The sequence below is a fragment of the Dysidea avara genome, chromosome 4, assembly GCF_963678975.1.
Source record: "Dysidea avara chromosome 4, odDysAvar1.4, whole genome shotgun sequence".
Lineage (NCBI taxonomy): Eukaryota > Metazoa > Porifera > Demospongiae > Dictyoceratida > Dysideidae > Dysidea > Dysidea avara.
The window spans coordinates 17,600,977-17,745,155 of record NC_089275.1 but is presented as its reverse complement, the minus strand read 5'-3'; the positions used below and the strand labels follow the sequence as shown (position 1 = coordinate 17,745,155).

Sequence of the window (144,179 nt, the reverse complement as noted above, 5' to 3'; positions counted from 1 at the left end):
ATACTCTTATAATGGTAATGTAGGCATTTTGCTTGACATTACTACTACATTTACTTAAGTTGCGCTGAAGAAAATTTAAGGATCTGTTTGCTTTAATGCACATAGCTTGAATTTGATGCGACCATTGCATGCTTTCATGAAAAATAAGTCCCAGGTATCGATGTTGTTCTGTTACTTGAAGAGTTTCGTCATTTAAATTATAGTCATAATTAATGGGAGATGTTGATCTTGTACACCTTAATGCTACACATTTGTCAATGTTCAATTGCATCTGCCACTTTTTAGTCCAGTTAAGAATGATACTGAGGTCTCTTTGAAGGCACAATGAATCTTCTATGGAATCAATTATCCTATGCATAACGCAATCATCAGCAAATAGCCGAACAGTTGAGGAAATGTTTTCATCAATGTCATTAATGTACAACAAAAACATGAGAGGTCCCAATACGGTTCCTTGTGGAACTCCAGACTTTACAGGTAGTTTACTTGACACATGATTTTCTAGAGTTACTTGTTGGTTTCTTTTAGTCAGCCATTGCTCTATCCATTTAACAAGGTTACCAGTAATTCCATAGTGCTTTAGTTTGTTTAATAGCCGTCTATGTGGCACTTTATCAAAGGCTTTGCAAAAATCTAAAAAGATCAGATCTACTTGTTTCTTTTCGTCCATAGCTTTAAGAATTTCATCGGTTAGTAGCAGTAGCTCACTTTGACAGGAATGAGAAGGCCTGAAACCATGTTGATGCTTATTAATGATGTTATTGTTGTTGAGATGTTCCATTATGAAATGAAATACAATATGCTCCATTACTTTACAACATGTAGATGTAAGAGAAATAGGCCTATAGTTTGATGCCAAGTTTCTGTTACCCTTTTTGTGGATCGGTACAATGTTAGCAGATAGCCAGTCAGTAGGAAGTGTATGATTTTTAAGGCTTTGAGTGAAAATTACCTGCAGTCACTGCTTGAAGTTTCTTAGTTTACTACAGTGGTATATCCCCAGTATATGGAACAGTTAATTGTTTGTTATTTTAGTAGTTTTTCAGTAAACCCGCATTCACTGATGTTTTACTGAGAGTTTAAATAATTATGTTCCATATACTTAAGTTTACTGACACTTTACTATCAGTATAACTACAGTAAGGCATCTTAACAAATTAGTAAACTAAGAACCTTCAAGCAGTGAGTACTGGAGCAATGATTGAGCTACAGAGTTTTAGTACAAAGTTAGGGATACAGTCAGGTCCAGGAGATTTATTAGTAGACAGATTGTTTAAAACGTTTTCAATTCCTTTAGTAGAAAAACTAAGACTTCCAATTAGTGGAAAAGTGGGTTCTAAGTTTGAGAATGAAGTATTTTCATCTGTAAAGAAAGTAAAAAATTGGTTGTTCAATGTTTCAGCTTTCTCTTGTGTAATATGCTGAGTATTATAATGAAATTTTGTCTTAGCATAATTATATGATCACTAATAATATAAATACTCATAAAACCACCTTATAAACATCTTTCCAAGGTATTTTCAGTGGATTTATGCTAAAGTTTATGCAACAAGGACCCGGATCAGCATTGGAGGTGTACAAGATCGAGATACTCTAATAGAGCAGTCAGCTAACTACTCTAATAGAACATTCACTGGAAACATGTAGTTGGTTCTGTTATGGAATTTTTCCAAATCTGCCTGCACCTATACATACAATGAAGTGCATTGGTCTGTTTAAAGGGCTTCATTCATCTACTTGTGTAGTTAACTTGTATGGCAATACTTAATTCAGGTACACAATTTCCATTGAAAATGCTCTCAGATTCAACCTTGTATTGTTAAAATTTCAAGATTTTCCACTTTCAACATTATTATTCTAACATGCGCCTATTCAGTGTTGTGCAATTGTGAGAGGGGTGCATCATGTACTTAGTTGTCTGTACCTACCCAAACTTTTCCATTAGCAAGATGCTTCAGAGAGCCATACCTATAATCTAAAGGCAGTATATAAAATATCTACAGGCAGAAAATATTATGAATTTTATGTGGAAATGTCTCCAAATTGCAGTATTTTAGCATCTATTTTTCAAAGTTTTCCTAGGGGGATGCCTCCAGACCCCCCTAGTTCCAGCATGCTTCGCACACCTCTACCCAAGAGATTAGTACCTTGAGTTAGCCCCTCCCTTTTATAAATCCTAGATCCGCCCCTGCAAACATTTATCCATCATAACTTGATATGCAATAGACTTCCGCCTCCGTATGGCAACAGATTTTCCTATTTTTTTCAGAGAATCTGTGATCCTGAATATTCTAGATCTCTTTCTGCTTTTCTCAAACTGTAGTTGGAAGAGAAAGTAAACATGTGCATAGCTACTTAACACTCAAATAGCTAATTATACTGTGCAGAGCATGCAGCTATTATATATAAGCAGTGGCTTTTATTATGTAGCTATAACACATGGACTTGTGTACCACCATTATAACAGGATTGTTTTACTGCATGCATGTATATCAACGTATAGCGTTTGTGCGATATAAATCTTCCCAAGCTACAATCTGTTTCATTAGATCTTGCCAAATCCTATAACTATGTGCTGGTAAGTCCCATGGCAAAACTATTACAAGCATCAGATAACACACAAGCACTGACTCCATTCATTAGTTAGCATATGCAACAATAAAAATATTTCCTTACTGCCATGGATGTTGAACCACTGATCATCCAGTGGCACTGTAGTGTTTATGAATCTTGTTGTTGGAGTATTTGGATATTTCTTTCTGAGCTTTTTTCTGGGTGGGGATTTAGCTACACGACTACTGAGTTGCTGTCTGTAATAGCCCTCTTTTTTTGGAATTTGTTCAACTGAAGTATGACTGGACTTGATCTAAAATAAGAAAAATGATTTGCTTATGCACTTGTCAATTTCATGCCCCACCCCCCACCCCCGGGAGGGTGGGGGAATACAGGGGATTTGACAAATCGTGGTGGCAAATTCCCCACTACTGGGGCAAATCAGCTGTCAAATCTCCACTATGTTCCCACCCCCATAGTAGGGGATTCGACAACACCTCAAGGATGACTAAGCGCATATTTCATGCATGTGGCTAGTAATAAACCTGCCCTGTAGCTAGTAAAATTATAGTAAATGCGATTTTATTGTTTAGAAATGCAACTACCGAAAATCAGTCAGTGAATTGGACAACTGTCAATTGCCCCAGGGTTGGGGACAAGAAGCAATGTCAAATCCCTACCTGGGGTGTGTGTGTGGGGGGGGGGGTGGGACATGAAATTGACAAGTGCATTACAATGTCTTTTAGACGTTCATTTAAATCTGATCCTTTGTTACTGAGTTTTATTATTTTATTTAAGGAAGTAGCTATAGCAGCTACTTTTGCACCAGGCCCGTAACCAGGATTTGTCAAAGGGGGGTTTGACTTTGACATGGTAGGCGTTTATGGCAGCAGGGGTCTGGGGGCACAGCCCCCAGCCGCTGACACCACTTTAATATTTGACCTCTCCTAAATGGTCTAAAATTGATAGTACACACTAAAGAGCAGCTGTAAGTGTATAATTTTGACTATAATCCCTTCAAATCTGACATACTGTATAATTTGAAGTTAATCTCAACTTCAGTATGTGCAGCAACTGCACATGCTTGGGTTAATTTTAGTAGATACATTGCTTCTATACACTGAAATAATCAACACATGAAGTTATACATTTACTATCTATTATTGGTGTTTTGCTCAGTACTCCTCTACTCAATCAATAGCTATTATTCCTTTGTGTCACACTTAAGTGACATGAGCTATCTAGGTCACATGTGACTTCTTGGCTGTACTGTACAATGTTGTGGTTTCTTAGGACAGAGACTAAGTAGGCTTACAATGCACATGCAAGTACATAGCTAAATACACAAGACATTTTTCCAAGGTGGTTCACATATTTGGTGGTGATTCCTATATCATAAGTGCAGGGGTCTTAGGGCATACCCCCCACACATTTTAAACAATAAAATACTTCAAAATTACATTGATTTATGATTTCTTATTGTATGTTTAGTCCTTTGTCAATATTATTACAGCTATTTTAGCTTGAATTTTCAGAGGGGAGTTTCCAGAACCCCATGCATGCCTGCCCATATACACCCCTGCACATCAGCGAAAGAGCTAGGACTTTGCAAATATATGCAGATAGTTTTAATTGTGAACTTCCTTGCTATATATAGTTAGCAGGCCAGCACTAAATATTTAACTGAACATCAAGAGCATTACATGCACACAAGCATTTCTCAGGTATACTAAGCAGTAACTACTATTTGTTACCTAGCAGCTATATAAAACACAGACCTCTTCAGCTACATCAGTACAATTCATTAAGGAGCCACAAATTAATAATTTGGGTTGTCTACACTTTACTAATAATAGTAGCTAATCTGATGATTTTAGCCACAACTATACAAATCTGAAAAATAGGTATAGCACGGTGTTCAGATAAGCACTATATAGAAGAGGTTCAGCTTGGTCTTAATTGTTTGAAAGCTTTAACCATGAATGATTAGAGTATTTGAGTGACTATTGTATTAGAGTATTTTAGTGAGTGTTCTATTAGAGTATATCGATCTTTTTAGCAAATTTCATCCCCACCTATATTTTAGTTGTGTAGAGGTGGGGCTTAGCTCCACCTTAATTAACACCTCAGAGCAGCCTTCAGTGCCCTACATATATATAGCCCCTCTCTACCTTTCGGCTGTCCATGTCTTATACGCCAGCTTAAAACTTTTTTTTAAAATTGGTAATCCTGGTGGGGGGTTCGTCCGAACCACTCGAACCCCCCCTGGTTACGGGCCTGCGTCACACGACTTCAGAATTATCCAAATAGACACTCCGCAGCTCGTTACACTCGTCGTTGAGCGATTCATCACTTAAGCATCTCATCAATAAATCGTCACGAGTCCATCTCCATGACTAATGTTTCTTCGCTTTGTGGAATCCGCGCTATACGATTGCCACACAGTAAGCAACGTGGAACAGACGGTGGAATCATACACGCCATTATTCGATGCATTTAAGTATCGATCATACCCAAGCCGTTATAGTTCGATAATCATTTACATGTTTACGTAATTCTAGTTACGTAATGCAATCAACATTCCAGCTTGCACACTTGTAGGTACTAAGATTCTCCACTGACCCTATTCTTCGTATAGGGGCGGGCGGCGCGAGACTAAAGTCGAGCCAACCCGTAGCTCGCCGCGAACGGGTTGTTTAAAGGATTCGTTGTGCGCCCGTGACTTATGAATATATATAATAGCTGCGCCTGAGTGACCTCGAGTGAAACAATGGAGGAGTGGATAAGTGTTGCGAGTGTAGAAAACATCAAACGCGAACTGAGTCCTTATGTACTGCCACAAGAATACATTGACGAAGGAAGCAGCGAAAAAATTGGCTCTGGAAGCTACGGCACCATCACTAAGATCAAGTACTGTGGAACACCCTGCGCAGCCAAGAAATTGCACTCGCTTCTTTCACCAGATGAATTAGCGTTCGGTCATGGTGGAAATAAGTCGGAGATGTATGTAGTAAAGTTTTGTAAAGAAATAAAAATTCTGAGTAAAATCCAGCACCCAAATTTCGTGCGCTTCATTGGGATTTATTTTAAAGGTAATTCACCATACCCACTGTTAGTAATGGAATTGATGTACAAGAGTCTTGAGCAGTGTTTGGTACAATACAGATATGATTCAATTGCATCGCAGAAACTTCCTGTTTCCACAAAGCTCTTCATTCTACAAGATGTTGCCAGAGCTATGGCTTATATTCACTGCCAAAACCCCCCAATAGTTCATCGTGACCTTACAGTAAATAATGTCTTGTTGACATTCAGTATGACTGCCAAGGTAGCTGATCTTGGCGTGGCCAAATACGTAACAAAACCCTTGTCAACTCAATGCCCAGGAACTGTGGTTTACATGCCCCCAGAAGTATTGAAAAAAGACCCTCACTATGGTACAGAGGTAGATGTGTACTCGTATGGGGTTCTGGGGTTTCATGTATTCTCAGGCAAGTGGCCTCTTCAACATGGTTCACGCAAAGATGATGACTCTATTTTACCTGATCTAGAAAGATGCCATGCTGATGAAATTGGTGAGGGTTTCTGTGTAAGAGAAACGCTTAAAAAATGTTTGCATGTGGATCCAAAACAGCGATTAAAAGCATGTGAAATTCTTGCACAAGTTGAAGCAGCAACTTCCAAATATGAGATTAAAGATGGTAACTTCTTGGAAATTCAATACAATGCTAGGAACTACGCAATGGTGGTAGATACAATGGCTGATATGGTTAGAGATCTAAAATCTAGTAAAGAATTTATCAAGAAATTACAGATGGAAAAAATTGAAACCTCTTGTATTAAAGATTTGAGAGAGACCAACAAGCTACTTGAAGATGAAAAGACTGAATTGGCACAAGAGGTTGCTAGATTGCGTACTGTTATTCAACATCAACAAAATGAAAGCCTAAAACCTTCCAGTGGTGCACATACAGAAAAACATGCTACTACTTCGCAGCAGTTGATAGATGCAGAACGTGAGGCTAACTTGTGTTGCTTTGCGCTGACACAAGAAAAGGAAAACCTTTCTGACATCGTAGAGAAATTGATTTCCCAAATATCTACTCTGTCGGTTGAATTGGATAATAAAGATAAACAACTCCGTGCCAAGAGAAGTGAATTGGAAGAAAACAATACCCAATGGATTGATACTGTAAGAACCTTAAAGCAAGAGGTCATTGAAGGTGAAGACAAGCTCAGAGCAGTACAAGATCAGTACAACAAGTTGCTTGAAGATCTTTTGATTCCTCACATGGTAAGTAACGTATATTTGTAGAGTGAGATTACATACCGCTTCTGTGTATGTAGGGAGTATTGTGTTCCAGATCTGTGCTTACTAACCTCACAATTAAAGTTGATAAAGAAATTGATTTGCAGCCAGTTGGTGACACAGGCACAACACTGCATGGTATCAAATCTTTTCCCGGTGGTTCTATGATGGACAAAAACATGACACTACTTTATCATGATGCTAAAATTCTTTTTCTGTGTGATTTATACCTCAAGAACGAAAGCCAGTTACGTGTGGGGACCATGGCCTGTTGTGATCCAGAGAATGGAAATTTCACTATACTTAACGGTTCTAATATTCTTTGTATTGGTTGTTTTGGGAACACATCATTGGCCTGAAAAAGCAAAAGCAGTTTTTACTACTTGTAGACCATGCTTGGGAATTTTCATTAATTCCACCACTCCCAGGTGGTGACCTAAGAAACCCAGTAATCCTGACTTACCACTCTTTCTTGTTAGTGGTAGATGGCAGTGTGATGTGGGTGCATGGTGACAGTATCTGCAATTGGACAAAGTTTGAGCTGTCATCTGCGGAAGATGTACTGGTGGACAGCTCACCAGTAAACAGTTACGTTGTTCTAGGGGGTAAACTTTTTGTTTGTAGTGCTATCCAGAAGACAGTATATTACATAAACATAAAACAGATATTCGACACTGTATTGAAAAGCTGCAGGGATGAAACAGCCAACCCATTACCAGATGACCAGCAAGGCAAAGAATCTGCCCCATTACCCAAGTCAATAGGGAGAGAAAGTCACACGCTTCCTTTAACTCAAACCTTAAAAGGTGCACACTACATTTTTGCACATGATGGTTCTCTCTTTGCATTGAGCATTGCTCAGACAACACGTATGTCCAGTTATTACATTGACAGAGCATGGTATTATGATGTCCGATGTTGCCACTGGCATGACATAGAATGCGATACTCCAGACATGACCAGAGGGTGCTGGCTATCTATGGCTGGTCATGCCAGCATTTTTGAATTTTCTTCTGTTTGGCGTGGATGGGGACATGTTAAACTACACAAACTGACAACTGTAAAGTAGTAGTGATATAAAAATAACTTGAGTAGCTTTATCAAGTGATTGCTGTTTGTACTTTTAACACTCATTTATGTAGTAAATGCACATGATTACCTAGCATAACCATTTATAGGAGGTATCTGCAACATTATACAGTGTGTCATTCCTGCTGTTACAATTTATTTTGCATTAAAACAAAAATTGTATATAGCTACATAAAAAATGGTAATCATTTACTATACATTAAGTAATGATATCTTCATGAGCTGCAGCAGCTTCTGCAAGTGAAAACTCTTCCTATTATCGGTTGTAGCCAACCAGCTTTCATGCCAGCCTGAATGGCTGCATGGCTTTCAGCAAGTTCATCTTTGGTAGCTTGAAACAACATTACTCCAACCACAGATGATTCATTTCTCATTGTATCTCTTGGATTGACCTCAATGGGACCCCAGCTTCCAACCACGACAACACGTCCAGCAGGTGCAAGTATTTCTAAATCTTTACCAACCCAAATTGATGTGGGTGGCATTTTCAAAAACAAGGTTTGGTCCAACTCCACCTGTGGCCTCAACTATTTTCTCAACATAGTCTGCATCACGATGGTTGAACACATAATCCGCACCTGTCCTTTTCACACACTCTGTACCCTTGTCTGTTCCCGCAGTCCCAATAACTGTTAGTCCATGTATCTTAGGCTGCAATGCCAACACCTCCACTAGCTCCACGGACCAATACAGTTTGTCCAGGTTTGGCACCTCCCTTGTGAAACAGACCTCTGTAAGCTGTGAGATATGGGACAGCTAGTGCAGCCCCTTGTTGAAATGTGAGCGATGATGAAAGATTGTAAACATCACTAGCATCTACAGTAGCATACTCAGCATATGCACCAGTGATAGCTTTCCCTGTAAACACTCGGTCTCCTGGCTTAACTTGTGTAACCTCACTACCAACAGATTCTATAACTCCAGCACAGTCTTTACCAGGTGTGAATTCAATCTCAGACAGTGTAATTTGTAAAAAATTCTACTTTCAAAATGGCATGCACAGTCACCACAAATACCCCCCAGATTTAATCTCAGAAAGCCTGATCATACAATCTGGCTTCACCCAATCACAAATATCAAAATCAACACTCATGACACAGCCTTAATTAAATGACTAACCAGTGTTTAGCAACTATTTCAAGTGTTTAACATAGTTGTGAACTAGTCTGGCGGCACCCGCCCCTTCGCATAGAGTAAGGGTCTGGTATGCTTAGCATAGTGGAGTTGTACTGGATTACCAAAAACTGGTGCAACCAATCAGAACGCTCCACGCTTAATCAACGCATTTTTGTTATGTTACGTCAAAAGAATGAATCAAATGCCCTAACAGTACTGAAAGAAACAAAAGGAGTTAAGTAATAAGGCCCCTATTCGGTGATTATTAGTTTCTCATCCAGCCTTTCTAATTATTATGATGCGGGCGGGAGGGTATTACCATTATGCCATTATTTTATAATATTAACACGCTGATGTACAGACCTTGTCCAAATTGTCTTTCTTTCTTACTACAAACATTTCCTTCACCAGCTGATTCTACTTTTCGTGATTGCCAACTGTTTTTAGACAGTCAACTGAAAGCCTGCTTTGATGAAGTCGATAGAGCACGATTGCAACTGGCACTGCAGCAATTTGCTATGGAAACAACAGTTCTCCTGGCGATACATAGCGCATTTTAGCGTTCATCAACAAAAAATTATAACAGTTTGGTATCACGTGTTCTTCTGAGCATGCACAGAGTAAATAATGGCTTACCATGCGGTAGCTTAAGAAGGATGCGGGCGGTGGATGAGAAACTAATAAATCACCAAATAGGGGCCTAAAGAACAAAGAGAAGAAAGTGTTATTTCGGGAAGGGCTTTTAGCCTTGTTTGATACGCGAAAAACCCGGGTTACGCTCTGATTTTCTAGGTAGGGAGACATACGTATTCTATAAAAGTAGACCAATCCACTATAGCCTGTGTAAAGGCGAAGAAAGTTCAATATCTCTGCCACAGTTGTGGGCGAGGCACTTCCGTTAAGACCATTTTCGTTACGTCATTACGTTCAAACAACTCGGTGATACCATAGATAATAGAGTAAAGGGATAGGAAACGCAATAACGTGACGTCACAAAATACGTACACTTCTATTGGAATTTCGTGTATTACGTCACGAACATACTCGTTACGCTTGCTGCGCTTGTATCAAAGAGAAACAAATTGTTGTAACGACAGAATTTTGTAACTAACGACTGTGAAACTTCGCTACAGTGAACTCAACTAAGTAATCGAGGGAAATAGGATGGTACCAACCCTCAAGGAAGTTATACGCAAAATTAAAGGAGATTGAAAGTGAAAAAAACGGCCCAAAAATTACTTTAAACCACTTTATTTTCTTCGTAAATATATTCTATCCTTTTAACTGTGATAAACCTATTCCTTACCAGTTAACAGAGGGAACCAGAGGAAATATCGGAGCAAAACAGGAACTGTTGCTTGAAGAAACGACTAAGTATCTTCCATTTTTAACCAAAAGTTTAAACCACCTTGCAGTACAACGCAACGGTAAAGGACTGTGTTGGTGACACGCCTAGCTTACCACAAGATTCGAAAGTGGAACCGGCTATAAAAGAAGCGGTATGGACGAGGCATGAAGGTACTATGAGCGAAAGTGTGACAGCGTGTAACAACCACGGTTAATGCGATACGCTTTGTTACAAAATCTACGGTCTGAATTCTCTCGCCAAAATCTCTCACATAGGCCTAAATACTTGCTGTAGTCTGTTGGATTACTATTTACGCTGCTTAGAACACTAATTCTCATGCTTGAGCACAAAACTGTCTTGTCCTATCAAGTCATGCGTAACGGAAATCAAACCGGAAATCGCTTGCGTTTCCTATCCCTTTACTCTATTATCTATGGTGATACTAAGCGTACCAGACCCTTACTCTATGCGAAGGGGCGGGCGCCGCCAGACTAGTTGTGAACTTGGATAACTATATAGCAGACTTTCACCTGGTCACCCCCCAAATTCCTGATCCCCCCCCCCCCCCAAAGGAGAAATCCTAGAATAAACCGCATTGTTAGTATTAGTATTAGTGATTTAGGATACATAGGCAATGCCTGTATATGATCCTATTCTATAGCTAGCAAAATAAAATCAAACATAATTTAAATTAGCTACCAGTCATGATCGATAGTAAACATTTGTGAGGAGAAGTGTTGATCCAGTAGGTTTTTAAAACTGTTGATAGATTGGGCTGCAATCACATTCTCTGGTAAATTGTTCCATACATTAATGCTCCTTACTGCAAAAAAGTTTGATCTTGGCCGGGTGACAGCACATGGTTTAAAAATTTGTTTGCGTGGCCCCTGGTAGAACTGCATGTATTGGTAGAAAAGAAGTCAGATAGCTCGAGTCCAATGTCATTATAAATCATTCGATAAATAAGAATCATGTCACCTCGTAAGCGACGATACTGCAGGGATGGCAAACCTAATATTGATAAACGTTCTGAGTATGGTAGATCATTAAAGTTAAACAAATACTTGGTAAACCGTCGTTGCACACTTTCAATTGATTGTTGATCAAGGATATAATGTGGCCCCCAAATAGCATTACCATATTCAATGATCGGTCTCACCAATGACTTATAAAGGCTAAGAAACATTGTCTTATCAGTGAAATTGAAGGACTTCCGTATAATAGCCAATGTACGGTTTGCTTTCATAACAACAGAATCAGCGTGCTCATGAAACTTTAGTTGGTTATCGACAATAACGCCCAAGTCCTTGATGGAGTCATTCGGAGAAATCTGGATTCCATTTATGCTGTAACTGCCATAGTTATGTGGTTTGCCGAAATGCAATAGATGGCATTTAGACACATTGAAATTCAATTGCCACTTGTTTGCCCAAGCAACTAAATTGTTTATATCTTGCTGCAGCTGGTGATAATCAGTAGCATCATTGATAATGTGGAACATCTTTAAGTCATCAGCAAATTGTAAGATAGGACTACTGATTTGTGTTGTTATGTCATTTATGTAGACATTAAACAGTAATGGACCCAAACAGAACCTTGTGGCACACCACTACGCACATCACACCAAGATGATGACTGTCCATTAACTACAACCTTTTGTTTCCTGCCAGATAGAAAACTTTTTAGCCTGTTAACAGGCAAACCTCAGGGTTTCAGCTTTGGTTTCTTCTTCACCTGGTTTAGTTATTCCATTCCGTTCCTGATTCCGGTTCCGCTAATGTATCTTTATTACAGCTGGTTACGCTTATTAAAACCATAGATATACAGACAAGTACCCGGGATTGGAATCATCCGGTTTTTCGTGCCAGATCATTGTTACCGGAAGTAGCAATATCTTCGAATTTATCTCACAGAAGACTAGTTCTACTCTTTGTGGGTACTTCCTCAAACACTAATAGTTAGTTGCTGTGCGCTATAAGTCTGGTTCCTTCGGCAATGGTGGCTACGCATTGGCCAGCCCATGGCCAGCCGCATTGAGACACACCTACAAACCAGGCCCTACCGCTAATTAACCACCCCCTTTCGCGAGGAAGGCTTACCAACAACTAAACGAACGCTCTCATATATTGACATTTTACAGAAACGTATTGTGAATGGTGTATTTCAATGATCCGGCGAACGCGTTTGTATTGAAGTTAATGGGCTCACGTGAGATGATTCCAATCCCGGGTATATACTTGTCTGTACACTATCTATGTTAAAACTTGCGTCACCAGACGGTGTTTGCGCATTAGCGCGGTGGGCAATAATTCTAGTCAGACCTGAAATGGAACTCTCACATTAATTACATACCGCCTAAGAATCCTAGGATTTCTTAAGTGTAACATTTCACATGCTTCACTTCAAACAAAACAGGTTAAATTTGTTTGTCTATTTTCAAGTGATTCTCAGTCCAGCTTATCCATGAAATTACAGTGGGATCACATGTGTTTGTTACAGCATAGATAATAGAGTATATTCTATTATCTATGGTTACAGTGCGTGCTGCTCTGTGTTGGACCTACTCTAGAGTTGAGATTTCAAGGTAGACTGCCAATGTACCGACACTGTTGTAGCATATTTAAGTGGTGAATACAGTATTGCTAGATTATTTATGTATACAAATTTTTCATAATGAAATTGATATCCCATTTTGATTTGTACCTCCACTTTGCAACCTATTCAAAAACAAGAAGTTACTACCCTTTTTATCACTCCAACCACTGTCATTAATTAACCAAGATCTCACCAGTCTTTGTTTTTTCCATCTACAATTTTGCTTTGGAGCAACAATTATCTAAAGGCTTTAATTCATATTAAGTATTTAAATCTGTAATTCAAAGTTGTACTAATTTTATTGATTTGTCTGTATGTTTTTTTCATTTTCCTTTAAGTTGTACAGTATAGGTAAGCTAAGATAAATTTTCTCTCCCATCTTATTCTAGGATTTCTATTAACTAAGAAAAATTTAATTATTTGTATACAGGCTCAAAATTGAGAAAATATAAAGAAAGTGAATTAATATTATACAGTCAGTTTGCTTTTAGATAATGTCTCCAACCGCAACAAAAATTTGATGAATCCATGCATCTCATCACTGGTCGTCTGAACATTCTGAAAGTGATACCTCCCTCAATCAACCATATATTCTGTTTATTAGACTGAATAAAGTCATGATCACCTAGCCTTTTCCTGTCACCAGTAACTTTCTAGTTAATTTCTCTGTGGATATTATGCTCTGAAACTGAAGAAATTGAGTGGTCTTCTAAACTATTTATGGCTTGTCAAGATTAGCAGAAACAACTGACATCCAATCGGCTATACTGTATTGTAGTAACAAAACTTGCCTTGGTCATGCAATAAATGGATTGAAGAGACCTGCTTGATATATCAGGTAGTAGAACAATCACTGCATGAGACAGCTATTAATATTTTATTATTCTATTCCATTTTCCTGGAGGTTCCACTGATAAAATTCAATTTCAGCAATTATAGCGGCTAGCCAAGCTGCAAGTTTTAATTCAGAAAGCATTCCATTCTGTAAAATAGACCCCATCCTGGTCACTACTCAGGTTGAGATATCTGGCATTAGTCCACTACTCTGTTAATGAATCATTGATGTTCACATAATATAGCCTCCTTGAGGTATCTGAATGTTTGCTCCTTACACACTGCACAAAATTCCGTTAAATTCTGCTTAGACTAAGCTTGTCACCATACTTGTTTCCTTTGTAGTGTAGTTACATACTGATTTATGCCGATTAGAAAGGCTGGGCCCCAGACTGTACATTCTGAAGTCAAAGTAAGCAAAAACAACTCACATACTAGTAAAAACAAGTCATGCATTAAGTTCCCTACTTGATACATCCGAAGATGAACACATTAAGTTGAGTCAGCTGTTCCCACAGTTAGTAGAACCATAGATACTAGACTTATAATCTATGGTAGAACTCTACTTCGTTACTAATCATTGTACTATGCTCATGCATACGAGTCTTACAATTATAAAATATAATAATAATAATACTAATGACAACCAACAAGAACCCACAATCGATCCTTAAATTCGTTTTATCTTTCTTGGGGTACGTTTGATTACCTGCTGGAAGTGCCACCGATAACTTGTACAGCAATGGTAAGCTGCAAGCTTCAATTTGAGAAAGCATTCCGTTCCGTAGAATAGACCCCACCCATTAGCGCGAGCCCAGCTGGGCACGAGACTAACGTTATCTATGGTGAAACACGAGGCTTGGAGAAACAATCTCGGAAACAATGGAGGAGTGGATGAGTATCGAGGCGAGTATTGTCAGTGTAGAAAAAGTCAAACGCGAATTGAGTCCTTTTATACTGCCACAAGAATATATTGACGAAGAAAGCAACGAAAAAATTGGCTCCGGAAGTTACGGCACCATCACTAAGATCAAATACTGTGGAACACCCTGCGCAGCCAAGGAATTGCATTCGGCTCTTTTACCAGATGATGAATCAGAGATCAGTCACGGTGAAAATGAGTCGATGTATTTGGTGAACGAATTTTGTAAAGAAATAAAAATCCTGAGCAAAATTCACCACCCAAATTTCGTGCGCTTCATTGGGATTTATTTTAAAGACAGTTCACCATACCCACTGTTAGTAATGGAATTGATGTACAAGAGTCTTGAGCAGTGTTTAATGCAATATAGACATGATTCACCTGAATCGCAGAAACTTCCAGTTTCCACAAAGCTTTTCATTCTACAAGACGTTGCCAGAGCTGTGGCTTACATTCACTGCCAAAACCCCCCAATAGTTCATCGTGATCTTACAGTAAAGAATGTCTTGTTGACATTCAGTATGACTGCCAAGGTAGCTGACCTTGGTGTGGCCAAATACTTAACAAAACCATTGTCAACTCAATGTCCAGGAACTGTGATATACATGCCCCCAGAAGCATTGAAAAAGCACCCTCACTATGGCACAGAAGTTGATGTGTACTCGTATGGGGTTCTGGGGTTTCATGTATTCTCAGGCAAGTGGCCTCTTCAACATGGTTTACACAAAGATGATGGCTCAGCTTTTACTGATCTAGAAAGATGCCATGCTGATGAAATTGGTGAGGGTTTCTGTGTTAGAGAAACGCTTAAAAAATGCTTGCATGTGGATCCAAAACAGCGATTAAAATCATGTGAAATTCTTGCACAAATTGATGTAGAGACTGCCAGATATAAAATTGAAGATGATAACTTCTTGGAAATTCAGTACAATGCAAGGAATACCAGAGCAATGCAACAAACAATGGACGAAATGGCTAGAGGTCTAGAGTTGAAAGAAAATTTATCGAGAGATTGCAATTGGAAAAAATTGAAACCTCAAGCATTAAAGACTTGAGAGAGACCAACAAGCTACTTGAAGATGAAAAGACTGCATTGGCTCAGGAAATTTCTAGGTTGCGTACTGTCATTCAGCATCAGCAAAATGAAATCGAAAGACTTTCCAGTGTTGTGCATACAGAAAAACATACTAATACTTTGCAGCAGTTGATAGATGCTAATTTGGATTGCTTAGTGCTGAAGAAAGAAAAGGAAAGTCTTTCTGATACCGTAGAGAAATTAAATACCCAAGTATCTGCTTTGTCAGTTGAAGTAGAAACTAAGGACAAACAGCTACGTGCCAAAAAAAGTGAATTAGAAAAAAATAACACTCAATGGATTAATACTGTAAAGACTTTAAAACAAAAGGTTGTTGAAAATGAAGATCAAACCAGAGCAATACAAGATCAGTATACCAAGTTGCTTCAAGATCTTTTGATTCCTCACATGGTATGTATCGTATATTTGTTTTGAGTGATATTACATGCTGTTTCTATATATGTAGGGAATATCGTGTTCCAGATCTGTGCTTACTAATCTCACAATTAAACTTCATAAAGAAATTGACTTGCAGCCGGTTAGTGGCACAGCCACAACACTACACAGCATCAAATCTTTTCCTGGTAGTTCTATGACTGACAAAAATGTGACACTAATATATCACGACTCCAAAATTCTTTTTCTGTGTGATTTATATCTGAAGAACCAAAAACAGTTACACATGGGGACCATGGTCTGTTGTGATCCACAGAACGGAAAGTTCACTATAATAAGTGGCTCGATGGGTATTAGTGGCTATGGTATTCTTTGTATTGGTTGTTTTGGGAATAGCATCATTGGCCTGAAAAAACAAAAGCAATTTTTACTGCTTGTTGACCGTGCTTGGGCCTATTCATCAATTCCACCACTTCCTGGCGGTGACTTGAAAAACCCGCTAATCCTGACTTACCAATCTTTCTTGTTAGTGATAGACGGCAGTGTGATGTGGGTCCATGCTGACAGTATTTGCAATTGGATGTTGTTTAAACTTTCGTCTGCAGAAGGTGCACTGGTGGAAAGCTCCCCAGTAAACAGTTACATTGTTCTGGCGGGTAAACTTTTTGTTTGTAGTGCTACCCAGAAGATAGTGTATTACATAGACATAAAACAAATTTTTGACACTGTACTGAAACGCTGTAGCAGTCAAGCAGCCAATTTATCATCTGCTGACATGTCAGTAGATACAGAAAGTCACACGCTTCTTTTAACTCAAACTTTAAAAGGTGCACACTATATTTTTCTACATAATGGTTACCTGTTTGCATTAAGCATTGCTCAGACAACACGTATGTCCAGTTATTATATCGACAGGACATGGTATTATGATGTCCGATGTTGTCACTGGCATCACATAGAATGTGATACTCCAGACATGACCAGAGGGTGCTGGCTATCCATGGCTGGTCATGCCAGTATTTTTGAATTTTCTTCTGCTTGGCGTGGATGGGGACATGTTAAACTACACAAACTGACAATTTGAATAGCTTTTTCATGTAATCACTGTTTTGTATTGTTGATACTTATATACGTAGTAAATGCACATGATTATGTAACCTATAACCATTTATAAGTATTACATCTGCAACATTATTGCATCATTCATGCTGTTACAATCTATTTTGTGTTAAAACAACAATAAGTACGTACTTAAATAACTGTAACCATTTACTATACATTAAGTACTAGTTTACCAATGGCACCTTGTCCATTAATGATATCTTCATGAGCAGCGGCAGCTTCTGCAAGTGGAAACTCTTTTCCTACTATCGGTTGTAGCCAACCAGCTTTCATGCCAGCCTGAATGGCTGCATGGCTTTCAGCAAGTTCATCTTTGGTAGCTCGAAACAACATTACTCCAACTACAGATGATTCATTTCTCATTGTATCTCTTGGATTGACCTCAATGGGACCTCGGCTTCCAACCACGACGACACGTCCAGCAGGTGCAAGTATTTCTAAATCTTTACCCAAGTTGATGTGGGCAGCATTTTCAAAAACAAGGTTTGGTCCCACTCCACCTGTGACCTCGACTATTTTCTTCAAGTAGTCTGCCTCACGATGGTTGAACACATAATCCGCACCTGCCCTTTTCACACACTCTGTACCCTTGTCTGTTCCCGCAGTCCCAATAACTGTTAGTCCATGTATCTTAGCAAGCTGGACAGCTGCAATGCCAACACCTCCACTAGCTCCATGGACCAATACAGTTTGTCCGGGTTTGGCACCTCCCTTGTGAAACAGACCTCTGTAAGCTGTGAGATATGGGACAGCTAGTGCAGCCCCTTGCTGAAATGTGAGCGATGATGAAAGATTGTAAACATCACTAGCATCTACAATAGCATACTCAGCATATGCACCAGTGATAGCTTTCCCCGTAAACACCCGGTCTCCTGGCTTAACTTGTGTAACCTCACTACCAACAGATTCTATAACTCCAGCACAGTCTTTACCAGGTGTGAATGGTAAACTGGGTTTGTTGGCGTAAGCTCCAGCACGAATGTAGGTCTCTACGGGGTTGACCCCAACTGATTTAATTTTTAGCAACACCTGGGTGTCAACTGGTTTGGGAATAGGCACTTCTTTGACTTGCAAAACTTGGGGTCCACCGAATGCTTCCACTCGCACTGCCTTCATCAGAGTTTGAATAACCTGAAAAACGTCAACAAGTAAGTGGTATGCAAACGCAAGGTTTAAAGTCTATTGTGAAGTGTGCTCGGAGTGTACGAGACTTACTTTTGAAGACGTTGACAGAAATCGCGACGACATATAAAGTCACGTGGGCTAGTATACACAGACATCACGTGCCATTCATCACTGGGCATTCCCTTCTCCTAGAAATTGTACTGGCTACGCTTTTCGCATTTCTGTCTTAACGTGAGTAATTTTCACATCTTCAAAAATGGATTTACAAAAGAAGATACTGAACTTTATCACCAGTAGTGGCAGGCCGGCTACCACGCTGGAAATCGCCAAGGGTGTTGGACTTGTCACCAGAAAAGAAGTCAATCCAACCTTATATCTCATGCAGCAGAATGGACTTATAGTGAAAATACAAGAACAACCTCCTATGTGGAAGGCGTGCCAAGTTAGTTCTATTAAAAGCGCACCTATTGCTTCACAATTTGGGACGAGCGGACATGGCCGTGGTCTCCTTCGTTCATGGCAACCACCGTTGGCGCAGTCGCATAGCTCCCGTCACGGTGGCCCTGGAAAGGTGCATACTTCACACGGCTATACACTAACTCCTACCAGTATGTCAGATGCCCCCCCTCCTGACATCAAGAAGAATTTGTTGAGAGTTATGAAAGATTGTAGACAGCCTTCTACTGCCTTGCAGCTTGGTCAGATGGTGGGTATTAAAAGACAAGGTGCTAATTCTCTGCTTTACGCCATGATGAAAGAAGGATTAGTTTCTAAGAATGAATCCAAGGGGACGCCAGTGTGGGAACTGGAGGTCCAGACAAATTCAAGTAGTAGTTCCTCTTCTAGTAGTAATAGCCTCAGTTCTTTACAAAGAGATCAGCTTAAGAAATTACAATTTGTTGCTCAACAGTATGAAGATGCTCCTGCGGAGGATATGGATGTTGACACTACCCAACAGATAAACACAGAAGTTAGTAAATTACCAGCAGATGATTTACAGGGTAGAATACTGCAATTATTGCATAGTGACCCTGAACCTAAGACACCACTTGATATTGCCCTAGGTATTGGGAAGAAGTCTAGAAATGAAGTAAACCCAACATTACACCAGCTTCAGAAAGATGGCATTTTGTCATGTACGAAGGGAAGATTTCCTCCATTATGGTCTCTAATCAGTGAAAGTTCCAATGGAAGTAACTCCCCATCTTCTTTAATGGATACCAACCAAGGTGGTTCTGATTTAACAGCTTCAAGTCAAGCATCATTGTCAACCGGCACTAGTGCTCCAGGTATGAACGTAACGGGAATTTTAACCGGTGGTTTTAATCCTATGAAGGGACCTGCGCTAGCCAGTGTAGTCAATGATATGAACAGAAATCCCATCAGTTTACTTACAGAGTATTGTCAGGGTAAAAAGGTTGAACTAAAGTTTGTTGAAGTCCGTGAATATGGTCCCCCTCATCGTAAACATTTTGTGGTGGCAGCCTGTTTTGGTACCTACAGATTTGAGGCTGAGTCCACTAATAAAAAGGAGGCCAGAAGAATGGCAGCTGATCTAGCTCTAAGGGCTGTGACAGATGCTGAATTACAGACTACTACTACTGCTGTCAAAGTTTTTAGTACCCCTGGTGGTGTTGCTGCAGCTGGACAAAGTAGTGTTACATTTGCTGACAAAATTACAAAACTGAGCCATGATCATTTCCAGCAAGCATTACAAAGTGTGGCCACCCCGATGCCTGGCAGAAAAGTGATAGCATGTTTCATAATGGAGGACACGTCCAGTGATACTTTGCAAGTTGTCTCAATGGGATCAGGTACCAGATGTGTTGAAGGTAACAAGTTAAGTTTGGAAGGACATGTTGTAAATGATATGCATGCTGAAGTTGTAGCCAGACGTTCTCTCAGACGATTTTTTTTCTCTCAGCTACACAAGTTCTACAGTGACCCCAATACTGATTATACTATATTTAGCAGTGATGGTAGTGGTCTAGCTATGGTGAAGGATACTATCAAGTTCCATTTGTACATCAGTACGGCTCCGTGTGGTGATGGGGCCCAGTTTTCCAGAGGTGATGGCTACGATAATCAGAAAGAACCTCCACTGGATGGTAAGCACAATCCTACCATTAGTACAAAACTTCATGGAATTTTACGTACCAAGATGGAGGGAGGTGAGGGAACAATTCCTGTTGAGAATGCTGCACCTGAGCAAACCTGGGATGGAATAATGAGGGGAGAACGACTACGTACCATGTCATGCAGTGATAAGGTTGCTCGTTGGAATGTGCTTGGTTTACAGGGAGCACTTTTGAGTCACTTTATGTGTCCAGTTTATATGAGCTCACTCACTCTTGGTAGTCTACACCATCATGGTCACCTTTCAAGGGCTGTTTGCTGCCGATTCCAGGACATTGCTGACCTTCCTCCAAACTTCCGTGTCAATCACCCAACACTGGGCAGAGTTGTTGGCGGTGACGACATGAAAAGACACACAGACAAGACCAATGCTCAAAGCACTAACTGGACTATTGGAGATGACAGTGTAGAAGTATTAGATGGTGGCGTTGGGAGACCTGTAATGCCTGGAGCAATAAAAGCCACCAATGCAAAGGCAGTATCACGAATAGCAAAGCTAAGTTTCTATGCTGAATTTTTATCGCTATGCAAGGTAGCCAATCGACCTGATTTAGCAGATGGCTCTGACTATCAAGAGGTGAAGTCAAAAGCAGCTGACTTTCAGAGAGCCAAGGTGAGTCTTTATACTGAGTGTCAGAGGAAAGGTTATGGAGTTTGGATGAGGAAACCACAAGAGCAAGAGAAATTTGACCAGGCAGCTATAGACAGACAAAAGGGTATCTTCGTATAATAAATGTTGTATGGTTTAGATGTACTTGTAAATATTGTTTTACGGATTGTAGAGTATTATTGTATTTATTAGTATTTGCAATATTATTTCTGTATTTTATTGTGGATATTGTAAATTTGCTTATTTGCTGAAATACAACCCAAATACTACAGTTAATTACTAGCTCGAGCGTGCAGTACGGTAGGTCTTTATGGCTGCCCTAGAAGAAGTAGACCCAAGCGCCGTCCCTGAGGTATGGACTAATTAACAGCGTGTGTACGTATTAACTTGTGAACTGGTGAGGTTATATTGTACCGTACATCTCGAGTATTCTAAACGTACACTTGCAAAGACGACTGGACGGGTGTATATGGTGTGGTTATGAGTTAGTGCACTTAATTCTAGTGATTCAATAGAAGCAGCCTGCATTACATGATCACTGGCAGCCTAGCTAGGCGCGCCTAGCCCAGTCCATAGGCCCATAAATGGCAAACCCCCACACTCCTCATCTAAACTGCTAAAACTTTATATAATTGTAATGCACTTATCCATATTAAGCTCCACCACTCCTATTGGGGCCTGATGTGATCTAAAATTCTGCCCCATTATGGGGCATTTGACTGTTCGAAATTTTTGGTGTGTGTGTGTGTGTTTAACTTGCAAGCTACAGAAGAATTATCCTGTTTCCTAATGTCTATTGTTGCTACATGGGGGATTTGACCACTAAGGGTGGAGAATTTGATATTTTAAAAAGTCAAATCCCCACCATTCCCCCACTGTGCCCGGGAGGGGGTAGTCTCACGTGACCAGACCCTACTCTCTGCACTGCACTTATCGATTGTAAGCGTCTAGCTGCGAGAAAGTCTGGTATAGTTTGAATATCAATTAAAGTTGTTCTGACACTGTGAGGTAATAATGAAGACCTGGCTGACTTGTATCACAACACGTCATATTGCGGGTTGGTAGCTTACTGTCAGGCATTCGCTAACTGTCTGCAACACTGAAAAAGCTCAGGGTGTTGGAACTATACCAGATCTTCTCACATATAGGACCTTCAATTGATAAGCACAGTGCAGACAGTAGGGCCTAGCCACGCTAAACTAGGGAGGGGTTATGTAGGGGATATTGATAGGTGCATAACTTTGGAACTGGGTCAACATATACATACCGTCTATTATGCAGTACGTACTTGTACTGATCAGTTATGCGTTTGTTAACCACTGAGCCAAGGTTCTATGGCCATCTCTTACACCTGCTGGAATCATTGCACATGAACATGGCTGATAGCCAAACTGAGGGGTCCAGCACACATGTACATACTGAAATGATTTCTGTGAAATCAGTATTATTTAGATACTTTGTTGTCAACTAAAGAAATACACACAAGTATAGACCTTAAAATGAATGATGTAGTGACTAGAAATATGTGCATGTACAGTGTATATACAGTATAGCTACTTACTGCGCCTACATGTGTATACCTGTGTGGCTGTGTAGTACATGACATACAGTGTGTACAGTAGATGTTTTACTACTGTTACTTGTTAGATGGTGGCTAAGTTGAGGAAAGCCTTCAACACTGGCAAGACTCGACCTAAGCAATATCGGTTACATCAACTCAAGTGTCTTCTTCGTATGCTGGAAGAGAAGGAAGATGAAATAGCCACTGCCATCTATAATGATCTGAGAAGGGTTAGTGTTGTCTGTTGTGTTTGTAAAGTACTACTTGTACAGTCTGAGTCAGCTATGCATGATTGTCCACAACAGATTATCTTAGAGTTTTCTGGTATTAATTGTTCATAACATAATGTAACTAAAACTTTGTTTGGCCTCTGTATGTCTTGTGTGTAGTTTTCTGTTGTAAAATGTGATGTGCATAGGAGTCATGGACACGTGTCTTATGAATGTGTTGGTTATCTATGACTTGATCCCCATGCACGCATGCTCACCCTAGCTTGTGACTTGTGAGTATGTTGCATTAAATTTTATTTTTAATGTAATGGATTGAATAGTTTAACCTTTTATTGAGGTATGTACAGTGACATCTTCATCAAACATGACACCCTGAAATGTGAAGCTTTGATAATCAACACTTGTCCACAGTATCCTTATGTAATAGTACATTGGTCCGAAATCAGTACGTCTCTCTGTAGGTGAAACAATACTGCATGTGGTACAATGTTTACACACCATTCATGTATATCTTGTTGTTTATCTCAGAGCAAGGAGGAGTCAATGTTGGGAGAGTTCTTCTCCACCAAGGCAGAATTAGTGACGGCCATTAACAACTTGGATGAGTGGATGAAGCCGGAGTACGTCAAGAAGGACATGACTGACATGATTAACTCCATATACATCCAACGGGAACCCCTCGGGGTAGTGTGTGTGATTAGCTCCTGGAACTATCCCATTGTGGTACTGATCCAACCCGTAGCTGCTGCTATTGCTGCTGGTACATATGTTTTGTTTGTTGTAGCTGTGTTGTGTATATTCTTAAGGTTACGGGTTACCCAGTAAATAATTTTGTAGGCGCTTTGCTTATAGTTCTGTTTTAACCGTTTTGCATGGAAGAACACACTAAATTAAGATGGTCTATTAACGTACAAGTAATACCTAAAGCGGCGATACACTCACAAGGGATGCGCTTGTACAGAAGTACAGGCACTAAACAGCGAAACTGTTGAGTTGCTATTCATCAAAAACCAGGTTTCATGGGAAGCCACACCATGATATTTAGCGTTAATAAGCTATTACTAAGTGATTTCTAGGTCCTCATGGACGAATTTAGTTGTTATCCGATTGTAACAGCACTGTAGTGCACTCGCGGTATTTCCGTAGAAGAACTAATCTCCATTATCTTTGAAAGATACGATAACTAACCAGCCTCTAGTCAGTTTTCCCACAAAGTCTCCACGACAGGACCTAGATAATTTAACCACCCATTAACACAGCCATAAAAAATTAGTACTAATTGGCTGACAGCTGCTATTTTTGATGAATAATAATCACTTTAAGCAGTAGCGCTTAACGCTGGTTCAACCATATTGCGGGGACTTAATTTTACGTTTGACTATCTTCCGCAGTAAATTATTAACACTCACTTTGTATGATTCCTCCGCTATTAATACGTGGCTATAATTTATAACGCTTTAAAGTTAACAATCTTCTCACTAACATCTGCTCGAGTTTCGTGCCAATATTGCATCAACCATTATCGCGCATCGAAAAATAATAACCTATTATTAAGCGCCTAACCCGTAACCTTAATCTAAGGCAATCTCATGCATATGTTCAGTTTTGCATGACTTGAGACTTTTTATGCTGATTGAGCTTTACCATAATATTATTATAGTCTAAAATTTTCACGGATTTGCAAGCACTCCCAAAATGTATTAGACTGTATGCAAGACTAAATATTTCAAGGATAAAATTTTCACTGGTAACCCCCAAAACCACAAAATCTTCCCTTTCAAAATATTTTGGCTATACGGTAGTTACCGTCCCACACATTACTAAACATATTTCACTAGAAAGGATGGAAATATTCAAGTGTCCCCAACCATGTTTGTATGTAACAATAACAATAAGTTGTGTCCAATGGAGTTATGGTAGCTTTCTATGCCAACTATAGTACAGTGGAACCATTTCTTTAAGGACAGATTGTTACCAATGTCTATAAAGGACATTTATTAGGTCCCAAATCAACACTATTAGTAGTTGTTACATCCCTTATCAAAGAACACTGCTTGGCAGAAATAAATATATAATGTCTGTTGCAGAGAAGCATATGTTCCACTGTACTTGTATGTTCTATTAGAGTACTTTGAAATATTCTATAGGGTTCAGCAAATGTCAAATTTAGTATCCAGATGTTTGGATGTTTTAAACTGACCTTATGTATGTATACCTTGTATGGTATGAAATATCCACGTGTGTATTTGAGTCCACCTTTAATGCAGGTACACAGAATTATTATCCACATGTTTTTATAGGACATATTCTACAGTGTTATAGGTTGTTATAATGTCCATAGGTAATGTAGTATTGTTGAAGCCTAGTGATGTGTCTACACACACATCTAATTTGATGATGGAACTGATCCCTCAATACTTGGACCCTGTGAGTATCACATATTCACATATTGTACAAGAAGAAGAAAAAAATAGGAATTTTAAATTAGATTAGGGACAGTGTATAATGCTGCAATAAAAAAGTACTGAAACAAGCTGGATCGGAGTAGTACGTAATGTCCAAATACTGTAAAACAATAAGAAGTGAATATCCCTACTGTGCTCTTATACTTGTTTGTGAACTTTTTTGTAAGCTCATGACCACTAAATAGCCTACTTTTCACAAAAACAGTCTCAATATTATATGGATGGAAGTCCTACTGTAGTCTATTAACACTATCAGCGGTGAACCTTGACTGATGACCATGGTAAAGAAGGATAAAAGGTTAAACAATAGTGCACTCATTGTAGCTATAGCCAGTTTTCTGCTACGCTTGACTGAAGACGTCAGGCAGGCAGGCAGTAGAAAATTCTGTTGAATAATTTTAAAAAAAATCTGTAGCAACTTGACAGAAACATTTCAGGTTGATCTGAAGATACTTTTGGGATTAATTTTACCCAACCAATACCGTACGCAAGGAAATTTAGACGTACGTAAGAAAAATTTGACGAATTCACATTTCAGCAGATTTGATGAATAAAATGTTGACGAAAATCCAAAAATTGTAGACAATACCTGTACTTTTTAAGGTGCTTATAAACATCTGATGAATTTAAATTTGACGAATTAAACCGATTCGTCAAATTCATCAAATTTTTCTGACATCAAAATTTCCCTGTGTATAGTACTGTCATGATGCTGTGAGGAAAAATTGAGGCAGGTTTTTGGGTTATATTATATCACAGGCCACACCCACACGTTTGCCGTCTCTACTATACGTACGATAGTACTGTATGATGCACGTGTCAACACAACAAGTTCATTATCTGATGTTGATTATCCGAATCCCAAAATGGCTTCTCAATTGGAGTATTTTGATCAGAGTTTGCATTGTAATTGTAAAGCTGAATAGCATGTTTATGGACTCTTTTGTATTGAGCTGGCCTGCACAGAGACAGTGTGTACTTTTAAATTGTGCAATTGAACATTCTTCACCACTTTAGTTCAGATAGTTGACTCTCCATTGTATTTTTCTCTAAGTTATTAAACATGATAATAATTTTATTGTAATTGTGTCTGTATAAAGTGTGTGTGCATGTGGGTAACAACTCTAGCTGCTCTGCTTTCATGTTGGCCATTTTGCATTGATAGCAATGAGTGTCCGGTATATATACGTACATGTGCTAACCTGTATAGTTTCGAAAGTAGTGGAAAATACTCTATTTATACATGTATGTGCGTTTGCTACTCTAACAGAACTCTACAACATATACTGCATAGCTAAAAGTGGTGAAACAAGGAAGGTTGCAGATATAGTCTAAAACCATTGGGATTAAATCTCCACTAGTATATCTGCAGGTATAGGCAACCTTCCTTGTACTTTTTAGCTATTCCCTTGTTCCACTGCTTTTTTTGATCCCTAATCCTATTAAGTTTTCCTTCTGCTTTGTTTGTTTACTTTTTTATAACATAATTATAACAAACGAGCCTGCACATACTGCATTATGGCACCGGGCTTGCTATAAAAGTAACTCTGCATCAGAACTTGCACCCCAACAATTGCTTACATAACGGAAAGGAAGGTGGCCAGTATGTTTTGTTTTTAACTATGCTCCGCCCATTACACAGCATTACCAAGTATGAGAAGTATCTCTGCAATTAATACAGGCGATAAGCATAATAGCCATCACAGCCACAGGGAAGTCCCATCACAGCCACAGGGAAGCTCCATCACACTATCACAAATCGACACCTTGCGTTGTCAGTGAAAAGTACTGGAACACAAAGGAGGACAAAGGCAAGACCATGATGGGTGTATTGTATGTACTGAGGTTGGTGAAAAGGCACATGTCAGGACAAAGCGTGAAGAAATTAACCCTGTAGCATTATCCATTGTTGAGGTACGCTTAGCTGAAGGCATCAGTTTGCCAGTCAGTAATCAGCATAAAATTCTGTTAAATAGAAAATTTCATAGTAACGTTTTGGAAGGGTTTGGGGTTGGTTTGAAGACGTTTTTGGGCTTGGCTGTGCCTTACCAATGTTGACAAGTTGTCATGACAATTTTGGCCAGAAAAGCCCAGTTCTTCATGATCCCTAATACAACAGTACTACTGCTACAGTCTACTAACCAACTCCAGTACTGTTCTTCTTGTCACATTGTTTAGGAGTGCTATTCAGTGGCAGCAGGAGGTATTCCAGTGGCCCAGGCAGTACTCAAGGAGAAGTTTGATCACATCATTTATACTGGTAGTAGTGGAGTAGGAAAGATCATCATGAAGGCTGCTGCTGAACACCTGACACCAGTAACCTTGGAAATGGGTGGGAAAAGGTAAAGAACTAAATGACTTAAAAGTGACTGTTCTATTAGAGTAATCTCTCTATAATGCTACCAATTTCAAGCTCCTTGTTTGGTTGCACAGTTACACATACAGTAACAACACACCATACCTTCTTCTTTGGTAAGATAGAAATAAAAGGTGGGACTTCTGCACCGGTGGTTATCTGAGCAACTAGTTCTGTCACAAAAATGTACAAAGTGCATTTCGTATTATGAATTGCTTTGTCATGTTCACGATAAGTATCTTAGCTATGAAAGCTACAGAAATGTAGGGTGGCTTAAGAACTGCTCTGGGAACAATAATTTATCAATATCAATTATTTGCCCATTAGAATAGTTTGATACTGAGGTGTCAGGATTGAACTTTTCTTTGAGACCATGAGGTGTATGATGAGGGGAGAGAGTTTGTCAAGGGGGGCCTAAATATAGCTGTGATCATAGCGCAACAACACGATCTTGTAACAGTGGAGGAGGTTGGTCACACATCACCCTTGAGTTTTAGCAGAGGTTTAAATGTAAGTCTGAGATACGCTGTTGTCCTCTCCCCTTACTCACATAATACCTATCTTGAGTCATTTCCTAAATGCTGACTATGATTGTTACAATTATAATCAATTACAATGGAATCATGTGCATCAGAGTACTGTAAATCTACTAATACTCCCTCTAAATTGTTTCTGCTATCTCTTACTGCACAGTACATTACTGAGAGGATTTTAAGGGTGGCTTTGCTGCAAGAAGAACGTACAAAATTCCCAAAATGTACGCTCCTTACTGTACATATGTTTTGGTACTGTCATTAGTAGAATCTGTTTTTTCACTACACTATCTTATCTTTTACTGCAACTGGATGCACTAACGTACTAGTGTTTGCTATTTGGTACATACATACGTAACACAATGTAAAGGATTGTTGTAGTGGAATTGCATTGTAGTGGAATTGCATATACTGGTGTACTTCTTTCTATAACTGATATACTAAACACGTCAACAATATTTAAATAGTATTTTAAATTCAATAGACGGTAGTTGATTTGCTAATATGGTACTTTGTTACTTATAGCCCATGTTATGTGGACTCAAGTGCTAACATTAAAGTAGCTGGCAAGCGTATTGCCTGGGGCAAGTACCTCAATGCTGGTCAAACTTGTTTGGCTCCAGATTATGTTCTGTGTCAGAAGTCAGTGAAGGATGACCTTGTGGCCAGTATTAAGACTGCTGTGAAGGAGTTCTATGGAGAAGTGAGTAGTGTAATGTGTGTATATTGTTTGTGTATGCGTATAATACATACGTGTGTACGTGTGTGTGCTTGTGTGTAGTGCATGTGCACACGTCCACATATAAATACACAGTGTAGCTACTGTATATCTAGAGTGAAAATAGGGTTGCTGTGTATGCAGTGCAGTTGTTAATTTTTGTACTGTACATGTACATACAAGTATTAATCCGAAAACTGAATGTGTTGTAATATAATACTCTCAATAGCACCTTGATGTAATACCGTATAGCGGAAAATTTTAGCAGGAGAAAATTTTGGCGAATTTGGCGAGTATGCATGGATTCGCCAAATTTTTACTTGCCATTTTTCTAAATGCTGAAAGTGTAGTACACACTGTTCATCAGTGAGTGAATATTGTTCAAGATATTGTTCAAGATATTGTTACAGCGGTGAGTGGTTAGTCTTCCGCAAGTATCCCATTGAATACAGTATGGTTTTAGCATAGATTATATAGGGGACTCTCGATAATCTATGGTTTTACAGGGGCGGATCTAGAAATTTTCAGAGGGGGTTTCTGGTTCTCTGGAATTGCAACTACTTACACTTTTATCAAATGGCACTCATACAACTCGTGGATTTTCTTGTTGATGTGTATACACATTTGCTATAGCACTGCTCTCAGTTCCACTTCTAACTTTAGGAAGCAGCAATTAAGTGCGAGTTTATTTCTTCAGCTATTCAACAAAAGTATAATATGTTCTGCACTACCTTAACATTGTGTGGGGAGTTTAAAATAACATCTAATCCAATCCTACAATGACTCCACCTACAGTACCCATATAAAATGATACCATTATCTAAGTCAGTCAGTTAGATACCATGCCCTCATATCTTTGTGTTTTAAACACCTCCTTCAGTTTTTTTTTAAATTCCATAAAGATCCTGTGCTAGATCTCTAACCTACACTTATACAAATGTCTTGAGCATGTTTGTCAATAAAATCTATTTAGATATCTTTTAACAGGATCCCAGAACCAGTAAATCATATGCAAGGGTCATCAATGAACGTCACTTCACGTAAGTTACATGTGCAACACTACTAATGCTGTTCATCTGTACAACAGTGTGTCGGTGGTGGTGAAAGTTAGTCATAATTGCATGTGTGTCAAAATTTAATAGTTTTTCAACCTAGTAGGGATCATGACAATAATGGTAGGTTGTTATGGTACCATTCAAATGCAACATCATTTCACATGTTAATCGCTTGCACTCGTGCAAGACCCATGTTGCATTTGAGCGGTCCATTCTTCTTTATTAATTTTAGTCATCATGACAGAAAAAGCAGCAGATACAAATATATGCATTTATTTAGACTAAGAGGTACATGCTCATGTGTACCAAATGATGTTTATAAATGCATCGACTCCAGCATTACATATACTGTCAGCTATTGTTGTAGCACTGCTGCCACTATAAATCGTTCCTTTGTAATGAGATGTCTAGGAAAATTTGTTGAAAGACAGGCATGCAGTACTGTACCATACCGGATCGACTATGTTTATCAGCCTGAAAATATTATATAGCCATAACATGCTTAGAAAGGGATATGAATGAAACACACACAACACACACACAACACACACACACACACACATATACGATCCCAAGAGTCTTATCTGAAGTAATTGTGTAACATTCTACATTTCAGTATGTAGAAAAAGTAATTAGAGATACAGTAGCAGTATACAGTGAAACAGTACCTGTTAGTGATTGAAAGCGGTAGAATCATTGATGGATTAGAGTCTGTAGTGATGTCACACACATATACTCGTGATGTTCACAAAGGAGACAAGTTCATCAACAATCCACTTATCAACCAAGGTAAAAAATTGTTGGTTGATTTACGTAGGCATTAAAGACTTATGTACATACATATATTTACTTTTTAGACTGACTTGCAGGGGCATACGCAGGAATTTTGAAAATAGGTTTCCACTGCAGCTAAGTGACTGTTATATTAAAGTAGTTTATATTTCCTGACTGCTTTATTAGAGTATCTCAATCTCTTCACTAAAATCATATTCAGAATAATGCTATAAGTGTATTGAAACTTCAGGTTTCCAGAATCTGGAATCTATCATGGACACAATGTAAACCTTTATCTTAGTTAAATAATAATTTCTCACCTGATAGCAACACTTATAGCATTATTCTGAATTATGATGTTAGTGAAGAGATTGAGATACTCTAATAAAGCAGTCAGGCAATATAAACACTCTAATATAACAGTCACTTAGCTGCAGTGGAAACCTATTTTCAAAATTCCTGCGTACGCCCCTGCAAGTCAGTCTAAAAAGTAAATATATGTATGTACATAAGTCTTTAATGCCTACGTAAATCAACCTACAATTTCTTAATGTTTCAAGTAGTGTGTAAAATCCGAAGGGTTTCCTGAAACCCCCCTTGGTACACCCCTGACTTGTTTACCATTTGTGACTGAATTTGACAAAACCCGGCTTCGACGCACAAAACTTCGTTAGGAGATATGGCGATTTTAAGTAATCATTGTGTAATAACTTCCCAGTGCCTACAGCTGTGCAAACAAAATTTGCACCAAGTATGCATCTATTTACTAGCTATCACTGAGTGGGTGTATACATTTCTGATACCCAAAATTAGCCCTGTTTTGGGCAGCTTTTCTCGAGTGAGTAATAATATCACAGGTGATAGTAATAGGGTGGGAGGGTGGGGGTGGATGGTGGTCTTAATATACGGGTATAAAATGGAGTAAGAAGACGATTGGAATCCAGAGGCCAAGTTTGGGCTCTCCATGGCCCTCAAATCACTCCAAATTGACCGAGAACACTATTGGTGAGCTCTCTGTGAAGTCCCAGCTCACTACACACCATTATCACAAAGCCATGGCCATTCAATGGCGCCAATCTCCCACTCGTGGCTTTGACAGGGTCGGAAGAAAGCTGCCACAGAAACCAGACTTGCCAGTCCTGAAGGAAGTACAGTGTGGAATGTGATAGTGTATTAGGCCAGCAATCCATTTCTGGTAAAAACGTAAGTTTGATTTTGTGTGTGTGGAAGCCTTGTTATGTGAAATCCGGTCACATTTAGGTAAGTAATTCGTGGAATGTGTGAAGTTCACCATGTACTGTAAGAGTAACCACAAAGTGTGGTATATCAAGTGTGGCACTTTTAATCACTGGTGTGGTATATTGGTTAACAGAACATCAACATTATTTCAGCAGTGCAACACTAACCCGTACACTGTACTTGCTTCCCTGTAATTATTTTAGTGATCTGCAATACATTTCAAAATTGCAATACTCTAGCTTTTTCATGATACATAACGACGTACTAGGACTCAGACAAAGCTTTGCCATATCAATAACACAGTTTATATCCAACCCAGTACCCGATACATCTAGTATCCTTCACAATCGCCTTCACAATGGCTTCATTATTGATGGGCTGTATATGACTAAAGTAGGAATTAAATATCTACTAGTACACCTGTGTATCTGATGACCTTCCTTGTTTCATTGCTTTTTATTTCTATGATCTCCACTCAAATGTAAAATTTATATTATACTTGTAGTAAAATAACAGCAAAATAGTGGAAGTTACATGTTTTGCTGCATGGTCAGCTACTCTACGAAGCTATAGATACTATGCTGCAATCACACAAGGAAGGTGAAGTTATATGTACAGGGTGTTGTTAAGTTCAGTTAATGTTACAATCCAGTGGTCTGATTTTCATTTCAACAAATGTAGGATAGTGGTCTGTGTGATCAAGTCGCATCCTAACATAACCATGGTCTGCATTAAGCTCCATTCTGCTACATCTATAGTACCACCATCCACCTTTACCAAGTGCACAATTGCCAAAAGGAGAATTATCGTTATCTCTATCACAAGACGTAAATGCTTTTCTGTTCAATGACGCACGTGGATGACTGCCATCACTGAAGAATGGATCAGTCAGTCCAACACTATCAAATCCTGATATGGTTAGTTGATATTGGTGCTCAGTTGGTCCCACTGCAAACTGTTTATAGTGAAGATAAGATTTTGTTCCACTCTTTAATTGATAGTCTATTCGAAGTTCCCAATTTCCTTGGCTGGTCAGGCAGTTCATAGATCTTAGACCAAGCCAGAATTCTCCAGTAAGATCACCAAATCCATCTTCATATTCTATCCAATCTCTTGCCTGAAATTCAATACTTCCATTTACCAGTCTCCTCTGAATAACAGTCCATCCTCCTCCTCCTGAGGTAGAATCACAATATACTCTAGTATTGGAACATTTCACTCCACAAAAGTTACCAGACTCCTGAACTCTTTACATTGTAGTTGTTATTGTAGCCAAGACAACAACAGTTGTCAATAGGTTCACCATTAGTTTGACACTCTCCATCAGCCAACACTATTCCTAGACTAACTAGAACTACTAATGATTTAAGATTTGCCATTGTATACAACAATCAGTGTACATAGTAAGATCTCTGTTAGTTTACTGAACACAATTTTCAAGAAGGTGTACTTACCTTTCAAAGCATTTGATATCCACTTTCACATACAAATATTGTATAGAGTCATTGTGTGTATGGTGTCTCTTAGTCGCTCGCTATTCTTCAGACCAACAGCTGATGCACCACACCAGTACGTACATCATTCGTTGCTTGCCAGATAGTGTATTTTTAGCATTAAACTTGCTTTTAGTTGTGACTAACTGGAAGGCCTTTTTTCTGATATCCTTAGCTCATTATTGCAGCACTACATATATGGCATTATACACCTTCTCTTCCCTTTGAAGTGAGGTATGAAACCGGTACATCTATAAGTGAGCAGTGAAGCATGTCCATAATGGACACCTTGGGACCAAAAAAATTTTGACCCATTTTTGCTATCATTTTTGACCTTTAGAAGTAAAAATGTATGTAGTCAGATTTGTTGGGACCAAATCTTTGTTCTTGCAATATGTAGAGGTTTTTCTATTGTACTTGTCCATACTTTGTTAAGGGAGGTCTGTACTGTACATTGTTCATACATGTAGTCGTGTTGAGAGGTTACTCAAGGATGGTGTGACAGTGATGGGAGGAGAATCAGACAAGGATGATCTCTATATTGCACCCACCCTAATCACTGATGTGAAAAATGATGATGCTATAATGGAAGATGAAGTGAGGAACACATATACATGCACACACTGTATGTGTTAAATATGTATATAGTCATATTATTGAGGCGCCCTTGTCAATGGGTCATGAAGTATAGCTAAGCCATTCTTGGGACCTACTTAAAACATGGCTGCTATAATGGGGCAGTACCTCCATTATTAAATAAAGTGGCCATTTTTTGCTGTACAGTATGTAGCATCATCGGTGTGTTGTGCTTATACAGTACATGCATATACAACATATACACTGTATTATTCAGCTGTCAACATTAAGCTCCACTACCCCATCGCACGTACATGGGGAAAGAGTGGGAGGATTTGATCCAATTTGACCTTATAGATTGCCCTACTATTGGGGAATTTGACATAACAAAAATTGTTAGTGCTAGCTCAACTTTATAGGCTATGCACTTCCTGCAACAATAATTTGTTTCACAAAGTACACGGGGTAGGGATTTATCACTCATCGTGTCCCTGGACTAGATTTTTGAAATGTCAAATTCTGACCTTTCCCAGGAGGAGGGGAAGGTGGGGGATAATATTGGTAAGTGTATAATTAATACTTTCCGTTTCTGTACTTTCAGATATTTGGACCAATACTACCAATAGTTACAGTAGATGACCTTGATGGTGCCATAGACTACATCAATGGAAAGTCAGTGTACACTGTGTATATAAACTGGGTAGTGTACTTGTATTAACATGCAGGGAGAAACCTCTGGTGTTATATGCCTTTACTACTAATAAACAAGTCCAGAAGTTGTTGTCCACAAGAACTTCATCAGGAGGTTTCACAGTTAATGATGTTCTAGTTCAGTTTGGTGGTACGTGAACGTATGCCATGTATGTCTACATGCTTATGAACATTATGAAGGTACTGTAAAGTATGGAAATATGTCCATATACTGCGATGTCTTGTTTCGAGTAAAGAATAGTACGGATAGTATTTCACCAGGATAACAAGCTGGTGTTTGGATTAACAGTGGCAATAATTCCGCCATTCTAATTCATAACATATGTAATAGTTGTTGAGGGTTTTGCCTGATAGCCGCAGGCCCAAGGGCATACATATCAGGCAGCTAATATGTAGCAATTCCCATCCGTATCAGGCTCATAGCCTGCACAGGGCAAATAATCACCCAAGCCAATATGAGTGCAGCCACTGGATGTATTATATATGCATGCCTAAAACTTGTGATTATGGGTCAGCAGCTAGTACATTTTGGTTACAAATATCAGACAAATATTATGGAGAATTTCTGGATTATACAAGTTTAATGTTTTAATCAGTGCTATTAATTGTTTATGGAATAATTATGGAGTTTACTTAAGGCCCGGGTAGGTGTAAGTTTGCTTGTAGAGTGCTTACTTCATAACTTCATGATGGGGGGTGTGGTGCATATTCGGAAACAAGCGGAAACAATTGGTGAACAAGCTATAGCACTAGTTCTCACCTTAGCCCAATGTTTTTCAACTCATAGGTAACAAAACTCTATCTGTCTAAATGGTTTTCATGGCAAAATCCAAGTCATGCATACTAATCATGTGAGTATTAAATGATCCCCACAATTGATTTTGGCCTTAACATCTATTTAAAAATGTGGTGAACCACTTGTTAATATGCTATAACAATAGTTCTCACCTTAAAACAACGTTTCTCAATTCATAGTAAGGATGACAAATCGCGAGTGCTGTAGTATGCAAAATTGGAAGCGTGGCTTTCATCACTTGACCACCAATAAATTCCCACAATCAATTTCGGCTTTACTTTTTATTAAGAGAAATTGGCAGTACTGCTCCCACATCAAGGCCATAGTACATGTAAAATGTACCATGGCCAGCCATGGTTTAACTTGAATGTACCATGGTTAGCCAGGGTTTATAAGATATGTACCTTGAAATTTGCCTTTGAAGTTAGATGGCTTCATGGTACATATACATTGGGTTGTTCTTACGTACATAATTTAGTATATACACCTGTGTATATGCAAGTATGTGTGGTACAAATACGTAGCATCTATTCTATAAAATTAATTTTGTGTAAAATTTTGTTCAACTTGTTTGCTGTGTTATAGTTCTCACTCTACCATTTGGAGGAGTTGGTAACAGTGGACAAGGAGCCTACCATGGCAAATTTGGATTTGATACCTTCTCTCACAAGAAGGCTTGTTATATCACTACCTCTATAACTGAACCATTAATGAGGTATATACCTGTACATGTGATCCAAACACCAAGTATCCAAATTTGCTTACCATAATAATTTGTCTTGAATCCTGACCAATCACCATTTTACGTATGTTTTTTTTACATGTGTCTTCCTGTAGCGTTCGATATCCACCTTTTACTACCAGGAACTTAAAAATTGCTAGTTCTCTGATTGTTCCTAAGATAAAACGACGAAGCTATTTCCGCAAAGCAGTGATGTTATGTTTTATTGCTGTTATGGTGGCATTTGGTCTACGGGTAAAGTTATTTATTGTTTGTAATGTGTGGGCTGTGTATGTACATATGTGTGTGCATATTGCATGAATAGTAAACTGTAAACATAAACACTTAATGTAGTTCTTGTAAACTTGGTTGGACCTTACAGTTTGTATTTGTGTGTACATGCGTTCGTTCATTCGTGCGTGCGTACATGCATGATTTCGTAGCTTTCAGGAAAATTTTAAGTAGCAAAATTTTAATGTTTTTACTTTTACAAAAAACTTGATAACCCATTAACATTTATTGCAGTATCCATAACTATGTTCAGATGAAACTCACTACTACAAACAAAATATCAGTATCAGAATCAGTAATCCAATTGTCATTAATCCAATATGCCAATAATCAGAATATTGGTAATATCCATATTGCATGCACCCAATAATCTTTAAAACTGCATATACTGTTTATTGTATTTCCCCTCTGGTGCACCAATTTACTGATATTCTGATAATTTATATGGTTAAACACTACGACATTATAATTGTTACCTTACCACTCAACAACTGCTATTGAAAGTGCAGCAAGAAAATCCAGTATTGCCTAAAGAATTACCAACTGATCTTTTGTAGTTATATTTGCCCCCTTTCCTTGATTGGTTGACTTTGTAGCACTGTGGGTAAAGCATGAGCCTTAAAGTACAACTTTTTAACCTTTTCATGATGGCCAAAGGTTTATATCCTAAGGTGGGCCAATTTCAACAAATATTTTCTTTTTCTGTTTTAAAAAAACTTTGATAACCACTTTTCACCCCTTTTTGTAAGGTCCATGCTTTAAAGCCTTATTTGTTCAGACGCAACTCACTGCCAAACTTAACCACAGAAATATTTTAGAAATCAACACTGTTCACCACAAGACAAAAAGAACTTGCACAGAAGACCTAAAATTCACAAGCATAGGGAAGCCATACATTGCACTAGCTACTGTGAATTTACATCTTGGGCTGTCAGCAAAAAGAAATAATATACAAAGTAGGACAAACGTAAGTCAATGTTGCGTGCATTTTACGTACTGCACTATGCCAAAAGGCACATCTTGGGATGAAGCAACGCCGAACAGTGAAAAGTCAGGCCCATAGCCTTAGCCATTATTGAGTTACGCTTGCCTTAAGGCATCAGGTAGGCAGGCAGTTAGTCAGTGGAAAATTCCACTGTTCAACCAAAAAAAATTGTAGCAATCTGTTGGAAGCGTTTAGGGTCGTACTGAAGGCATGTTTGGGCTTGGTTATACCCAGGATGGTATTGTTAAGGCTGGTTTTTTGGTGATATTTTTGTTCAGGAAACCAAACCTCCATGATCCCTAATATACGTGCAGTACATGTATTTTTGTAACACAAAATTGTATCAAAAGCGTAGCCAGAAAATTTAGGAAGGCACAGCAAATCTGACTGCTCTATTATTAGAGTTGTACATAGGTGACTGCTCCATTAAAACATTTTGATCTTTTGTTCTCTGGTGCTAACTATTCCAGGAAACAGTTACATAAACAGTGACATAACTACCATTGAGGCAACCAAGACAGCTGCCTTGGTAAAAGTTAGGAAACTGTAACTATCACCACTTCAAAACAAAATGCGAGCTACACTGAAAGCATCCTCACTCAAAATTTGTGTAATTACAGTAAAATTTTCATGCAACATTTAGCAGTGTAATTGTAATTCAACACCTTATGATCAAATGTGTCAGTATATAGGTACTGCAGGGTCTTTTATTAGTGAATGTACACATTTATTCATCCTATTTGACTAGTATACACTATACAGATATAAAAGCAAATACATACAGTATTTATCTCTTTTTCAGCGTCTTGGATACTCTTTCTTCTAACTGAAATTCAGTGAATGGTGTTTTTTATAATTTATGTTTTACTTCATGTACTGCACTGTGACTATTAATTTTTATATATTGATATGATGAATGGTGTGTGTACGGTTACATATAGAGTGGCTACTGATGTGTAATCTTAAGGTGTGCGTTATTATATTCACTTCCCTTAACTTCTTTTTCTCAAGTACTGTCGTACTCAGTAGTTTTCTACCACATGCATTATACTTCCTACAGTATGTACACATTGAGCTGGATCCTCAAAAACATTTAATAACTCATGGATGCAATTTCACATGATCTTGAAATTTGGCTCATTTGTAGTACTGCTTGACCCACTAAAAATATTACAAAATCTTTTCGTTCAATTGCCTGACAATATTTATGGTCAATCTAAATTTTATCATACATTTTCTATGTAGAATGTGTCTATTAACAACCCTCTTCTGAATTTGTTATGGAGCCAAACCACATGTGTCTGCTTTACTGTCACCTTGTTGGCTGAAATGTTACTTTTCTTGGGAAAAATTAATGAACTTTTTCATTTTAGCTGTTTTTTAGGATCCAGCTCAATTTGTACATGCTATATTTTACTCCACAATAGTGTAGACTCCTGAACTCTTTACATTGTAGTTGTTGTTATTGTAACCAAGACAATAACAGTTGTCAATAGGTCTACCATTAGTTTGACACTCTCCATCAACCAACACTATTCCTAGACTAACTAGAACTACTAATGATATAAGATTTGCCATTGTATACAACAATCAGTTACTCGTACATGGTAGGACAGGTACTGTTTGTGTGTATAAATATAGTAACAGTTACATAATTATACAAATGCAATACAATCATATGCATCCATCAATGTAATATACTGTGCGCGTTTGTACTCTACTAATACATGGAGGGAAATTCATGAGTGCAGTTTTACAGTAAGCTAAGCTTGATTACATGTATAGAAAAACTTCTGGCTAAAGTACAGTATAGGATTAAATTGTAAGACACATAGTGTAGCAAGTACACAGATGAAGAAGCCAGCATAATATTGTGACATTATGTTCAGATTCAATGTGATGTGGCTTTCTCAGGTGTATGCATGTATATCTCCATGCTCTATTACTGGAATTATATACAATGGAATTACCCATTATACAGGTAAGGTACCAGCTAACAGGTCTCCAGGATAACCATAGTATGTACAAGTTGAGCTGAGACTTGAAAAAACATCTTTAAAAATTTTTTTTTTCAAGGAAATTAACATTTCAGCCTACCAGATGATTAATGGTGACAGCATAGGTGTCTGGTGTCATGAGCAGACATGTGTGATTTGGCTCCATCAAAAGTTCAGGAAAAGACAAACAAGCTGTGTACTTTTATAGTTTCCTGATAGGCCATGAAGTAATAATTATACTTTGTGTCAGACATTTGAATGAAAAGATTTTGAAATATTTTTAGTGCATCAAACACTAACAGTACTATACTATTGAGCCAAGTTTCAAGAATTTGTGTAATTTCATCTTTGAGTTATATAATTAATAAAATGTCTGGGCCTGCAAAAACAGGGCATGTGGGCACACAAAATTTGCCTATTTTTACAAACTTTCACCACTCATAACTTTCCATTGCGCTATGGCCATACAATTTTTAGCCCCACTTCAATGGCCTCAATGTTTAATTGGTTTAATAACACCTGTCCAGTTACCAAATGCAAATTTCTTTTCTAATGCTGAGATATATCCTGTTATGTGACAGTGTATAGTTTGTGCCCACGTGAGCTGTCTTCACAGGCCCTGTCACTAATGTTTTTGAGAGTTCAGCTCATCCTATATATACCCATGTTTATTGTTCCCTCTCTTTGCACACTTTACAAAAGCATCATGTACAAAATTAATCGTGATGAGCCAAATGTGGCACACATAATGAATAATTCCGGCATTATTCTGTGGTTAAACAAACAATATGGATGATGGTAACTACTACAACACTATGGCTATGTGGGAAATCCATAAATTGACATGTTATTATCTTTTCAATCTCAAAATAGGGATTTTGTACATACAATAGCATTGTACAGATAGATGGTGATAACATGCCAATTGTAATGTAGGGATTTTCCTGGGCATGTGTATAAAATTTAATTTATATACACAAGAGATGCATCAATTTAAACTTTTCAGAGAATTTCTAGCACTTGTAGGCTGTAGCTGCTTGTACACAGTTTCCTGCCAAGGAAGAGAAAATCTGACGAGAGAGGTAGACTTCAAAACTGAGAGATGAACTAGATTTCAAAATGGAGGGAGACCACAATTGATGTTCATATACATGAGATTGCATAACTCTACTGGCTGATATGCAGCAGAATCAACACAGAAAATGTTTAGCCACCATTTGTAACAGGCCAGTGCACCAGTGATCATCATCTGGCCAGATTTTTACCAATGCAAGACCACAAATCACCATTCAAACTTTCCACACTACCCAGAAAAGACAGCTCTTAAAACTAACCTTGAGTGTAATAGCTACTATCAGCACTATCATTCACATAAATAATAATCTTGTTTCACTATGTTTATATCACTGGAACCCTAAAAATTCACAATTTTTTTTAATACTTTGTTCATTCTTAGTTGTAGCATAGCCATGTGTCTGTGACTACATTTCAATCTCCCACTTGTCTCAAGAGAGCTAGGCAATGAATTAAAGACCATATCCTTGGTAAGTTATAATGGTTTGAAATCTTTATAAAAATGGTTATGTGCAATTTGGATTGATTATCACAGGCAGTAAATCTATTGCATTGCCTGCATTTCCTGCACTAATGTCCGGTCTACACTGCACAAATGCAGTGCTGCAACTCAATACACTACATTTTGAACAGTGAAGTTCCTTTTTCTTGAATCTGTTAACAAAATTATTATGCATATGCATGCTTTGTTAAAGTATATTCCTGACTGCTCTATTAGTATCTCTATCTTTTCAAGAGGGCCTATGTGTACATCCTTCAACGTAAGTTTCATGTTATTGTTGTACTGTTTTTTTACACACTAACTTTTGTGCTGCCAATGAAATGGTGTTTATAGGGTAAACTTCGATTGCCATGCGAAATTCAACAAGAGTTCCCTGAAACCCTTGGAAACCCTTCTTCATATGCCCCTGATCTATATAATATATAATGAAATAATATGGATGAATAATAGCGTTTCAAAACTATGTACTGTACAAATACATTTGTTATAGTGGCAAGTATAAATTTAACTGCAATAAAAAATTGTTTCTTTATTCACCTGCATGATTTGGCTATTCCTCTACAAAGAGTATGATATATAATGTCATGCGTCACAAGTAAATGTTTGCATTACTTCAGTAGTTCTCACATACCTTCGGTATCGCTTGATTCATGACCTGAACTTCCACTGGAATGAGTATCAGATGATTGGTCAGAGTCTATCTCTGGAATAGCAACACATCAAAGAACATCTACACACAATAGTGCATACCATAATTAACTGGCCAAGCATTTGTGTACGAAGTTTTGACATTCTTCTAATTTGTATTTGTGTAGTCTAGGAAGAATATATATTATAGATCACTGTGTATTAGCTATGCAATTAATCATAACTAATAATGTTTTTCATACTACGTATATAGTTACTTACACAAAAGAATTATAACTTTTACACACAAATAACTTTTATCAACTAGCCAAAACTCTAAACATTAGCTATATGGTCTATTTCCTTCAGCTATTGGCTTTCAGCTAAGACCAAGGGCATCAGTGTGTCAGAGTAGGTGCGACCATTGAGGCCAGAGCCTCACCACTTTTTGACTGAAATAAACAAACTTGATGAAGCCAATTTAGCCAAAACTATAAAGTAGTGAACATGCAGTACTTATTGTCTGCCGTCAGGTCCCCCTATACTGTCTTTGGCAGCACTAAGACTGAACCTTACCATTAATTTTTGACTTTTACTCTGATGCCCCTGGTTAAAACAGATATATAAAATATAAATGAATGTGCATGGCTGACAATCTTCCTTACTACTGCCACTAATGGTGCTGCAAAAGTTTTAAAAGCAGTCATATAAAATCATAGTAAATATATTCAGCATAAATCATATAAAAATTTTGCATGGAAATTTTCATCTCTTTTGTATGAAAGTAAAGCAAATCACACGACTGCATGATTTATTACCTTGATTGGTCTTATGGTCTAATGTGAAAAATAAAGCAATTATTTATGGCATGTATAAGTCTACCATGATCCAAACAGTCAACTAAACACACCTGGTCTAACTGAGTAATATCCATTTTAACTTCTTTTATAAAGTAATGGACAATATGATATTATCCACACCGTACTGCTTCTTGTATTGGTAATCTGTTGAACTAAATACAGATCATGTGCACATGCATACAGTATCTGTACAATGCAATAATTTGTGTTGTCTTTTAGTAGGGCAGAGAAAGTAAGGTAGTCACTCAATTCATTTGTACAGTAGGGCTTCGCTAACAAACTTCCTGAATTAAGGACACAACTGAAAAACCTCCACAATATAGACAGAGATTTTAGACCCAACAGGTTGGACTCCAAATATTTTTACCTCTGAAAGAGGTAAACTTCTATATCCTCAAAGCAACTTAGCTATACAAAAAAGAGAAATCCAAAACAGTAAATTACCTGGTGACTAAAAGAATTGATATCTGGTGCAGACAAGAATGAAACTAACTACATATATTTTATACCGTTGGTCCTTTATCAATGACTTGTGTAGTCTTGCGTATTCATATAATATTGTAGCTCTGATTGGCTAGTGATTTGAGAAAAAAGTGATCAAATTACTATCCAATTGGGGTTAAAGTGAATATACATAATTAGGAATGCACAAGTCAATGATGGACAAATGTTAGATTTTAGTAAAATTTAGCTACTGTATAGCTGTATTACAGCTATTATTCTTGGCTGCACAGATATCAGCTCTTTCGTCACCATTGCTTTCTCTTTCATGGACATGCCCTTGTACAACCAAGCTATATATTTTTACATGGGAATTTCACTCACTGTTATGAGTATCAGATATCACCTAAGAAGTAAGATAGCCTACAAAGGTTACATTGATAGTAAAATATGATTTTTTTGAACACAGCACAGGTCAGAATTCATCACTTGCATGACAATGTAAGTTCAATCAATTATGTATTACAATTGGTGAGTTTGGTTGAGCGGGCCACTACAATTTGTAAATTGTGTCATCGGTCCGCTAGCTATCCATCTTTTCAGAGAGTGTGAAATCATAGCAATATGCTTACATTGGCAGCCGGATTCAGAAATACATATATATTAACCCACAGAAATAATATTTTTATGCTGAATTTAACTTTCAGGTCATGATTACAAATTATGTAGCTTTTCACTAGCAAACATTTGACATGGTACATATATGGAGATACTCTAATAGAACAGTCAGTAAAGTTCATTGTTCCTGAATCCACCCCAACTTAAATTCATGGGGCAAGAAACAGCTGGAGTGGCCATAAATGAAGCTCATAAAGATATACTCAATAATTGGATTAGAGCATACAGTACTTCTTGCATTGGCAGCATTGTTTGGATGGTGGACAATTCACCTTATACCACTGTTAGGCCAGGCAAACTTGATTAATTGTTTCTCATCCCCACCCACATCTTGTTTTACTCCACCACTTCTAATTTCATTAGTGCTGAAGGTTGGTTATCATTTTACAGCACAGCAAATGTCACTTGCACCTCAGAAACGGTGGTAAAACATAAGTACTAGTTCTAAAAGACTTTAGCTAACCTTTATAGTAACAGACAGCTTGTATTTTCTCTAATAATGAATAATGAAAAGCGACCTCCCGCCTGCATAGAAATCCAAATTTTTGTGGAAGAGAAACGAGTAATCAAGTTTCCGGGCCTTACAGGAAGTCAGGAAGCATGTGCTCTATAAGTTATTCCATGGATTATATATTGCCAGATATTCAACCACCATGCGCTGTCCCCTGAGGACAAAACAGACTTCAGTTAACTTTTGTCACTTGCTGTAGTAGCATGCAGCATATTACTTGAATTAGCTTGTCAGCATGCACCTGTATGATATGATAGTCGAGTTTTGACTGTTTGACAAGCTATTATACTCTAAATACTGAATGCCAGCATTTCCAAATACTTGCAAACAGTTGATAAGATTTTGTTTTCCCTGAGATATATAGTCAAAATATAATCTAATCCAAAACAGCCAAGCTGTAAAAAAAGTGTGCGGCCCTCAGAAAGGCTATGGTGAAAAAAGACGTGAAATCCAAGGTGGCGGCCAAGAAATGGCTGTGATGGTAGGTTAATGGTAAAAGTTTTAATAACGACAATTCAGGTGAATTTTTGTGCCGCTTCACAAAATTTACCTGAATTGTCATTATTAAAATTTTTACCATTAACCTACCATCACAGCCATTTCTTGGCCGCCACCTTGGATTTCACATCTTTTTTCACCATAGCCTTTCTGAGGGCCGCACACTTTTTTTACAGCTTGGCTGTTTTGGATTAGATTTTATTTCTTTTTGTATTTGTATACCCCAAAGCCGGCCTATGGCCAGCTTTGGGACTTTTTTAACCTATGCTTTTTTTCTTTACTACAGGAAGAAGTAAAGATGAAGTAGATATACTTTAAATATTTTATCAGTAAATGTACAAATTATATATATAATACATATGTGACCGGATTTGCAAAAAGGGGCCTTCCACACACATCCAATTTGCCAACTTTGACAATTGATAACTTCAGATTGGAAAGAGCTATTGCCTTGAAATTTGGGTAGTGGTGATTTCTTTGCAGCTGAACTCTCCACATGATGGTTTCTTTGTAGCTGAACTCTCTACAAGGCAATTTCTTCTAGCTGATCTCTCTACAGGGAGATTTGTTTGTAGCTGAACTATCTACAAGGTAACTTCTTCTAGCTGATCTCTCTACAGGGTGATTTGTTCGTAGCTGAATTCTGTACAGGCGATGTGTTTGCAGCTGAGCTCTTTATACAAAATGGTTTCTTTGTAGCTGAACTCTCTACAAAGTAACTTCTTCTAACTGATCTTTCTACAGCATGATTTGTTTGTAGCTGAACTATCTACAAGGTAATTTCTTCTAGCTGATCTCTCTACAGGGTGATTTGTTTGTAGCTGAATTCTGTACAGGTGATTTGTTTGCAGCTGAGCTCTTTACAGAATGGTTTCTTTGTAGCTGAACTCTCTACAAGGTAACTTCTTCTAACTGATCTTTCTACAGGGCAATTTGTTCGTGGCAGAATTTTATACAGGGTGATTTCTTTGCAGCTGAACTCTCTACATGGTGGTTTCTTTGTAGCTGAACTCTCTACAAGGTAACTTCTTCTAGCTGATCTCTCTACAGGGTGATTTGTTTGTAGCTGAACGATCTACAAGGTAACTTCTTCTAGCTGATCTCTGTACAGGGAGATTTGTTTGTAGCTGAACTCTCTACAGGTGATTTGTTTGCAGCTGAACTCTCTAAATGATGGTTTCTTTGTAGCTGAACTCTCTACAAGTTAACTTCTTCTAGCTGATCTCTCTACATGGTGATTTGTTTGTAGCTGAATTCTGTATAGGTGATTTGTTTGCAGCTGAGCTCTTTAAATAATGGTTTCTTTGTAGCTGAACTCTCTCAAGGTAACTTCTTCTAGCTGATGTCTTTACAGGGTCACTAGTTTGTAGCTGAATTCTCTACATGGTGGTTTCTTTGTAACTGAACTCTCTACAAGGTAACTTTTTCTAGCTCATCTTTCTACAGGGTGATTTATTTGTAGCTGAATTCTTTACAGGTGATTTGTTTGCAGCTGAGCTCTTTAAAGAATGGTTTCTTTGTAGCTGAACTCTCTACAAGGTACCTTCTTCTAGCTGATGTCTCTACAAGGTCACTAGTTTGTAGCTGAGCTCTCTACATGGTGGTTGTTTTGTAACTGAACTCTCTACAAGGTGACCTCTTCTAGCTGATCTTTCTACAGTGTGATTTGTTTGAAACCGAACTCTCTACAAGGTAACTTCTTCTAGCTGATCTCTCTACAGGGAGATTTGTTTGTAGCTGAACACTCTACATGATGGTTTCTTTGTAGCTGAACTCTCTACAAGGTAACTTCTTCTAGCTAATCTCTCTATAGGGAGATTTGTTTGTAGCTGAACTCTCTACATGATGATTTCTTTGTAGCTGAACTCTTTGCAAGGTAGAACTCTCTACATGGTGGTTTCTTTGTAGCTGAACTCTACAAGGTGATTTTTTCTAGCTGAACTATCTCTTTCCATAGTTGCATGAACTCCCTACAAGGTAACTTCTTCTAGCTGATCTCTCTACAGGGTGACTTGTGTGTAGCTGATCTCTATACAGGTTTCTTATTTCTAGCTGATCTCTTGAATTCTCTTCAGGGTGACTGCTCTATTAGGATGACTGCTCTATTAGAGTATCTCGATCTCGCACATGCCGCACCAAGTTGGATTTCGTGTTATAACTCCGTGGCTTTAAGTCTGATTCTTCTACACCATTGATGAGCCTTTCTAAGATGATTACTCCATCTGTACAACGATTTTCAAAGCATTACCTTAAGCGGTTTATCTGGTAGGCGTGGCAAGCAGTCGTTTTTTTATTAGCTGATCTCGATTGCGTAATTGTTACACACTGTTGGTTGTTTCGTTGTATCTTCCTGGTTTTTAGCTCGATTTCTTTCAAACCACAAAAGGTTTGAGGTTCAATAGTTAACCTATTCACCCACCGATTTTCAGCTTCTTCCCATACGCGGTTTACCCTGTAGGCGTGACAACATATTGGTGTTATTTTTCGTTAATAATCGCTCATAACTCTTTGCCTGTTTATCGTATTCCAGCCAAAGTTGGTACCGAGATGCGCCTTTATATCCCCCTTCTGTGTGCCAAATTTCAAGGCAATCGGATAACGCGTTCGCGTTTTATAGCAGTTTTTGTAAGTGTGCGACAAGAAAAAGAAAAAACGAAGAAACTGAGCCAATTTTTGAAGTCGCATATCTCGGGAACGCGCGAAGCGAATTCGCTCAAATTTGGAATGTGGAGTGCTGCAGTTGGAGGGAATGTCCACAGCAAAAATCGTCTTGTTTCATCAAGGAAGCACAGAGCTACGGAGGTGCGAAAATTGCGTTTTCTTTCTTCCTGTCAATATACTCACGGGTGTTACGCGCCGGCTTCTTGGGCCGCACGACACACTACCGTGTGTCTTGATCTGTCAACATTTTTAAAATTCACTCTAAAGTCTATAAAAATTACAGTGGAACCTCTCTATTATGGACATTTTGGGACCCAGAATTTTTGGCCACTTTTTGCTGTAATATAGAGGTTTTCCTCTTTCAGAGGTAAAAATGTATTGACTAGACCTGTTGGGACCAAAATTTTTGTCCTTATTATGGAGGTTTTTTCTATTGTGTCCTTAATTTGGAGAGTTAATTAAGAGAGGTTCCACTGTATGTGCAAATTTTAGGCTAATAATGAATTCTTTACAGACCAAAGTTAATTTGTAATTAGAATACTAAATAATTATATATGTGTGGAAGCCTTTTTGGCTAAACTAAACTTGTAAGTGTAGAACAGCATTATATGTACGATAATCATGATTTACTTTGTTGGTTAAATAAATACTGTACCAGCTCCAGCTTTTACCAACATTTCAATCACCACAAGATGTCCTCTTCTTGATGCAATATGTAGAGCTACATCACCAGCCTAGCATGTATGAATAGAAATAAGTATGCTAACAGTCTACCACAACCTTCTCAGTGTAGTGCAAATTCCAGTAGGAAGGTTGGCTATGAAGTCATACAATTCATTTGTTTGTGAAAAGAAATATCACAATAGCATCTTGTATGGCACATGACCTGGTGTGATGCCAACAAAATAGGAAATCTTAGTATTTTATGTTATTCCAATTTCTATTATGCTACAAATTATTCAGTTACCAAAGATATACCAAAGCTGTGGCTGTTACATAAATATTGTATATTTATACCTGTTTATGCAACATGTTGTACTCTTTAACAAATGATCCATCATTTGGATAGTTGGGACATGCATGCATTCAGACAAAACATTAACAATTCTGACCAAACATTAACAATTCTGACCAAACATTAACAATTCAGACAAAACATTAACAATTCTGACCAAACATTAACAATTCAGACAAAACATTAACAATTCTGACCAAACATTAACAATTCTGACCAAACATTAACAATTCTGACCAAACATTAACAATTCTGACCAAACATTAACAATTCAGACAAAACATTAACAATTCTGACACCATTCTTTCTTTGATGTGGTATGCATGGGTTCATCAGTCGTAATTATGATACAGTACAAGGAAAAATCATGAATTTTAAGTTCTATTAGGTATAAGAAGTGGTGAAACAAGGGAGGGTGCATGTACTTGAAAATATACGTATTAGTGGACATTTAATCCCTAATTCAGTCATGTGTATAGAATGAATTAGGGATTAAATGTTCACTGGTAGGTCCTCAGGTGTAAGTGACCTACGTTGCTTCACTACTTATATTTCTGATTCCTAATTCCTTGTACATATTGCATAACAACACAAGTTGAATTTGTTAATTGTAGAGTGGAAATATTGTGAAATCCACTTAATTATTTATTATGAGGTGTTACAATGGTATTGTGACACAGCAAATAATTGCCTTACTTTAGTGGTAGCATTAACACTTGCTTTTGACTTGATTAACATCCCCAGTATTAGAGTGTAGCCATTTTCTGCAGCAAGATGTAAAGGAGTCACTCCTTCCTATAACAAATAACAAGCATCCTTTGCTCAAAGTCATTTGATAGAACCTACTTTAGTAGAAGCATTGACATTTCCTTCTGATGTGATCAACATCTCCACTACCTGAGTATGGCCATTTTGTGAAGCCGAATATAGAGGAGTTATTCCATCCTAGAATAAACATATTAGAATAAAAATTCCATCCTAGAATAAAAATATTATTATTATCAAATTGCTTAAGGGATGCACAAAAAACAGATGCCTGTACAAGGTGATATCCTTACATACAATCCACATACACAATTACTAGGCAAACACAATTACTAGGCAACAAGTACAAAACGAAACAACACACGGTACAAAAATAAGAATAGTTAAATAAGGCCTAACTTCATTAGAAGTGTTAACATCTGCTCCTGACTTGATCAGTAGCTTTACAACTTCAGTATGACCATTTCGTGCAGCAATATGTAGAGGAGACCATCCTTTCTATGGTGTCAAACACACTCTCAAGAGTAGATAGCCATTATTGCCTTACTATTAAAGTAGCACTGATATTTGTTTTCTTTGATCTGCTATCTGAGTGTAGCCATTTTCTGCAGCAAGATGTAAAGGAGTTACTCCATTCTATAGTGAATAATTAAGATTTAGCTTTGATTGTGATCAAAAGCATTTTAAGTTTGTCTCACTTTAGTAGCTGCATTAATATCTACTTCTGACTTGGCTAACATCTCCACTACTTCAACATGGCCATTTCGTACAGCAATGTGCAAAGGAGTCCAACCATTCTATAGTGACAAAACACCATATCCAGCTAAGTCCTGTGGAACAGTTAAAAAGAAGTGGATTTTTCATACAAGAAAATGAACATTATAAAGAGGTACCATCTGAAACAGCTGTTCTGACTGATGTATCATTGGAACAGTTAAGAAATCTACAGAAAGCTGACCCTACACTAGAGAAGATTTGGAAAGGTATGAAAAACAGCTTTGATTGGATTAGCAAACAATTCTTTGAGAAAGATGGGTTGCTGTGCAGGAAGTGGGTGCCACCACAGAAGAATTCTAATGAGATGGAAATTGAACAATTGGTACTTCCAGAAGGATGTAATCCAGGAGTGCTACATTTGGCTCATACCATCCCCTTAGCTGGTCATCTGGGTAAAGACAAGACAGCACAGCGAATATTACATTGGTTCTACTGGCTGTAATTTTACAAGGATGTAGCAGAATACTGCTGCCAGTGTGAAATTTTTCAAAAATCATCCCGTCATCATGGCCAACAAGCTCCACTGATACCTTTGCCAATTTTGTCTGAACCATTCAAACGTATTGCAGTGGATATCATTGGACCCTTACCTCGCAGTCGCTCGGGTAAGAGGTATGTGCTAGCGATTTGTGACTATGCCACCAGATATCCAGAGGCCATACCACTGCATTCAACTGATGCATCTCACATTGCAGAAGCATTGATTGGTGTGTTTTCAAGAATGGGAATACCTGGTGAAATACTTACTGATCAAGGCAGTAACTTTACATCACAGCTCTTAACAGAATTGTACCAAATGCTACATGCCCACCCAATCAGGACTACCCCTTACCATCCACAAACAGATGGCCTGGTAGAAAGATTTAACCAGACCTTAAAGAGTATGCTCCAGAAATTAGCAACAAAAAGAAGGATGTGACTAGGAAAAGATGATTCCATTCCTTCTATTTGCCTACAGGGAAGTTCCTCAATCATCAACAGGGTTTTCACCTTTCGAGTTGCTTTATGCCAAACAGGTCAGAGGACCATTGGATGTACTGCGAGAATCTTGGGAAGCTAACTCAAAGAGTAAGGAAAGTGTAGTCTCTTATGTACTATCTATCCGTGATAAGCTGGACACAATGCGCTCATTAGTGGCAGAAAATATGCAAGATGCACAAAAGGCACAGAAGGCATGGTATGATGATAATACATGCTATAGGCAACTTGCTATTGGTGACCAAGTACTAGTACTCTTACCAACAGATAGTAACAAGTTGCTAGCACAATGGCAGGGTCCCTACCCTATAATCCAAAAAACTGGTCCAGTGGATTACTGTGTTGATATGCATGATCATTGAAAGCGTAAGCATGTACATGTTTTCCATATCAACATGCTAAAGAAATGGTACCCAGTTGCACGATCACAAGTAGTCAATCTAGCAGAACAAGTAAATGAATGCTCCCTTGATGAAGATTTCCCTAGTTGGCAACCCACGCTTGGTACACCGTTATTTGGAAAGCAGTTAACAACATCCCAATAGAATGACCTTAGTGATTTTATAACAGAATTCAAGGATGTGTTTAGCTCCAAACCAGGCAAAACAAAACTAATAGAACACCATATCCAGACTGGTGATGTAAAGCCCATTAACTACCAGCATTCGCCAATAACTTGCATGCATTGTTCAAAAAAAAGTTTAATGTAATTGCAGAAAGCTAAATATCAAAAATTCTACTTCACCTCTCATGCAACAGCTGCTTAAAATCTTTACTAGATTCTACATAAAACACCATCAAGTTGCAAAATATCTGGATAGCTATACAGTGAATGCTCTATAATCTGACACTCATTGAGATTAGAAAATTGTGGTAGGATTAGCAAGGATGTCAGATTATTGAGGTAGTATTACGAAGAAAAAGTCTTTTTCAATTGGTATACAAACAGCATCAGATTACAGAGGTGTCAGATTAGAGAGGTTTCAGTGTAAACCAAAAACACAAATTTTTAAATTTTATCTAGGTGGAGCTTCTCACTATATTGCTGCTGCTACATCACATCTTATAAATCACAGAAACACCAACTGCTACACTGCCAAACATTTTGAGCCAGCATTTATCATCATCATCCTAAACAGCTCACTAGTGTAACATCTGAAATACTGTAAGGGGCTCTAGTACAATCCCTTATAATGAAGCATAAATAATTTCTTCCTCCTGGCAAAATTGTTATACTCTAGTACTGGAACATTTTACTCCACAGAAGTTACCAATAGTGTAGACTCCTGAACTCTTTGCATTGTAGTTGTAACTGTTGTTGTTGTAGCCAAAACAACAACATTTGTCAATAGGTCCACCATTAGTTTGACACTCTCCATCAACCAACACTATTCCTAGACTAACTAGAACTACTAATGATATAAGATTTACCATTGTATACAACAATATCTTCAACAGTTAATAGCTATAAGTACAGTTTTTTTCCACGAGTAGTCCCTCAGTGGAATGCTTTACCAAGTGTCACTGTCAATGCACCAACTCTACAACAATTCTCTACACTTGTACACTAGTGATCTCTTCAATTACTTAATTACTTATCCTTAATTAATTTACTTACTTAATTACTTATACTTAATTAATTTACTTACTTATTTACTTACATTCTAATTTAATTTGTAACTAATCATTGTACTATGCTTATGCATATGAGTCTTACAATTATAAAATATAATATAATAACAATCAGTTATTGGTATAATTGCTGAGCATGCACCTAAGTGCAAGGCAAATAATTGTGAAGTTTTAAAGTTTCTGTATATTTATGTGTCTGAAGTATATGATGAGTGTAGCTATAGTGTACATTAATGTGCAAGCAGTATTAAGGTTGTTGTGCAAATGACTGTGTTGGAGCCATGGTTACTAGTCATGACTAAATAACTCAGAGCAGCCTTGCAAGTGTAGTGTTATTTGTTTATGATTGTGGTCCCCACAACACTAAACCTCAGATGTTGAAGTATCAACACCAGCCTACTTGTGCTTGTCAGTTATGAATGCAAAATGTATTGTTAACCAGTATTACTTTGACTTGTGGGGTACAAAAAGCATCATGTAGTTTTATTAGTGCCTCCATGGTGCCTCTATCAAATCTTGAAGGTCCAGAAATGAAGTTATGTAGAGAACTGTGAGACTGTGTGGCTGGCCAGAGTGCACTCTGTAAAGAGCTAACCACACAGATGTTGTTTGTTGTGAATTAACTAGAAGTATATATGTGACTGGATTTGCGAAAAGGTACCTTTTTCACACACACAATTTGACTCATTTTGTGAACTTTAAAGCTTCATAACTTTTTGATTATGGCATAGAATTGCTTGAACGTTTCAATACATGTAGCTACAGTATCTGGCTACATTTTGATACTAAGAGCAAGTTAATCAGTATAAGGAGTCAAGTGTTACATCATTTTGTTTGCTGGTATGTCAAATGTGTGGAAAAGGTACCTTTTTGCAAATCCGGTCACATATTATATTGATTTAAGAACATGAGTAACATTACTTGTATCAACAATAGTAGAGTGACAATTTAGTTATTTTAGCTTCATACTGTTCGTACCTCTTTACTTTGTTCTGTATTTCTCTGTGTTTTTCACGCGTAACCACAAACATGCTTTTCCATTAGTCTTGTAAGGCTTCATGTAGTTCTGTTGCTTGGCTAGAAACAGCTAGGGGTGGGTGATACAAGTATTAAAATATCGATACCAATACCAGAATGTCTGATACTTTGGTATTGAGTACTTTTTATGAAGAATCGGAAATTTGGATACTTGGTGATCATGTGATAATTTTGCTTGCATTGTGCGTGTGTTACGAATGCAAACACTAAAAAAACCAAATATTTCAGCCATTACTGTACTACGTATAATGCAAGCTTTATTCAACCCACCAGTCATCATTGAGAAAGTTTCAGCACTACGAGGTTCACTAATTGGCTACTACACACAAAAGTCACAAGTCTAAGTCCTTGAAATTAGGTTAGGTAATCCTAAGGCTGCAGCACACGTTGCTGTCAGACCTTCAGTGCTGTTCACTGTAAAGTATTAATAACAATAACAAAAGTACTAAAGTACTTGGAATTATATCGAAGCAAACTTTTCTGGTATCGCCCACCCCTAGAAACAGTTTGTACATTACAATATACTTTTGGCACTTTTCCATACTTGTATTGCCCTGGTGTATGAAGCTATACAATTGCAATAAGTGTAGTAATAAAGCATCTGAGTGTACAATGATGTGAGCATGGTTTTGCATTACAGTAAGTTGTCTGAAGATGTGTTTAGCAAAATTGATGGAGTAATTATTGACTATAGTATGTTCACGTTGAGCTGAATCCTGAAAAATAGTTAAAAATTAAAAGTGGATTTTTTTCTCAACAGAGTCAACATTTCAGCCAACCAGATGATTATTGGTAACAGCAAAGGTGTCAACAACAGACATGTACGATTTGGCTCCATTACAAGTTTGGGAAAGGGCTGTAATGGACACTGTAGTTATATGGCTTCCCCATAGGAAATGTATTGTGAAATTTTTGATTGGCCGTAAATATTATGTCAGACATTTGAACAAAATAGTTTTGAAATATTTTTAGCGGGTCAAGCAGTACTACAAATGAGCCAAATTTCAAGATCGTGTGTAATTGCATCCATGAGTTATTAAACGTTTTTGAGGATTCAGCTCAACGTGAACATACTATAGTTATGTGCCAGCTGCCATGGGCTGATTATGAGTTATATCAACAAGTCTTCTGGTAGTTTGGTAAAGAGATATTGAATCTACTATTCACAAGGCACTGGATAGTGCCAGGGTCAGTTCATTAAGCCAATTTCAACAAATTTTCCACACAATATGATCATAACTATAGACAATCAAGCAAATAAGTGCATACAATCTCACTGTCAATCTATAGTATACTTGTCCATAATTCCAAATGTATTACGTATGTACAGACATTTATATGCATATGATACACCACAGGGGATGAATACACAATTTTGGCCTAAAAATTGTACAACATGTAATCATTAATTCTGCGACTATTTTTAGACACACAAACAGTGTAAAAATACTACCTGTCAGTACTTCCATAGGTCATACTCATGCACATGAGCCTCACATTTACTTGTTAATTATGTTCAACTGTATGTATGTAGTCAGGAAAGATGTACTCTACACAGATTAAGTCACTCGTGTTGCAATACTGCTTTTCATGATAAGATAATAACAGTATGATTATCTAATAAAACTTATGGTGATTGGTTTTTACAATGATGCAGAAATTCAAGAGTATACCTGGAACTATAGCTACATATAGTTTGCAAACATTTTATATGTTGCAGTTATTTTCTAAAATTCATAAAGCAATTAAATCAGTGTACGTTTATAAACATCTCAATAATAATAATAATAATTGAGTCAATAAGGTGTGTATAGTGTTAATAGTGCAATTACGCACAGTATATAACTATGGATTACCTAGCTATACATACATGAGTACAATACAGGTGTTAAACATTTTATGTAATGTAGCTCAGCTTACATTATAGCTAATGTTACAAGCCATTGACCTGATTTTCATTTCCAAAAATATAGGACGGTAGTACTTATGATTAAGAGGTATATAAAACTGACCATAATTTCTATTGAGTAACATCACACTGCAATTGTTGTACTACCATCCACCATCATTTTCATTTGCACAATTACCACCAGGAGCATTATCATAATCTCGATCACGAGATGTAAATCTTGATCCATTTAAAGAATATGGTAAGCTACCATCATCACTAATAAAAGGATCAGTCAGTCCAACACTATCAAATCCTGATATGGTTAGTTGATATTGGTCCTCAGTTGGTCCCACTGCAAACTGCTTATAGTGAAGATAAGATTTTGTTCCATTAGGTAATTGATAGTCTATTCGATATTCCCAATTTCCATGGCTGGTCAGGCAATTCATTGATCTTAGACCAAGCCAGAATTCTCCAGTGAGACCACCAAATCCATCTTCATATTCTACCCAGACTCTTTCCTGAAATTCAACACTTCCATCTTGTCCTCTCTGAATAACAGTCCATCCTCCTCCTCCTGAGGTAGTATCACAATATACTCTAGCATTGGAACATTTCACTCCACAGAAATTACCAATGGTGTAGACTCCTGAACTTTTTACATTGTAGTTGTTGTTATTGTAACCAAGACAACAACAGTTGTCAATAGGTCCACTATTAGTTTGACACTCTCCATCAACCAACACTATTCCTAGACTAACTAGAACTACTAATGATTTAAGATTTGCCATTGTATACAACAATCAGTTACTAGTAATATGGTAGGACTGACAGGTAGTACTTTTATACTATTTGTGTGTCTAAATATAGTAACAGTTACATAATTAATAATGACAAATTGTGTACTAATTTTAGCTACTGTCAATTCATCTTTTTAGTAGTGCAACAGTGTATTTACGTACAATGTACATTAAGGCCCTTTTTCAAATATAAGCCTAGGCATACAGTTTAGAAGTGTTCAATTGATCAAAGTTTGTCAGTGCTAAAGCCGCACTTGTGAATTTCTCACTGTGAATATCATGAACCATATGATGTAATAAAGATTTCCATGAATTTAGCCATGGAGTGTAGAACATTTATTCATTTGACTGGTAAGTGGTAAAGTATACAACTACATTATATTGCCTAAATATGGACAATTTTGGCAGGTTTTTTTGTCCAGCTATTAATAAACAGTTGATAGAATAGGAATAGTGAGTGGTAGTGGATATGTGTAGTACAGGGTATAGCAAACAACTGAAAGGAAAAGACAATTGAAGGCTGATGAGAGCAATTGCAACAGGCACAGAAAACATGTAACTTATTAACTGCCTATAAATTCACATGAGCTGTATGCAGCCGAGCCAGAGTGGTCTGAGACCTGAAGAAGGTCGGACTACATCCAAAAAAGAGCACAGAAAATAGGTCCAGTAGTGTGTGGATGATTATCAGTGTAAATCATTGATTTGCATGTGAAAAGAGCACCTTCTGCACCAAATGTTACCTGTATGACCATTTAAATATACTTAATGTACATAGTAAGATCTCTGTTAGTTTACTCAACACAATTTTCAAGAAGGTGTACTTACCTTTCAAAGCATTTGATATCCACTTTCACAAAAATGTCCACATATTGTATAGAGTCATAGTGTGTATGGTGTCTCTTAGTAGCCCGGCTATTCTTCATACCAACAGCTGGTGCACCACACCAGTACATCATTCGTTATTTGCCAGATAGTGTATATTATAGCATTAAACTTGCTTTTAGTTGTGATCAACTGCAAGGCCTTTTTTCTGATATCCCTAGCTCATTACTGCAACACTGCATATATGGCATTTATACACCTTTTCTTCCCATTGAAGTGAGGTATGAAACTGGTACATTTATGAGAGTGCAGTGAAACCTGTACATAATGGACACTTTAGGACCAAAAAAAATTGTCCCATTTTTGCTATCATTTTCCACTTTCAGAGGTAAAAATGTATGTAGTCAGATTTGTTGGGACCAAATCTTTGTTCTTGCTATACGTAGAGGTTTTTTTCTATTTCACTTGTCCATACTTTGTACAGTTTGTTAAGGGAGGTCTTTACTGTACATTATTTATACATGTAGTCATGTTGAGAGGTTACCCAAGGATGGTGACAGTGATGGGAGGGGAATCAGACAAGGATGATCTCTATATTGCACCCACCCTAATCACTGATGTGAAAAATGTTGATGCTATAATGGAAGACGAAGTGAGGGACATGCACATGTACACACTGTATGTGTCATATACGTATGTAGTCATAATGTTGAGGTGCCCTTGTTAATGGGTCATGAAGTACAGCTAAACCATTCTTAGGACCTACTTAAAACATGGCTGCTAAAATAGGGTGGTACCTCCATTATTAAATAAAGTGGCCATTTTTTGCTCTACAGTATGTAGCATCATCAGTGCGTTGTGCTTATACAGTACATGCATACACAATGTATATTATTCACCGAACAACATTAAGCTCCACTACCCCCTTACACATACATGGGGAAATAGTGGGGAGATTTGATCCAATTCGACTTTATAGATCTTATGACCTTCTAGTGGGAAATTTGATATTATAATTTTTTTAGTGTTAGTTTAACTATACAGGCTATTCACTTCCTGCAAAAATAATTTGTTTCACAAAGTACACAGGGTGGGAATTTGACACTCATTGTGTCCCCAATGGTCAGGGATTAGATTTTTAAATTTTAAATTCTGACCTTTCCCAGGAGGAGGGGAAGTGGGGGATAATATTGGTAAGTGTATAATACTTTCCATCTCTCTACTTTCAGATATTTGGACCAATACTACCAATAGTTACAGTAGATGACCTTGATGGTGCCACAGACTACATCAATGCAAAGTCAGTGTACACTGTGTACATAAACTGGGTAGTGTACTTGTATTAACATGCAGGGAGAAACTTCTGGTGATATATGCCTTTACTACTAATAAACAAGTCCAGAAGATGTTGTCCACAAGAACTTCACCAGGAGGTTTCATAGTTAATGATGTTCTGGTTCAGTTTGATGGTATGCGAATGTGACTGTGTCATGTGTGTCTACATGCTTAAGAACATTATGGAGGTACTGGACGGTGTGGAAACATGTCTATACACTCGTTATACTGTGATGTCTTGTTTAAAATGATGAATAGTACAAATAGTGTTTCGCCAGCATAACAAACTAGTGTTTGGATTAACAGTGGCTATATTTCAGCCATTCTAATTCGTGTTCATGACATGAAATAGTTGTTGAGGGCTTTGCCTGATAGCCGCAGGCCCAAGGGCATACATATCAGGCAGCTATAATATGTATCAGGCTTAGGCACCGGCTGATTATGCCGGCATAATTTAAAGCATAATAGGTGACCAAAAGCATCAAGCATAATGCCAGCATAATAGGGACGATATTTGAAAATTAATTAAAATATGCAATACGCGCACCTGAAATAAAGCAAACATTCACTGCTAATAGTATTATTAGTGCATTTCATGTTTAAAAACACATAATATAACTTATTAAACCGTTTCTTTGTTGGTTATTCACACTTTGCAGAAAATAAGATCAAGATACTCTAATAGAGCAGTCACTTACTCTAATACAGCAGTCAGGAAAGGCTGATATACTCTAATAAAACAGTCAGTTCTAGGGCATAATCTTGAATTTGAAAGCATAATTTTGAGCATAATAGGCAAAATTTTGAGTATAATAGGCCGGAGCCTAATCAGGTTCATAGCCTAGACAAGGCAATCAGTCTACCAAGCCAATACAAGTGTAACCACTGGATGTATTATATATGCATGCCTAAAAAGTTGATTATGGGTCAGCAGCTAGTATGTTTTGGTTACAAAGAAAGGACAAATCCTAGAGATATTATGGAGAATTTCTAGGTTATGCAAGTTTATAATGTTTTAATCAGTGATATTAAATCGTTTATGGAATAATTATGGAGTTTACTTAAGGCCTAGATAGGTAAGTTTGGTTGTAGAGTGCTTACTTCATAACTTCATGATGTGGGGTGTGGTCCATATTCAGAAACATGTGGTGAATAAGCTATAGCACTAGTTCTCACCTTAGCCCAATGCTTTCCAATTCATAGATAACAAACTGTCTCTGTGTGAGTGGTTTTGATGGCAAAATCCAAGTTGTGCATACTAATCATGTGAGCATTAATTGATCCCCACAATTGATTTTGGCCTTAACGTCTATGTAATAGCTGCCCAGATTTAGCCCAGGCTACATTTCCAGCTAGCTGGGCTACATACAAAATGTAGTCTGGGCGGCTCCTTTGATCTGAAGTGTGAAAGTGTTACATGTTTATTTATAACCACTTTAATTTTTGTAGTACATATACTAGACATTATGCTATGTATGAATACATGCTTTAGTACTTAACTAAAATGATGTGATGGTCAATGAAATGTAGCTGCAGTGATGTGTACATCAAATTATATTCTAGTGCAGTATGTCTTTTTTAACAATTTTAGATGTTCTTGCATCTTTTTTCAATACTAATCAGTAATCACATAGTGATTTAGTTTGCCATACATTAGTCCTAATAGTAGGAGTGCAGTTAATCTCAAATCGCATGGCCTTGTTTTTGTAATTGCAGTGTAAAGTAGCCAATTAAAAAAGCAGAATTACAGAAGCCTTTTAAGTACAACTAAAAAGTGATATAATGAATAACCAATCAAATAAGCTGACAATAGAAGCCTTTTAAGTATAACAACAAATGATGTAGTAAACGAATAATGATGCAATCACCTAGTAGAAGTTAATGGCCACATAGAACTGGAATGTGTACTACAAACCATGAAGGGTGGTCACTATGTGATTAGTAGGCAATCACACACATTTGGTACTCGTAACTGCCAAAATTGTACTCGACTTCGTCTCATGCAATTTTGACTGTTACTCATACAATTATTCCCTAATTGCACTCAAATGTGTGTGATTACCTATACTACACTCTCATTAAATAAGTAGTTGTATCATGGGCCAAGTGATTTGCCTGATATGTACACCCAAGCTTGAGGGCCGCAGGCCTGAGAGCGTGGGTGTACATATCAGGCAAATCATGAGGGAACATGATACAACTCTATGCCAATTGCCAGCTACTAGCCTGTGAGCGATTAATCACCCAAGTCAATGTAAAACCGATAGTTGAATTTATTGTATAGACCAACTTGTAAATTCAATTATGGGTCAGCAGCAGCTAACATTGTGACTACGTTTGTTAACATGGACAGGCAAGTCCTTAAGATATCATGGAAAAGTTCAGTTATGTGATTTTACAAATATTTTATAAAGCCACTGCATCATTTTACAGACTGTTTTCAACATTTACCAAATATCCATAGGGGTTAGCTTCACTGTAAAGTGGTTATCTCATGTTACTCAGAAGTAGGCGTGGTGCATATTTAAAAGTGTGGTTAACCACCCATTAATATGTTATGTATAATAGTTTTCACCTTAAATCAATGTCTCTCAACTCGTAGTATGGCAAGGGTGACAAATTGCGAGTGCTGTAGAATGCAAAATCGGAAGCAAGGCTTTCATCACTTTGACCACTAATAAATTTCCACAATCAATTTTGGCTTTAATTTCTATATAAAGAAATTGGTTGTATTGCTCCCACATCAAGGCCACGATACATTTAAAGTGCAGCCATGGTTTAACTTAAATGTACCATACATGGCCAGCCAGGGTTCATAAGATATGTACCCTGAACTTTTTCTTTGAAATCAGATGGTTTCATGGATACGTTGGGTTGTTCTTACATACATAGTTCAGTTATAATACCTGTGTATATGCAGGTACGTATGTATAGTACTTACTACTTAATATCTATTCGGTAAACTAAATTTCATGTAAAATTGTGTACAACTTGTTTGCTGTGTTGTAGTTCTCACTCTACCGTTTGGAGGAGTTGGTCACAGTGGACAAGGAGCCTACCATGGCAAGTTTGGATTTGACACATTCTCTCACAAGAAGGCTTGTTACATCACTACCTCTATAACTGAACCATTAATGAGTTATGTACTGTACATGTGATCCAAATACAAAGTATCCAAAATTTTGCTTATCATAATAATGTTGTCTTGAATTCTGGCCAGTGCCCTATAAACAGCTGCCCCTTTGACGTCAGGGCTGTAGAGCCTTGTAGCAGAAATATGTAAATGTTGTATTTCAAACTTATACCAGGTCTCAAATTAACATACATTAATAATTTACGTATTAACGCCAGTACAGTTATACCTTTTAGCAATTGTAGTGCCATTTGTTCTGTATAAACACTTTAATGAATGATGTATATGTATGGGGTTGTATGTACATGTATTTTAAGTCACAAGAATAACATATAATGGATTAGACATTTGACCTGTATAGAGAGTAGTGTGAAATTTTAACTTAAGTTGATATTGCACACACATTCATGGCTATGTATGTACTTACATGTACTGTATTATTTCCTGTGACAATTGAAAATCATATAATTGTATACTGATACCTTTAATGCACTATTTGGAACACTATACACGCTTTTATGCCATTTCAGTTGTTTATCCCATATAGCCTTGGCATTCATAATGTCTTCAGAAACTCACTTCACCCCCTATTTCTCAGTTATTGGAATATTGCTCTGAGGGGATTGCACCAGCAACAATCTTTAAAATTCTATATACATTATTTATTGCAATATTTTGGATGCAATACCCTCTAGAGATACACTGTATGGAAATTTACTGATACCATATACATATAGTGAGTTACAATGTATTTTCAAAGCAGAAATTTTTTGCTGAAGAGGCAAACTCTGAATTTTGAATATTTTAAATTTTGAATAGTGCATATTTCGAAGTCTGGGTGGATTTTCATATAAGCAAAAGATCATAATTATGTTTGCAAATTAATCTAATGGGCTACCAATTTGACTGTAGAATTGCTGCAAATGACATCAAGAGTTCATAATATTAGTGTAGAGGGATATTATGAACTCTTGGTGACATTGATTCCCAACAATCAGGGCCGCCCACAGGGGGGGGGGGGGGGGGGGACTGGGGTATTTTGCCCCGGGCCCCAGCCTGAAAGGGGCCCCAGGAGGCCCCATGAAGGGCCCCCTGAATACCTGTTTAAAAGATCGATATACTCTAATAGAGCAGTCAGATCTAAATACTCTAATAGAGCAGTCACAGTATTTTTCAGAGGAGCAGTGTAGCAAGCTTATAGATAAGGAGATATGGTTGGTGATGGGTAGTTATTGTCATTGCCAGCAGGTTGTGACCTTTTTTTTTTTTTTTTTTTTGGTCTTCACCTTACAACTTGGGTCAAGGGCCCCACTTTAACTCTTTGCCCTGGGCCCCTTAATTTCTCTGGGCAGCCCTGCCAACAATGGCAGTTCAGGATCAGCCGTTATCTGGCTATTGATGCAGTAATGATACTATATGGTATGCCTTAGTGTCATTCTTTCTTTTGATGTGGTACAGTATGTGCAGGTCCAAACTTCGTTATTGAAAAGCATGGATTAGAGATCAAAGAATAAAACAGTAGTGAAAATAAGGGAATAGCAAAAGTAGTGAAACACTTCGTGTTCAGCTATATATGGTCACCTGTTATACTCACCTGTTACACAGCGATACAAATGAAGAACAGTAGAGAAATGTGGGGTTTCCAAGGGTTTTCCTATGAGTAACTCTGTTGTGGTACAATAAGAGGCAGTAAATCGAAGCAAGATCATGTGATTACAAAAACCATGAAGCATTACCCCATAATGTGACAAGGAGTATAGGACAAAGGATTGGCATTAAGCCCTTCCAGTCAGTGGCAATTCTAGACCTGACCTACAGGGGGGGGGGGGGGGCAAGTATGGAACAGCATAACTTGTAGCATAAAGTCAAATTTCAGGGGGGCCTGGGGGTGCAACCCCCAGAAACTGCAGGATTTTTGCAATTTAAAGGAGCCTAAAATTTATGCTAAAAACATGAAAAATGTGAAAAATAACAATGCCTATCTATACTGCAACTTTCCCCAAAAATTTTTAAGTTATTTTTCAGCAGGGAGGGGGGCATGGCCCCCTTAGAATTGTCTATGCTTCCAGTAGTAGGGTGGACAGTATGTGTTACTGTGGGATCAGAGCAAGGCAGCTTAGAATTATTTGAGACATTAGCACCCATCTACTGCGTGGATAGCTACTGTCCTCAAGTGACAATTCAAACAGTATGAAATAGTTGTACAGTCTGCAATTGTTATCAACTCAAGTGGCCAGTGCAGTCATCACGTAATAAAACACTATCAAAGTGCCTTGTGCTTTAATTCAACTAGTCAGGTATTAAGATTTATGCATATTTATTGTATGTATGAATTAAGAGGGCCGATAGCTAGCTATAGCATTAGTATTGAGTATAGTCATCTTACATACAGTAATGCAGGTAAAGCTTATACACCCTGTAGATGCGTAGTGATGCATAATGCATTTTTAAAATGCTATATGGACAAATCTTAACAATAAGCTTTGTTGTGAATCACTTTGCAGGAAAGCACTGAAGCGACATAACAGTTAACTAAGTTAATAGCGTGTTCAGCAAGCCAAGATACATCATCCAGGTGATTGTAACACTTGTTCTTGTACTGTACCTGTGGTAGACAACGAAAACAAGCAGCTGCCTGTGCATTTTGTCTCCGAAAAACGTTTTCATCACTAATTCCATGCTTTACTGGCTCATAACTCACTATTGGATTAGCGTATTTACAGCAGACGGAACATCACCAGGTGTAGAAATCTATGTAGTTTCCAGTGCTGCTTAAAGAACTCAGATACCTCCTTTAAATCCAAGGTAACAATGAATTTTTGTGTCCATGGTTGTCCATTTCCCAATGGTTTCTGTACATATTTATGCCTAACCACAGCATCCAGTGGTTGCACAAACGCAATTAAAAGATCAATTAAAATACATGCAACTGGACTATTAGTTGTGCTTAAATATATTGTGTGGGGGTATCCATATACATGTAGTGCAGACACACTTATCAGAATATTACATTTCTACTATAAAATTCTGCCATGATGATAACATATACTACTACCATTGTTTTAGTGAATAGCTACAGGCATTATGAAAATTCCTACAGATTAAAAATCAAAATAATTATTGTAAATACACTCATTATACTTTACTACCACCCTGGTAGTAAAGTATAATAAGTGTTTTTAATCCATATTAAGATCTTTCATATGCATGTGGCTATTCACTAAGACAATGGTAGTAGTATATGTTTTATCATTGTGGCAGAATTTTAAGTAGAAATGTAACATTCTGATGAGTGTGTCTGCACTATGGAGCCCCACCCACAATATATTTTATGCATAACTAATTGTTCTAGTACATGTTCTTACATAATCTTCATATAAAACAAATTTCAAAATTTAAGCATTCTAGGGTTTACTTCTACCTCAAAGAGCTGGGAGATAATTTAGATAAAAGATTATCTAGATATATACCTCCCAAGTCACCTATTGTAAATAAGATAACGAATTTGCTTATTAAGATATTAGTAAGTTTTTGTAATCTACTGTAAATCAACCACAGTCAAATGGAAAGCTTGTGAAAAGGTGTCAAACTAGTTGGGAAAGCGATAATTTTTTTGGTTTCACAACCACGTTTATGTCAAAAACTGAGTTTACAGAACAGTCCTATGATGTCACATCATTATCAAGATACGTAATATTATTGTCGAGATAAAATAGCTGTCATTTATCGAGAGTAGGCTTGAGCCAATTATGCTTTGAAAATAGCCTATTATGTTTTTGAGCAGTGCTCAAAAATCCAGCAAATTATGCTCAAAATTATGCTTTCAATATTAAAATTATGCTCTAGAGTTGGCTGAATTATTAGAGTATATCAGCCCTTCCTGTATTAGAGTAATTGACTGCTCTATTAGAGTATCTCGATCTTATTTCCATGAAGTAGCTATATTATAAGAAACAATAAAAAGCACCATTTCTTGATATGAAATGGGGTATTAAAAAGTACTTTGTTCATGTTTTTCCGTATTCTTGGCACGTGCACTGCGCATTTAATTAAAATCTTGAAAATCGTCCTAATATGCTGGCATAATGCTTTAATTGCTTTTGCTAGCCTATTATGCTCAAAATTATAGCAAGTGGTTGCTACTGTCATAAAGAAATTTGATATGCCCACCCTTGACTATGTCACTGGTAGGCAGACCTATTTTTTGTCAATTCAACATTTGTACAGTAGAAAGCGTTTTATTATTTTCTTTGATGTTTTGTGCGCTATGGGTCTCCTGTGGAGTTATGCATGTTTGTTTTGCTATGTAGTACTTCTATTTGGGCAATTGGAAACAGTGGAAATGGAAAGTGGAAAACAAAAATGGTCGAATTGTTATATATGTGCATCCTAGAATAAAAAACTCACATAGTGGTAACCTCTTAAAGACCACCTTTTTACAAAGACCACCTCTGTACAAAGACCACATTGTAATTGGGTTCTAAAAGATAGTCAAGGCATACACTATGATTAGACCACTTCATGGTCACCTTTATAAAGTCCACCTGTCCTCTTCACAAAGACCACCTCTTTACATGGTAATATTCAAGCATGTACAGTATTTTGTGACTCACAGAAAGGGGTCACCCATATTTTGGTCCACAGTTCACTCAAGTCATCACTTAGTTTGTACCAGAATATGTCATAGCAAAAATAGTCCATGCAAGGGAAATGTAGCTAGTCACTACAACCTACTGATCAACGAAAAAGAAGCCTCATAAGGAGATGATAACCTTTAGAATTATTTTAGCTGACCTAGCTGCTTTAATAATTAAAAGTCATGAAATGATTGATGTTTGGAACTTTTTTATTATTACAATGTGAAAAGGTGGTCTTTGTAAAGCGGGTGGTCTTTATAAAGGTGACCATGAAGTGGTATAATAAAGTCAGTATGCCTTAGCCATCTTTGAGACCTAACTACAATGTGGTCTTTGTACAGAGGTGGTCTTATAAGAAGGTGGTCTTTAAGAGGTGGCTACTAAACAAGGGCTTTACTCTAGGGTACATTTATGACCATTTGACCATTTCCGCTTTCCATTTCCATTTTCCTGTTTCATTTCCACTGCTTCTAATTGCCCCTTCTATTTAAGATCAATTCTATTACCAGCATATTTTTTTAGGAAGGGCAAGGACTTGACAAGAAGGACATGTACTATTGTGCTGTATTAACATGATACCATTATGCATAAGGCATAAATTGACTGCAGTGGTTTAGCTACTATTTAAACGAAGTATATAGCTGCTTTTTAAGAAATAAATACAGTATAAGAGGTTTTGAAATATTCTTTACAGTGTACACTTGTTTGTTACCATTTTGTAGCACAATTCATTATTAGTTGGCTTCTAATGTAAAACACAGCATCAAAGGAATTAAATATTAAGCTTTATGACTGGTTCCAGATGTGCGTATAATTATTATATGAAGGCATGCATGGCAACTGAAATGCTTACTATTTATTTGTATCAGCGGAATAATTGTGATTCAAATTCACCTTATGAATGTGGTGGTTTATAAATCTATCATTATTACAGCATATGTGTAATATACAAAAGCATGCAGATATACATATTTATTTTAATTATCTCTTTTAGGGTCTTGGATATTCTTTCTTTTAACTGAATTTCTATGAATGGAGTGCTTTTGTAATTCATGTGTTAATTCTTGTACTGTATGTACACAGTTCATTAAAATTTTATGTATTAATTGGTATCATGAATGGTATATGCTGTTGTGTGTGTGTGTGTGTGTGTGTGTACAGATACAGTGTGTACTGTACAGTAGCTACTGATGAATCTGTATACCCTGTACTTGTACATGTTATATACATATGTGGCATTTAAGTTGATGTGCATCATACAGTATGGAGGCACTGTATAGTAGATGATGAATTTTTATATTTCATTCACCCTCATCTTTCGTTCACAATAATACATAACTTGGTGTATAATTAAGCCTAAAACATGCCTTCAAAGCAACCTGAAATGTGCCCACTGAGCTATTCTGAATAGTTTTGAAATCATTGAATTTTTCAAACAATTTTTTCTCGTAACTGACAATATAAACATCTTGTCTAAAAAAATTTTGAAAGCATATAAACAAGAAACATTTAATTAATATCAGTATTATGCCAAGATGCAGTGAGCTATGCCACACACACACCTTGGAGCCTTGGAAGTCGCTCACAGTAAGTGGAGCCTCAGGATCTAATGACAAACTGTACACTTCACAGAAATAACAATATCTGGCTATATCTACCACAATTGCAAAGAGCATGATAGGTGGTCAGACTTGTATGCAATAGCTGTTGAAGTGGTGGCACAGTGCAGGGAAAGAAATACTCAAAGCATCCCAGGAAAGGAACATTCTTCCTGACACACTACATATACCAATCCTCAACACCAAATATAGCCCGTAAGTTAGACACCACTTCATCCTTTCATAACTTTTTTGCACCATAAAATGGCCTTTTGTTCAATAACGTAACACTCTAAATAAAAGTTACTTTGGCAATCAGTCACTACTCATACCACCTAGATGACCAAGCCATTGTACAAGACAAAACCAACAATCACCCAATACAGGACAAATTGTCCAGATAACTGTGTTGTGATTCTGCCATCATTGCATTATTCATTGTAACTTAGACACATCCAAAATTGTCCGTACACAGCTGATATGGAATGTAGTTAACCTTATCACATCAGAAGCCTTCAGAGTCCATATGCTCCATAGAGCAAAAAAGAACTTACCACAGCCTTATATAGACAGCTCTCTTTTAATGCACACGTGCACATTGTATGATTATCATTCTTTAAATGTTAATGTGCACACACCCTGTATGATTGTGTGCTTGCAATGATGAGTTCCTTTACTTTGTAGTTATAGTAAAATGAAATTTGTAGCTGTACCTTTTGATTAATGCATACAAGCACATCCATGCAGTAGATATAAATCTCTCAACAGCTAAGCCTATCTCAGCCATGCCTAATAGTAATACAATGAAGTTGGAGAGTGTAGCTCAGCCTGTAGAAGTTTCAGCTCAGTTACAGGCCACTCTGTAGCCCTGAGTCAAATATCCTCAAATTTTTGTCCAAAATGCTTTCAAGAATTTCCCACCTATTATGCTCTTCAGTGTTCCCATTATGCTTGCATCGTGTTCCTAGATTAGCAAAATTTCTTATAATATCTTGGAACATTATTTTTAATCACTACAAAGTGACTGTTCTATTAAAGAATATTGATGTAAGGAGCTATGGAATGCATTTTTGAGTTCTCTATTGTAATTTGCAGTTTCTACTGACTGCTTTATTAGGGAGTATCAATCTATTTTCATGGAATCAAGCTCCATACTTTGAAATATCTACCTAATATGCTAACATTATGCTAATATAGCACTCCAGTACTGTATTATGCATTTATCATGCTGGCATATTTGATGTAGGCCTATCACTCTGTATAGCTAGAGAGTTCAACTACAAGAAAGTCACTGTGTAAAGGGTTTAGCCACATTCCAAGTCACCCTTTAGAAAATTCAGCTACAAATAAATTATCCCATAGAAAGTTTAGTAACATTACAGGCCACCAGGTAAGGAGAAGACAAGTCTCTGTGTAGAGAGTACAACTGTGTTGCAAGTCATGAACACTCCGTAGATGTTTTACCTTACAATTGGTTGCAAGTCACTCTAGATCTGTAGAGAGTTTAGTTGCAATAAATCATCCTGTAGAAAGTTAAGCTACATTAATTACCAGTCTCTGTGTAGAGAGTTCAGCTACGTTATATACAAGTAACCCTGTGGGAGTTTCACCTTCACCCATGCCAGTAGAGAGTTGAACTACGTTAGCTACAAGTCAGAGAGTTGATCAGCTACCTGTTTTACGTTAACTTTTATATAAAGACACACACATAAGTGAATTATAAACTGTCAATTATATGAAAATACTGTAAAAATTAGCAAAATCATTTTATTTCCATGAAACAGTATTACACAAATTCCATAATAATCATGCAGTAATGTCTGCTAACATTTCTCACAACCATGCAAATACTTTGTAAATAATATTCTTATTGCATCATCAATAGTGTATTAATCAGGTTTCAATTAATGTCATCAAGGTGTTTTTTTAAAATGTAGTTAATTTCAAAATAATAAAGAATGGATACAAAATTGTAGTGTGTAATAAATGTTCAATTTTTTATTAATGTTATACCGGCTAAATATAACTCTTTCCTTGCTTTTCAGCTTCTTAGTTATTCCACTGCTAAATCAGAAAAAAATGTGATTGTATAATATTGCAAAATCTACAGGTATGGCTGAATTATATAGTGTATTGCATAACAATTGGTAATATTATAGCAATGCTTTAATACTACCTGCAAGGTGATATACAAATATGATAAGTTACACAGTATGTGTAATATCTCAAGATTCATTCTGACCTTCTGTATTGCTTGATTCATGACCTGAATTTAAACTGGAACAAGTACTCAAAAAATTTTGGAATTTACAACTAAAGTAGGGACCATAGCACATCAATAAAAAGTACTGAAACAAGCTGGAGTAGTGCACAATATTAAATCACAGTAAAACAATAAGAAGTGATATATCCCTACTGTGCTCAAGATGCCATAATGGAAATGCACAATAGGGATATAACACTTCTTATTGTTTTACTGTGATTTAATATCTTGCACTTCTCCAGCTTGTTTTATTTCAGTACTTTTTATTGATGTGCTATGGTCCCTACTTCCTATTCTAGTTGAAAATTCTTTTTTGCACACTTGTTTGTTAACTTTTTTGTAAATAATTATTATGATTGGTGAACCCATGCATACCGCATCTGAAATGACACCACGTGCCCCAGCTATATCAATTATCATCTGAAGAGCTAAGTATCCATTACACTTCATTGTCAGCTATGTTCAACCCATTACACAGCATTATGAATCAAGAACTGTACGAAAAGCACCTCTGCAATCCACGCATACCGAAAGAAAGAAACGGTGCCACGTGCCCCTGTTATATTTATTATTGTCTGAAAAGTGAAGTGTCCATTATGCCTCATTGTTAGGTAAGTTCAACCCGTTACACAGCAGTACAAATCAAGAACTGTTCAAAATCATAGTAGCCACTAGGCAGGAGTCTATTATGCTTTTTATTCTTCCAATTATTCTTTCTGGCAATTCTTTTTAAATTGACCTATTATTCCCAAAATTATTCCTGGAATTTGAGCAAAAGAAAGCATGTTAGTTAGAGTTTTACATAAGTGACTGCTATATTAGAATTATGGACTAGAAGCTGACTGCTCTATTAGAGTATAAGTGACTGCTCTATTAGAGTATCTCGATCTTTTCAACCGTTTTTATGCTTGCACTGTTTCAGTGGTGTATTCAAAAGATTTTTGCATCACACTACAAGAAAAACTTATAGCTTTGCACTAATTATTCCTAGAACTCATCCGATTATTCCGGAATATTCCCTAATTCTTTTCACTACCTATTATTCCCGAAATTATTCCGGCATAATAGACGCATTCCTAGTAGCCACTATGAAAAATACAGATGATTTTTGTTTCGAAGGGAAGCCATCACATGCTACTGCCAAATCGACACTTTTCGCTGTCAACAAAGATGAATGGGACACAAAGGAGGACACTGGTAAGTCCATGAAGAATACATTGTACATACTGCGGTATGCCAAAAGGCACCTCTCAGGCCAAAGCAGTGTTGAACAGTGAAAAAATCAAGCCCATAGCCTTAGCCGTTATCGAGTTACGCTTGTCTGAAGGAATCAGTGAGTTACTTACTTACTCAGTCAGTCAGTAGAAAATTCTGTTAAATAATTGTTTTTTAAAATCCGTAGCAACTTGTTGAAAGTGTTTCGAGTCAATCTGAAAGCTTGTTTGGGCTTAGTTTTACCTAACCAATACTGCCTCATTGTTATCTGGGAAATTTGAGTCTGGTTTTTGGGTGATATTATTTTGTGGGCCACACCTACTCCTATGTGGTCCCTACTATACAGTACTATCATACTGTATGATAAGTACCTAGCTGATAAGTATGAATGTATAATAACAATGCTGTGTGAACAATGATAATATTATACGTATATACTTACCAGAGTAATCATATAAGTGGGGTGGTATCTTTAATAATGATGCTTGTTTCATTATCTTTAACATTTGGTTGCTTTCTTGCTGCATAGCCTATTAATGTAGAGAAATGAATAAAATAAACATTGAGAGGTTGCAGTGATTGAGATAAGTCAGGCTTAAATGAAACAAGCAATTAAGCATGAGACACATTAATATTACACAAGTATGCATTATACTTATAAGCAAAAACAATAGTCACAAACCTTTTTTAATTTGTCGATATTCATTTTCTTTTCTTCAATGAAATACTCTACATCACTATGACCATATTGCACTGCTTCTTGAAATGGAGATTTTTTGGACTACACAAGTATCATTATATGTGATATCAAGATGCATGGTATATAGTGTGTCATTATCATCATACAGTCCAAGAAGCCAGCATGCCACACCAGTGTATCATTATTGACAGATATAATGTAATTTTCACACATGTATATAGCTCTGTGATGCATTATGAAACAGGATGAATCTTTTTACCAAGATTCCCATAGCAGCAATCCACATGCCAAATTTGAGCATGATGATTCCATGTATTCCTGAGAAATGAGTCTTCAAATTCAGCTTGATAATAAAGCCGCATAGGCCAATACATCAACCACTACACATTGTCATAAATAAAGTGCTATAAGTTTCGAAGTGCTTATTCTATGGCTTTACAATGAACATCATTTTACTGTTGATGTAATAAGTAGCAGCGAAAGTATGAAGACCAAAACATGCTGTGAAAATAAATTTTCAATTTATATGCATGCAAAATTTGTACATACCTTTAGAAAATGATCCAGAATTTGTTGCCAGTTAATTAACTCCAACTATATAACCATTATCTGATTTGCCATTCAGTGGCAAGTAAGGACATAATAAAAATACCAAGAGTTAATAATAGTGGAGGGAGAGTGTCTAACACTGCATAGACCTGTAAAAAATGATCCTGAGAAATTCAAAGGAATTCCTTCAGATGTGTAAAATGTTCACACAGGCAGAACAAGGTAATGTGATGATTGCAGACTGAGAGAACAAAGAAATGTGATGATTGAAACAATCTTCACCTATGGAGAATACTACAAATTACAGAGTTTTACAGAAAGAATCCCTTTGAATTTCCCAGGATCATTTTTTACAGGCCTATGCAGTGTTAGACACTCTCCCTCCACTATTATTAGCTCTTGATAATACTGCTCACATAATCCAGGCTACAATTAATACGGCATATAATGTATATGAGATGTGGAATGCAGCATTGAAATAAAACCAGTTGCCATTCTTCATTGCTTTATAACAAATAAGCCTTTGTTGCTACAGCAGCCCAATGAATAAATGTTCTTTTGACATCTGAGCAGGCCAAGGACACTTTATATAAATACGCATTTGTCAAAACTTTTATGTGGCTTTAAGGGTTAATTTTCTTCTGATTTTATCTCTTTGCATACTTACAAAAGCTGTCATAAAACTAAAACATGTTATCTGATTGTCTTGAAATTTGGCACGCATGATGTAGTCATAAAGGTGCATCTAAAAGTGCAAGGCCTTATTTAAAACTGTTGCTGAGTTACTGTCAATTGTTCACAGAAAATAAGACCAACATTTCACATGTGTTCACCTACTGGGTAAGCTGCTTACGTATATGGAAAGAAGCTGAAAATTAGTGCATGGGTAGAATAACCATTGAACCTCCGAAGTATACTTCAGAGTTATAATGGAGAAAAATGAAGCACGGGTAGATAACAATTAATCACAATTTATGATCGTTACAGGCAAATGGCTACTAGAAAAAATTGAAATTGGTGTGTGGATAGTCTATTCATTATAACTGGTGGTAATGCAAAAGCCTATAATACGGGATAAAGATACTCTAATGAAACAGCTGCTCTGACAAATCAGTGATCCTAACAGACCATGTATCATACAATAAAAGTAAATTAAATGCAAACATTCTGAATTGTATTATCTTTCATCTTGCTAGTGATGTGCAATAATATCGATAGTGCGATAATCACATTGCAGCATATAATCCACCATCATGATATGATAATAACTTGTGGTTATTGTGAGTGCAAATCAGATATTCCTATCCCAAAATACTGAAGCATTTCTTGTTTTATTTCATTATTGTTTAGTTAACTGGCAAGGTTTGCTGTATTTCTGAAGATTTGTTCTCTCTCAACATTTGCTGTATTAATATTTGTTACATTCAGTGTTGGGACAGTTACTTTTTAAATTAACTAGTTACATATTAAATATTATTTACAACTGAACTATTTAGTTACAGTTACATATTGTCCATATAATAAAGCAACTATAATAATATTACATATTATATTACTTTGTGTCCACAGCCGTCACGTGTAAAACTTCCACTTTATCACATGATATGATTGCATTGTTGGACAATGTGTAAATCTTGGTTATAAGCAAGAAGCTAGTGAACAAGCTTTATTCAGTAGGCTTTGTTACTTCGTAGTGACTAGGTGTTACTCAGTGGGTTACTAACGAGATTAGTAACTTCATCACTTAAGGTAACAATACTATGTAATATTTGACTCGTTACAGTAACTTCATTACTTAAGTAACAGTTACATTTGCTAGTAAATAACTTGAGTTATATTATCTGTTTTTACAGCATATTTCGTTATATTACTTCGTTACCGAAAAAGTAATAATTATTATGTAACCGCCAACACTGGTTACATTTTGGAACATAAATTATGCAAATTATTACTTGGATCTACTATCGTGTTTAACTATCGTATTGTGATGCAAGTATCGTGATAATTGATATAATAGCAAAATCATTATCGCACATCACTACATCTTGATTTTGCTGCTCCTGTAGAAAAGAAAGAAGCACAAGTAAAAGTTTGTTGGCCTGTTACTAAAATTGGGATTATACATACAAAAAGAGCTGATATCTACATCAAAACAGCCAAGCTGTAAAAAAGGTGTGATGACTGGACAAAAAGATGTGAAACAAAAGATGGTGGCCAATAACATTAAGTATATGTTAAAGTATAGCCGCGAGTGCTATATGAAAAATAAAGTATGAGGTGCGCGGCCGAGTACTTTATTTTTCATATAGCACAAGCAAGGCTATGCTTTAAATAATTTATGGAACTTTCTACTCGTGTAGCTTCACCATACACTAGAACTCGTAATTAACATGCATTGCACGATCTATTAGCAGCCTGAACACACACAAACCAGTTTAACAAAGTAACTTATGCGTAGTTCACCATAGGTTGGCATGGTAGACGTTCATTGCGTCTTTTGGCAGGTTTTGCTCGCAACCCACAATCGATTCTATTGTGAGTCATATGGTGAAGTATTTCCGTGATATCTGCAGGACTTGTCCGTTTACATTAACAAAAGTAACAGCAACGTTACCTTCTCCCACCCATCATTGAAGCATTTAGGTATGTCTATAAAAGCAATCCAGTGGTAGAGCTCGTATTGGCTGGGGTGATTGATCACTCAGCGCGGCGAGGCTATCAGCCTTCACCGGCTTGGGTGATTAGTCGTACTGGCCCGAGCCCCGTAGGCTATTAGCCTACACTAAGGCATGTGGACAACTGTGCTTTATTGCCCGCAAAGAGTGCTTTATTGCACCACAAAGAGTGCTTTATTCGTTCAATAAAGCACTCTTTTTGGTCGATGAAGCAGTTGGCTGGCTGAGAGTGTACTTTATAAAATTTAAAGTACACTTTTTCCTTTGATCTTGCCCACGTAAAGTTCTATAACGACTAATAATGTTATTGGCAATCAGTTTTTAATGTGGAGATGGGCAGTATTGCAACAGTATGGTATTAGGAAAATACCTCGGTATCACTAAATACCTTATATGATTCATTTAGATAGTAAAAGTTAGTAAAGGAACAAATGAAATGACAATTGTATATAAGTAAGGTGTGAAGTATCCCAAAAAGTAAAAAACAATTGTGAATTATATCAACATACAGTAGGTCTGTGCTAGCACTTGTCTGCGGTGTAAACAAATGTTCTGGGTAGAACCTGTACCCATAGCTCACTACCAAATCTGGAACCAAACTGGAAAATCCTCCTCACTATTAATTGCCAAAGTGAGACTTCACTTACAAATGCGTAGCTAAAATAGTAGTATGATGATACATAGCTACTTTACATGTACGAAGCAAAAAATTCCATAACTGCGTGCACTGTGTTTTCTACCCATAAATGCTGCTCACTTTATTAGTGTGATCAACACTTGCTCCTGAAGCTGTTAATATTTTAACTATCTCTATGTGCTGCCTCCTTGATGCTATGTGTAAAGGGTTGTCATCATCCTACATGTGAAGAATTTGATGCACCCCATAAAACCAGAAGTTATGTATTAATATTTAAAATGCCTCACTTTATTAAACACTTCTATAGTTGCTTTTGATTTGATGAACATTTGCACCACTTCAGCATTACCATTGTATGCAGCAACATGTAAAGGAGTTGAAATATTCTAGATGATTAACACAATGTAACACAATTAATAATTGAAGCAGAATTTTACATACAATTACAATGTATCATTATGCTCACTTTATCAGTGGTATTGACATTTGCGCCAGACTCAATCAACAGTTGCACTACTTCAGTATGATTTTTAATAGTAGCCAAATGAAGTGGAGTAGTTTTATCCTTTATGGTATACAAGAAAAAGTTACTATCAGGGGTAACTTTAATGCTTACATACGTACATTGGTATCAACAGCATTGACATTTGCTCCAAAACTGATAAACAGTTTTATAACTTCAAGATTGCCTTCAAATGCAGCAGTATGAAGTGGAGTGAAATTATTCTGTATATATATATATATATAAAATGGACACACAAAAATGTGTAGCAGTTTTGATAGGTCTACACATGCAGAAAGACTTACTTTTACAGCATCATTGACATTTGCACCGAACTTGAATAATAGTTTTGCCAATTGTATATCTCCTGTAAATGCCGGAATATGCACAGGAGACAACTTTACCTGTAGTATAATTATGTAACATAATACATAAATATATATTATTTAAAACAGAAGCTTTAACAGAGAATTGCTTACTTTCACCATAGTACTCAAAATTGCTCCTGAATTTAGCAAAATTTCTGCGATATCAGTGTGGCCCTTAAGCATAGCTAGATTTAAAGGACTATCAGTCTAAATTTGTACATATAAGTGTTTTAAATTCATTTGCATATTGTTCAACCTACTTCTGAATTGGAGTGGCCATTGACATTAGCTCCTGAACTGAGCAAAATATTCACTATTGGAACAGAGCCCTTGTATGCAGCAATATGAAGTGGAGTCCAACCAATCTATAGTGATATAAAAAATTAATTTTGAAATTAATGTAGTTGATTTGACAAAACCATGCAGGCTTACACACACATCCAATTCTTTGACTTTAATTGCTTGTAACTTGATTACTATAAGTATGCTATTGACCTTAAAAAGTTTCACACAATTCTTTCATTCCATTATGTAATAACAGGTTAAAATTTGAAAGTGATAGGATGCTCCTATATGGTCCTTTAAAGTCACAAATCTGGATGTGTGTGGAAGCTTGGTTTTGTCATATCCAGTCACATATTAATTTACATCTTTAACAACCATATCAATATCAGCTTCAGATTTGATTAACATTTCCACTACTTGGACATGGCTACCAATTACAGCAAAGTGCAGAGGAGCTATCCCATACTAGAAGAACAACATTGCATTTGCAAACGTTAATGTCTATCATACATATGCACCTTTCTTTTTCGTATGCACATTGACTTACATTATTCGGAGTATTGACATCGTTTACATTGATGAACATTTCTACAACTTTGCTGTGACCACTGCCTGCAGCCACATACAAAACACTCATTCCATTCTATAGAAAAAGACAATGGTTTGTTAGGTTAAATACTTTCAACTAAAAATCAATTTGCTTGCTTTATGCACTTATACCACCTAACTATTGCTTAATGCAATTAACATGTTTATGGAATGAAATTAAGGCAAAAGGTGGTGTTATGTTGCCAAGATATGCTGGTGTGGACAGGAAATGGACAGGTGTGTATTATGCAGAAACCAAAATGAGTGATTTTCAACCTTTTGTAACTCAGCTACAGTGTACCTGTATGCCCATATGTAAATGGACAGGAGGAAATTCTCTTGGGGTAGGATACCTACTATACCACTATCTCCAATATACACACCTTTAGAGTTTCCCTTATTTTCCTTTTTATACTAAATACATACAGAAGGTTTGTCAGAAGATAATAGAACACAGAAGGCTTGTACTGCAGAAATGCTTCTCATAATGTATTACAAGGCTGCAATGTCTAGGAACGTGCATTCAAGTTCAAGGTTGTGCACTTCCAATTAATAGAGATCCAACAACAATATTATGTAGGCTGAGTTACCGTAGGGTAGAAATTGATGCAAAAGTGTGGCATGCAATGTTCATTACAGTATGATCAATTGTTGCACGGATATCTGTCAGATAAAGAGTGAAGTTAATGCTACAAACTGTATACAAGTAATTGTCACTTTAGGTGTACTGCATAATTAATTGATGCATGGAGGCAAATTAAACTGAATATTCCACAGAACAGTTCGCATCACCATTACCAGGAATCCTTAAGTACCACAATGCACTTTGTAGTACTCATGGACTTCTGACTTTACCACTGTTTAGCTCAGGCTATAAAAGTGGCAAATCTCAATGCAGAAATTATTAGCAATTTTGTGACCTTAATTTTACCCTTATCAAAGCTTCGACTTCACAACTGGTTATAGAGTGAGGCACTTGAAGTTCTTGCAGTGGAACCTCCCTTATCTGGACCTCTATAATCTGGACACTGTCCATACAGCCCAGAGTAGTCACATAGCTTGTAGTCTATTGACCATAACGAAGTTTGGGTTAGATGAAAGTACAAAAAGGGAGCCAAAGTTAGCCTTCAGACCACAGGGGTCTAAGCAATTAAGTAACCTGATGGCCCTGTATCATGGTGCCTGAACGAAGCGAAGGCACTACTACAGGGCCTGAGGATTACTAAATTACATAGACCCCTGTGGTCTGAAGTCTAAGTTATTTAGACCCTTTATGTAGTTGTAGTACCTTAACACTGTCGACACGACTTGACAGTTGCTTGTAACAGAGAAATGTAGCATTCATTAGTATAAACAAGCCATTACTCCGCCTGTAACAACAGTTATGGGTTTAAAATTAATTTTCAGGTGGTGATGCGTTGCCAACGCTACTAGTGCAGGTGTGCGTAATGAACATGAAAAGGGTCTAAGTAAACATGAAAAGGGTCTAAATAACATAGACATCTCCAAAATCCACCAAATCCACTACATAAAGGGTCTAAAAGTGAGTAGTTGGAAAAGGCGGATATGGGTCAACACAGGCAAGGAACCAGACAGGGACACTGACACAGACATTTTAAAAATACACTTTTACATCTATAAAACAGTTGATTTCCATAACTAACATTATTCTGTACAGTAGTCTTGCTTCTGGGCCCATACATTGTCTTCACACACAGTGCTTATCCATTTATAAGCGGAATGACCAGCACTCTACAAGTGTTATAGAACATGTACTGTTGTACAAATGCTGTAGAAATCTAATGCAGATGTTTAATTTTAGAGATCCACCCTAGTTACTGTCTCAGGCAAGATCCAGGAGCTAACAGCTTTCAGCATAAAGTGCGGGCACTTATACTTACTGAGGTCTTGGCTTGCAAGGTTAAATTGGGGCATGCCAGCTGAATTTCTGTGAATATGCATTAGATTTCTATAGTGTATGTACAACAGTAAAATTATGGTGTATGTAGCATGCTAGTCTATCCTCGGCACATGCGCTTATAAACAAATAAGCACTATGTGAAGTCGATCTTTGTGTCCGAAGTCTACTGTACAGAACAATGTTAGGTATGAAAATAATTGTTGTATAAATGTAAAAGAGTACCACACAAAAACAGCCAAGCTGTGAAAAATGGTGTGGCTTTAAAATCCTGGGTGAAAAAGTTATGAAATCAAAGGTGGCGGCCAAGAAATGGCTGCAATGATGTTGATGCTAATGAATTTTAACAATGCACACAGCCATTATTAAAAATTTTTAGCATTAACATCATTGCAGCCATTTCTTGGTTGCCACCTTTGATTTCATAACTTTTTCACCCAGGATTTTTAAGGCCACACAATTTTTCATAGTTTGGCTGTTTATGTGTGGATTTCACATCTTTTTGTACTTTATAAAGCCCCAAAACCAGCCTATGGTTGACGTTGAGGTTTGTTTTCCTCAAATTTCTTCTTTTCTATGTAGATACAGTGATGATTATTGAAGACAGACTTATAAATGTATTTCATTGCATGATTTAATTTTGATAGTATTAATGTAGTACTCTAATAGAGTGTTGAGGACTTCTAATAAAACATACATAGAATGTTCTAGAACAATCTAGTAGTACTTCTATTGGTAGATCCATGAAATTACAAACGTTTAATTAGCTATAACCAGATTTCAACTAGAAATTTCATTTATAAAGCAGAAATTAAGTGAGGTGATCAGGCAAGGTAGTAGTGGTTCAGTGGTTAAGGATGCAAGTGTTAGGTATGGAGGTCCCTAGTTCAAACTCTGGTACAGGTTTTTCCCCGACATTTTTGCACACCTTTTTTACCCTGCAGTGACTGCTCTATTAGAGTATCTCAATCTCACGATTTTACACTTGCTTGGTTTTTGCTTTATAAAATTGTTGCTGTAGCTCTATTGCTATTCAAACTATCAAGATGGATGATTTAGCAACCTGGTTTAACTTGGATGATTTAGCAACAATTCAAGATGGATGATTTAGCAATCTGGTTTAACTTGTGAATGGGAAAGAATGTTATTTTCTGTTTCACTGAAATTTGGACCAAACCAAATAGCCCACCGCTCCATTATCCTGGCTATCAGGTGCTATTGTTCCCCTATCATGTTCATCCTGGGACAAAGGATTCCTTTTTATCTGGATCATGTATTTTCATTTCTAACAGTCTCTTTATGGAAAGAAATTGATGTTGTGTAGATATTGAAGAATCTTGTAAGTTGCTCAATGTAACCTGCTGTGTGGTGACATGTAAACATTACTCACTGGCAATCGTATCAGCCTACAGATCGCCATCCATTTCTCAGACTGATTGTTTGTTGGAGCTCCGTAGTTTATTTTCCCAATTGCTCTGTCTTACAAAATACATTGTCCTTGTAGGTGATTTGAACTTTGATATTTTATCTAATTCAAGAGTTGTAAGTGACTATATTAATGCTTTGTCAGATTTTCATTTTATTCAGCAAATTGCTGATGCTACCAGAGTTACAAATTCATCTGCGACTTTAATTGACCATGTTATTACAACACCTACCCTTACAGTGCTACAGTGTTATCAGGCTGTGGGCCTCAGTGATCATCAGTGTCAGATCTTAGAGGTGGACGTACCTACTGTTCGTATTCCTTCTCATTCATTGATGATTCGTTCTTTTCGCCATTGTCCCTGGAATGAAGTCCGGGATTTTCTTTGTACTGCCCCATGGCAGGTGATGGACATTTATGACAGTGTGGATGATATGTGGTCCTTTGTTAGCTCTATTCTTCATGAATGTTTGGATACGTTTGCTCCAGTTTGTTCTGTTCAGAGTAGGAAGTCTCATCTTCCAACTCCTTGGCTAACACCATCTCTCCTACCTGCTATCAAGCAGAGAAGCAAGCAAAGAGAAAAGCTCAGCAAACTAATAGTGATGAGGATGTTCTACTTTACAAACAACTTAAGAATAATTTAAAATGTCTGGTTCGGGAGGCTAAAATCAATTATGTAAAGACTCTTATCTCACAAGCTAGACAGAATCCGCAATCTGCTGGTGAGTTATGGCGTAGTGTCAATGATGTTCTTGGACGCTATCAAGTTCGTGGTTCAGAAATGGGTTTTGATCTTTCTTTAGACTCTATCAATGATTTTTTTAGAACTGTTGCAACTACTGCTGATCATCAGCCACCTTCTGCTTTTGTTCCATTAGAGTCTGGACAGAGTGACTCCAACTTTACATTTCATGCAATTCCTTCATCTGTTGTGTTTTCAATGTTAAAAAATTTAGATGTAAAGAAGTCTGTTGGTCCAGATGGTATTTCGGCTAGGTTTCTTAAAGAAATTGCTGCAGAGATCACTAACCCATTAACCAAGTTGTTTAATAAGTCCTTGGAGACAGGTGTGTTTCCTTGTGAATGGAAGCGTTCAAATGTTACCCCTGTCTTCAAGAGTGGATCCAGGGATAACCCTGGCAATTTTCAACCAATCTCTGTAGTGCCTGTAGTAGCAAAGATCCTGGAGAAGCTTGTGGCACAGCAATTAAATGCTTATTTTGAGAGTCACCAACTACTTAGTCCCCACCAATGTGCCTATCGGCAGAAGAGGTCAACAGAGCAACTTGTTTTGGTGGCTGTAGATATTATCATTTCTGCCCTGGACAGGAAGTCTTGTGCTTGTGTGGCCTTTTTGGACCTTCGTAAGGCCTTTGACTCTCTTGACCATCGTATATTATTACAGAGATTAAATGCACTTGGACTGTATGGAACGGAGATACGTAAGTTGGTTTGTGAGTTATTTGTCTGATCGTCTTCAACGTGTAAAGAATTCTAACTCATATTCTAGCTGGGGACTGGTGAGAGGTGGTGTTCCTCAGGGCAGTGCCCTGGGTCCACTGCTATTTTTGGTATACGTCAATGAAATGTCATCTCAAGTTATCCATGGTAAGCTGTTGCAATATGCCGATGACACTGCGCTGATTTGTACTGGCCCATCCCTTGAAATAGTGCGTGAGTGCGTGTCTCAGGATTTGTCACACCTTCTTTCATGGATTAAGCAGAGTAAGATGCGATTTAACACCAAGAAATCTAGTGTTATGTGGTTTCAACCTCATGCACTGTCAACACTTTGCCACCTGAAGTTAAGATTGATGATGTTCCCTTGTCCACAGTCGCCTCTCAAAGGTATCTGGGAATAACATTTGATAATAAACTGGATTGGTCAACTCATGTAGCTGCTATTTGTAAGACGATGTCTTTTTATTTATTTTGGATTAACTCCCATAGGAAGACTTTACCTGAAGTCATTAAGATGTTAGTTGATTCCCTTGTGCTATCTCGCCTGATTTATGCTTTACCGGTCTGGGGTCCTTTGTTGTCTCAGTCAAATACCCATCGCTTACAACGCTTGCATAATTGGGGTGTGCGTATTACTGCTTCATTGCACAAATTTTACCATGTGTCAGAACATGGTGCCAATTTTAACTGGCTGTCAGTTTCATCTTTAATTAAGTACCGCTGGTTGTGTGCCTTACACAAGATTTATATGGGTGATGGTACTATGCTGGATCCTCCAGTAGTATTTGGAACTAATCATAAATATCACACTAGATCTTCTCAGAAATTTATTCAGCCAGCATTTTGTAGACTATCCTCTACTAAGAAACTGTTTAGACATTCTGCTGCGCACTGGTGGAATGATCTGCCTGATGAAGTTGCTCTGTCCTCCACTTTTCCTTCCTCAGTGTATAATTTACTATTGTGTAATGATGTGTAATTTGTATGAGTATTTTTTTTTGTTTACTTATTGCTTATTGCTTTTGTACCTGTGTGTTTATTATAGTTGTAAATTATTGTATTGTACCTGTGTGTTTATTGTAGTTGTAAATTATTTTCTGTATTTGTAAATTATTTTCTGTATTTGTTGTTTGTACGCTCTTGTATGGAAGAACGGCTATGCCGAATATTTGAGCTTAAATAAAAAAAAAAAATAATCAAATCAATCAAAAGGCACTACTACGATGACCAGCCTATCTACACACCAATTTTAAAGTTATTTCTGTACTCGGCTTACCCTGTAGCTGTGACAAAAATTTAATCTTTTTTATGTGAATAAACGCTCATAAGTCCTTGAATATCCCTCAGATTCACAGCAAGCTTGGTATGTGAATCCACCTTTACACGCTCTTCATTTGTGCCAAAGATCGAGCAAATCAAGTTACACATTTGTATTTTATAGCAATTTTTTCAAAGTGTGCAAAAAGAAATTGAAGCCCCCATAGCCCCCCCCCCCCCCCCCCCACCATACAGCATAAGAAAAAAATGAAGAAATTAAAATGAAACTTTGAACACCCATATCTCGCAAATGGCTGTTGCACATTTAATCAAATTTGCTGTGTGGCGTACCCTACCTGGAGGACAGCTATAATGCAAAAATGGTGTGTTTTGGAGAAGGTGTCGAGACTAAGGAGTGATTGTCTAAATTATATTGCAAGCAGGACTTGAACACTTGTAATGTGTGTTATTATTATGATGTCATCATTATGTGCACGTGATATAATGTATAAAAGTGTACACTCTGTTTAAATTATTACCAGTCTTATGTGAGCCAAAACGAAGCGACTTATCCCTCCGAAACGATTGAGCCTTGGTGTCCTTCTGTCTTTGTTACAGTTGGTGCTGTGACCAGGATTCTGGGCGATGTCCGGACCATTAAGGAAGATAATAGGACCCACTAAGGCCTGTCTACAGCAGTACATTGAGTCAGCGAACAGTTTGTTGGAGAATAAACCCAAGGAACAGAAACTGGACGAATACAAGAGTGAAGTAGAATATTTTCTGAACAGGCTCATGACTAACGTTTCGTTGCTAGAAAAATGCAACAAAGACTGGTCGAACGTTCTTAAGGAAGCGAAAGGTGACGCGAAGGCTACTGAAGAGAAAGAGTATCTAATCGTTGTTATTGTTATTATTGTTATTATCTACTTTACCAGTTAGGCACTGGAAGGTGTACACATAATCCAAAACAGCCAAGCTGTAAAAAAAAGTGGGCGGCCCTTAAAAAGGCTATGGTGAAAAAAGATTTGAAATCCAAGGTGGCGGCCAAGAAATGGCTGTGATGGTAGGTTAATGGTAAAAATTCTAATAACGAAAATTCAGGTGAATTTGGTGCCGCTTGGTCTTGGCACAAAATTCACCTGAATTGCGTTATTAAAATTTTTACCATCACAGCCATTTCTTGGCCGCCACCTTGGATTTCACATCTTTTTTCACCATAGCCTTTTTAAGGGCCACACACTTTTTTACAGCTTGGCTGTTTTGGGTTAGATTTCATTTCTTTTTGTATTTGTATACCCCAACTATGGCCGGCTTTGAGACTTTATAACCTATCTTCTTTTTCTTTATCACAGGAAGAAGAAAAGATGAAGAAGATGTACTTTAAATATTTTATCAGTAAATGTACAAATTATATATACAATACATATATTGATTACAGAAATCTCCATGGTGGTTTCTTTGTAACTGAACACTCTACAAGGTGACTTCTTCTAGATGCTCTCTCTACAGGGTGAATTGTTTGTAGCTGAATGATCTACAAGGTAACTTCTTGTAGCTGATCTCTCTACAGGGTGATTTGTTTGTAGCTGAATTCTGTACAGGTGATTTGTTTGCAGCTGAGCTCTTTACTGAATGGTTTCTTTATAGCTGAACTCTCTACAAGGTAACTTCTTCTAACTGAACTTTCTACAGGGCAATTTGTTTGTGGCTGAATTTTCTACAGGGTGATTTCTTTGCAGCTGAACTCTCTACATGGTGGTTTCTTTGTAGCTGAACTATCTACAAGGTGACTTCTTCTAGCTGATCTCTCTACAGGGTGATCTGTTTGTAGCTGAACGATCCACAAGGTAACTTCTTATAGCTGATCTCTGTACAGGGTGATTTGTTGTAGCTGAATTCTGTACAGGTGATTTGTTTGCAGCTGAGCTCTTTACAGAATGGTTTCTTTTAGCTGAACTCTCTACAAGGTAACTTCTTCTAAATGATCTTTCTACAGGGCAATTTGTTTGTGGCTGAATTTTCTACAGGGTGATTTCTTTGTAGCTGAACTCTCTACATGGTGATTTCTTTGTAGCTGACCTCTCTGCAAGGTGATCCTTCTAGCTGATCTCTCTACCGGATGACTTGTTTGTAGCTGAACTCTCTAGAGGGCGATTTATTTGTAGCTGAACTCTCTACAAGGTAACTTCTTCTAGCTGATCTTTCTACAGGGTGATTTGTTTGTAGCTGAATTCTCTACAGGGCGGTTTATTTGCAGCTGAACTGCTGAACTCTCTACAATGGAACTTCTTCTAGCTGAACTCTCTATGGGTGGCTTGTTTCTAGCTGATCTCTCTACAGGGTGACTTGTTTCTAGCTGAACTCTCTAGAGGGTGATTTGTTTGTAGCTGAACTCTCTACAAGGTAACTTCTTCTAGCTGATCTTTCTACAGGGTGATTTGTTTGTAGCTGAATTCTCTACAGGGCGGTTTATTTGCAGCTGAACTGCTGAACTCTCTACAATGTAACTTCTTCTAGCTGAACTCTCTACAGGATGGCTTGTTTCTAGCTGATCTCTCTACACGTGACTTGTTTCTAGCTGAACTCTCCACAGGGTGATTTGTTTGTAGCTGAACTCTCTACAAGCTAACTTCTTCTAGCTGATCTTTCTACAGGGTGATTTGTTTGTAGCTGATCTTTCTACAGGGCAATTTGTTTGAAGCTGAACTCTCTACATGGTAGTTTTTTGTAGCTGAACTCTCTACAATGTAACTTCTTCTAGCTGAACTCTCTACAGGATGGCTTGTTTCTAGCTGATCTCTCTACACGTGACTTGTTTCTAGCTGAACTCTCTACAGAGTGATTTGTTTGTAGCTGAACTCTCTACAAGGTAACTTCTTCTAGCTGATCTTTCTACAGGGTGATTTGTTTGTAGCTGAATTCTCTACAGGGCGGTTTATTTGCAGCTGAACTGCTGAACTCTCTACAATGGAACTTCTTCTAGCTGATCTCTCTACAGGGTGACTTGTTTCTAGCTGAACTCTCTAGAGGGTGATTTGTTTGTAGCTGAACTCTCTACAAGGTAACTTCTTCTAGCTGATCTTTCTACAGGGTGATTTGTTTGTAGCTGAATTCTCTACAGGGCGGTTTATTTGCAGCTGAACTGCTGAACTCTCTACAATGTAACTTCTTCTGGCTGAACTCTCTACGGGTGGCTTGTTTCTAACTGATCTCTCTACAGGGTGACTTGTTTCTAGCTGAACTCTCCACAGGGTGATTTGTTTGTAGCTGAACTCTCTACAAGCTAACTTCTTCTAGCTGATCTTTCTACAGGGTGATTTGTTTGTAGCTGATCTTTCTACAGGGCAATTTGTTTGAAGCTGAACTCTCTACATGGTAGTTTTTTGTAGCTGAACTCTCTACAATGTAACTTCTTCTAGCTGAACTCTCTACAGGATGGCTTGTTTCTAGCTGATCTCTCTACACGTTACTTGTTTCTAGCTGAACTCTCTACAGGGTGATTTGTTTGTAGCTGAACTCTCTACAAGGTAACTTCTTCTAGCTGACCTTTCTACAGGGTGATTTGTTTGTAGCTGAATTCTCTACAGGGCAATTTGTTTGCAGCTGAACTCTCTACATGGTAGTTTTTTTGTAGCTGAACTCTCTACAATGTAACTTCTTCTAGCTGAACTCTCTACAAGGTGACTTGTTTGTAGCTGAACTCTCTACAGGGTGATTTGTTTGTAGTTGAACTCTCTACAAGGTAACTTCTTCTAGCTAATCTTTCTACAGGGTGATTTGTTTGTAGCTGAATTCTCTGCAGGGCGATTTGTTTGCAGCTGAACTCTCTACATGGTAGTTTCTTTGTAGCTGAATTCTCTACAATGTAACTTCTTCTAGCTGAACTCTCTACGGGTGGCTTGTTTCTAGCTGAACTCTCTACAGGATGGCTTGTTTCTAGCTGATCTCTCTACGGGTGACTTGTTTCTAGCTAAACTCTCTACAGGGTGATTTGTTTGTAGCTGAACTCTCGACAAGGTAACTTCTTCTAGCTGACCTTTCTACAGGGTGATTTGTTTGTAGCTGAATTCTCTACAGGGCAATTTGTTTGCAGCTGAACTCTCTACATGGTAGTTTCTTTGTAGCTGAACTCTCTACAATGTAACTTCTTCTAGCTGAACTCTCTACGGGTGGCTTGTTTCTAGCTGATCTCTCTACAGGGTGACTTGTTTCTAGCTGAAGTCTCTACAGGGTGATTTATTTGTAGCTGAACTCTCTACAAGGTACCTTCTTCTAGCTGATCTTTCTACAGGGTAATTTGTTTGTAGCTGAATTCTCTACAGGGCGATTTGTTTGCAGCTGAACTCTCTACATGGTAGTTTCTTTGTAGCTGAACTCCCTACAATGTAACTTCTTCTAGCTGAACTCTCTACGAGTGGCTTGTTTCTAGCTGATCTCTCTACAGGGTGACTTGTTTCTAGCTGAACTCTCTACAGGGTAATTTGTTTGTAGCTGAACTCTCTACAAGGTAACTTCTTCTAGCTGATCTTTCTACAGGGTAATTTGTTTGTAGCTGAATTCTCTACAGGGTGACTTGTTTCTAGCTGATCTCTGTACAGGGTGACTTGTTCCTAGCTGAACTCTCTACAGGTTATTTGTTTGCAGCTGAACTCTCTACATGATGGATTCTTTGTAGCTGAACTCTCTACAAGGTGACTTATTCTTGCTGAACTCTCTACAGGGTGAATTGTTTGTAGCTGATCTCTCTACATGATAGTTTCTTTGTAGCTGAACTCTCTACAAGGTAACTTCTTCTAGCTGATCTTTCTACAGGGTAATTTGTTTGTAGCTGAATTCTCTACAGGGTGATTTATTTGAGCTGAACTCTCTACATGATGGCTTCTTTGTAGCTGAACCCTCTATAAGGTACCTTCTTCTAGCTGATCTGACTACAGGGTGACTTGTTTGTAGCTGAATTCTCTACAGAATAACTTGCAATGTAATATTACTGAGTAAATTATAAATGCAGCTGAATGCTTTATTAGGGTGGCTGTTCTATTAGATATGGTCCGCAACGTGAAAAATGAAGCTGCAAGAAACAAATCCCCGACTATCGTAGTATGTTACCCTTAGTGCCCCATCACTAATACCACCCTTGGTTTGGAACTGAGTTCCCTTGTTGGAGAGGCACTCGGATTTTAATATCTCACGTGATTGATCTTTATTTCGTGCGCTCCAAAGAAGACGCCCAGAGCTCCCAGATTCTGAGTGTGATATCAAGTGTTGTTGGCTTACCAAACCATGCATAGAAGTGAGTAAAACTTTGCCTGTGTTTTCCACGGAGGCTGACTTTCTGCGGATGGGTCGAGAAAATTTTTCGTTCGAGGTGCTCTACCAGCCAAGAGAAGAGAAGCCAATCCTATCACATAAGATGGTAATGAAGTTGGATGTATAAGTATTCTACACACCAAGTTTGAAAGAGCTGCGACCTTTCTAACCATCTGGCTGGCAGAGATGAAATTTTCAGTGCAATGATCTTCAATGATTTTGGTGGGTTTCCTCCTTCCTACTGTTACAAACTGTCTTCCTAGGGGTTTAAATCAGGAGAAGATCCAGAAGAACATCTGAGGCTTCTAAGAAGTGGTCAAATCCTTGACTTGTAAAGTTAAAAGGTCATTGGAAGCTACTACTCTAATAGAACATTCAGTATTCTATTAGAACAACCATGTAGTCACTACAATTACCATCTGCTTTTGATTGTGTCAGTTGAACAGCTGTATAGATTGCTTGGCAAGTGTGCACTTTATGGACGTTTAAATCTTGATATTTTAACCTTGTGATGATGCAAGCAATGCAGTGTCCAGGATGCTGGAGAGTCTAATAGTATTTGAAATCCATTCATTTGTTATGAAGTAATCATTTTGTGTGAGCTGGAGCACTTTATTGCAGGACCAGCTCATTATCCTCACATTTTACATACCTGGTTTTCTATACGAAAATTAACAACAATAATAATGTATCTTGTGCAACTGCCTAAACAAATAACAACTCAGTAATGCAGGTATAGCCATAATACCCTAATGCTGCTGTGTATATGGCCTATGAGTTTGTGAAATTATTGATTCATGACTAAGATAGAGGTAAAGCTTCACATGCAGTTTTATCTGTCAATGTGTTCTATTAGTAGAGCTGGGAAATATACTGGTATTGTTAGTAATCTGTGATATTTAAGTCATACTGATTTTGATACTGCCTGTTTGTTTTAATACTGCCATACCATCTGGGCCCTATGGCCTCCCTGTGGGCTTGTTTCATCCCATATTTAGAAGGTAACCAGACATGTGATAATGTTTGTAGGCAGGTGCTGATGTAGTCAGCTAACCAAACTATGTAAACAAGTTTGTCAGTGGTAGTTGGTACCTGAGGCTTGCTGAGCTGCCATGGGTATTTGGTGCTTTTGTTGAGGTAAATGGCAGTTACTTTAATACCAATGGCTTTTACATCAATACCATGATATTTAGTAATACCATGATAATTTTTATGGAAGGTATATCGTTTGCTATTTTTCAATACCGCCCAGCACTATCTATTAGAGTGGTTTATTACTTTATAGGTGTGGTAGACCAATAGATTAAACACATTTTTTGTCCTTTTATCATGTTTTGCACAGGTAGTAAAAATAGGGCAGGGAACCACAGGCCATGCATGGTCCCCCAGTTTTGGTGGTCAATTCTTGTAGCAAAAGATCAACGTGCTCTTATTCTAATAGAGCAATCACAAACTGTTAGTAGCTGCTTAATTTTTAAAGTGACACCTAAAGTACTGTCTCAGAGCCCTGGGGCATGCATCCAGATTGAATCTGTGTCTGTATGGGCTAATTAAAACACTTTTTACATTCAATTGCAAGTAGGCCTGAGTCAAATATGCTCAAAAGTTTGCCCAAAATGCTTTCAGGAATTTCCCTGAATTTTCACCTATTATGCTCATCAAATGTTCCCATTATGCTTGCATTATGCTCTTAGGTTAGCAACAATTCTGACAATTATCTGAACATTTTAATCAGTGAATGCTCTGTTAGAGTATTTCACTAAAAGTGACTGCTCTATTGGAGAGTATCAATCTATTTTCATGGAATTAAGCTCCATAGCTTGAAATATCCACCTAATATGCTAGCATTATGTGGCATAGCACTCCAGCCTATTATGCTTTTTATTATGCTGTTGGACAATAAAATTCACTAATGTGTTCAAGGAATTATTCAACCACGCACATCTCCTTACAAAGTACTTGCAATTAGGCCTGTGCCAAATATGCCAAAGAATACATTTATCCTGTTGTACAGGTCCATATGCATTGGACTGCTCTGTGTAACAACACCCGTGTAAAATAACAAACTTATCTTGAAAATACTCATCAATCTGCAATGTTATCTGCTTTATAAAGCCAAATTTCTGTTCATTTAGATCTATTAATTTTACATCTCTGCCTATGTCATTGTTTTCCTTACCATATCAATGATTGTTTGTTCCATTGATTGTTGAGTGCAGCTGTATGAAGCTGTCATCAAAGTTAATAAATGCATGGCTAGAGCAGACTAAAATGTAGCATTACAAATCATTTGGGGTATCAATTCAGCCAAGTAGTTTGTAAAGAATAATTGGCTATTAGCTTGCACAATATTTTGAGTATTGATGGATGAGAAACTGATGATTGAATTTATGTCATCTAATTTATTTAAGCATATGGTCATGCACATGTATGATTTGTTTACTGTAAACTACATGTGTGTAATGTAATAGACTAATCACACAATTTGTTTTTGAAGTGACTTATAGAATGTGAGTAGGTTAATGTACAAGTATATTATGGTATGCCTCACTATATAGTTTAATAGGATGTAGGAAATGTATGCAGGAACTGGAATAAGAAATGAAAGACCTGGCAGTTTGTCTACTTATTGAGCACAATGCAACTAGTGAATATAGATAATTATTATAGAGTTAATTGTGAAGGAGTCATTGCAGTGATAAACATGCTTACTTATGCTCATAATTATAAATTTAGCATGTGCTTATTGTGCTACACTTGAAAGTTGTTAACACAACTTTATGGTAAAACAGTCTATTCCTCAGGGGCAGCAGAGAAAGGGGGCTGCAACCCCTGTGAAAAAATTACCCCCTAAAATTATCTGTAGCTGTGATGGAGAACCTAGCTCAATAGCATCAATAATTTAAATACTATGATAGAGCAGTCAAGATTGAAGTATATACTCTAATAGAGCAGTCACAGTATTCTTAGAGGAGCAGTGTAGCAAGCTACGTATGTAGTTATAAATAAGGAGATATAGTCTAGTTGGTGGAGGGCAACTATTGCTAGCAGGTAGTGACCTTTTTTGGTCTTCAACTCACAGCTAGACCATGGCATCATCAATCTAGACCCCCTTAAATAATGTCCGCCCTTGCTATTCCTGCATTAAAATCATACTGCCAATCATTCCATGAACTATCATTAGATTGACAGCTATCATGGATGATTCAGCTTTGGTGACTGCTATCCAAAGTAATGTGAGTGAGGTGATGAGTGTGCAACATAGAACACAGGGAAATGCAACACTTAGTGTGCTGGTCCTAGCATGAGATCAACTACATGGCAGGGGTCTAGGATTCCATCCTAGAACACTTTTGTGTTTTAACACCTTGACTGAGAGTGTTAATGACAAAATGGAAATTGTAATGTTATAAATTAACGTTTTGCAACTTTTTAAAGTATATACCACATTGTTTCAAATGAAACTATAGCTAGATGCACTCCTACAATTACAACTAAGTGCGTTTGGATAAAAATGTAACTACACATGTCAACAATTAGTGAAAACTAGCAGCGATTCTATCATCATGTACATTGCAGGATGTCTGGGATGCCATCCCTGGAGGACTACTTTACTTGTACATAAAACACCCAACCACACTGCATGAGGATGTCAAAGTGCACAATATGCACCTCAAACATTGCAAATTATACATAAATTGTGTTCTTCAGTATGATTTAAAGCTATAGCCTTTGCCCTAAACATTGAAGAAGTTGCTAGCTAGCTAGGTTATGCAGGATTATTGACATACCAATACATAAGGTTTTTGATCTGAAACTATATTCTATATTATTTATACAATAATATTATGACTGTGCAACTTTTATTAACTAAGCAACTTGTCTACAGCTGTTCAATTGACACAACTAATAGTAGATGGTAAATGTAGTGACTATACATGTTGTTCTAATAGAGTGAATGTTCTATTAGAGTAGTAGCTTGTAATGACCTTTTAACTTTACAAGTCAAGGATTTGACCACTTCTTAGAAGCCTTAGATGTTCTTCGGGATCTTCTCCTGATTTAAAGCTTCTAGGAAGACAGTTTGTAACAGTAGGAAGGAGGAAACCCACCAAAATCGTTGAAGATCATTGCACTGAAAATTTCATCTCTGCCAGCCAGATGGTTAGAAAGGTCGCAGCTCTTTCAAACTTGGTGTGTAGAATACTTATACATCCAACTTCATTACCATCTTATGTGATAGGATTGGCTTCTCTTCTCTTGGCTGGTAGAGCACCTCGAACGAAAAATTTTCTCGACCCATCCGCAGAAAGTCAGCCTCCGTGGAAAACACAGGCAAAGTTTTACTCACTTCTATGCATGGTTTGGTAGGCCAACAACACTTGATATCACACTCAGAATCTGGGAGCTCTGGGCGTCTTCTTTGGAGCGCACGAAATAAAGATCAATCACGTGAGATATTAAAATCCGAGTGCCTCTCCAACAAGAGAACTCAGTTCCAAACCAAGGGTGGTATTAGTGATGGGGCACTAAGGGTAACATACTACGATAGTCGGGGATTTGTTTCTTGCTACTTCATTTTTCACGTTGCGGACCCTATATTAGAGTATCTCGATCTCGCATTTGCTGCACGTAGTTGCCTTTCGAATCATAACTCAGTACTTTGTAATCCGATTCTTCTGTACTACTGCAAGGACTTTCTATGATGATTATTCCAGCTACATACTGATTTTCAGCTCGTTGGTCTAAGCGGTTTGCCTGGTAGACACGAAAACTAACAGTATTTTTATTCATAAAAATCGATCGCGTAATTTTGACACAGGTTGGGTTTTGTGTCATATCTCCATGGTCTTTATCCCGATTCCTTTCAAACCACAAAAAGGCACTCCTACGATGGTTGCTCCATCTACATATCAATTTTCAACTGATTCCTCCAAGGGGTTTACCCTGTAGGCGTGACAGACCTTCGACCTTATTTTACGCAAATAATCGGTTATAACTCCGTGAATGTTTATCGGATTCCTACTAAAGTTGGTACGGAGATCCGCCGTAATGAGCCCTTTAAGTGTGCCAAATTTCAGCCCAATCCGAGCACGCATTGGTGTTTTATGGCGAATTTTGCGAAGTGTGCGAAATGAAGAAGATTAAGAAGAAAAAACGAAGAAATTAAAACGAAATTTTGTTCGCTCGTATCTCGGAAATGGCTGGAGCGAGTTTCTTCAAATTTGGTATGTAGACTCCCCTAACCGGCGGCACGTCTCTAGAAAATTTGGTTCCAATCGGATAAGGGATCACAGAGCTACATAGGTGTGAAAATTGCGTTTTCTTTCTTCCAGAATCAAGACACAGGATAGTGTGTCGTGCGGCCCAAGAAGTCGGCGCGCCACACAGTGACTACCGTGTCGTGCGGCCCAAGAAGTCGGCGCGCCACACAGTGACTATCGTGTCGTGCGGCCCAAGAAGTCGGCGCGCAACACAGTGATACTCACTGTGTGGCGCGCCGACTTCTTGGGCCGCACGACACACTACTATGTGTCTTGAATCTCGAGCGACAGATGGCGAAACTGGATTTATTGAACTTATGTTTGCCGCCAATGAGGTGATATCCAGATTGAAAGCAAGAGTAACATTAATCTCAAGGAAGAGAGAACAAGCCAACTATCAGAAAATGCTCACCTCAACACAAACAAACCTTCAACCTATAATTGACCATGCAACTGTACAAGCTACACGGGAAGTACAAGCTGCGACCTTGACCTCTTCTTCATCAGGTGATACCTTTACAGTAAACAATCCACAGTTATCAGTATATCTTCCGAAGTTGCATTTACCGACATTTGATGGAAATTTGTTAAAGTGGCCAGAATTTTGGGATATTTTTCATTCATCCGTTCATAAGCAGAAGATACCAAATGTGTCAAAGTTCAGTTATCTCAAAGGAACTCTCCGAGGTGCTGCCTCTGTTGCAATTTCAGGCATCTCTGTAACTGATGAGAACTATGACGTAGTACTCAAACTTTTAAAGGAGAGATTTGGAAGTAAGGAATCAATAGTTGAAGTGCTTTATGCCAAATTACAGAATCTTCCAACCTCTTCGTGCAAGTTCAGTGACATTCAGTACACTCACAATAATATTGAGAGAATATTGAGACAGTTGGAGTCACAAGGTGAGACAGATGACAATCAGAGGATGCTGGTTTACCAGATTTTGAGCAAGTTCCCTTTGGAAGTCATTTTAAAGTCGGAAAGCACAAAACAATGTGATGAAGAATGGACAATGGAGAAAGTTTCGATATGTGATTGTTCAAGAGAATGTTTATCGAAGAGTGGCTAATGCCAAAGGAAGGAATTATGATTATCAACCTGTAAGACATGAAGGAGGACAAAAGGAGAGTCAATTCTTGTCTGGAGGTGGTACACTGTGCAAAAAGAGGGATATAAGATGGTATTTCCAGTGGCTTATTGAATACAAAAAAGCTTGGTATAACCTGTATTATACTAACAATCTCTTGTAAGACTTCAGTTAATGTGTTAAATATACTGAAACCATATACGCGATGGTATAGTGTGGACATTATATTAGATATAAGCTATTTCAGGTAATGTGATAAGTAAACTGAAACCATATATGCAATAGTATAGTATGGATTATACTAAAGTATAAAATTAGTATAATACAGGATTTATATTAAGGCTTATTTGTATTCAATAAGCCACTGGAAATACCATCTTATATCCCACTTTTTGCACAGTGGTAAGCAGTTATTGAATCAGGCATCTGTTGACACTTTTACTACTAATGTACAGAGAAGAGGTAGAAGTCCTAGTTGTGTGTTCTGTAGAGGTGACCACTTTAATGAAGAATGTGACAAAGTTGAAACACTTGCTGAACGTAAGCGGAAACTGATAACTCAGGGTCGTTGTTTTCTTTGTTTTAAGGTTGGACACACATTTACTGATTGTTCATCACCTCAGAGATATGGTTGTTATTATTGTGGGAAAAAACAACACCATAATCGAGCTATATGCCCACAAAGATTTGGTGATGGTGAAGTGAAAAAGAATGTTGTTCCTGACCATGATGTTGGTAATGTAGTAACAGAGGGGAGTCAAGATAAGCCTACTGAAACTCTTAATGCAAGTGTAGGCACTGATCAAGCTTTAATTGCTTCTGGAGAAAAAGTCTTGTTACAGACAGCAGTTGTTCCTATTCAGACAGCAGATGGATCAGCAACCATTATGGCAAAAGTTTTGTTAGATAGTGCAAGTCATTGTACCTTCATAACTGACCAGCTGGCTAAGAAGTTGAAGTTAACTTGTGATCGTGAGGAGTTACTGTCTGTATCGACCTTTGCTGCAAGGACACCTCAGCAGGTAAACACCTTTGTTGTCCACTTTAATGTGATAACTAAAAACAATTCTTGTTTACCATTTCATGCTAATGTGATAATTTATAAAATAAGATTACAGGCCCAATACAAAGGGGCCCAATACAGCCATCAGATCTGGAGTTTTTGCTATCAATTTCTCCAGAGAAAATGGCTGACACTGTTCCCAAGGATGTAGAACCAGTGAATGTTGACCTCTTAATAGGATCTGATTACTTTTGGACCATCTTGGGTACTGAGAAGTTGACACTTCCATCAGGATTGTTTTTGATATCCTCAAAGATAGGATATATTCTTACAGGAAAGTACAGTATCAGAAGTTGTCAACAACATGTTTCAAGTTGTCTTGTGATGACAGAGGTTAATAAAATGTTACCTGAAATGAGTATGGTTTCATGTTCTGATGATTCAGTTACTTGTATTGAAGACTTTTGGAGATTGGAAACAATTGGAATCAGTGATCCATTGGACATAACTGATGATGATAAAGCTCTTGAAAGATTTAATTCCTTGACTTGATTTGAGGATGGTAGGTATCAGATACAGTGGCCATGGAAATATGAGAACTTGGATATTCCTGAAAACTTGGATATTGCAGTTGGTAGACTTAGATCTTTGGCAAGACGTTTTAAGAAGGATAGAAATGTACTTGAGAAATATGACGAAGTTATTTCTAGTCAAGTTAAGCAAGGAATAGTGGAGAAGGTCACTACTGATACAAGGACAAGTCAACAATGCCATTATCTTCCTCATCATCCAGTGATGACACCAGCTAAGAGTACAACCAAACTGCGTATTGTGTATGATGCTTCAGCTAAAGCAAGGAGGGGAGAGAAGAGTTTAAATGAGTGTCTTCACAGAAGCCCTGTGTTATTACCAGACTTGTGTGGTATCCTGCTTCATTTTAGGATCCAGCCAATCATCATGCTTGCTGACATCGAGAAAGCCTTTTTGCAGGTTGGTATCCTGGAGATGGACAGAGATGTAACAAGGTTCCTCTGGTTTAAGAACTTACAAAGCTTAGAAGTGGTTGAAGAAAATCTGGATGTTTACCGATTTTGTCGAGTTCCGTTTGGAATTATTTGTAGTTCCATTTTGTTGGGAGGCACAATCAAGTATCATTTGAAGAAGATTGGCACACCTGTTGCTTCACAGATTAGTGAGAACATCTATGTTGATAATGTCCTACTTGGAGCTGGTACTGTGAAAGAAGCTCACAGGAATTATTTCGAGTCAAAGAACATTTTTAGAAAGGCATCTATGAATCTAAGGGAGTGGATCTCCAATTCATCTGAATTCCTTAGTTTGTAACTGGAGACTGAAGTTGTCAAAGGAAGTGTTGTTAAGACCTTTGGCATGCCATGGAATTACAAAGAAGATAACCTACAAGTTGGAGGAGTTAATTTTAGTAACTCGGATGTCATCCCTACAAAAAGGGAGGCATTGAAAGTAGTGGCTAAGGTTTTTGATCCATTGGGTCTTGTTACTCCGGTGACATTTTATGGGAAGGTGTTTCTTCAAGAATTGTGGATGGAGAGTGTGTCATGGGATGAGCCTTTGTCAGAAGAGTTATGTAAGAGATGGAATGAAATATTGACTGAATTGAGACTGCTGTCTACTCTTAAGATAAAGAGATGTGTTGCCAATGTGGACACTACTGAACAGTATAGGCTGCTTGTGTTTTGTGATGCATCAATGAAATCTTATGCAGCTGCAGTGTATCTTCGTGTAGAGAAACAGGGTTCTGTCAAGGTAAACCTTGTCTTTTCAAAGATGAGATTGGTTTCAAAGGGTACCCATAAGATGAAAGGAAATAATGCACTTCCTAGACTAGAGTTACTTGCTGTTAACATTATGAGCAGCAAATTTTGTTGCTAGGGAGTTGAAATTGCCATCATTGAGATGGATTTTGTGGACAGATTCAACATGTGTTTTACATTGGTTAAAAACCAACAAGCCGTTGCCCACCTTTGTTGAGAATAGAGTGAAAGAAATGTTAAAGGAATCTGATGTTAATTTTCGATATGTACCATCTGACCAGAACCCTGCTGATTTTCCTACTAGAGGATTGCTAGTGTCTGAAGTTAAGGAAGCCAAATTATGGTGGAATGGGCCTACGTGGCTTAAAGATGCAGAGAACATCTGGCCAGAATGGTGTATACCTCAATTGACACCCGAGATTTTACAAGGATTGGAATGTGGGGTTCCAAGAGCTTTGTATGAAACGACTTCAGTCATTAGTCATGATGTTGACAATGTAAACTCAATTTGTAGAATTGATGAAAAGAAGTTTTCCTCCTTGAGAAGGCTTTTGAGAGTTACACTGTTTATTGTTTAAAGTTTATTAGGAGAAGAATCTGGCTTACTTTGACACAGTCGATTAGGGAATCAATTGAAAGGAGGTGTAAGTTACTGTAATTGTGTTGAGTTCATTGTCTGATGGACAGTCAGTTTGTGCAAGTGATTTACAGGTAGCAACATTGTTGTGGGTGTCTGTTGTTCAGAAACGAAGGTTTGGTGATGTACTGACTGCTATTGAGAAAGATAGAAAACACTGTTTGATACACCAGCTTGGTTTGAAGTTAGATGTCTATGGAGTGTTAAGATGTTATCTAAATGTTGAAACTACTGACAGTTCCAAATGTCCAAAGTTGCTACCACGGCATGAAGTACTTACACGGTTACTGATTAAAGAAGTGCATGAACGTTTGATTCATGCTGGAGTTGCACATACGCTTTCACAAATCCGTGAGGAGTATTGGATACCTCAGGGTCGAGTAGCAGTAAGAAGTGTTTTATCATGTTGTATGATCTGTCGTAGACACGAAGATACCCCTTTCCCATTGCCACTGATGCTCCCTTGGCCCTGTGAGAGAGTGGCTAGATCTGATCCTTTTCAATTTACTGGACGTGATTACTTGGGGCCAGTGTATGTTAAGGAGGGAAGTCAGTTGCATAAGGTTTGGGTGTGTTTATTCACATGCCTAACTGTTAGAGCTGTACATTTGGAGTGGGTATTGGGTTTGACGGCTGAGCAATTTCTAAATTGTTTGAGAAGATCATTTCACGACGAGGAAAGCCTGATTCCATTATTTCAGATAATGCTCCTCAATTCAGGCTTACAAATACGGTGATAAATCAACAGTGGAGGAGAGTTTTTACTGACAAGGATTTGTTAAGTTATATTTCTAGTGAGGGTATCAGATGGAGCTTTACTACAGCTTTGGCCCCTTGGCAGGGTGGCCTTTATGAACGGTTAGTTGGGATGGTTAAGCGATGTTTACGGAAAGCTTTGGGAAGAAAGCATTTTACTTTGGATCAACTAGCTACCTTGCTGACAGAGATCGAGGCAGTACTTAATTCGAGGCCACTAACATATGTGTATGAAGACTTTCAGTCGGGCTTTACGTTGACACCGTCACATTTTTGGTTACTAACAGGAAACTGGGTCTTCCATCCACAGAAGATAGTTTTCATACAGATGAGGATTATCTACCTAAGAGAGATACTGCAACACAATTTTTTACGACTTGGAAGAAAGGCCAGAAGTATCTGGATTTGTTTTGGAAGGTTTGGAGGGAGGAGTATTTACTGAGTCTCCGAGAAAATTTACCTATCTATCACAAAAATTCAAGACACTCGACATTAAGAGTTCCTAAAATAGATGACATATTATTGATGAAAGATGATAACATCCCTAGATGTAGTTGGAAACTAGGTAAAATTCAGAAGTTGATAACTGGACGTGATGGTCAAATTAGATCAGCAGAGGTTCTTTTACCAAGTGGTGGTGTGATTGCTAGAGCTATATGTCACCTTTATCCACTGGAATTGCCTAGTAAAACAGATGAACAGATAACTATGATGGACAATAGAAGATCTAAGGATGATGTTACTGAAAATGATGATATCAATAACCAGGAACAATACTCTACTAAACATGATAAGAAAAGGAAGGCTCATTTGATCTCCCGACAACGAATACATAAATGTTTGAGGGATAACCCAACTTCTATTTTATTTGCTCTCCCGGGAGGATGTCGAGACTGAGGAGTGATTGTCTAAATTATATTGCAAGCAGGACTTGAACACTTGTAATGTGTGTTAGTATTATGATGTCATCATTATGTGCACGTGATATAATGTATAAAAGTGTACACTCTGTTTAAATTATTACCAGTCTTATGTGAGCCAAAACGAAGCGACTTATCCCTCTGAAACGATTGAGCCTTGGCGTCCTTCTGTCTTCGGTACAGAAGGAGCCATGGAGTTATGCATGCTTGAAAAAGCTGTTTTCTTTCTTCCTGTTAATGTACTCACAGTGTGGTTGTCAGCTTTCTTGGCTGCACAACACATTACCGTGTGTCTTGATTTCAATAATGTTCATGTCTGTGTCCGCATCCAACCATATCTGCCTTTTCCAACTATCCTATTTGGTGACTTGTTTATTCTACTAATAATAACTACAACTTGATTGCTAGGTGATAACACATTATTATAGCCCATGGGAGTGACCACGACTGCTCTGTAGTAACTTCTTCTTCTGCCCATTAAACTTTATAGCAGTAACTGATAGCAATAACAGCAATTTAAGTCAGTGTATTTACATGTATGTCTTAGTTTTAGACCACATTAAGGTGAAATATTCGAATTTTATTGCTACTTACAGGTATCTAAATCCTGTAGTTCCCTTGTACATGTCTCAATAGATCCCTGTCTCTGGGGCGATACAAAACACTGAAATTAAGCGCTTGTACAACACATGGGAGTTTAACTGGTAGCAAGGTGCCGTAACATGCGTTACAAGTTACAAGAAGCTGTTACAAGCAGCTGTGAAGCTACAACAAGCAGCAGTGAAGGTACAAAAATGAGCTGTGATCTAATTTAGTTAGGCATTGAACACAGGGTTATACAGAACTTAGAAACCCTCAGGTCTGTATTAGCACCCTCACTTCGCTCGTGCACCACAATACAGGGCCTTTCGGGTTTTAGAACCCTGTGTCTCTATTATACAGACATTTCTTAGGTGTGACTTAGTTTCTCAATAGACCCTTTATGTGTAGCAAATTACAAAGAAATCCGAAGAAGTCATGTCAATTTCATGTTGATTTGGTATGGTATGACCCGTATGTTCTATTAGAAGTCCTCAAAAATGTGCACTCTATTAAAGTATTACAAAAATAATATCAAATACTGTACAGTCGGGGTGTTAAATGCATGTATCTATTAAGCACATATGTGAGTCTGGGAAAACCAGTCTTTTCACCTATTTAAAAGTATCGAGAAACGTCAGTTTTAAGTATTTAGTGTGTTGTAGCTCGCCAGTGGTTGAAGCTATGTGTACCAAATTCTCATACATTTTACACCAATGCCTTACCTTCCAGAGCATCCACTGTGCAAGTAGCCAACAACTAAGTTCCTGCCATTTTAGATAGTTTTTAAACCGGGGTTGACTGTATCAGGCGAGCTCCAAAATGGAAGACAGGCAAGACGGTGTTCAAAAATTTAAAAGGAAGGTGTAGGAATGAATTAGGCCTAGTTTTGGGCCATTCAGGTCTCAAAATTAGCTAAAATGAAAGAAAATTCACAGCAGAGGTACTTATTCAACACCACAGAGCTGTACATCCATCCCCAGGCTGACCAGAGCTCCATTAAGGCCCCATACCGCACATACAGATTGCCACTGAGCTTTGGAAAAGCAGCCAGCAAAACCAGACCACTCAAGTCTAGCTGATTTTGATTGTGGAATTGGATAGTTTATTCATGTAGCTTTGTGTCCTGGGTGAAAAGTCGAATCTGCTGACATGGGCGAAAAGACCGGTTTTCCCAGACTGGGTCACATATTATTTGTTAAATGCATACACATTTCTTGTAATTAACCATGGATGATAAGTGCACATGGCCAAATGCAACAATAAAGCTACACACAGCAAGAAACCTAAAGAACAGCTGAAAGTACTGAAAAATATTATTGATTCCTTCTTAAGCGCTTACGTTTACCTTCGCTATGTCAGCCATCTGGATAGTGATAATTGTGCCATTTATCATGAAGGATTCACCCAGAAATGAAGTCAAATATCCTTACACACTGGCGTGGTGACTGGCACAAACTATTAACTACTCTCACAACATAGTGATTCTGTGTTACACTCGTGACAATTATTTGTTAGGCATATGCACCTAAGAGATAGTATGATTTTTACAGAAAGTTTTCTCCGAAAATTATAAGCACATGCACTTAAAGCAAAAAAAAATTAAATTTCGACCCATTCTACTAATTACCTTTGGAGATATGACCACTTAAAAGTTGATTGAAAAACTTCTTGTAACATACAAGCTAACACGAAATTCCCCATAACTTGTGAATGATGCAATGCATAAAGTTGTGGTTTGTTTTATCAAATCCAGCATTAATTGCACTTTCTGATGATATATAGGTTTTTATGATTGCATAAAGTACAGGGTCAAACCACAAAATAGTGATATTTTCTTTGATCTCAATTTTCAAAGAAACGGTAGTTTTAATTAGCTTCATATTCTGAGTACAAGTTGTGTATATGCACACCTATCACAGGTAAAAGTTTCAAGCTGGGACTGTAATTACAGTAGTAATGATGGGACCAAAATGGTTTTTATAACGTGAACTGGTTGAGATCCATGTACTAACTCTTTTTTCCTGTCTGCATAGTGCTCTGTCTTAATTGTTCAACCTTAAACCTTAAAGCTACATGATTAGCGTAATCCTCCAAAACAATAATTTGTAATTTCAGCCTAAGTAGTTGTATTTACTCTATACATGTCACCAAAATTTTTACTTGTTGACTTGTTGTATCGTCTACAAATCTCTTGGAAGTTCTTTACAGTTAATGAACTTCAATGGAAATGTAAAGGCTCTGTTAGACATCACTGTTACTATCTTTTACCATTGGATACATTGTCAGTTGCATATAAAAGCACAGAATAGTGTGTACTATCTGCCAGTTTTCGTTTAGTACTGTGGGAACATATGGCACAAAAGCACTGGATAAATAGTTGTTGCAATCCTTTTAACAACCCAACGCACAAGAAGACAAGTTTAAGGCCAGTTGTACCTTGGATGTGTGAGAAGATTGCTACTCTCACCCTTGATCAGAAGATATGTGATAGCTGTAGAAAGAAACTTTTAGAAATGGAGACAGTACAAGAAGAATCAAGTGATGACACTTATGATTATCAGGATCTGGAGAGTGTTAACAAAGGTTTATCTATCATTGGAGAATCACCAGTCATTACAAAGTACACGCTACCCTAGGAAAAAGCTAACTAAGATAAAAAGTGCTTTTTTGAAGTCCATGCATATGTCTGAGGATACTGATGATGAAAGTGAGATTATCAAGCAATTAAAAGTAAAGTTCCATGAAACCCAAGAGAAGAGTGTTAAGGTACAAATTTAACAGTTCTTCCTATGAGTTGGAGCATCAAAAGATTGAAAGTGAATTTAAGGTTTCCAATTACATGGTTCGAAAGGCTAAAGCCTTAGTTAAATCAGGAGGTATTTTGTCCACGCCAAACCCAAATCATGGTCATGGTTTGAGTAATGAGACAATTACAATGGTTCAAAACTACTATGAGTCTGATGATATTAATCAAGTAATGCCTGGAAAAAAAAGATTGTATTTCTGTCAAAGTTGATGACAGAAGAATTTTAGTTCAAAAGAGATTATTGTTAGGAAACCTGAAAGAAGTTTACCAACAATTCAAAGATCAATTTCCAGCTGAAAAGATAGGATTTTCTAGGTTTGTTGAACTTCACCCAAAGCATTGTGTCTTGGCTGGAGCTAGTGGAACACATGCAGTATGTGTTTGCACTATCCACCAAAACACAAAGTTGATGATGGTTGCTGTTAAACTGGCAGAGCTTACAGCTGGTAGGGAGTTTTATTTACAGCATTATTACCACTGTATTGCACTAGTCATATGTTATCCTACACAGCCTGCTTGCTACTTAAGGATTTGTCAGGAATCTCACAGCTCAAAGATTACCTGAATGACGTAATGGATGACAATTACATTGACAGTATCCAGTACAAACAGTGGGTGTCTGTGGATAGATCAACACTAGAGACAATTACTAAGTCAGCAGATGATTTTGTAGACTCATTTTGTGATCAGATTAAACTTTTGATACCCCCTTCATTCATTGCTAAGCAGCAATCTCTGTTTCAAATGAATGTTATGTCAAGCCTGCTTCCAGGACAGTTTATAGTAATAGGTGATTTCTCAGAGAATTATTCTTTTGTGTTACGAGATGCAGCCCAAGGATTCCATTGGAACAATGCACAGGCGACAATACATCCATTTGTTGCCTATTACAGAGAATCAGGAAAGCTAGAACATATCAGTTATGTTGTTATATCTGATTGCTTACATCATGACACAATTGCTGTGCATTTATTTCAAAGGAATCTGGTACAATTTCTTCAAGAAAAATTTCTAAGCATAGATAAAATACTTAATTTTTCAGATGGATCTGCAGCTCAATACAAAAATTGCAAAAACTTTGTGAACCTTTGCCATCACAAGGAAGATTTTGCGATACAAGCTGAATGGCATTTCTATGCTACATCACACGGCAAGGGACCGTGTGATGGAATTGGTGATACTGTAAAACATCTTGCTGCTAAGGCGTGTCTGCAAAGAGCATATCATTCCCAAATTATGACTCCTCATCAGCTATTTGACTGGGCAATTGAGAACATAGAAAGGGTCCACTTTAAATACTGCACAATAGAAGATCATCCTAGAAGAAAGGCTAAAAATAAGTAGAACTATACCTGGTACACAGAAACTTCACTGCCTTATTCCTCTAAGCAATGTTAAAATTTTAACAAAGATGTTTTCAAATTCAAGTGTTGCTAAAGAGGAAAGAGTTACTCATTTAAATAAGACTGAAATTGCAATTGATGACATAAAAGGATTGTCACAGCTGTGTATGAAGGTGAATGGTGGTTGGGTTGTGTTGTTCACGTAAATCAAGATGACAAAATAGTTAGTATAAACAGTTTAATTCCTCATTGTCCATCACAATCATATAAGTATCCAGTAAAAGAAAAAGTTATTACAGTGTCTACTGATGACATCCTTACAATAGCTGATCCAAGAACCAGTTCTGGAAGAATTTACACTATTGCAAAAGAGGAAACTAAGACAGTATTACAGCAGTTAAAGTATATTTCCAGTGGTGTCTGTATTAAATATATAAAGTAGCTAATTGACTTGATAAGAGATTCAGTTCACAAATGGATGTTCTGCTTATTGTCCCAACTTGGAACTTTTCATGAGAAAGTTGTATATGTACACAGCTTGTGTACAAAGTATGAAGGTAATTTAAATCTACCATTTCTTTGAAAATTGACATCAAAGAAAAATCCACTTTTCTGTGGTTTGACCTTCCACTTTGTGCAATTATAAAAATATCACCAGAAAGAGAAATTAATATTGAATTTGATAAAGCAAACTATGACTTTATACATTGAACCATTCACAAGTTATGGGAATTTTTGTGTTAGCTTGTATGTTGCAAGAAGTTTTTCAATCAAATTTTGAGTGGTCATATCTCCAAAGATAATTAGTAGAATGGGTCGAAATTTGGTGTGACTTAGTTTCTCAATAGACCCTTTATGTGTAGCAAATTACAAAGAAATCCGAGAGGTCATGTCAATTTCATGTTGATTTGGTATGGAATGACCCATACATAGAATGTTCTAAAACAATCTAGTACTTCTATTGGTAGGTATATTAATTACAAACATTTGATTATGATTTCAACTAGAAAATTCATTTTATAAAGCAGAAATTAAGTGAGGTGATCAGCCAAAGTAGCAGTGGTTCAGTGGTTAAGGTTGCAGGTGTTAGGTATGGAGGTCCCTGGTTCGAACCCTGGTAAGGTTTCTTTTGGCATTTTTGTACATCTTTTTTACCCCCTTGTAACTGCTCTATTAGATATCTCAATCCCGTGATTTTACACTTGTTTGGTTTCTGCTTTATAACCTTGTCACTGTAGCTCTATTGTTATTTAAACTATCAAAAGGCACTGCTACGATGATCAGCGTATCTACACACCAATTTCCAAGTTATTCCTCATAGGAGGTGGAAGGATGCTACAGTTGGGGGTGCCCAAAATTTATGGCAGTAGTAGTAGGTGTGCAAAGCACACCAAGCATGTGAAGCATGCTAATTCTAGGGGGTCTGGGGGCATGCCCCCTCAGGAAAATGTTGAAAATTAGGTGTCAGGAGATTGAATTTGGAGGCATTTTCGGTGGTTTTAGCTGTTAATCAAATACTAGTACCATTATTTTATTTTAATACATGCTTGACTGATGTATTAGGGTGACTGCTCTATTAGAGTATTTCGATCGTGATTGACAAGTTTCTGGAAGTACACATACCAACTATTGCACAATACAGCTTTGAGTTGGGGGTGCTGGAGCACCTCCAGCACCCCCTCTTCCACCGCCTATGTTCCTATACTCAGTTTACCTTGTAACCGTGACAGAAGTTTGATCTTTTTTTATGTGAATAAATGCTCATAACTCCCTGGATATTCCTCAGATTCACAGCAAACTCGGCATGTGAATCCACTGTTACATGCTCTTTATTTGTGCCAAAGATCGAGGCAATTAAGTCACATGTTGTGTTTTATAGCAACTTTTGCAAAGTATGCAAAAATAAAGCACTTGTATGGCATAAGAAAAAAAAACGAAGAAATTAAAATGAAACTTTAAATTCCTATATCTCGCAAATGGCTGTTATGAATTTAATTAAATTTGCTGTGTGGCCTACCCTACCTGGCAGACAGCTACACTGTATAATGCAAAAATGGTGTGCTTTGGAGAAGGGGCCATGGAGCTATGCACACATGAAAAGCTGTTTTCTTTCTTCCCGTCAATATATGTACTCATGGTGTGGTGCACCGGCTTTCTTGGCCACATGACACACTACCGTATGTCTTGATCTTAACAATACATAATAGGATGGACAGCATTAGGCTGGGCGGTAGGCATGAAGCTATTATGCTCCAAAGATTGAGCATTATGCTTTTGAGCAGTGCTAAAAAAATCACCTATTATGCTTTTAAGAATTGCCCATTATTCCCAAAATTATGCCACCATGATTGGCTAATAATGCCAGTTTTATTGTTATATCAGACTATTTTCATTGATGTTTAAGCTTCTAATAGCCTTGAATTCTTTAGCTGGTTGCTGTATTAGAGTAATTCGTTTCAAAGTGATTGCTTTATTAGAGTAAATAATATTCAGTGACTGTTCTATTAGAGTTTCTGACTGCTCTATTAGAGTATCTCGATCTTTTAAATGGAATTGTGCAATCTGCAGATTTTCCTACTATTAAAGCTTTATAATCACCTCAAATGCTAGCATAATTCCTGTTTCCCACACATACCTATTATTCCCGAAATTATGCTGGCATACTCGCCGCATCCCTGCTGGGCGGTATTGAATTTTACTATAACAACATATCATGGGAAATATCACAATATTACTAATTATCATTATTTTGTTCATATTTTGACAGGTGCTCACTGTACTGTCAAACTACACTTGCCTACACAAGTAACATAACTTGCAGCAGCATGAATGGATATGCAAAATAACATATGCCTACTGTACATGACATAATACCATTCATTGAACTATGCATGAAGATACAGACATCAGATAGATTCCATATACAACTAAGTGTAGTGAGGATGTGTTTTGTAAACCGAAGTACATGATATGGAGGTCTATCTATTCCCATGCTTGACTAAAAAACTCATGACTAGCAATAGAAGCTCACACATCACCTAAATATAATGCTACAATGTCTGCTGTAGAAATATTCCTTCCTAAAAACTAGCACTTTGCATAATTTCCATAAAGTTCTTTATTTCATTGACATATCTGTTAGTGCTTTCATATTCGCTCTATTAGAATATGGGTGACTGCTGTATTAGAGTATCTTGATCTTTAAAAACTTCCATTGCAGATCCTACAATCTGGACCTTCTCGATCTTTCCCTTTCCTGGATTGAGCTACAATGGCAGTGGTATATGTCCCATCATGTTTACAGTAAGTTACTATGAGTATAGTGTTAGTTAATGGTATTTGTGGAGAATGGTATGGAGAACACCATGGTAATTAGGATAGCATGATAATATTGTTTCCGAGGTTTTTGATGATACTGGTATCATGTCACTAGAATATCACGGTTTAATAATATAACCGAGATATCGCCCACCCCAGACAGCATGTAAAATAATTAATGTTGTGGTCATTTACATGCATGCAAGTGCTTTAATAATAAAAACATTGAGATATATTTCCTTACATTGGTAAATGCTTCCATATTTGCATTTAAAGCCTTCAATATGTCAATCACATTGACATGGCCATTAAATGCAGCTGCATGCAGTGGAGTAATCCCTTCCTATCAAAGTAAACAACAATTATAATATGTATTTCAGTTTATGTACACAGTAGCAATACATGATTAAATACCTAGCAAAAGTAGACATTCACTTACATTATCAGCAAAATTGAAGTCTGCACCAGAGTTGATCAGTATTTCCACTATTTGAACATGCCCATGAAATGCTGCAAAATTTAGTGGAGTTAGGCCATTCTACAGTACATAATATGTATCATTAATCTACATTATTATGTACATAAAATCGCATAACATTGAAAGTTAGAGAGAAAGTTTTAGTTTCAGCCTTATTTTAAATGTTCTCTTATTGTTAACCAATTCTCCTACCACAAAGAATTGTTTTTAGTATGTATTAAACTTGTTGCATGCATACATTAAACATGTCGCTGTGGATATTATTGTAATTTGATGACCTGGTACATGTTCTTTCTTGCACTTATCCACTCAACTATAGTCATGCACATGATATCACTAAACTCAATTTATGCTGCTGTTCCTACAGTATAACAGCAGACTATAGCATATGCGTAAATAACTGGTACATTTACAATCTATATAAAGCTCAAAAGCCATCTGTCCGTCCATCCATCATGTTGCTTACTCACCAAACTTTGTGAAAATCGACACATTCAGCGCTGATAATAAAGCACTCATCATCTGGCTACTCTAAGATTATCATGAGTTCACATGTGCTTCCATTTGTTCTCTACAGTGCATAGTAGGCCAAGGTGCAGAGAAAACCTGAGCTACATTTCTTTGAAAACCACAGCATAAGCTGTTCAAGCAGTAAAATGCCTCACCAGTGTGTAGGAGGTCATGAGTTTGAATCCACATGTTTCTTTATAAACAGACCTTTTTAAAATTCAACTTTTAGTTCATAGTATCTTGGCATGCAAAGCACGTATCGATGCAGGATTTTAGCAAAATTAAATTCCCATAATCTGGCAACTCAAGTGTTGTTGTAGCTAATCAGTATGTGGTTTTGTTTATTTTTTATAATGCAATGAAGGCACTGGTGTAGGGAAGGATCACTGAAAAGTTGACATTTCTGTCAAAACCACAGACAATCATCAACTGTGGTGATTTAAATACCTTCCCCCCCACGCAACAGTTACAACCAACCTGGGTTCAATCCCTGCCTAGGTCATAATTTTTTTTCTTATTTGGGACCTTTTTGATACACCTTTTGTTCTATCTGTTTGTGTAATTTTTTTCTTATGCACAGTATTGGCACAATCATAGGGACTCTTATAGCACTTTTGTGGTAGTGGTAGGCAAATTGTCAATGTATTTGTCCATCTGTGTGTTTGTCTAGTGTGTTGTATTAAAGTAGGTAAAAGCTCTTTCACACTTACATGTTTTAAGCGTATAAGTGTGAATTGACATGCAAAACTGTATGAGGCTTTGCTCAGATTTACCTCATTATTACTGTAATCAATATGCGACTTGCATGATTGGGAAGGTACTGTACTACTGTGTACCTGATAAATGATATATTACTGGCACCATTCAGATACTGTAGTTTACACTGAGGAACTGTGTGCGCATTTGCTTGACCTGACACAACTGTTTTACTTATCATGGTTACATCCTTTCACTCTAGATGACCATTTTACAAATCCAGTCACCTATATGAAAGGAAGGTTCAAGTACGGTGTATGTACTTTTAAGGACATTGCAAAAATTTTCTCCAAAGCAATCAATAATTTCATTGGAATAGTGCATGGGCAATCTCTTTCCTTCCCTAAACCAACTGTAATACACTCACAAAATGCTGATATCATGCATGAACAGTTTTATGTTGAATGAATAATGTCCTCACTTTATCAACAGCATCAACATTTACTTTTGACTTGCAAAATGTCTTAACCATGTCAACACAATTTTTTTGTGCAGCAAGATGTAGTGGAGTAAATCCATCCTATATATACAAGACACATAATCAGCTACACAATATTGCATGTTTACTGTACAGTACATTCAAAACTGTTATAATATGCATATGTGACCGAATTTTGGAAAATCACCCATATGGGCACGTGTGAAATAATTAGAATTTTCATGTTTAGTGGGTTGCTAATAAGAACAGGGAACAGTTTTGAAAATATTTCAAGAATTTTCTTGTAACTTAAGGTACTGAGAATGGCTTTAATCCATCAACAAATAGATTTGCACTATAAAGTTTGTGATTTGATCATTAAATATTTTAGGTGTCAAATGCACCCATATGGGTGATTTTCCAAAATTCGGTCACATATTACTTCTGCTTACATTATTACAGTGTATATCAACTGTAACAGCAATCCATATTAATACTTAAGTACACATCCTGTATAAATCAAGCCAAAATTCTGTTTTTAATGTGCTTGTATGGCATTTGCTACTACATTATATATTGGGAATTCACAGATTAGACATTTTTGGAAATGGTTTAAGGTTGTTTATACATCTAAAAACATTTATGGACTTTGCCAAACACTCTTAAAAGGGTCACATTTGCTACACAGTGATTATGTCTGAATATTGAGTATTAAAACACTGCAAGTAAGTTAGATATAATTATGTTGTGTTAGCATTAGCTTGTCATTTACTACAATAGAACAGCAATGATACAAAGCACTTTCGTTTGAATTGCATTGGTGACACAAATTAACTCTCTCATACTTTTACCATGACTTTGATCATGACAATCAAACCATCTGAATTTCTATAAAGAAACTTATGTTGACCATACATGAAATGTACAATATATAGTGAACCATGGTTCATCAGGCATCCAGACATATTGTGCAGCCAAGAAAACCAGAACGTCACACCATTTGTATATTGATATGAAGGGGAAAAAAAGTGATTTTCATGCCTGTATAACTCCATGATTTCTTCTCCAAAGCACACTATATAGTTGTCTACCAGGTAGACACAGCAAATTTGATTAAATTTGCACCAGGCATTCATGAGATATGAAGTATCCATGGTGCTTATGAACATTTATTCACATCAAAAAATTGAACTTCTGTCATGGCTACAGGGTAAATTATTTATAGGCATAACTTCAAAATTTTTTGGTGCGTATATAGGCTAGCCATCATAGCAGTCAGTACCTTTCGATCGTCACTAAAATGAAAAAGTAGCAGCTACATAGTTACAAGGTAAAAACCAAAACAAATATAAATGGTGGGGTTGAGATACCCTAGTCAGTGCATGAAAAAATGTTGAAAAACTTACTAGAGTTTGAACCAGGACCTCCATCCAGATCCTTAACCACTATCACTACTGATCACCTCACTTAATTTCTATATGCTGCTTAATAGTTAAAGTTTATAGCTAATTTCATAGATCTACCACTAGATTGCATTCTACTATAACTCCTTAAAAATGTGTGCTCTATTGGAGTATTACAAAAATATTACCAAAACGTCAAATAAAACAATACAATCATAACTTCTGTCTTTAATAATCATCATTGTGTCTAATAATAAGAAATATGGGTAACAATAAACCAAGGCTATATAGAGGAAAAAAAGAAATGAAATTGCACAAAAACCACAAAGCTGTGAAAATAGGGTGCAGCCTTGGGTGAAATAGTTGTGAAATCAAACCAAGAAATGGCTACAATGATGTTTTTTTATTATGCCATATAATAAATTTTAATAATGGTTGATAATCATTGCAGCCATTTCTGGGTAGCTACTTTTGATTTTTACAACTTTTTTCACCCAGGCAATCAAAGGAAGTTCCCCTTTTCACAGCTTGACTGTTTTTTGTGTGGATACATACCATGAAATGAGCCTTTGAAGTGAGATATGGTTATAGTACTGCATGTATCGTATGTACACAGATACTCGTATGAATGATCTGTATTGCTGACATACAGTAAATAAAAAGGAAACTTTTTACAGTACACTCACCCCATTAACAAGATTGAGATTTGCTCCCAATTTTGCTAGCAAGTCTACTACTTGATTGTTTCTGTTCAAGGTTGCAATATGTATTGGAGTCATCCCTTTCTATAGAAAAAATATATGTATTTTGGAAAGTCTGTTACTAACTTCTAACTGCAATACCCAAAAATTTCATATAGAAATACCATTGACTCTAAGTACGTAGATTTGTGCACTATGTAAATAAGTATGCACGTACGATTGTATGTTTCAAGGAAATATTGTGATTAGAATATGCATGAATTTGTAAATGTACATAAATCATCTAATTATTCAATGACTACAGTACGGCAACTATAAATCTTATACTATTAAGTAGGGGTGGGTATTATTGATAAAATATTATACCATGGTATTTAATTATAATTACTAAATACCCATTCTTTTTGTCAGAAAGTTGTATAACTAAAATTTTAGACCATTAACCTATAGAATAGCATATCAACCTTGTCAGGTTTCATAGTAGCTCTGAACGGTGAGACAACATTGCCTGCTATATATAGTAAACAGTATCTCTGATGTTGAACTGGTGGCAAAAACACACAAACATACTTTTGGCAAGCTTTGCAAGTATTGGAAAGTTGCTGCCCTTTCCTCAACATCAGTGGGTCCTCTTCAAAATCTGGCCTGTATCCTAACAGATATCCTTAAACAAAGTTCCAAGGTTACATTTCTTTGACTTTGGGGCTGATAGTTGAAGAGAAGAGTGTGCAACTTCTTGTGTTCTAGATGATTATGCTCTGGAACTACTTCTAATAGCTCATGGTGAACTTCTACAGCACCATCAGTCACTTTCAGCTTAATGGACAGAGACTTGACTTCTTGCAAAAGTTCAACCTTGACATGAGGATCTTGTTGATGTAGTGTACATATGGTGAAGCTGATAAAAGGTAACATCCTCAACTTGACCACATGTCTGTGGTTGGCTTATCAAGCTAATTTCTTGCTTAACTTGCTGCTTCATGGTGGCATGGAGGCTTGGTAAAGTTGTTCTTGAAACATGATTGCAACTTGGAATGTCATAGACATGAATAAAAAATTATAACCATTTTCCTTAAGCCAGCACCTTCAACACTGTTAACAGGTAGGCAGTCCTTGACTATGCAGTAAGTAACAGAATTGTAGTTTCTTCCCTTCCAATCGCACATTTCTTGAAAAGTATAGCGGTTAATCAGTGGAATGTGCCTTGCTCGTCATTCAGTGGTTGGGTCCTCTCTTTCGTTACATCCATGGCCTCTTTGTACGCTGCTGAGTGATTATTCTTCAAATGGGAAAACAAATTGGCATGTTTAGTTGACACGCATTTATGACAAAGATGACAAAATTTAATAACACTTCCATCATCGACTGGTTTCCCATGAGCACCTTTCTCCAAACCAAAATAGTCCCATGCTATTCTCTTCATTCTGCTCTTACTAACAAGTTTTGCCATATCTCGTACTAGCAGCTGGCTTAGCACCTGTTGTATTAATGCTGTTTGAATAATTCAAGAACTGGTATTTCTAGTATTCTTGGTACAGTATATTGTTATGTGGTATTTATTTATGTTAAATATTTAATTAATCAGTTTTTATTGACTAGAAACCAGCCTCACATGGTTCCTCGACTAGAAGTGTTTAATGAAGAGGTGTAGTCATAAAAATGCACCGCATGCGCAAATTACCAGCCATTTTTTGTAGGGCAAAAGAAATGAAATGTCAACTGGAAATTACAGTATCAATCAAGAAATGATAAAAAAGAGTATTAAAAAAAAGTTACCTTTCAGATATATTTTCGAAGGTAATTTAAATTTTTCCCTTATAAACCAGTTGTACAGAAAAGAAAAGTCACCCCGTTATTTTTTCAGCAAATCCCAAGTATTGATAAAGTATAACTACAAGGTTTGTATTTTGGGTAGTGATTACTTGATGAAGTATTACAGTGCTCAGAAACACTTCAAAAACATTTGCCCTACATTGCTTTTCCCGATCTTTATGCCCTATACAAATCTGGATTACATTACGCAAAAATAATGTAATATAATGCCACCGCCTTCTTGTTAAACCCATCTATAATCAGGCTCTCAAAAGCACCTTCAGTGCGATCCAAAATCCTTGCTACATATTTTTTTTTAAAAACTAACCAGTGAAATTTTCTGGTGACTGACTAACTAATCAACTGACTGACAGATGCCTTCAGAGATGTAACTTAATAAGGCTGATACTATGGGCTTAGTTAGAGCCTAAAAAGTTCATACCACAGCACATACTGTACTTTGTCCTTCTTTGTGCCCTATTTATTTTTGCTTGTAGAGCAAGGTGTGGATTTTTGATGGTGCTGTGGTTGGCTATCGTGTTATAACGTTATAACCAGAATCGTTTGTATTTTCTATAGTTGCTGGATTGACTGTAGAGGTAATCTTGTACTGTTCTTCATTTATAGGCTAAACATACCTGAAAACAAAGAGCAATGGCCACTTCATTTACCTTTGTCCTCCTTTGTGTCCCATTTCTTTCTCCACTACCACGTCAGTCTTGACTGGTGGTAACACATCATGGCTGTAGTGCCTAGTATGACTGGATTAATTGCAGAGGTACTTCTTGCTGTTCTTCATTTTCACGTTGTGTAATTGGTGGAACATAGCTGAAAACAATGTGTAATAGCCATTTAAAGTGATAGTTGGGGCGCACATTTAGTCACATAGTTAATCATACAGTACAATATTATTGTATAGTACCCATGACAAACATCACCAACAAGACCTGCCTCACTTTTCCTGGCAACGATGAAGCAGTATTGGTTAGGTAAAAAAACAAGCTTTCAGATTGACCTGAAACACTTTTAACAAGTTGAAATGATTTTTTTTGCAAAACTTATTTGACAGAAGTTTCTAGTGACTGAATGACTGAGTAACTGACTGATGCCTGCAGACAAGCATAACTCGATAATGGTTAATGCTACAACGGACTTGATTTTTTCACTGTTCAACATCTCTTCAGCTGGACATGTGCCTTTTGGCATACTGCAGTATGTACAATGCATTCTTCATGGACTTTGATAAGGGGCAGGATCGTATAGTGACAGATTCAGGGATTGGAAGGAAGCAATTGACACTGTATATGCAGATACAACTTAATGAGCTCTATGCCATATTATGACTTGTCAAACTCCTAAATACAGCACACTACTACATCACATTATATTATGTGTATGCGTAATGCCAACAATCTTCGACATCCTCTAGGGGGCATGGATGTGTTCTGCCCACTCTGCTATCTGTTTTCTGGTTTTTTGAGCTGCACCACGTTGTAGACGATTACTAGTGGGTGGATCACATGAGTCCTCATTTTCTTTCTCATCACGTATCATTTCAGCATCACTTTCATCTGTCACTTCAAGTGGATACAACTTCGTCACAGGTCTATTTGTAACTCCATTCCTTGCATGTTTTGTATGTTTGCAGAATGAACCCTTCCATCATTGCCCATGACCACACTCTCAATTACTGCAATCTTCCAATTTATATATGGGCAGTCATCATGGACTAACACAACATCGCCAACCTGACTTGCTGTCCCTTTGCTCTGTTAGAGGGGCAATAAAACTCTCTCAAGGATGTGAGACTCATGACACCATCTTTTGGCAAAATATTGTAGCAGAACGGACTGAGTCTTGGCATCTCACCTGATCTTCACAGCTTCATAGTAGCTTGGATCCTGCAGGTCTTCAATGGTTGCCATCTCATGGGGTAATCCGGTAAGTCTCCATCCATGTAAAATGTGTGCTGGTGTCAGTGGTTCTGGATCAGCAAGGCCATCTGAAATGCATGTCAATGGGCGGTCATTCAATATCGTCTCAACTTCAACAACAATAGTGTCAGTAAGTTGATCTGTGCTCTTCCCAGTGTCTTCTTAATAACCATCTTGGTAAGACCAATCAATCTTTCCCAATATCCACCAAACCAGGGTGCTTTCTTTGGGATAAATCTCCATGTAACACCTTACCGGCCCAGCACTGTCCTAATCTCCTGTGAGGATAGCAATTTGGCCAATTCTTCTGCAGCTGAGTATAGGTGGTGGCATTTGTCAGACATCATTACTTGTGATAGTGATCTTCTAGCAGCAAAAAATCAAAAGGCAAGCAGAAATGTGGTCGTGGAGAGGTCTGTTACAACCTCAAGGTGCACTGCTCTAGATGTGGCGCAGGTAAATAAACAGATGTACACCTTCTGTTCTTCTCTATTGTGTTGCTTGACAAAGAGGGCACCAGTGAAGTCTATGTCAGTGATAGTGAATGGTGGCACATCTTGTTCTCTGACCTTTGGAAGTGGTGCTGTCTCTGGAGCAGTTTAGGGTGGGCCACCGTGCCTTCTACAAACTGTGCAACATCAGAGTAGTTTCTTCACACATTGACGTCCTGAGGAGATCCAGAATAACTGCCGAAGTGCTGTCAGGGTATATCCAACACCTGCATGAGAAAGAAGAACATGCGTGTGGTTAACAATAAGTGTAGTTAAATGGTGGTTTGGGGGCAGCAGGTATGGAAACCTGGCCAGCTCACTAAGAGGAGCATTGTGAATCCGTCCCCCAAACCGCAGGAGGCCTATGTTGTCCACAAACAACCTAAGTTGTCTTACAAGTGTTGGCCTCTTAACTGCAGGATGGTCACACTTGGATTTGGCGCTGGCCAATTCCTTTGGGTATACAAGTTCCTGGCAAATTTGAACCCATCTGGTTTAAGCAGAATTGAGTTCTGCGGCTGTTAGAGGGTCGTCTAGCTTAGGCCTAGATTTGTGCAAATTGGTGATGTACCTGTAAGTGTATGCGGTGACTGTCAGAAGCCTATATATTCAGTGTACTGTAGTCAGAAATGTCGATGAGTGTGTGGAGGCTACTGGTTGTATGGATAGTTGACTGTGGAATGAACTCCTCAGCTATGGTTGCAGCTGCATGCAGTTCTATGGTGAGCTCTGGCTGCCATTGTGGTCAAGCACTAGGTGCAGTCAACCACGGTGGGCCTTTCCACCACAGGTTGTTGGGAGAGCTGAGAAGTTGGAAATTGATGCCACATGTCAACAGGTTGGCTGGGTTATCTACTGTGGGGCAGTAGTTCCAGGATGCTTCAGGGAGCGCTTCCCTTATCTCTAGGATGCGGCATCTCACAAATAGTGGGAGATCCTTAGTGCTCTTCAGCCAGTACAGTACAATGTGACTATCTTGCCAAAAGTAGATAGGGGTGTCCTGGTGTTGTAGGGCATCAATGATGAACTGTGCAACTTTGGAGGCAACAACAGCAGCCATCAGTTCCAGCTTGGGCAAAGTCAGGCTCTTCAGGGTGCAACACGATTCTTAGCCATTACAAGGGTTGCATGGTCACTACTGGTGAGGAAGGCTACTGCACCATATGCCGTTGTACTGGCATCTGCAAACACATGTAACTGGATACCTTATCTGGTGAAGTCCTGAAAGTAACACTGATCTATGGTTAATCCAGGATAGCTGTTCGAGGTCAGTAATTATGGTATTCCACTCTTCTTGGAGGCCATTATCTAAGGGCTTGTCCCAGTCAATATGAAGCTGCCACAGTATCTGCATAAAAAGTTTGGCATGTACAGACATAGGACTGGCAATGCCTAAATGGTCAAACAGTCTAGGTGTGTCTTTCAGTGCCTCTCGCTTAGTAATCGATAGTCAATCCATGGTAATGTTCACTCTCGGCAGTAGGGACAGTTAGTCAGTTCTGGTGTTCCACAGCAGGCCCAGAATGCTTACTAGATGAGTGCCACCAGCTGTGCCTCTTTCCTGTGCCTTCTTGTTGAGAGACTTGCAGTTGGATGTCCTTGCCCTGAGGTTGAAACCAGTGCTGGATAGCAATGACCTTGCTTCCTCAAGGTATTCAATGGCCTGTTGCTCTGTCTCACAATCTGAAACAACATTGTCTACATATAGATTGGCTTGTATGCTGTGTGACAGTGGTGTGTCGTGTTGTTATAAGTGATGGTGTAATGTTGCAAACAGCATAAAAGGTAAACTCACCGCACCAAATAGAACTCTTCTACATTGGTACACCACAAATTCGCTGTTGGGGTTTAGGGGTTCTGACAGCCACAGAAAACAAGTAAAGTCTTTATCTGCCTCTTTCAGTGTAACATGGAGGAATGCTTTCTCTATGTCAGTTGATAAACCATAACACTGGGTCCGAAAATGCAAAATGATAGCAAAAAGACCTACTAGAAAGGGTGGGCCAGACATCAGGCTATCATTGAGACTTGGATGATCACTACAGTCATAGACTATCCTAATCAGAGTAGTCACTGAGTTCTTCTTTATTGGGTGGGATGGAATGTAATAGGCTGTATTGCTCTTGTTGCACTCAGTGACAGGTTCAATGATGCCTCTGCTCAGTTGCTCCTGAAGGATTTTGTCATATGCCTGCAGGAGATTTGCCAAGTCGATAATTCAGTGACTGAGTACGTTTCTGGCACACTTCAAGATTGTTTGTTAATGGGGGATGTTGTACTTTCCAAGGGAAGCCAGCACAGTAAGTACCATCACTTTGTCTGAATATGTGAGTGTTACAGTATGGTTGCAAAAATTATTGGTCAGACTTACCAAAGTCAGCAGATGTCGTTACAGTATCCTCAACTTGCCAGAATCTCAATAGATTGTGTTACTCTTGATCACGTCCTGCAGCAACATGTAGGGTGCACTAGGTGGTCGAGGGATCAATACTGGCCCAGAAAGCAGGTATCCAAGTTTTGAACTCACCGCAGTTGGACCAGTTCCTCACACAATATGGTCCCCAACCAGCTCCCAGTAATAATCTGCGCCAATCAGCAGAGATATTTCAAAATTTTCTGCTGTAGTAACTGGGTGCACTAGTGGCAGTTCCTGTAGGTGTGGTAGCTGTAAGACTTCTGTGTCAATGGGGCTTGAAATGGGGGTAGCAATCATGGGTACTACAAGCATTGAGAGCTGCACTAGTTCTCCGGTGGTAGTTCAGATTTGGAGCAGGAGTGCATCCATCTGTTGTACAATGGTTTATTGGCTTCAAATGAGGACAAACTAATGTTTCAAGTCTGTATGGCATCAATTCGAGCTCACTCACCAGCTTCTCCGTAAGGAAAGATCGCTGTCATCCTTTGTCAAACAAGACATTGGCTTTGGTCTGTGAGTCAGCTCCTATAACAGTGGCAATTGCTGACTTCAGTAAGCAGGTAGAGTGTTTAGCAGGAGCTAGAGTGGTAAGAGATGTAGTATCAGTTGTAGCATTTGATGGTGGAACTGTATTACTGGTAGTGTTACTAGGGATTGGGGGATTCGTGTCACTGGTATTAACTTTTGTGGAGTTGTTGCAGATGCTTGTGTGATGGTTATTACCACACTTACGGCAGCGGTTCTTCGAACTGCATTGAGATATACAGTTATGAGCCAGGCAGTTGTAACAAAGCCGTTGCTGCTTGATGATCTCCACACGAAATGGCGCAACTTTGTGGACTGCACAATTAAGTGCAGTGTGGTTACCCTTGCAGAATACACAACTGAGCTTGTCACTGGTTTCTCTCTTCCCATGTGGTTTGCGATGTAAGGGGGTGTAAAATGCAACAGTAGGGTTTCCTTGTTGGCTGGACAAGGTGGATGCTTGTTAGTCTGTCTCGAATATTCTCATTTCATTACGAATGGCAGCCTGTAGTACCAGTACAGTCCATTCAGTACTAATGTGGTCTCTGGTCATGTTTCTCTTGGTGTACTCAGGCAGCTTAGTAAGTATCATGGGAGCTAATAGTGTGTCAAGTGACTCTGGTGATTTGCCAAGAGATTGAAAACAATGAACATGAGTCTCAATGGTGTCATGAAAAAATCTGAGACTGGCTAACTTATTGGTTGGCTTAGGGAGATCCAGCAGGGCTTGAATGTCAGCACAAATAATTCATTGTGGCTCTAGCCATTGCGATCTTTCAGTAAGGCCACAGAGTGTTCATAATTCAGATTGGTAAGGGGGAGTCCAGTAATCACCCTTGATGCCTCATCTCTTAGCTGGGCTTGTAAATAGCTGAGCTTCTGAACCCCAGTGAGAGATGGGTTAGTATCGATGGCAACTGAAAAACAGTCCCAGAATGGCTACCAGTCGAGCGATTCACCAGTGAAGACTGGAATCTCTAGCTTGGGGAGGCAGGCACCAAAGTGATGCGCATGGGGAGTCTCATTACGTACTGCGTAGGGCCATGTGTTTGAGCAGGGGGTTGGGACCATCTGATTTGTGAGTATCACTGGGGTCAGCCGCAGGCTGATGTATGCTACTGTTACTATTAGTATTACTCACATGCTCCACATGATGCGTCTGAGATTTGGCATCCTGCTGGTTCTCCTGACTGTTACTACTGGTAGGAGAGCTGCTGGGCGGCGGAGCATTGGTCTCCATGACTGTCTGTGTGTTAACTGCGGGCGATTCTAGTGGCGAAGTCGTCACCAAGGTGTGTGAAAGAAGTGTGATTTTTGCTGACAGGGATGCTTGTAAATCAGCCAATTCAAACACTGCTTCCTCTAGCTTCTCTTCATCTTCGGTAGCGTTAATTACCTTTGTGTCCAGTTCTTCAAATAAAAGAGCGTTTAGTTGCAGCTGCTTCAAGAGGTCCGCCAGAAGGACAGCATCGGAAGTGGCGAGCCTTGAATTGGGTTCTAATTCTTGAGCTTGAGAAAGCCTGGCTAATATCTCTTCAGTGCCAGTGAGGAGTTTGGACACGTGTCCCTTGTGGCCGTGACGCCAGCAAATCAACTTCTTGAGATCCATCCAATTTTCGTTGGTCACAGCACCAGAAATGATAGGGGGAAGGATCATATAGTGACAGATTCAGGGATTGGAAGGAAGCGATTGACACTATATATGCGGATACAACTTAATGAGCTCTACGCCATATTATGACTTGTCAAACTCCTAAATACAGCACACTATTACATCATATTATATTACGTATATGCGTAATGCCAACAATCTTTGACAGACTTATCAGCATCTTCCTTTGTGTCCCATTCATCTTTGCTGACAGCAAAAGGTGTTGATTTGGTGGTAGTGCGTGATAGCTTCCCTTCATAACGGAAATCGTCCATATTTTTCATAGTGGTTACTTTGATTGCAAAGGTGCTTTTCGAACAGTTCTTGATTCATGATTCATAATTCAGTGGGTTGAATATAGCTGACAATGAAGCATAATGAATACTTCACTTTTCAGACGACAATTGATATAGCTGGGGCACACAGCGCCTGCAGTATGCATGGGTTCACCAGTCATAATTATTATTTACAATAAAAGTTAACAAACAAGTACACAAAAAAAATTGAAATTTTCAACTAGAGTAGGGACCATAGCACATCAATAAAATGTACTGAAACAAGCTGGAGTAGTGCATGATATTACATCACAGTAAAACGATAAGAAGTGTTATATCCTTACTGTGCATTTCCATTATGGTATCTTGAGAACAGTAAGGATATAACTTATTGTTTTATTGTGATTTAATATCATCCACTACTCCTGCTTGTTTCAGTACTTTTATCGATGTTCTATGATGGTCCCTACTCTACGTAGTTGAAAATTCCAAAAAATTTGTGTAATTTTGCTATAAGCTTTTTTGTATGCTGTCATTCTTTCTTTGACATCATATAAACCAATAATCAATTATGTTACAGTATTAACAAAAGGTATGCAAAGACAAAATTTGAGTGATGAATATCGAATGATATTGACCTAAATACAATGCCACCATACCACACCACAACAGAAATGCATTATTAAAATGCGGAACATGTCACTCACTGTGGAAGTAGCATTGATATTTGCTCCTGACTTTATTAGTAATTCTATTACTTCGACATGTCCATTTTTTGTAGCTAAATGCAGAGGAGTTGCACCATCCTATGGAGATACACAGATATTTGCCATGGGTCTCTCCAGTTACATGAAGATGCTGTGTTACTTTCACATACCTCTAGAGTAACAGCATTGATGTCTGCTCCAGAGCTAATCAGTACCTTTGCTATAGAAACACGACCATATTGGGCAGCAAGATGTACAGGAGTCACTCCATCCTATAGTGTTGAACAAAAGTATGTATGTAGCATAACTGCACATTAGCAAAGATGTGCTAATAATGCTGGAAATAATAGGGAGTAAAAAGGGTCATTAATAGTTCTTGGTGATATTTACAGTCAAGGGAGTCAACACACAGCACAGCTCACTAATGATCACTGATGCGCTGATCGTGAGTAGCATTGCAGATCTACTAATGATCACTGATCAACCATTGTGTGTTTGCTTTCTTTTGTAGATAACAATGTGGAAAGTTATTGTAGGTTTACAGTTTGTGTAAGGTAATAAATATGGTGACAACATGGTTAGGAACCATGCCCTTGATTCTTTATAATTTTAGAAACTGTGCTTCACTCAGTTTCTAAAACCATGAAGACCATCTTTAAGAACCTTGGTCTAGGTTTTCTAGCCTATGCATAGAAAAGAAAAATGATGTGTTGTATTTCTGGAGTGACTCCAAGGAATAATCTTAGGGACAAAAGAATAATATACGTACTATGTAGAAAGAATACTCAAGTATCATAATTGCATAAAGAGAAATTTTGCTGAGGTGGAACTGTACATGTGTTTGTTTGTGTGTAATTAATGTTGCTTGTCAGTTTAACCCGGTCAGCAGGGCTTGCCCTGTTGTGAGCGGGTTGCCACTGTCAACAGATGGTGGCTGTTTTGGTAGGTGTGCAAGGTTCCATGGATTCTCCTATTAACTCCCAAATAGGCCCCTTTTCAACAATTTTACATGATGTATACTGCATGTTTTACTACAAAGGCTTGGAGGTAGGAATGCTTGGGGATTCTAACATTCTCTGAAGCCACAAGAATTTCCACATGCCACAATGTTCCTAATAGAAATCCTGCACCGTCACACCCTGAGCTAGCCTCAAGATGGAAAAGACAAGGGAAAAATGGAGGATTTACTAAGCTCCCTGCTGGGACTGTCTGTGGTACATGCTTCACCTCCCCACACCCCCGTTATTAAATTTTTTGGGGAGGGGAAATACATTACATTAAACCCCACTCAACAATCCCTTTGTGATTATCGTCTTCTAAAATACTAATATGAGATAGTTGGTAGAGGGGAGTGGTGTGGGTGGGACAAGATTCACTATGCCATGTAGCACCATGCATTCTAACACCTCTCCACGTGCCTTTTTCTTGTAACGCATGCACAGTGTTATTCTCCAATTATTGCCAACCCTTCTCACGTGTGTGCCTGCCCAATCTTCCTCCAGTCATGGTGAAGCTTCAGGTTAGTCACTATCATAATACACTCACGCATGCTTGACTGCAACATTAACCTAGTTTAACTAGTTAAGCTCCATGTAACTCATTCACTTAGACCCTTTTGTGGTGAATTTTGAAGGTGACCCTTTTCATGTTTATTATGCACAGCTGCACTGGTCACATCACCATCTGAAAATTAATTTTATATATGTAACTGTTTATCCATAACAATAGTTACAGTTGGAGTGATGGCTTATTAACTATGTAATTTTGTAATTGATATTACATAGGCAACTAAATAAAGAAATAGAGCTTGGCAGAGTCTCAAAATCATGCTAGCTGTTCATGACTGTGGGTTGTGCTCCAATTACAAATCAAATACAAACAACATATAGTTAGGGATGAGCCTATTTTGCTTTTTTTTCTACCTATTTTTCTTTCCAGCAATTCTTTTATTTTTTACCTATTTTGCTCAATATTTTGCTCGAAATTTTTCTATTTTGCTGAGCATCAGTAAAAATTAATTGCAGTATCTCTAGTATACAAGCATGTGTGACTGCTCTATTAGAATATTTTGTACATAGTGACTGCTCTATTAGAGTATCTCGATCTTTAGTCACCATTTCCTATGAGCATAAGTTGTCCTAATACTATGCGTGACTGTTCTATTAGAGTTTCTCGATCTTTTTCATACAAAATGTGCCAAGTTGCCATTCCTTGGTGCCCATTTTTCCAATTTTCCACCTATTTTTCCAGCATTTTGCTTTTTGCTTTTACCAACGTATTTTTTGCAAAAAAATTTCAGGCAAAATCAGCGCATCCCTACATATAGTTGACATCACACCAAAAATTTTTCCTCTACCAAAATTTCTCCATAACAACAGTTGTTTTCACAATTATTTTAGTGATTTATTGTATGGTACACTCACTGTTGTAGTACAATTAATATTAGCCTGTGATTGAATCAACATCTCCACTTTGTTAGTATCACAAAAAAGTGTGGCAGCATGCATAGGAGTAAAATCATCCTAAAACAATAATCACCAATAATAAATTGTTAAAAATAATACAATACCACAGTTTACACATATACTGTAGTACAGTACTGTATGGTAGGAATTTCACATCAAAATGGCATCCTCAAAATTGTGCTACTAAAGTCATCATGGAAATCTTTTGCCCAACAAAAAGCACTTTTACAGAACATTTTAGCATCTCTGACATCAAATCTGCTATTTTAAAAAACTAAGAAAACCCTAACAAAAGGATGAATATTGAATTTTAAAAAGTCAACATAACTCAGTTTTTGGTCTGCCTGCCTGACCACAGTCAGAAGGCTAGAGGTTAAATGATGCAATGCACTGCCATCATTTTTATGGCACAATACCTGCATAACTCACATGCAGTGTTGGGTTAGTTACTTTTTTAAAAGTAGCTTGTTACTTCTTACTATTACTTGCAACAAAAACTGTTTAGATACAGATTACTCAAAAATAAAGTAACTATACTAATATTACATATATATCACTTTGTGACTACAGCCTTAAGCTATCTCTGTGCAACTACCACCTTATCACGTGACATGATCAATGTTATTGGACAATGTATATCTTGGTTATAATAATTGTATTCAAGAGAAAATAGCTGGTCAGTGAACTTCATTCATTAATTTTGTGACTGCTTCATTACTTTGTTGTGGCTAGGTGTTACCCAGTGGATTAGTAACGAGATTAGTTACTTCATCACTTGTAGTAATAAAATTATTTATCATTCAAGTCATTAATTAAAAGTAACTTTATTACTTAGGTAACATGTTACATTTGTAAGTAAAGTAACTTAAGCTATATTAATAGCTTTAATAGTGCATTTTATTTTTGTTTTACTACAAAAAGTAATAGTATTAATATAAGTAATGCGTTACTCCCAACACTGCTCATGTGTGGCATGTGCCTTTTTGGGTTCTGACAAATGTCTGCCATCTGAGCCTAGCTTTTTGTGTTATCTTCAATCATGCTGGTTGTGGTCTTCTTCATGCAACAAAACTATACTATAATATTATATAACACTTTCACACCTCAGATCAAAGGAGCCGCCAGGGCTACATTTCGTATGTAGTCCAGCTAGCCGGACTACATACAAAATGTCGCCGGGCTACAACTGGGCAGTGATTATATAGATATTGAGGCCGAAATTGATTGTGGGGATCAATTAATACTTGCATAATTAGGATGCATGACTTGGATTTTGCCATGAAAACCACTCAGACAGAAAGCATTTTGTTATCTTCACTATCCTACAAGTTGAATAATGTGGCGCTGAGGTGAGAACTAGTGCTATAGCTTATCCACCGATCGTTTCCGCACAAGCTTACCTATCTATGCCTTTAGTGAACTCCGTAAGTTTTCCAGAAACGAATCAATAGCACTGATTAGAACATTAAACTCACATAAATGAAATTCTCCATGATATCTCTAAGATATGTCCATTCATCGTAACCAGAATGTTCTAGCTGCTGACCCATAATCGAAAACTTTAGGTATGCATATATGATATATCCAGTGGCTGCACTCATATTGGCTTGGGTGATTAATCGCCTTGTACAGGCTATCGGCCTGATAAGTGTTACTTATTACCTGTAACATGAGCATTCGGGATTTGCCTGATATGTATGCCCTCGGGCAGTCGGGCATACATATCAGGCAAAGCCCTCATGCCTGTGTTACAACAATTACATATATACATATTACATACATAGATATATATGTACTAGATAAAGCACTGCCGCGAGTGCTATACGGGAAATATAGCACGAAAAGAGTGGGCGAGAGACAAATATAGCACGAGGCAAAGCCGAGTGCTATATTTCATCTCGAGACCACTCTTTCAGTGCTATATTTCCTGTATAGCACGAGTGAAAGGCAGTGCTTTATCTGGTATAGAGAACTGTCAACTTGAGCAAGACACACGAAACAATTAGAAACTCATGGAGGAGTGTTATAATCGGTAGAATAGGCATTGTGCCTGTGTTTCACCTGCGTTGCACTGTGCTGCGCCTTCATTAGCTGATTTGTGAGACTAGTCCTTCTTCTCAATACTTAAAGTTTTTGATTGTGGTACTTTAATAAGCATATTTCCGTGATATTCTTAGGACTCGTCCGCTCATGTGAGCAAAACTTACTAAGAACATTCACTGCTGTTGACCACAAGCAACCATAATCGAAATATTCAAGTGTGTCTATAAATTAAATCCAGTGATTTTCCTCTTACTGGTTGGGTTGACTGGTCAGCCAGCACAGTCAGGCTATCAGCCTACACTGGCTTGGTTGGTTGGTTGTACTGACCAGAATGAGTGATTACTCACTCAAAGTAGGATATCAGCCTACAAAAATAGACCTGGAAGTTCTATAACTACCTGATATAGAACTGTGGTCTATTAAAGCGTTCTATAACTTCCCAATATACCACTTTCACACCTCACTTCAAAGGGAAGAGAAGGTGTATAAGTGGTATAATAGCACTGGCTCAGAAATGCAGTAACGAGAATAGGAGGGATATAACTTGTATATACTACCTCCTATTCTCATTAATGCATTCCAAGCATTCTCAGAAATCATTTGATTTCTTTGATGAAACTGTGTGATCTCCTCTCCTTTAATATAGCGACACTTCACATGATCGATAGTGGGTTTTAGTTTTTGTAAAGTGAGCCAAGGCATAGATCATGGACTTGGGGAAAAAGATAGTTCATTGTTTTACTAAATGAAGAAGGTCACAGGTTAGTTTATATTAAACATGTTACATTCAATAGTCACGTGGGGATGTCCCACAGACACTGGACGTAGAGCTTAATTGATTTGGCCATTAGTGTTAATAGTATGTCCACAGCAAAAATCGTCTTGTTTCATCAAGGAAGCACAGAGCTACGGAGGTGCGAAAATTGCGTTTTCTTTCTTCCTGTCAATATACTCACGGGTGTTACGCGCCGGCTTCTTGGGCCGCACGACACACTACCGTGTGTCTTGATTCACTACTTTAGTTTATTCATGGCTAGTAAAGTAAGTACTTTAGTGTAGTTGAATCGTCTTTACATTGCCGTTTTGACACCTGGCGCGATGTCACACACGCGTAGTGACTGGGCGTGGCGCTTAATTGGCTAGGCCATTATAGCGCTGTAAACATATTCACTGCTTTAGTTTATTCATGGCTAGTATAGTAAGTACTTTATAGTGCACTTAAGCTTCATTGTGAGCTGTTCAGCTCGTATTTGGGCTTCCTGTGTTTAATTGCGTACCCACAATCGAAGCGATCTGCATGCTCGTGACGATACACTTACGTTCGGCCTCTCAGCAGTGCCTTGTCGTTGCTCTTATGATGTTACCCACAATCGAAAGTCACATGGTCCCATATAAATACACTCGCAAAGCATTCCAGCAGTTTCCATGTACACTTGCAGGTGATTAACCCAAGTGGAATATATTAGTTGTAACATGGGCACTTGTGATTTGTCTGATATAATTAGCCTGCGGCCCTTGGGCTTGGGCATATGTATCAAGCAAATCTCTCCTGGCCATGGCTTTTACTATCACAAGTACTCAAAATTAGCTACATGCAGTATAATACATAGGAACCAATACATAAAAGTGCTGAAACAAGCCGGAGTACACTATGTCACACACTGTTACTACTTGTTTCAGTACTTTTGCACTTGGCATGAAAGGATCAAAGTGCCGACCAGTACTGTATTTTCCATACAGTAGAAATTAGCTTCATAACTCTACTACAGTAGATAATTGGGCAAAATACAATACAGTTATGCAATACAATTATGTAAGGAATGTCACTGTGACAAAAACAACACCACTCAGACAGCACAAATAATCATTATAAACAGCTAAAACTAGTCAAATTAATCCTACCAGTTTGTTCTATGACTAGAAATAGATTATACATACATAGTGGCTACCACCTTTCCTTTGCTCGTAGCATTGCTGTATACAGGAAAGGCGGCCAAACTCAAACTATTTATTACTATCAGAGAATCTATACACATTGCTTTATTGAGAATTAAATTTATGTGGCATTTATGAAGATGCTCACACACTTAAAAACTAGCAGCATCACATAGTTCTCATTAACACTTTAACAATAACATTGTATTATCTGATTAGCTAATATTAATTTTACAACTTGCACACCTCGCACATGGCCGCATTATGATATCATTACTTTTTGTCGCAGTTAACTCTGCTTTACTTGGACGCGCACTTTTTTTACAGCTATAAGCTGTTTTTGGATGGGATTTCAATACTTTTTGTTAGAATAAGCAATGCACTGTTGATAACAGTAGGTGAGTTTCCATGGTTTTGACAGAAACACCAGATTACAGTGACAGAATATTAAAATATAACTGTAATTTTAGTGGCCAGGGCCGCCCACATTGGGGTATTTTGCCCCCTACCACAGCCCGAAAGGGGCCACTTGAATACCTGTTTAAAGAAAGATCGATATACTCTAATAGAGCTGTCAGGATCTAGACCCTTCCTTGCCCCTGGGCCCCTCTTTAACTCTTTTCCCTGGGCCCTCTAATTCCCCTGGACGGCCCTGTTAGTGGCATGCAACTGCAGTCAACTAACACCCATTTTAACTAGTAAACCCTTAACAACACTTTGCCTTTCATCTTGTACTGCATTGAAACGATCAAGATACTCTATTAGAGCAGTCACAAAACAGCTGTAACACAGCAATCAATATTTAGCATAGTTACAACTTCTGCTTAGCATTGGATTATATAGTTTAAATTACTAGCTACTTACAGACTTTACAATATAAAAATATGGCACTTGTAGAAATGTGACTGTTCTATAGAGCAGTTTCAAAACCATAGTAACCAAAAATTACACAATGGACACACCCAAATCGCCATGTTTTTGTACCAGACTGTTTCATGTTGCAAGTTGAATTCGTCGCTAAATTCATGCCAAGACTTATTAATACGTAAGTAAAAGAGATGCCAGTGATAGAATAAAGCATGTAGGTGAGTTATTACGCATCAAAAGATCCGTACTGCCTCCCAACAGGGTAGTTTCGTAGGAAGGAGAAATGCGTAAAGATGGATTTGGCCAAATTTCGACCTATTCACCGCCCAAAGGTGGTTAAAACTAGGGGGAACCTGCAGTATAGGTCTTTATCCAGCATCACAGCATCGTACAACCACATCGAGCTATCCCCGAGTTAGCCAGAATCGCTCATGTGCTGGGATTCCCACTTCGTGTGAAAAATCAGACAGCAAAATAAGACCGCTAAAGTTTAACTGATGGTTGATTTCGACAATAAAACTTAACCCTAGCAAAATTCACCACTAAGAGTCTTCTTTTGCTGGCGTTTTATCACAGTTTGGTAGTACGCCATTACCGGTCTCATGCCTTTCAGGAGCTCTGGCTAACCCTGGGATAGCTGGATGTGGCTGTACGCTGCTGTGGTGCTGGGTAAAGACCTATACGGTAAGTTTCCCCTAGTTTTAACCACCTTTGGGCGGTGAATAGGTCGTAATTTGGCCAAATCCATTTTTATGCATTTCTCTTTCCTTCGAAACTGCCCTGTTGGGAGGCAGTACATATCTTTTAATGCCTAATAACTCACCTGCACATTTTATTCTATCACTGGCATCTATCTTACTCACGAATTAATAAGTCTTGGCATGGATTTAGCGAGGAATTCAACTTGCAACATCAAGCAATCTGGTACAAAAATATGGCGATTTGGGTGTGGTCCATTGCGTAATTTTTGGTTACCATGGTTTTGAAACTGCTCTATTAGAGTATCTCGATCTACTTCAAGCATTGACTAATTCAAGTGAAGAAGCTATGCCCCTGCCAAGAGATCTTGTGAGAATAGTAAAGAAAAGGCAAGTATGTACAGAGACAATAGAGGGGCGCGTAATTATGTCCTGTTGTAAATAAACGCCTTTAAAATTTATATTACTACTAAATAAATGCACCAGAATAGGCTTGTGTGGCTGTTGTCTCCAAGGTTGTCTCATTACTTGTCTTTTCGTGTTGAAGGGATTTAGTCGCAATTGGTGAGTTTAACTATACATGTATTTGTGTTGTAAAACTTAATTGTAAAAAGGCGATTAGCACATATCATGATAAACATGTATTTGTCACAGAAGAGTCTCTCACGAAGTCACGATTATTACGAGACGTTGGACCAGGGTAAAAAATTTACTGCTATATTTAGAGGTTGTAGCGTTTGTATATCTTAGTATCTTAATAAATAATCCCTCATGATCACTAATCACTAATAGTACAGTGAAAACTGGTCATTATTCAGGCCGTAGGGACAAAATTTTCTAACCTTGCCTTTTAAAGAGGTGGCTGCATTATGCGGCCTTAAAAAAGGTAAGAAGCATGCGTTTCTAACTGGTTATAGAGATGGATTTAGTGTATGACAGCGTATGAGACAGTGAGTGCTGGCAGCAAGGGGGCAGCCAATCTGTTAGAGCACCAAAAGCACTTCTTCAGACATAGGCAGTTGACTGTCAGCCCCAAGTGTAAAAAGTTTCACTATTGGTCCTCATAAGCTCCTGATGAAGAAAGTGATGAAGTCATTATCCATAGGATATATTTTTCAGAGTATCCATTTCAGTTCTACAATATAGTAGCCAAGCATAAGATGAACATAACACAGCATTCCAGTAGTTTAGTGGTGACCACAACACTGCCTGAGTTAAACTGTGGTGAGATTTGAGACTACCAGAAACACTTCCTGAGTTAAACTGTGGTGAGATTTGAGACTACCAGAAGCCCTGGAATGTCTTCAACACATGAAATACCAAATATCTAATGCCTGGCTTTCATCCACAGTGGACCTGTCTTGGTGGCCACTTGTACAGAAGGGAAACAGCTGCCACACAGTCTTGCAAGCAAAACAGCTAGTTGCCACACCCCTTAATTATCACTTTGTAAAATCTTTAGCAAAATTGTGTGTGCGAGCAAGTGCGATGTGGCAGTGCCGTGTATATGGTTGCTGCCTAGCAGTGACACATCACGAGTATTGAAGTCACAATGCATTACTGTATCATCCATCTAAATACAATCTCTGAATGTGTCATTTTGTGTAGAGAGCAATCTTCCACAAGAAGTGACCTGCAAGTTTCAGTGTATGTTGTTAACCATTAATATTGTTCACAATATTGTGAACTATATGTACAGTGAAACCTCGCTTAGTGGCCACCTCTTTAATAAGACCACCTCATTATATTGGCCACCTCTAGTAGGTCCCAAATATAGCTAAGCATTACTTATGACCTCATTAATAAGGCCACCTTGTTATTCAGGCCAAATTTTTTGGTCCCACAGCCTGCCATATTAATGAGGTTTCATTGTACTTATGTGAATTTTTATTTTTCATAACTTTTCTTCAGGTTTACTGATGGGCACTATGAAGCATTGTTGACTGGTACGTGTATAATGTGGTGACTTGAAATGCTAAAACAGTAAGTAGCATGTCTTGTATGTACATGTAATGTGTTGTAATGTGTCCACACATCCACACATCTTAGAAATAAATATAATTGTATTCTCTATAAATAGTCAGTTCCATTGTGCCACTGGGTCATAAGTTGGTTGAGTATGGATCATCCAGGGCACTTGAGTCACATTTTGTCCTGGCCAAGTGGATCTCATCCACTGACAGAATATACAGGATCAGATCACGTGTATAAATTACGGTGGAACTTGTTTATTGCCACCTCCACTCATTCAGCAGGTAACAGTGTATAAATTCTCAATTGGAATTGGCTTTTCAAGAGTGGTTGTCTTTCTATACTAGTGGCCATTAAGATAGGTTGTACTGATAGAGTGTACATACTAGAGATGCAACAATATCGTGTCGTTTGATAGTGATGCAATGGAAACTATGTATTATTGCATTTAAATACTATACTATTATATTGCAACTCTAGCACGTATTTATAACAGGAATGTTTGTTAACTGTTTAGACATACTGGAGCCACACCCACTCATCTGGATTCTACAAATGGAGTCATACCAACTTGTTGTCATCATACTTACTCGTTACTCCCATTGTGTTTGGATGAATATACATGCCGTCATGTGAGACTTGCTACCATGGTGGGCCACTGGAAAACATTTGCATAGCAGTTATATTACAGTCATTATTGTACAATTCTTACATTATTGTTGTGAAAAGTGTTTGGTATTCATGTGTCTCCTCTGTATGTTGTAATTACATGTGTAATTTTGTGTGGGGGTGCTATAAAATGCAATAATGCATGGTGACAATTGTATTAGGCGATTTTGCACACTTCCTTTTAAGCTAGCTACATGTGCTAATTACTCACAGCTTGTGTCAACAACTGGTAACCGCAGTTGTACTCTTGTGTCATTCTTTAAGCCGCGCCCTTAGAGGACAAATTATGTGGGGGCGACTAATTTCAAAAACGAAGGATGGTGTGCAGCACCATAGATTATATCTATGGATCTATGGCAGCACACTTCTTGGTGGCTATATGTACTGATTAACTACATAGAGCGCCAGTTCATCAATACCCAGTGACCGCAGTTGTGCTCTGCGTCATTCTTTAAATTCCGAGTAAAATTCTTAGAGAGCAAATGACGTGGGGGCAACTAAATTCAAATTTCAAACTAGCCATTCTCGAAAACAAATGTTTCAATCTGAACGAAACTTTCAGAACAGTTTAAAGACACATTGCCCTACATGCCAAGCGAGTATTGCGGAAAACAACAATCTGGGATTTGTATTTGGCCTCTAGGTCGACTGAGGACGACTGAAACTTCGTTTGGTGCTGAAATCACGACTGTAGGGTAATCATGTATGGTGAAATCGATGATGTGAATCTTGAGGTGATTGAGTGAATACTGAAGCGATAACAGGGCGATCAATGTTCGGAATGCACAAAGGAACGCAAGGCATACACCTGCGGTTGCGTCTAACCGCATGCGATAAAAAAAATAAAAATGAAACTTCCCCTTTGATGTCGGCAACCTCGATCACGAAACAATCGGCATGGATTTGCTTCACTGCTTGTGTGGTAGTTACTAGTGACACGATGAGTTCAACTCCAGAGTTTCAGAGGGATAGCGTAAGTGACGGGTGGATTACAGGAAGGCCAAATTTGACAACGTTTGTTCTTGTAAAATCCTCACGTTGTGGTCGCGTCATTTATTGTCTGCGGCGCGCGTTTCTGCTTTACTGGCCGCGCGACTCACTACCGTGAGTCTTGATTTAAAATTTCATAGAAACGTTTGGAGTTGATTTGGTCTGAAGACATTTTTGGGCTTGATTGTGCCTAACCAATGCTGCTAAACTCTCATGAAGGGAAATTGAGGCTGGTTTTAGGGTGACATTTTTTTGCTAATACACATGTACAGTAGTACAGTACTGAATGATGAAAGTGTTGAAATAATCAAAGTCTATCTTGTGCATGACTATGTTATTACAACATACCTATACTATTAGTTATAAATCATGTGGAATCTTTTTGGTCTTCAACCTACAGCTAGGCTGAAGTTGCAATTCTAAAAGTCTGGATCCGCCCCTGTTTACTCAACACGAATCGAACGCTCAAAATGTAGTCTCGCTTGCTCGAGACTAGCCGAAACATAGCTCTTATCGCACGCTTCGACTTTAATTAATCTGGGTCTGACCTGGATTGCTATCCGGGTCAGTGGGTCATCCGGGTCAGCAGTAGTGACCCGGTTTCAACGCTCACTGTGCAAAAAGTGGGATATAATATGGTATTTCCAGTGGCTTATTGAATACAAATAAGCCTTAATATAAATCCTGTATTATACTCATTTATACTTTAGTATAATCCATACTATACTATTGCATATATGGTTTCAGTTTATTTACCACATTACCTCAAATAGCTTATATCTAATATAATGCCCACACTATACCATCGCATATATGGTTTCATTATATTTAACACATTAACTGAAGTCTTACATGAGATTGCTAGTATAATACACGTTATACCAAGCTTTTTTGTATTCAATAGGCCACTGGAAATACCATCTTATATCCCTCTTTTTTCACAGTGGCTGTTACAATGACACTCACACATTAATTCATTCAAACATATCGTTACATATTATAATGGCAGCATTACATCCCTCTTACTCTGATCAAAACTCAAGCATGCATTCTTGTGCAAGTGTTCTGTTCATCATCTGATTAACTTGTTTCATCCTCTGCTCTGTCTAACACCTGTAATTTCTTGCAACCCTAGGTAAATGAGAGGCATTCCAAGTCATATGTTTGTCATTTCTATGAACTGTGATCATTGTCCCTTTGGATCAAAATATGCTGTCACATAGCGTCTCTGACACATCACTGACATTTATTAAGCACAATATGTTGCCATGCCGAGAAAATTTATTACCCCACTTCTTGTGGTTGTTGGTGGAAGAGCATTGTTATTATTATTATTACTATTGCCTAAATCGTGTTAGAGTGATACCCTTGTTGGAAAATATAAATCCAAAAATTATTAAATTCCTATTTACTTTGCTGAGTGTTTTTTTTTTAAACTTATGCAAGCTTGCAAAGCAAGAATGACACATGATCTGCTTGTGTATTACCAAAAACAATGTAATCATCATTATGTTCAACACTCTAGGAATGCAACAAATCTGCTCATCGATAATTTCTGAAAGAAATTCACTGGCAGGGTTGGTGCCAAAATTCAATCTGACATATAACCAAAGACCTCTGTGCGTGTAAATGTCGTGTAGTGGCAATTTGGAGCAAGCGTATGTAAATTGATGGTAACATGCATTTTTGAGAGAACTGTTGCACATACCATTCATCAGATCATCAATTGTTGGAAATACATGATACTTGCTTGATTGCTTGTTAGCCATCTGCATGTCCACACACAGACGTATGCCACTATTTGTGACTGGATCTGCGAAAATCCGGCATAATGGCACAAGCCTAAATAAACAATTATGTGTAAAATAGTCTATTTGCATATTTCAAAAAAATCCATTAATGATTAAAATGGTTTTTCTTTGTGAAGAAAGAGTTTTAACTCACAAGAAAGTTGAAATTCTTTGATAAATTTCGTTGCAGAGTATATAGACCAATGGATATGTGAGTTATGGGCATTTGTTTATGCTGACGTAATGTGTGTGATTAGTCTTTCTTCGCTGGTTTTATCTCTGTATTGACTGTATGAAGTGAAATAAGGTGATACAAGGAAACCTCATCCAGCAATGAATTTCCTTATTCATGGTGAGCATGATGGTACAAGTTGCAACTCTGTATATTATTGCATTCATAAGTTACAACTGTGTTTGCAAGCACCTGTAATTTATTTTTTTTATACTGGCTGTATGAATTGATTTTTCTATTGTTGCTCTTTGTAGGGCTGTAACTCCTAACGTTATTGGCATGCAAGGCTGAAACTTCATCACAGCATACATTTGGCTATGTACGTAGATTATAAATATTTAAGAAACAGGAATTCAAAAAATACGTCATTATGCCAGGTTTTCGCAAACCCAGTCACATTTTTCTTTGGGATATAGTGTTGGCCCATCTACCTTTCAATTGTGTTCTGTTGCTATAATGTATAATGTTGACAGTAACTTTCTTGCGTAGATGAAAAGGAATTCATCTACGTTTCTGTGTGATGGGAGCAGTAATTTCTGGATCAATATGAAACATAACTTCTATACTACATTTACTTTGCCAATACCCTTGAAAGAGTAGTGTATTTCTTAAGTACGTAGGTGGCCACAGAATAAACTTGCAACTGAAGAATAACACCTAATTTAGTTGCTGTTGCATAACTGAGCAATTACTATGCTTTTAAGTGCATGGCTAATCAATAGAACCATGAAGTCTCCACAAGTAGAGCATTATTTGTGCTCACCATGGTTTTTAAAGCAATTTGGATGCCAGCATTCAGTCAAACTCAGTCGAGGAAATTCCAGTCCTGCAAAGACGGGTGGCAGTATCTGCTAGACATGCATCTAGTGAAGAATCAAGTATGTTGTGTGTGACACGTCTGGTATCTTTTGGTATAGCATGAGGATTCAGCAACAATTTCAGTTTTGCACACTTAACGGACATGTGTCTAGTGCAAGTACAGCAGAATCATGTGCTTAACAGGAAATATTAAGCGCTTAGTAACCGTGTATGCCTAATCACCAGAATCTACAGTATGTAGGTTTGTCAAGGATGTTAATAGAGGTTCCCATGCAGGGGTCGATCCAGGATTTGGAAAGGGGGGCACACTAGGGTAGTAGACATATGGATTATGGAGCAGGGGGTCTGGAGGTATAGCCCACCAGAAGCTAAAGCTACTGACACTATATATTTCAGAACTAAAATTTGATGTAAAATGGTTTTAATATTATGCACAAATATCTAAATCATATAAGTAGGCTGCATTGATCAAGAGTTGTACAGAGATAAGTGACAATCATGAGTAGTTCAGCTAGCTATAGCTATAACTATTAATGGACCTAAAGAATGGCATATACAAGACCATGTGCCTTTCATTTGCAAAATACTCTTAGCAGGCTAAGTGTTCCCATGGGATAGTGCTGCAGATGCTAGTTTTCATACTCAGCAACTATGGAGGATTCTGAGTAGTGTTATGTGCTGTGACTGTTCTATTAGAGTATTTGATTAACTGCTTCATTAGAGTATCTCGACTGCTCTATTAGAGTATCTTGTATAATTTTTTAGGGTGAGGATGGGGGGCGCTCCCTTTGATCCACCACTGCTATGTAAATGATCATGTCTATCAGAACATCATTAGTGCTAACTGAAACCATGAGAACCTTTTATAGTATAAATTCAAGATTTAACGCATAGTATGTATATATATTCATCATCACTAGTACTAGTAGGTTCGCTGTAGCTAATATTTTAAATTATTTTTTATACTGGCCCAAATTTTTGCACTAAATCTTGCTTGCTTGGAACTGACAACTTAGAAGGACAAACTTTAGCACAATGATTTGATTTTCCACAGTCGTAGTACTACAGGCCTTATGCTGGGCATGAACTAGAAGTGTAAAGCTACACTAAACCACAATCACAGCAGGTGTTCAGAGACTATGACGTTTTATATGCTGACTTTGAAATGCCAGTTTGAACATCTTCTGGTGGCACAGTTTCCACTCCACAGGTTTGTACTTCACTGATTTCTTAACTTCTTGCCTTCACAATCAGATCATCGAGAGTAAGATAAGAGTGTACAATCTAAGACTTTCAATGAATAGTTCTTAATAACAGTTGACTTTGTTTTTCTTGATACATTATGAAATTCACAAGTTTCTGTGGTTATGTGACAAATTGATTGATCAATTTTGTCTGGTGGTTGAGTTACTTCACAAAGCTGAAATATTTAAATATTGGCATCCTTTCTGAGCAACATATTCCTCTAACCACTGCATCGTCATTGCCAGTGTTTTGCAACATGCCGAAAATTTCTTGTGTTTTACTTTTGCTTGTTATCAGTTATTTCAATAGGTTCAAAATGTTAGATCCAGGTTTTCCATCACTGATTCAAGGAACTTAGTTCATTCAGTGGTTAATGTCATATGTGGATGAGATTGTGTTTTCCCTCCTCTTTGTTTATAAAAAGAAGAGAGTTTGTAATCCTCACCACCACTATAATGTTCAAGCCATCATGATTCTCAAAGATGATTACAGTGACACTTGCACATGTATTTAGCATATTCTTATCATTTTAGTTCCAAAACGCAAATAAATACACATAAATCAAATATAATTAAGACCTTACACCTACATTTAAAATACTGCACCAAGGTCATTTTCAATTTTGGGATAAATTGATGGTGTATTATGTAACATTACCTATGGTGCTCATCAACAGGCCATCAAAAGTCCACATAATATAGTGGAATGGAGTGTCCTACTTTAATCATGTGTGAACAGCATGGTGCAGCTATTTTCTATAATTATACAAAAGCGCTGTAGGTATGGCTTACATATACTTCACTGGCGCCATCATCAACACCACTAGTATTACAGTAGTATACAGTAAACCAAACTCATCTAACATATACCAAAAAGGTTTTTGTATTATTGGAATTGGTATTACACCAGTATAAGTATCAACTTTTGTAAATGAAATTGAAGTACTGTGGATCCTCGATTACAGACACCTCGAAAATATGAATGCCAAATTGACTGTTCTATTAGAGTAAATTGTCATCATGTGCATTCTACTAGAGTAATTAAACGAAGCTCTGCATATAAATCAATGGGTTTCAGTTATCTAAACAATTCCAGTCACCATGCAGCAGTACAATCAGGCTAGAAACTAGCACATACATATTTCTATGAAGAAGTGCAAAGTATTTCACCTTGTAAGTCAGCAAATCTATAACATAAAATTATTCATTATTTGATAAGGCTTGCATTTACTTATGTAATGACATATTGATTAAGCAGCCCACCTATAACAGGAGAGTGCAGCGTTCTAAAAAACAATAGCCACAGATTATACAACTCAGTATCAAACATGACAGTTAAAGAAATGTAAATTCTCAATATTATGCATGGGTGTACTGAACAGATCCACTTACTTCAAGCTTAACGGTAATCTCCACTGGGTGTATAACAACAACATTTAGGGGAATCAAATCCACCTATGTACAGAAGAGACATGCAACATTTGGAAATGGTCAAACAATTTGGTAAACAACTGTTTACATGTACACAAAAGCACTTCTTACTTTGTAGCAAGTACTAAGCATTAAAGTACATCTATATGTGCATTAAAATTTAATGTGTTTGTTAGTTTAAGAGCATTTAAACATTCAAGTGTAAAATTAAAACATTTGAATGCTATTGGCAAGTACTAATTAGGTGTGCACAGCACTTGTAGCTTGAAGTGCTACAGGACATGACACACTTGAGCTCAATGTGCCAAGTGGTTTATGAAGCTTGCATGTATTTAGCTATTTAACACTCAATTGTCTTAGTCAGGTCCAGAAATGCTACACTACCAGGTGTAAAGTTATTTACAGCAATATGGTCCCTTTTCCAAAGCACACCATATTTTGCATTAAAGCTGCCCACAAGGTTGGGCAGGTCACACATTAAATTCAATAGAATTACTCCAGTTATTCTTGTTGATATATGGACTGTTAAACATTGTTTTGTTTTCTTTTTTATTCTTTGGAAAGAGATTACAAGGGTCAATTGCAAAACACTAGTAAATATTGTATAAAAACGTAAACATGTACAGAAACTCAAAATTTTTGTTTACATAGAAAGACCATGAAACTACGTATCAGACAAATATATATACGTACCACTTCAGCATGGGAATTTAGTGGCACTGCTAGGGGTTTGGTTGCCTGGGCAATAACTCAATTTGCCCATGCAATATCATGGAAATGTGGTTTGCTCATGACTTTGATGCCCTGATCAATTCAAAGATATAATAAGCTTTGACTCATTATAATGGATTTCGGTTTACGGGTTATGCTAAGTAGCTAACTTTTGACTAGTTGGTAGTTACCAAACTATATTCTAAGATGAATGATATTGTTGGGGAAATGCATTGATGCACATTCTACCCACCATGTTTTAGCCAACGAGTGACTATGGAGCATCACAAAGAGGTCAACTAGATTTAAATAGGTGAGTAATTTATAGTACTAAGATCTTAACTTAATGTTTTAACTTACTTACTGTCCAAATGGTAAAGTTAGTAGGCTTGATGTACAGTGCAAGAAAATGGTAAAACCAAAAACCAGATCCCACAATCAGAATTTTTCTGGAGAAGCATAATGACGTATGAATAACATTTTGGGTAAGAGATGACTTCCCTACATTTATAAATGGGAATTGTCCATATTTTCCATGGTGAGTGGATTGATTGCAGAGGCACTATATTAAGCAAATGTTGAACTCGTTACCTTGAACTTTGGCAGCATAAAGAGGTAATTTGTGTACTAAGTTTGCTACGAACCTGATAAATACACACGGTGTTATGAACATTTACAATATTTGTGCAAAAATATTGAAATTTGGCATGGCTACAGGGTGAATTGGTTATGGAAATAACTTGAAGCATAGGGTGGTCATCATATAGTCATGCCTTTTGATGGTCTATAAACAATGGAGTTATGGCTACTTAAAGGCAAAATCACTAAACAAGTGCTCTAATAGAGTGGTCACTGCATGGTAGAAGTACAGAAAAGCTAACTAGCTACAGTTTAAACCTCACCTATCACCTAAATCCTTAAAATCATTAACCACTGAACCAATGAATGCTATTTTGGCCGTTAACCTCACTTAATTTCTACTTTATGAAAAAATCTGCTTATTAATTAACATTTCATAGCTTCTACCAATGGAAATTCTAGAACATTTTATATTTGTGACCTAGTCTGACAATCATCTATTTACAAGTACTATATTGAAGTACACCGGTTTTAAGTTTTGAAAGTATTGTAGCTCACCAATGGCTTTAGTTACATGCACAAAATTTTCACACATTTTTTACCAATTCCTTACCTTTAATACCATCCACTGAACAAGTAGCCAAGTTTCCCGCCATTTTAGATAGTTTTTTTTACCTATATTGACCGTGGCTTGGCTGTATCAGGCGAACTGTACAATGGGTGGTGGAGGGGGAGGTAGGAGGCATGGGGGAGGTAGGAGGCATGGTGTTAATGAAAGAAAATGGAAGAGGAAGGCAAAGGGATGAATAAGACCAAGTTATGGGCCATTCAGGGCTCAAACCTGGCTAAAATGAAAGTAAATGAACAGTACTAGTCTTCATCCAACCCACAGCCATCTCCTTGTTGGCCAGAGCTCCATTAAGGCCCAAGACCGCTCATACAGCTCGCCACTGGGTTTGGATAAAGCAGCCAGCAGAAGCAGATTAGTTAACCCAGGCTGGTTGTGACAGTGAAATCTGATAATGTGCTCATGTAGCTTTATGTTTGTGACAAAAAATCAAACCTGCAGTTGTGGGCAATAAGACCAGGCTTGCCAGACCGAGTCACATTTGTTCTAGGTATTAGATGATCTCAATAAAATGTGTGCTCTATTAGAGTATAACAATAATATCAGCCATAGGGGCCTTATAAAGTACAAAAGACTGAAGTGAAATCCACACAAAAATGAACAGCCAAGCTGTGAAAGGGGTGTGGCCTTATTAGCATTAACACACCTTTTATTCCATAACTTTCACTCAGTATTTGACAGTCATGCCCTTTTTCACAGCTTAATTGTTTTGTATGGATAGAGTGTCATAGAAAAATTTATAATTTCCATTGATAGCCAGATCTATGAAATGATAAAAGATTGCCATTCTGTTGTAGCATCCTAGAAGTTTCATTTCATAAGGCACTAATTAAGTGAGGTAAGCAACCAACTGCTTGGTAAAGGATCTGGGCTTACAGGTGTGGAGGTTTTAACTCTGGACAACTTTTTGGTGTAGCTTAATTTTTTTATTGTTCAGTGACTGTTGTATCAGCATATCTAGGTCATACTTGTTTCACATGTTTGGTTTTTCCTTTATACCTCCTTAGTTAATACTGTCACTACTTTCAAATCACATAGGGTTTGTTGATTTTTGAACAATTAAATTTTCTGAGCATAGTTACATATATGCAGAAATACACAATGTACCAGATAAATAGGACTTGGTAAAAACTATTGACAATGAGTTCAGCTAAACATAGTGTCTGTTTCTTTTTCCTCACTATATTGTACTTTGCATGTGGGATAGATCACAGTGCCAACATGTACTGCATTTTCCATACAGTACACTGTGTGGTCAATTATCTACACACACAACCACACTATATACATATATGGGCATATCCATTCACTGGACTGGACTACTGGACTATATTACTAGACTGTACTATTGGACTCAAGAAGTTATTATTTTTTGTTTTCTTACATTTTATCACTAAACTAAATTTAGAAACTGACACCATTTACCATGAGACACAACTTGTAGCTACATTGATCACAAAAACTGCACTAAAACCGTAATGCAGTTCATTATCAAAAATAATTTGCTTACTGCTAGCAATGTTTCAAGCACTGTGCACTGTGCACTGTTAACACTGTTAATGCATGTCCGTCTTCTCTATCTTTTTTTTGTAAAATAGCACACCATATACGTTTTACACCATGCAATTACATTTTACACATAATTACAAAAAATACAGTGAGTGTAACAAGAGTTCAAACCAAAGTTATGCCATAAATAGACCACCAAAACTATAGCACTTTTTCAAACATACTTAATATAACATCTTTAAACAGGTATGTTACAGACTTCAGCACTTGTGCTGAACTTGTGTTGAATAATGTATCATTGTCTTGGGGCTCTCCATGTCTTACTAAATAAATTTTAAAAATAGACTACAGTTAGCTGTATGTACCTCTTTGTTTTTCTTTTTTTTAATATGACAAGACATGAAGAGCCCTAGCCCATGTGTGGTATACTACTCTATGTATATAATCACTTTTAGTGGTTGAAAAATATGTATTTGAGCAAATTTTATGTGAGTTCAGTAGTCCGGTCGGGACCAGTCCAGTAATCCAGTCCACTAGTCCAGTTCAGTGAATGGATACACCTTACACATATCGCATTATGCAATTGGTCCTCACAAGAGTTTTATATTGAAGCTATTATTGTCTTACAGCACTGAGTATTTGGACAATATTAAAATAAGTTTAAAGATATGAGATATATATATATATATACATGTACTGTAGCTATGTAGTAATGGTACATAACTCACATCATTTCTGTGATTGAGTATTACTGATGATGAAATTTTTAAGTACAGAAATGTTTCTTTAGCAAATAAATTAATATTCTTTTTTGAAGTTTCCACCATAAACGCAACTGCAGTAAAGG

The 144,179-nt window shown here is 37.6% G+C and overlaps 10 protein-coding genes and 1 long non-coding RNA gene across 15 annotated transcripts; 7 read left to right on the top strand and 4 right to left on the bottom strand.

Moving 5' to 3' along the window:
• The first annotated feature begins 5,306 nt into the window (after positions 1–5,306).
• LOC136253407 (uncharacterized) lies at positions 5,307–8,097 on the top strand. The gene is made up of 2 exons (XM_066046071.1): positions 5,307–6,847; positions 6,901–8,097. The coding sequence occupies exons 1-2, from the start codon at positions 5,324–5,326 to the stop codon at positions 7,219–7,221; spliced, it is 1,845 nt and encodes a 614-aa protein (XP_065902143.1). The 5' UTR covers positions 5,307–5,323; the 3' UTR covers positions 7,222–8,097.
• Positions 8,098–14,623: 6,526 nt separating this feature from the next.
• LOC136253409 (probable serine/threonine-protein kinase DDB_G0271682) lies at positions 14,624–17,531 on the top strand. Its single transcript, XM_066046073.1, has 2 exons — positions 14,624–16,252; positions 16,308–17,531. The coding sequence occupies exon 1, from the start codon at positions 14,727–14,729 to the stop codon at positions 15,819–15,821; it is 1,095 nt and encodes a 364-aa protein (XP_065902145.1). The 5' UTR covers positions 14,624–14,726; the 3' UTR covers positions 15,822–16,252; positions 16,308–17,531.
• LOC136253411 (quinone oxidoreductase-like) lies at positions 17,415–18,669 on the bottom strand. The gene is made up of 2 exons (XM_066046074.1): positions 18,575–18,669; positions 17,415–18,490 (listed from the first exon to the last, which is right to left on the bottom strand). The coding sequence occupies exons 1-2, from the start codon at positions 18,605–18,607 to the stop codon at positions 17,510–17,512; spliced, it is 1,014 nt and encodes a 337-aa protein (XP_065902146.1). The 5' UTR covers positions 18,608–18,669; the 3' UTR covers positions 17,415–17,509.
• Positions 18,635–21,494, top strand: LOC136253405 (double-stranded RNA-specific editase 1-like). The gene has a single exon (XM_066046066.1). The coding sequence runs from the start codon at positions 18,741–18,743 to the stop codon at positions 21,348–21,350; it is 2,610 nt and encodes an 869-aa protein (XP_065902138.1). The 5' UTR covers positions 18,635–18,740; the 3' UTR covers positions 21,351–21,494.
• LOC136253408 (aldehyde dehydrogenase, dimeric NADP-preferring-like) lies at positions 21,459–38,651 on the top strand. The gene is made up of 13 exons (XM_066046072.1): positions 21,459–21,582; positions 22,878–23,021; positions 23,550–23,781; positions 25,363–25,448; positions 27,665–27,828; positions 28,901–29,078; positions 30,081–30,133; positions 34,125–34,251; positions 34,832–34,902; positions 34,956–35,071; positions 36,323–36,452; positions 36,575–36,713; positions 38,537–38,651. The coding sequence occupies exons 1-13, from the start codon at positions 21,541–21,543 to the stop codon at positions 38,558–38,560; spliced, it is 1,506 nt and encodes a 501-aa protein (XP_065902144.1). The 5' UTR covers positions 21,459–21,540; the 3' UTR covers positions 38,561–38,651.
• A 3,206-nt stretch (positions 38,652–41,857) lies between these two features.
• Positions 41,858–50,289, bottom strand: LOC136253613 (receptor-interacting serine/threonine-protein kinase 4-like). Its single transcript, XM_066046279.1, has 10 exons — positions 50,230–50,289; positions 50,062–50,160; positions 49,994–49,999; positions 49,911–49,937; positions 49,763–49,861; positions 49,445–49,543; positions 49,295–49,393; positions 48,239–48,317; positions 41,939–42,010; positions 41,858–41,865 (listed from the first exon to the last, which is right to left on the bottom strand). The coding sequence occupies exons 1-10, from the start codon at positions 50,287–50,289 to the stop codon at positions 41,858–41,860; spliced, it is 648 nt and encodes a 215-aa protein (XP_065902351.1).
• A 780-nt stretch (positions 50,290–51,069) lies between these two features.
• LOC136253612 (uncharacterized) lies at positions 51,070–51,480 on the top strand. The gene has a single exon (XM_066046278.1). The coding sequence runs from the start codon at positions 51,070–51,072 to the stop codon at positions 51,478–51,480; it is 411 nt and encodes a 136-aa protein (XP_065902350.1).
• Positions 51,481–55,542: 4,062 nt separating this feature from the next.
• On the bottom strand, positions 55,543–56,480 carry LOC136253413 (fibrinogen C domain-containing protein 1-like). The gene has a single exon (XM_066046087.1). The coding sequence runs from the start codon at positions 56,468–56,470 to the stop codon at positions 55,841–55,843; it is 630 nt and encodes a 209-aa protein (XP_065902159.1). The 5' UTR covers positions 56,471–56,480; the 3' UTR covers positions 55,543–55,840.
• Positions 56,481–57,854: 1,374 nt separating this feature from the next.
• Positions 57,855–61,797, top strand: LOC136253611 (aldehyde dehydrogenase family 3 member B1-like). Its single transcript, XM_066046277.1, has 4 exons — positions 57,855–57,956; positions 58,534–58,604; positions 58,658–58,773; positions 61,649–61,797. Exons 1-4 carry the CDS (start codon positions 57,855–57,857, stop codon positions 61,795–61,797), a joined length of 438 nt encoding a protein of 145 aa, XP_065902349.1.
• Positions 61,798–69,837: 8,040 nt separating this feature from the next.
• Positions 69,838–125,272, bottom strand: LOC136253406 (ankyrin-1-like). 5 transcript variants are annotated; one of them, XM_066046069.1, is made up of 19 exons: positions 125,175–125,272; positions 122,922–123,023; positions 122,752–122,850; positions 112,926–113,024; positions 110,840–110,938; positions 109,114–109,212; positions 108,919–109,017; positions 77,749–77,844; positions 77,565–77,666; positions 77,177–77,281; positions 77,028–77,123; positions 76,854–76,952; positions 76,671–76,772; positions 76,513–76,611; positions 76,334–76,432; positions 76,167–76,265; positions 72,168–72,266; positions 71,928–72,015; positions 69,838–70,071 (listed from the first exon to the last, which is right to left on the bottom strand). In XM_066046069.1, the coding sequence occupies exons 1-19, from the start codon at positions 125,256–125,258 to the stop codon at positions 70,061–70,063; spliced, it is 1,776 nt and encodes a 591-aa protein (XP_065902141.1). In that variant the 5' UTR covers positions 125,259–125,272; the 3' UTR covers positions 69,838–70,060. The 5 variants fall into 5 exon arrangements, 4 of the variants coding, with proteins under 4 accessions (XP_065902141.1, XP_065902139.1, XP_065902140.1 ...); XM_066046067.1 differs by lacking the exons at positions 122,752–122,850; positions 122,922–123,023; positions 125,175–125,272 and adding an exon at positions 121,260–121,854; XM_066046068.1 differs by lacking the exons at positions 122,752–122,850; positions 122,922–123,023; positions 125,175–125,272 and adding an exon at positions 121,260–121,854 and having other exon boundaries at positions 69,838–70,068.
• Positions 125,273–131,172: 5,900 nt separating this feature from the next.
• LOC136253415 (uncharacterized) lies at positions 131,173–133,556 on the top strand. The gene is made up of 3 exons (XR_010700125.1): positions 131,173–131,323; positions 132,671–132,742; positions 133,248–133,556. It is a non-coding gene; the product is annotated as an uncharacterized lncRNA (long non-coding RNA).
• Positions 133,557–144,179: the final 10,623 nt, after the last annotated feature.

Coding starts and splice junctions, on each gene's coding strand:
- LOC136253407 (XM_066046071.1), top strand. CDS start 5,324: ATGGAGGAGTGGATAAGTGTTGCGAGTGTAGAAAACATCAAACGCGAA. Junction 6,848..6,900: donor ATCTTTTGATTCCTCACATG/GTAAGTAACGTA, acceptor CTGTGTATGTAG/GGAGTATTGTGTTCCAGATC.
- LOC136253409 (XM_066046073.1), top strand. CDS start 14,727: ATGGAGGAGTGGATGAGTATCGAGGCGAGTATTGTCAGTGTAGAAAAA.
- LOC136253411 (XM_066046074.1), bottom strand. CDS start 18,607: ATGTCGTCGCGATTTCTGTCAACGTCTTCAAAA. Junction 18,491..18,574: donor TTCTGTCAACGTCTTCAAAA/GTAAGTCTCGTA, acceptor GACGTTTTTCAG/GTTATTCAAACTCTGATGAA.
- LOC136253405 (XM_066046066.1), top strand. CDS start 18,741: ATGGATTTACAAAAGAAGATACTGAACTTTATCACCAGTAGTGGCAGG.
- LOC136253408 (XM_066046072.1), top strand. CDS start 21,541: ATGGCTGCCCTAGAAGAAGTAGACCCAAGCGCCGTCCCTGAG. Junction 34,252..34,831: donor ATGCTATAATGGAAGATGAA/GTGAGGAACACA, acceptor CTGTACTTTCAG/ATATTTGGACCAATACTACC. Junction 36,714..38,536: donor TGGTGGCATTTGGTCTACGG/GTAAAGTTATTT, acceptor TCTCTTTTTCAG/CGTCTTGGATACTCTTTCTT.
- LOC136253613 (XM_066046279.1), bottom strand. CDS start 50,289: ATGATACATCAGTCAGAACAGCTGTTTCAGATGGTACCTCTTTATAAT. Junction 49,544..49,762: donor ATGTTAACACTTCTAATGAA/GTTAGGCCTTAT, acceptor TGTTTATTCTAG/GATGGAATAACTCCTCTATA. Junction 42,011..48,238: donor GTTGGTAAAAGCTGGAGCTG/GTACAGTATTTA, acceptor TTGCTATTCCAG/AGATAGACTCTGACCAATCA.
- LOC136253612 (XM_066046278.1), top strand. CDS start 51,070: ATGATTCCATTCCTTCTATTTGCCTACAGGGAAGTTCCTCAATCATCA.
- LOC136253413 (XM_066046087.1), bottom strand. CDS start 56,470: ATGGCAAATCTTAAATCATTAGTAGTTCTAGTTAGTCTAGGAATAGTG.
- LOC136253611 (XM_066046277.1), top strand. CDS start 57,855: ATGGTGACAGTGATGGGAGGGGAATCAGACAAGGATGATCTCTATATT. Junction 58,605..58,657: donor ACAGACTACATCAATGCAAA/GTCAGTGTACAC, acceptor ATTAACATGCAG/GGAGAAACTTCTGGTGATAT. Junction 58,774..61,648: donor TGTTCTGGTTCAGTTTGATG/GTATGCGAATGT, acceptor GCTGTGTTGTAG/TTCTCACTCTACCGTTTGGA.
- LOC136253406 (XM_066046067.1), bottom strand. CDS start 121,775: ATGATCCTTCCCCCTATCATTTCTGGTGCTGTGACCAACGAAAATTGG. Junction 109,018..109,113: donor ACTTCAATTTTGCTGATAAT/GTAAGTGAATGT, acceptor TTACTTTGATAG/GAAGGGATTACTCCACTGCA. Junction 77,282..77,564: donor TTGATATGGTTGTTAAAGAT/GTAAATTAATAT, acceptor ATATCACTATAG/ATTGGTTGGACTCCACTTCA.